The sequence below is a fragment of the Nesoenas mayeri genome (assembly GCF_963082525.1).
Source record: "Nesoenas mayeri genome assembly, chromosome: 1".
Lineage (NCBI taxonomy): Eukaryota > Metazoa > Chordata > Aves > Columbiformes > Columbidae > Nesoenas > Nesoenas mayeri.
In genome coordinates this window covers 72242899-72387077 of record NC_137541.1, presented here as the reverse complement: position 1 = coordinate 72387077, position 144179 = coordinate 72242899, and the positions used below count along the sequence as shown (strand labels likewise).

Here is a 144179-nt window from a genome sequence, read left to right as displayed (position 1 = left end):
AAAGACTAAATATTTCTCTCATCCAAACCTGTCACAATAAACTTCCATTTGCTGTGAATGGGACAAAGTAAAACCGTATGTAATTTATACTGGCAAATCATTAAAGCTGTTCAAGTGGGAGAACATATTTATGAAATTGTCACTGAGACCCACTTACTTTGAGAGCTTTTCTTTAGCTGTGCTCTCTTTGGATTGATTAGACCTAAGTTCAAATCATTTTAATTGTGGGGAAACAGAATCACAAGTAAATGAGCATTTAGAAGAAAACAAGTACAGACAGCTGAGTGTTCATTAGTCTGCTTTTTAAGAGTCATCTGCTTAGTTGTACACAGAATTATAACATGTGCCTTGGAAACACCATCACACACCATTAAAAGAATAAGTAATGATAAACACACAATTACAGATACTACCTAGGATCAAATTATCTGCTAAACAATCTTACTTGACACTGGATGACTATGGAGAGACAAAAATTACTAGAACAAGCAAAGGCTCACAGATATTCGCCCAATTCCTGAAAGAAGGAGCAGCACATCTCAGGTCGTTTTGGCCAAGAGTCAGGCATCCTGCATTTACGGAAAGATGTCTTGTGTGCTACAGGAACCGCTTATGGCAGGAAAAAATTGCCCCAAAGTTGTTTCTAGTGGGATAAAGACAGTTTGTCCAAGTCAGCATTCAATGTGTGTAGATCAGGTGTGTCAGACTCATTTTCACCGGGGGTCACATCAGCCTCACAGTTGCCTTCACAGGGCCAAATGCAATTTTAGGGCTGTATATATGTAACTACTTCTACATTTATACAGCCCTAAAATTGCATTTGGCCCTGTGAAGGCAAAGGCAAGGCTGATGTGACCCCCGGTGAAAATGAATTTGACACCCCCAGTGTAGATGGTTCAGAGTAATCAGGGCCATAGCCTTAGTCTTATTCAAATAAATAAAATAATGTCTAAGAAATCAGGAATATTTCTGACTAACTTTCTGAGACACTGATCTACCTCCTGCTGCTTCTTCCATTTAAAAAACACTTCCTGATGGATCTGTGATTTATTAGCAGATAGAAAAGGCAAAATAGGATAGGATATGTAATCCTAGCACAGTTACTCCTTTTACAGAGGGAGGTCACAACAGCCAAGGACAATAGCAATGAAGAATAAACACATTTTGTAACAGTGTTCAAACCAGCTCATTCCATGTGTGATTGCTGGATAAGCTTTTGCAGTGATGACAGAAGTTACTTCATGATTTGGAGAGCAATACCGTGTGCCTTTCCAGGGTGGCTGTCCTAACTGCAGCGTACTGTAACTCTTGGAACCACTGGTGACTGCCTGTAACACTCCAACATGGCAAATCACTTGTCAGCACCATGAATGTGTCCATTGTTTGGAGCTCATGCAGCTTTAACGTCTTCCTGTCCCAACCACAAAATCACACTACACCCAAATTTGGCCCGTGAAAAATATTACAGCATCTGCTTTGCCCATCCAGTCGGTGACTGCGTCAGTGCCTGAACACACGCCATCCACCAGCGCTGCGGACCTGGCCCCGGTGACATCTGCTGCCTCGTGCAAGTTGGGGTGAAGTGAAAAGTGTGGCACAAGCTGACTTTTGGAGCAGAGCGAGTCACACTGGCATCACCAGCATATGACAGTCTGTGCTTTTTATGGCCACAGGTTCAATGCAATTGTGTTCTCACACCCATGCCAATATAAAGGAATTAAAACAGAGGCAGTTTCCAGATTAAATACAGTAACTCTGTAATGATCTGCAGTTCAATTAGCATGTGGGTGTGGATGGCAACCCACATTTTGAGCCAGCCAAAAACAGTCTTACTGGTAACTGAAGTGAATGCAATTGTTATTTAATATCTAATTCTGAAGAGTGGCACAAAGCCACTAATTAAAGACTGGTTCCCTTCTATCTGCTGGTAGGCAGGTACCCTTGTGAAGACAACTCCTTTCAGGATCAGTTGTTGGAAGATATTTGTTTCACTGAGCACAAGAGAATATGCTCTGTTCATCAGCCAGTGCGATCATGCTACTTTTATTTTTTTAAGTGAATGTTTGTATTTTTGGTCTGTTTGTGAAAATGTTATTTATGCAGAAAATAGGTGCCAGCTGTGGCAGAAAAAAATAAGAGCTTGGGCTCTTAGGAACACTGGCTGTGAACAATAGCCTCTAGCGATCATCTTGAGATATTTCAGCAGCTTGGATTTAGTATTTCATTATAAGTTTTTTCAGGGATGCTGACACACAACTTTTCTGTATTCTGTGGTGATGTTAATCCATATTGCACAGAAAATTGTGTATATCTAATTATGAGGTATAGTTTGCTAAGTAGGCTCTTTAGAACAAGAAATCCTCATGCCTGAGGAGCAATTCACACCTGCTGGGATGGAGAAGATGTTCATGCCGTGACTGTATTGCCTTTAACTTACCCAGCTGAGTTTGACAGCTAGTCTCCCAAGTCTCCCTCCCTTGACAGCAGCAAGATCACTGATGCAACTGGACAAGAAACCCACCCCAGGGATGGTGTCTGTGGGTTGGGCTTTCCCAGGTAGGTAGTCCTTCACAGAAGTTAGAGGATCAGTTCCCTTTGCACAGATTCCCTGGCCACAGATTCCTCCACATCTTCTCCAAAGTAATTCCCCTTATGTCACGTCTCTGTGACTTATTTCAGAGAGCTTTCGTGAATGTAAAATATTACTCACTTTTCCTCTAAAGCAGGGGTGTCAAACTCATTTTCACTGGGGGTCGCATCAGCCTCGCGGTTACCTTCAAAGGGCCGAATATAATTATAGGACTGTATCAATGTAACGACTCCTACATTTATACAGCTCTAAAATTACATTCGGCCCTTTGAAGGCAACCGCGAGGCTGATGTGGCCTGGCTCTACAGAAACGGCTGAATGACCAAGGGATGTCAGCTTACGTGCAGCAAGTGCCCTGTCTACATTTTGTCTTAATGAGATTATAAAGTGCCTGGAAAATAGTGTTGTCTTTCGTATACGATCCATGTGCTGTATTAAATCAGTACAAAATTACGAGTGAATATAGAAAATTGTTTGGTTGCTCTCCCCCTCTCCCCCCTGCCACATCTGTTTCATTTAACTTTTTTTGCTCATAAATTGTAAGGATACTATTTGAAAGAAGAGCAAGAAAAACATTCACACAGTGGGAAACTACGCTTTTATCTATTTTTTGCACGAGGATTTAGTGAACCTAAAAATAAACAAACAATGCTGTGGACAGCAGAGCAACTTATTTTTGTGGGGGTTCAAAATGAATCCAAGGTAATTCTGAGCAGAATTTAAGATGAGGCTATGGGAATTCAGTAGAATCAAATAAATGTGCTCCTTAATATTTTCTTTTTTCTTTTTGGGAAAATCAAAATCTGCTATTAAAAGCATCCTGCATTTTTTTTCTATTGTGGGCACACCTACTGTCTTGTTATGTCTTCTCATTTGAAAGGTATTTGTTTTCTGTAGCAAGGTTTGAATTTGGCTCCACTGGCTGCTGCTTCAATTTTGTTTTTTAGTAGATTTAACACCCGGTCAGAACTAATTAAACAGATCTCTTTGATTTGTGGAAAAGGCCATTCTCTCTGAAAGGAAAAAAAAATCTTTCTCTTCCCTAAACCTGGATTTTTGCTAGCTCTTTAAAAGATGTCAGCTGAGGTCTGCCAGGGATGCTCATTCCAAGGGCTTGGAGTCAGTCACCCTCGAAAATAGCACTTGATTGTTCTCTCTTGGCTAAGCCTACAGCAAGCACAGTTTTGATACAAACGCCAGAGCCACTTCTGGCTGGCCAGCATGCACTTTGCCATTAGTTAAGAAATACTGTTTCTTCTAAGGAAAGAAAAAGGGACCAGAATCTGACTTAGATATTAGGGTCTTGAGTTCGGCTGAGGTTTCCCACCTGCCCACAGGCAGCCCCACACCCTCGCCTGCCCTTGGTGCACCTCAGTGTCTGCCCATCACGGCTGAGGCTCCCTGGGCAGCCCTGCGTGCCTGTGGAGGACGCCCTTCCCTCAAATTACCCGTCTGGTCTGAGGCTGAAGGGTCCTCCCCGCTCTGCAGCAGCAAGGAATGCCAAAGCCCTTCCCAACATCACTGCTGCTCTCTGAGCGTCTTTGTTCCCTGCTGCCTGTGGTGAGCGCAGGAGGTGTGAGGCTGCGTGGAAATTGCTGCTACTAGACAAGAGAGACATAAAGTACACCCACCAAGTCTCCAAAATCATTGATCTGATGAAAGATTTTTCATTCCTGCTGTGGCTAAGAATGTGCTATCTGTTCTGTAATGAGCCCCTTTTTTTTGCTTTCACCTTATCCTATTTCATCTCTTTTTTTCTTTTTTTCCCCCCCTCTCCTCTTTATTGGATTCTCTTCCCCCTCTCCTTATTTTCACTACCCCATCCATATTTCTCTTTCCTTCTATCACTGAGTGTTTATTGTAACTGAGCAATTGAAGGTAAACATGTCCACCAGACCCAGAAGGGAAATCTTGAAGAGCTGCAGAAAGAAAGCCTATCCTGAGGTCACTGCAGACAGACGGAGGCACGCTGTGCTTTCGTACCCCAAACATTTTACCATGGCACTCTGTTTCACATCTAGACTATGCCAGGGTGGACACCTGCATGGGACAGCTTATGGCCACTCTCTTTTAAATTTATCTCTTACAATTAAATCCATGTACCCCATCACTTCAATGTGCAATAGCAAATGTGAAGCATGAGGCAATACAGACAGAAGCCCTTTTCTGTAAGATTTTCCCGTTTGAGATGGTACTTTGTCACTCTCTATAGGACGACAGGCCACACAGGGGGTCGCTGAATTTCCTGCAGCTGTGGCAAACAGAATACATGAATCAATCATGCTCCATCTGCATTGGGTCAGAGGATCCAGGTTAAATCCCTGCTGACTGTGGCTAATGCAGTGAAGCAATGCAAGCACAAGATACAAGAATACTTTCTCCCTTCTGCTTCCAGATCTGTTTTTTTTTCTGAGAGTTTCTCTGTGTGTGCTGCACATGAGAAAACTGGTTGGTATCTGTTACTGTCCTTCAGGCCTGCATGGCCATTTGAGGGACCTGCCACACTCTGTGCAAGCTTCAGTCCTGGGTGACACTTCTGGTAGTGCTGCTGAAGCAAAGGGCAAGTGGGCCCAGACTAACATATTGCAGCAAGAGCCACTGGGCCAGGGATCTGGGGCGCCACCTCACAGAGTCAGAACCACTTGCAAACCTAGATTCCCCACACTAGTTCCTTTGTCCTACTGATAGCATGTTGTCACATGCCACAACATCTCGTGGCCTTTCCACAAACTCATGCTACAGTCAGGTTCTTGGTGTGACAGAAGACACTCAGGGTCTGCTTGTGCTAAAAGGCAACTGGCAGAGCTGGCTCGTCCCATCAGAAGACCTGAGATTTTGAACAACAGCAAGGTGAGACATTCCCTCCCATTCTGCAACCAGTGCTGATCGCTTCCTGGAGGAATTGGGGTCCAGAAGCAAGAGAAAGGCTCTTTCCTCAAACTATGTTAATAACTGAACTAGATTAAGTTTAATTAACCTAGTTTGGTTATTAAATGACATGTAGGTAATTGTGAACAATTTGAAAGTTTTATGATTATAGCCTTGAGAAATGCACCAGCTCATGCTGAAATTATGTTTGGTAGTGATAAAAAGTGAGGATTAAGGATCTGGGCCGTTTGATGCTATTCTGGTAACTGGCTATATCATACCCAGCCCCTTAATGCCTTCAGTTACACATCTGCTAGTAGCATTAGTAACCTCCTAACTTCCACTGAGCAAGGAGACTAGAGGAATGACTCGCTCCCCACTGCTCCCCCGTGACAATTGGGCTACCAGAGGTCCTCCACTCTGCAGCAAAAGGAGCAGGTCACCAGCCAGTGCATGATGATTGATGTGGGATTTAATTGTATGCCCGGTGCTTGGGGTCCCATGAGGGCAAAGCACTGTTATTTTACGATCACACCTAGTTTAAGTCTGGTGTTGGTATTGCTCTGATGGGAATATAATATAATGGGAAATAAAAAAAATAATCAAATTAAAGAAAAGGTCTTGTACCATATCTGACACCATATGTGATAAATATCTTAGCTTGGCAATTCTGACTGGGTGACCTTCGCAGGCTGGTTCCCAAGATGGTGATTAGCCGTTTTGATTTGCAATTAGCTGATGATTCTCACGTGAGTGAGATGTGGTGCAGGTCATGCAGTGATGGTGGGGGAGAGCTGATAAAAGAGAAAGGCTTCCAGGTTTCTTTAGTTAGGCTGACCCCAGCAAAGGCAAGAGCAGCTTTCTCTGAACCTGCCCCATCAGTGACCTCGGACCTGATCAGAGGGACCACCCTCAACTCTGGATGTGAGGTAAGTTAAATTACATGCTACTGAGTTGTCCTAATACTGCCAACAATTTGGGCAGAAGTTGTAATAATGATAAAAAAGCACCAGTGTAATGGATACCATCATAACTCTGTAACTACAGTTTAGGTTTTGAAAATTACAAATATGTGTTTAACTAAGGCTAACCAGAAAGTACTAGATGGTACTTTAACTGTGGCCAGCTGTCTAGTATTTAGAAATTAGAAAATAATGTTTTTTCCTGTCCAAAGTGGAAAAATTTCTGAACATTTGTCCATATTGAGTTGGTGACCATTTGTCCAGCTCTACCAGTAAGCATCAGGTTATCTGTAGTATCAACAGAAGACAAAGTACTTTGTAAAATAACTGCACAAAACATAAGGAAAAATGGACTTTGTAGCCTTTAACTTATGATATAATTCATCTCTTATGGACTAGACCTCATTTGCAGCCATTCAATTTCATACTACTTTTTTTTTTTTTTTTTTAAATCAGACCCTATCCGTTCACGGGTCATGGTAAACTTTGCTTTCTTTAGTAACAGTGAATTTCATTTTGTTTTGAATTATGTGTGTGAGACTTATTTCAGTGACATTTCTTCAACTCGTGCAGGCAACTCTGTTCCCTCCAATTCATGTAACTTTGGCTGCTGATGTCTTTATAAGTGTTCGTGATTATAATTCCTTCTTACCCCTACCCTGAGTAAGCTTCACACCTGCTCCCTTCCTTATTCCACCTCTCCCTCCTTAAGCTTCTCAGACATGGAACACCTGTGAACATGGAAAGAGTATTCCAGCTGCTAATGTTGTGTCAAACTGAAATGAGATCTTCTGCCCCCATAAGCCAACATGTTTGTGAAGCTTCTGTCTCCATGTTGGATAGAGACCTGGTGAAGAAGGTTGTGTGGATGAGACTGGCACATAGATGCAGCAAAGCATCTACCTTGGCAAGCCAAGAAGCAGGCATTGATGCAGTCTGAAAACACGTGGGCTTCACTGAACTCTTCCTAGGTGAAGGTTAGACTGAAATAATTGGTGGTTCAGGCTTGACTTTGTTTTTGATGTCTGGCCAAACACAGATGGTTGACTTGGGTGGCTGGAAGATTGCTCTCATTGAAGGGAATTGACAAAATGAGATTTTTTTTTTTTTTTTTTCCTAAACCCCCAAAATTTTCCAAATCTGCAGATGAACAGCTTACTGAGACAGGGTTAGAGAGGAGCTAAAACAAATCTTTACACCTAGGCAAGAGATGGGTTTACCCAGGCAGTGGCAGAAGGACTCTGACCAGGCACAAGGGGTTGTTTCAGGTCAGATCTGGAGATCCACTCTTCTGTGATGGCTTTGTACTTGACCTAGAGGCTTCCTCTGTTGTAGCTTTTCTGTAGGGAGACAGGAGGAAGAATGAGCAGTTCGAAGAGTAGTTTGATCAGTAGGGTCTCCCTGACATCTCTGCAGCAAAACTCAGCATTCCCTCTTCTCTGCAACATGGAAGAAGTGGGTTTGCAAGACAGACTGGGAAACATCTGATTCAGCCTCTTTTCTGTGGTAGTTCTGTTATAGCAAAATGGAGAAAACCCTTCTACTGAAGCAAGGGGGAAGAAAAATAAGAGCCAACAGGGTTGATCTCCCATCTGTGAAGCACTGGGCAGAGCTGGATGGATGGTTGTACACTATTCAGAGCCAGGGGACTCCAGCAGCATCTGAGGGGAGCTCTGTGAGCCTGTGGAGAGGAGAAACATGATTGTCATGGGTGGAAGGGCTTATTGTGTCTTTGCTGTCTACGCAACACCAGGCATACAGGGAAACCACACTGGCTCTCCTCGTTTCCAACTGACTGTGCTTGTCGTACCAGACCTGGCTTCCTATCTGCTTGGCTGGTGGGGCACAGGTCTAGATGGCTTCTCTAGTGCAAGCCAAGGAGGCCCAGTGGGAGGTTCTTGAGCTATCTAAAGCAATATCATCCAATTACTCTCCACAACTGCACTGAGGTCAGGACCTTTTGACTTCTATTTCATCTCCTGGCAGTAATACTAAAAAGGCTAAATTGATGTCCACTTAAGTTAATGGAAAGTTCATGCTTTGTCAGGCACCCACCATTATAAAGAGACCTCAAGCAAGTGTTTCACCTCTTCATATCATGTCTTACCCATTTCTTCTATCTATATGAAGGTGGGTACCTGAAAACATTTCAATGTTTTGTTAATAAGTGTGAGTTGTACTGAACCCTTGGGTGTCAGAGACACCATGGAAGAACAATAAAATGTTATTAATTGGCTTGTCTTAATAGGTAGCTTTAGTATATAAAACTGTTAAGGCAGTTTGTGGAAACATTTTTAAATTCTTAACCGAGAAACTTCACAGAAACAGTGGGAAGGCTGGCTGAGACCACTGCAAGGTGGCAATGGTGATTGGGAAGGCCAAAAAGAAAAGTGTCTTCTGCAGTCCCAAGCTCTGTGCAGAGATCCAGCTTGGCACCTATGTTGCTGAGGGGTACTCATCACCATGTGCTAATGGGGTGGGTTTTGTCCATTCCTGTAGTCTGCAGTGGGACATCCTGAGCTGGGAGGGCCATGGAGAGACAGTTTGATCCTGCAAAGCCAGTCTGAGGGCTCAGTGTGCTGTAGTGCTGTGCTCTCACCTGCAGCTCTTGGTCCCCATAGCCCTCTTTCCTTGAATTGACTGAAGTTTTTAAAATTACATAAATACCCACTTTTGGGGTGCAAGAGGTAGCATTTTCTTGGTGAGTGAGTGGGAAGAAAAGGCTACCCAAGCAGCAGAGCCAGCTGGCTGAGTGTGTAGGCAGGAGGGAGAAGACGCAGTAGCAGCCTGGGAGACCAGTGACCACATTGTCAAGCCACCTCCTAAGGAAACAGTGGCTCCCTGGAACAGCCATCTCTCTTCAGTCTGAAGACACCTACTGATGGAGGTGCAGGTCTACCTGAAATGCTGAAGTAAAAGTGAGACAAGACTGTTAATCTGTAAGGAGCAGCCTGGGGTCTCCAGTGAATTTGATGAGTTTGCAGGTCATGGTGCCCAGCTGCAAGGCTTCTCCCCAAAATACCAGTCCCCGTCCATTAGCATCCTATGGCCCCTAGCTAGACCAGCCAGTCCTAACCAGACCAGCCAATGACCCCAGGCAGACTGGTAAGCGAAAACTCTTGTTTGAACTTGTCCTACTCCCTTCCATGTGGCTCTAAGACCACATGTTGTGAAGGTGGATGGTCAGTCAGAAATACCACTGTCAGCAAGGACCTGAGGGCTGGGATTCAATTGCTTAACCATGGGCTTCTAGTGCCATTTTAGATGTCTCATGGTGTGAAAGACATCTGTGTGCAGCTTGAGATACAACAGAGGACTTCCAGGAGGCCCATACCCTTCTGGGAGAGTGTGTTGACTGGGCGATGTCTAGGCTGTCACTAATTGCCTGGATTTTGGCATCTGAATCCCACCCCAGTGCCGGGTGTAGGGCACCCTAAGGCACTGGACCTCCTGGGACCTGCCCTAGTGTGGGGGTACAGGGCAGGCACAGCTGGTATGGCTGTTTCTGAACTGATGGTGCCCTTCTTTGCCCACCATGGGCAAGAACTGGCTTTATTCCTGTGGGGCTGGATCCAGTCACTGGTGTCAACAGCAATTTCACTGCTGAATTCAGCTGAAAAAAGGCCAGGACAGTTTCATGATGATGGGCTTTCATAACCATTTGTTGATGAGCCACTGTAAAAGGGAAATGAGGTTTAATTTAACAGAGATAACAGGAAAATATAGAACTGTGTGGACAAAAAAAGTTTTGTCATGTCATCCTGCTCCGTGGAGAAGACAAGCAAAAGCAGATGCTTATCGATAGAGAAAGGTGTCTACAAGCAATTAAGCAAATCTGGAGGAGAAGACTGTTCAGTATTACCTTGCTCAGCTAGCAGATGGAAAATGCACAGCAGGAGGTGACTGGGTAAAGAAACTGACAATGCTCAACCAAGAACTGACCAAAATGGGAGAATGATGGAGGCAGAAAGAAAGATTGAACAAGGAGCTGGGGAGAATGGAAAGTTTGTCTAGCTTTTCCCTTTTTCATCTGATTAAAATAATTTCAGCCCAATGGGCTCATATCTAGATGGTTTAGTGGCTGCCAGATAATATCAGTGTAACTGTTCAGATGAGAGAAGAGTGCTTGATAGCTACCTGGATGTAAATCAGGTAACAAGTTATTTATAGACCACAAACTCCAGTATACTCATGAGAAGTGCTATCATTTGGCTAATTCTTACCAGAAAAAGAAATGAGACCTCCCAGTCTGCCAACAGGTGTGCCCAGGGAGATCTCTGTGTGAAGTACCTCTGATAGTCTCATGGGATCCATCATTGGGGATCTATCAGTAAGAACTAGTTGCAGTAGCCTAGGAAGTTTAAATGCTCTTATTTTTCTGTTATGTATGAGAAAGCAGAATTAAATTATTTTTTTTTTTTTCCCCCATTCACAGAAAGCATGTAGAGATTATGGTTCAGGATGACTTACTGATGAAACAGGAATGAAACAATTGTCTTCTTTTATATCATTCTCTATTGGTCTCCATTAACTTGCATATTTTATTTTTGTGTGTGTAAATTTACATCTAAAATATACATAGACACATTTTACAAAAATGGGCCAGCAAGGGTCTGTAACTGAATCTTCTTAAAAAGGCTTTTGAACTGAATTAACTTCAAAATCGGGAACTCTCTATGGAAACTGTTGGGAAGTTTAGATGCAAAACTCTAAATCACTCTGTTCTGCTTCATTTGACTGGAATTTGAGGACTTTGGTCAAAAAGAGGAGTCTGAAAAAAATAATCTTATTGTATTGACAGATCCCCAGACTGGGAAGGAGGCTGCTGGCTTGATTTGATGGGGAAAAAGAGTTACAAACACTTGTTTTCCTGTCTTTGTTAATAGTGGATGGAAAATGGCTCAAAGTCTGAATGGTTCCCTGTGCTCACAGCTAAGGTTAAGGTAACAGGGTTCACTTCTGCTCCTGATCGTGAATGTTTGGAAAAGTAAATACAGATGAGGTAAATGCAGTGAGGGCAGTGCTCATTCTGAGAGAGAGGATGTCATAACAAAACATAGAGATAAAACATAGTTATAACCAAATTAGCCATGACTAATTTACAATGCTGGGTTGGGGACTATCAGATAAAAAAAAAAAAAATTTAACAAATCAACTTCAAACCACAGGTGCTTCACTGAAGGTTTTAAGTCCCACACATGTGAGATTAAAGGAAATTCAAGCATGTAATTATTTGCAGTATGTTAAAGAGTTTATATCAGATATTTTTTGAAGGAGGTTGTGAGAGCAGATATATTATAGCCTGTTTACCAGCTAAATACCCACCTGGCAATCTTGTTCTGCTTATTTAATTTCCTTTGCAACTCTAATTGCATAAGCAAGTCTTCTTGCTACCTGCCCTTGTGGCTCTTCAGTACCCACCACACTCTTTGGTATTTCTTTGCAATATCATGTAAGCCACCACGTAGATAAAAACAAGCACTGCTCTGTTCTGCAGCTAGTAAATGTTATATGAAACTTAATTCATGTTCAAATAAGGAGCACTCAGGTAATTGCAGCCCTGAGTTTGGGTCATAAATGCAACATGCTAAAATAACTGAGTAGGACCTGTCTCTGAACTTACTCTGCGCATATGTCTTGTCCAGACAATATGCTTTTATTCTCTTCTTCCAATTGCAGTTCATGGCCTGAGTTTCCTTCCTTGAAGTCAATGGAGCATTGTCATTAGTTTTAACCACAGAATTTCATTAATGACTGAATCTCTTTCTCTGTGTCTCTCTCTCCCCACCTTGTTTTCATTTTGTTTGATTCTTCACAATGCTAATGCATGAGACCTTCTATAACACATTAACCTTATTATTAACCTTTTTTTATTTATCGAAAAGGAAAATCTTGGGGCAAAAAAAACCCCCACAAAACCAAATATGTGATAGCCTCTGTGGATCTGAAACCATTTTCCACATGGCTAGATTTCTGAAGATCTGCAGATGCCTAGTGAAATTGTCATAAAAGTCAAGACAGATTAGCTATGTGTCATATTTTGGTATGTTAATATTTTTTTTAATCTAGTCTTTATCTTCTCAAAATCTGGCTGAATAACAAGTAAGTATGTATATGCTAAGGTATTTACAGAAAGGCTTTTTTTTTGTTGTTATTTTAAATTCCACGCTGACTAAAACATGGAAATAAAATATATTGAATATATTGGACTTGGTAGAAAGTAGTGTTGTACTTTCCCACTTAAATTTAAACCAGAGATTATATATATTAAACTTGAAGCAAATTGTCAAGTGATATTGGCATTTCAACTGGGACTGTGGAATAGAAATACTGATACCCTACAAGATGCCATGGCAATGCGATTCAACTACCTGCAAATCACCTAAACAGCAGAGCAAATAATCACTTGTTAAACAGTGGAAGAAAGTCTGCTGATGGAATGACTTGCAGACTCTTCACCTTCAGCTCACCGATAATAAACCTCATTTGAAAAGTAATACTGCCCACTTTGCCTCTCAGCACAGAGACTGCCAGCACCGTGCTGTATTATTTCTGGCCCTGCATGATTTGCACTGCTGATCTATTATTAATCAAGTTATGTCATCATCCACAGCTAAGTTGGTTTCTCAGAAGCCAGTAGTTTGAATTGTCTCAGGTCACTGTGGGGCTCATTGATGGAAATAGAAGCACTTTTCTGTGGGAAGGAAAGGAAGATGAGAGGGACAGGTCCTTGTGATGGAGGAGGCATCTTGTCTGACTGCAGCTGGTGACAATCAGATGTGCATGCTGATAGGCGGCTATATGTAGCCCAAGATGTTTGGATGCAGGAGGTTATAACTGCACACTTAATTGTGTTGTATGTCTTGAAAGAGGTAAGAAGCAGCTCAGGAGGGCTGAGCTTTATCTGCCCTTGATGTTCTCTATGGCCTTGAGCAAATCATGTAGGCTTTGTCTATACTAGCAAGTAGTGAGGCATAAAACGATCAGATCTGGAGACTGAAACAATTGAAGGTAAGGAGTTCATGTTCATCCTCCACAAATAAACCCTATATGTTGAGTTTTTTCTGAAAAAAGTCTGGTCTGATCTGTAGTACTGAATGTCCATGAGGCTGGAGCACACTAGGAACCCTGTTGGTATGCATCTTGATTTAGTTTTATCCGGGGTAAATCTAGTTGTTACTCAATGACCTCTCCACAGTATAAACCAAAGCCTAGTAGGTGGAGACAACCAGGAGATTAACGTCAGAAGTGCACTAGTGGTGCAAACTGAAATGCCAATGCAGATAACTGTTCTACTCCTGCTATCTCATGGGGGTATTGCTATACTAGGTTCATTTAACTACTCTGATAATGATAGTAGATGTGATAGCGTATTTTATTTCAGCTTTCACTTGACAATACATAAGCAAAAATAAAATTGTTTAGTAGGTACATAATTATTGGAGGTTACACTGAAAATGAACAAGAAGGAGGTGGTTTTTCACACAATGGGTGATTAAGCTATGGTGTTCCTTGTTACAGTATATTGTAGATACTAAAACTTCACAAGGTTACAGAAGTGGCTGCACAAATTCCCAGAAGGAAACATTCACAGAGGGATTTTTTTTTTTTTTTCAAACAGTTTTCCTGTGTGTCAGGAACTCTGAGCTGCAAATTGCTGGAGGATTGGAGAGTATCCTTGGGAGGAATCAGTGTTTGCCTCACGTACCCAGTATCGGCTACTGCCAGAGATAAGGTAATGGAGCAAGGTAGACCTCTGCTCTAACATGTTATAACGCTTCTTGAATTGATCACTACTTTCTTTGAAAGCCTTTAGATTTTTCAAATTGAACTCAAATAACACCAGTCAAAGAATTTATTTCAATGATTCAGGTTTTTAATTATTCTTATTTTAAATACTTCTCTTTGGAAAGGATGTTGCAGTTCACCAGGGAGTGTGAAACTGAATATTGCTCCTTCTAGAATAGCTGAGGTCCTTCTACAAACTCAGTCTCACAATAATACCACAAGTTTCCCCCAAAAGTTGAGAAGTGGTCCATAATGGGAAAGGCATGAACTCTATCGTCTCAATGATGTTGTGGTAGAGTACTGTAAACTGAATATTGCTACTTCAGCCACAGTATTTTGGGGACTGGGCATTCATGTTTTTACACAGAACTGTGATTTCTCCAGAACTCAGACCTTTTTATGAAAACAAATCTGTTCAGTCCAAACCTCAGCACCCCACCAAACAACAGGTAAAAAAAAAAATCTCTTACTGGCTCACACTGAAGCTTTTAATTTGCCACCAGTGGAAAGCCCCAGTGTATGCACATGATGCAGTATAGATCTACAGCTTATGCAGACACAAGCAGCTAGTGTCACTGTTGGCCAAGCTTAGACTTTTCCATATTCATCAGAGGATTAGATGTTCTGGTGGCTCAAACCAGGACTGAGGGAGGAGCTCCATGATACTTGGTTGGGTTATGTACCCTGTGACAGGTTTCCTTCTCAAAGCCAAATTGAGAATTTCCTGCTCCTCAGCAGGCTTTTCAAACCATGCATGGTGCTTCACTGTCCCATCATTATGGCTGATGCAACTCTTTAAGAACTTGTGTTGTAAACCAGTCTTTTACCTGGTCTGTATTAAAAATGAAATCACTGTTTTGCTGTTGGAGGTGTTTGAACCCAGGTGCTTTTAGCAGTCCAGTACATAGGTCATTACCTTAAAAGATCATGTAAGCACAACAAAACAGCTATAAATAACAACACAAGGGTTTAAAAAATAATAATAATAATAATAACCTTCACTTTATCATAGTAGTAAGGCACACACAGTTTAGTGTGCCTATACTTGTAGTCACTATAATTCCTTTGACCAAATTTTGGCCTCAAAGCAAGCAGCCTCCCTCCACAGTCCCACACAAAATTACATTCTTTGTGCAATTCAAAATGTGGACTTCTTGTCAACCAGTGGCTAGAACCTGTTTTACATTGCAAGAAATACAGTTTAACCCCTTCTCCATAGACTGGGCGAGATCTGGCACTTTTATCCTTTTGAGTCCCAAGCCATAAGACTTTTGCTAGGGAATGGCGATTAGGAAATCACTTCTATAGAACTGAAGCAGCTAGTACTGATCTATTGCATGCTAGGGATTAAGAAATTCTAAAATAAAAATCCTGTAATGTGGTGATCCTCCCAGTTTGTAAATCTTGATTTTTATTATTTTTTTTTTTAACCTGACATTATCCTTCTAGAGTAGTTAATTTCTATAGAAAATTTAGAGGTAAGTCAAACCACTTTTTAAAGCTACCTGAAAGTGCATTAGTTTTCTTTATCAGAGCTATAAGTATGAAGAACACAGATCAAAATCACCCCACGCTGCTAAAAAAAAGAGATATATGGTAGCTGATAGTAAGAGGCAAACTCCCAGCTCCTTTTTTCTGCTTTACAGGAGTTGGCAGTGCAGCCTACTATTACTTCTGCTCAACACTCCCTGGTACATGATAGTCTTTTCAGCACTAGGATTTTGGCAGAATTTTAGTGTTTGGGCAGAAATTTTCTATGACTTGGGTAAGTTTTTGTTTCTTAGCCAAAACAAGCCTGATGTTTTCAAGTGTGATGCTGTGTCAAATCAGAGTGACCATAAACCTAAAATAATGGGTGCCATAAGAACAGGTGAACATGCCTCCTGGCATGGAGGAGAATATCATGGGCCTCCTGTTGCTTATGAAAAGTCTAAATTTTCAGTTTTCCCATATTAAAGTAGGTCTGGATTTCCATCTTTTTCTTCTTCTGGTGTGCTCCCAAGTTCCCAGGTGGGATGGCCTTTCAGGCAGGCAACTTCTTCCATTTCCAAAAAAGTCCCCAAAAATACAGGAACTGAGAAACTTCTGAAAACCAGCAGCCTGTAAATGGCCAGTCAATAGGGATACCAGAGGCTTTAGCACCTAGCTACTGTATTTTTTTTGTTTTTAATCAGGTAGAATAAGGTGTACATCTGTTACAGAAAAATCATCTCACCAAGGCTCCTTGGTATTTAACCATCTTGGTTTTCATTACCACATGCACAAGAAGCTTAGATCTCTGCCATGGGGTATGTCCTGAAGGCAGCCTTTGGAATTCTTGTGTCCTTCCTGGGTTGTGTGGAATTCATTTCAGTCCCCTGGAAACCTCAGTTTCCCCTGGAAACCCCAGTTTGGGTGAGCCAGGCCTTTCATTTGTTGGGTGTGCCAGGCCTTTCTCTTCTCAGGCATTAGACTAGTCCACCTATATTCTGCCTCTAGGACAGGCCAAACATTCTGAAGGGGACCTGGTTGGAATTGTTATAAAACCTTTGAACAAAATGAGGTGATAAAAAGATAACAAGGTATCTCAGAATGGAAAATAAGGTTTGAAGGAAAAATGACTTCAGTCAATAGGGTTAAAATATTGATGAAATTAACTGTTTGTTTTTCAAGAAAGAGCATTTATTTATATAAAATCTTCCAAACCCAAGGCAATTCTCAGTCCCAGAGGTTGTCCTGTAATCGTGGTATGGCATTCAAGCTGTTCTGCTGCAAGAGTCTGCCTTCAGCTATATTGCTTGAGAAATATTAAAGGTATGCTATCTAGCCACAGCAGCACAGAGCTGTGACAATAATACTGTGGTTACTTCAGCTTAAGCGATTATATTTTGAAATGAGGAATAATGAATTCAGTGCAAAGCTGGAGGAGGCTTTGTGGTGACTTTAATTACTCAGTTCTAGTTGCATAACTGGATTAAAACAGCATTGCAAAATAGTAGCACTGTACTTGACATGTCAATTTTTCTTCCTTAAAGAGTTCTTGAGGGTTTTTCATGTTTTGAGCTGCTTATTTTTTCCTTGAGATAAGATTTGGGATGTCAGTTTGGATGGGTTAAGTATATGTTTCAGCAATATCGGGATTACTTTGTTTTTCTGTAGCTTTTATGTTATATTGATACACATATAGAAAGCAAGATGTCAAAAAAACCTGACTTTAAAACCATAATACATGTTCTTTTTAGCAACAGATTTATATAAAAAGCAGGATAGTGGGTTGTTAAGAGCTGCTTGCAGAGGAATGCAAGCAAAAAGCTGTTTTTAATGAATGGCAGTTTGATCGTGTCTAGGAGAAGTGTGTGCCACCTTTTGGGACTTCATCCATCAGCAGTTAGCATATCTCCACACACATCTCCCTTCCAGGATGTATTACTATGCCCATTTTTCAGTCTGAGGTTTAAATTTCGTGAAATGGAGCTGTGCAGTAGGGACAGAAAGTGGCCAGATGCTTACAGGAGTCAGCACAAAACAGCAACATCTGTAATCTGGAGCAGAGTCCTGGGAGCGCAGGAGGGATGGTGCTGTGGTCCCATTGAGTTTGACTGCTACACTGCTGTGTATTTACCCATGCATTTATGCAGCATTTTGTCTCGCCAGCATCCCAGGGCATACAAATGAAGGGCAGAAACAAGAGCCAGACTATCCAGCCCAATCCCTTGCAGAGATAATGTTCTTGCAATTAAGGAAATTTACTCTTATTCAGACAAGGCAGGTAATGGAAAACAGGTTAAGCAGGGCACCATCTCCGCTTGTGCTCTCTGTATGGCAGCTGCTTTCCTGCTTTTACCCTTCCTGCTTCCTCACTGCTCCCACAGCCCCAAGGAGATGTCTGGTCTCCACTTTGTGTGTGCTGGCTCCTCAGCCTTCACTTTCCAGCAATGGTACTTCCCTGGACAAAGTTTACCCAAGCATTTCCCAGGTATCTGCTTACTCTCTGTGGTCCGAGACAGAGAGCTGGACCTTTGGTCAGACCTGCAGCTATTTTGTTTGTTGCTGCCATTGAGCTCCTGAGGTGTCCCTGACAGAAGATGGGATGCAGATGTGTGAAGACATATTAGCTTGGCATGTGAAGCAGGTTTAGAAGTCTTGGTCCAGCCAAACTTTTCTAATGAGATATCTATCTTGCACACAAAGTGTGTAATGCTAGAGTTTTCACTAAATGAAGATTAGAAAGAATCCTGAAGTCAAAACAATTAAAGGAACAAAGCTCCTCTTTCTCCTCTGAAGAGTTTAACCCACAGGCCAGCAGATTTAGTTGACAAAGGGATTGGAAAATCTGATGTGTCCAGACATGTATAAGATATATAGAGTAGCTACCTGTAGGCAGAAGGGTTATAATATAAACATGCTGATGTTTGTCCTTACAAAGGTGGGAATATCGGTATAGGAACCGGCACTCCAGTGTCTATACCATCACGTAATGATCCTTTTTTGACCCTTGATAATGTACAGGGCAAACAGGTCCATTCATCTGAAGAGCACAGAAGCAATCTGCCCCTCTGATAGCATGGTGTCACCTGGACAGGCTGCAAGAATGACTCAGGTGTCTGAAGTTAGCAGAGGTCTTTTCAGGATTATATTACAGCCTGCCTGGGCTCTGGCTGCCCCTCTGAAAGGTGTGTATCTTCCAAAGCTGCTACATCACATCTGTCAACCTGGTGCAGGTATCCTGGCCAGCCTAAATAATCTATTATATCAAGGCACTACACATCTGTGTTCAGGCACCTGAATTGCTCCCCTTGGGAGCTCTGCTGGAGCCCATATTCAGAGAGAATTATGGCCAGGCAATACAGGATTTTCACCATTGGGAAGACCAACACACTGTGGACGGAAGAAAAAAATTATAAAAGATTACATAAGCATTGCCTGACTAAAATGCTACCAGCTGTGCACAGGAGCAGGGAGTTTTGTTACTGCTAGCAGAAAAGGGAGTAAAATGCACACTTTGTTAGATGGGGGAGACCCAATTTGTAAAGTTCAAATCTGCATTCAGACCAAAGTCTGAGGTTATTTTGATCAAAGGAGGGAGTACAGCTTGCTGCAGAGACAAAAACAGTAGTCAGATTGGATTGACAGAGAGTGAGCTGAAGCTTTCAACCACCACGTTTTCATTTCTTGGAGCACTGAGCCTGGATACATCTGTCCAGGGGTGAATTAGCGCACAAAGAAGCTTCATTTGAGAGCACTGAGGTTAGGTAGATAAGAAACTGCAGTAGATTAGAATGCAGTGTGCTGAAGGAACATCTGTTTTGGGGAACAGAAATAAAAAATATAATGTGCAGAAGTTGAGCTTTGGACAGTATTGCCAATTATTTGAATTATTGGATTCCCAATGAAGTTCTCTTTGTTCAGCCATTGGTGAACTTTCCTGCTACTGGCAAGGAGCTGTGTCATTGCATGAGGTGCAAGGAGTTTGCATATAGTGGATACTGTAGTAGAGAAGAGCCAGTTCAATGGCCATAGATGATTTAAAGCAGGGAACCACACCAATGACAACATTTGTGGTGGTGTAAAAGCATCTTTATTGAATCCTTCATTGGGTCAGCAACATGAATTCAACAGCACAAACCCCTCCTGCTCATCTCTTTTCTCTCTCTCTGTATGATGTAGTTTTGTGCTGAAAAAATAAAAATAAAACTGGTCCTGACAACACTCATTTGAAGAAATAAAAATGCTCTCAGGACAGAATGGCTGAACAGCAGATAGCAATTTTGCACTTTGGATTGCAGAGGCTATAGAGAGCTCAGAGTGCTGCATTCCCAGTGAGGATAACATCATTTATTTATTTCATAATTTCACCTGCCTCTCACTGATAGATGGATGCTTATTTTGATCCCTGGAAGACAGTTCTCCACAACAGCATAGGTGCACTGAATGCTTCAAAGGTCAAGAAGCTCGAGCATGGGAAAATATTTGTGAATGAGGCCCCAAAAAAATACTGGAAGAGGTGATTTCTGCCTCAAAGATTAGTCTTCATTTAGAGACTGAGAATTTATTGCTGCCCAAACCAGCATTATCAGCTTTCTGTCAGCAACGATCATCAGGATTTCCTTTCCCAATCAACGTGAGCTGTGACCTCATCGTTGCAAAGGTGAAACCCTGACAGGGATTAAAGGCTAATAGAGAGAAATGAGGTAGCAGGGCTAAACAAAGAGGACATTGTTACATGGCAATAGTGAACTCAGGCAGAATGTTACAGCTGAAACATGAACCACCCAGCCAAAGGGGAAAACCAGAATATTTTTAAGAAGAGCCTGAGTAACGCTGGCTCTCTCCGTCTGTCAGTGGCAAGGGAAGGCAGACTATCCTTGCCATCAGAGATTTTTGAAGCAGGATTAGCATAGCCTTGTGGTTTGTAAAGTGTTTAATTGCAATTCTGCAGGGATGCAGCCTGAAAGACACTGGAAACCAATTTAACTATCATGCCTATCATTATACATACCAAATTGCTCCTGTGCACATATAATATTTAGTAGTCTGAAAGGGAGATGCTGAGTCTGGGGGCAAGGTTTAGAACATGAAAAGTGATGAAAGGCAAATACATGTCTGATATTCATCAAAGCAATTTTATCCATGGTTGAGTAGTGAAAAGAGGTAAGAAGGATTTTGTTGTTGATCTGCAAGTTATTAATTTTTTCCACTCATCCCTTCACTTTCTGGAACCAACAAGTGAGGATATTTACTCTGGGGGGATTCTCTTCTCTTAAAGGTCACTCTTGGCTGCCGCAATATCTTTTCATCTTAAACCTTACCGCAGACTTGATTCGAGTCCCAGTGGCAGCCATACCTATCATAATTTCCAGTGGGCTCTAGATCAGGCCCTTTGGCAGTCTCCGACATATCCCTGTGTTTTACAGCAGGGAGAGACTTGTGCTGTAGTCCAGATTCAGGTGTTCTGGAAGTTCAGGGTTTCCAGGTTGGTTACTGCAGGTTTCAAATGTCTTCAGCCCACCAACACAGGGTAACATCTTTTTCTGCTGTCTGCCATGCCTTCTTTTAAAAGGGACCAGATAATCCAACTTCCCAGTGGAGCACAGCAATTACCTAACGGCGCTGAAGGTACACAGCACCTTACTGCGTGAACTCTCCAGGTTGCAATCATTTGTGAGGGTGCAAGTGGAGGACTGGAAACCAAATCTAACTCAAACATGCAAGAATAGTACTGAATTTTATGTGGACCTGCTATATTTCACATGATCTACTTACATCATACCTCAATCTGGCACAATTATTTCAATTAAATCTTAAGCAGAAAGTCCAGATGAAAATACTCTTATTATAATGATGATTAACTATATATTGGGGTACTTGATTATATTGAGCAGCATTTAGAAGCTACCTAGAATAAAAACATCTCCAGCCTAATGCATCTTAGGGCTTTCTATGAGGAAGCAACACATCTTTAAAACCTCCAAAATGCTTTATTCTTTATATTTTAGAGGTCAATGTCAGCCACAAATACAACAAGGTTAAGTCCTTCTCGAGTAAAGAAACAACCAACTCAAGCAATTTGGTTGATCCCCAGCTCCCAAAAGGTGGAGCTGCAGGAAAAGCCTTCAGCTGCTTTTGAAATGTTTTTAAGCTTGTTCTTGAACTTGGAGTCACATGCAGATAATCCCCAGCCCACAGGGAAGCATTAAGATGCACATTTCATACCTGCCAAAGGTGGCCCAACTGAAACTGGGTTCCCAACTACTAAAAGCATGCAGCAGCTTTTAGAGACTGGGCAAATTCAGAGCCCCTTCTGGGCTGAATTTTGTATTCGTGGCATGGCTGAAACTTTGGATTCAAGAGCATTATAATACTTAATCCTATGAAAATCTTACTCTGTGGCTCAAAATCTACTTTTTAATGCTATCAGGCTAAAAAAAATGTGAAGCCTACTTGGCTAGAGGTATAAAGAGTCCCGTAGCAAAATCCAAAGCTATGCAACACTGAAAGATGAGTGGCAGGCTTTGGATTTGTTAGACAACAGTTTTTGGAGAGGAAGATGCATATATCATGCTGAACTGAAGGGGAAATTTAAGTAGGCACAATGTAATTACCTTATCTGGAATCAGGCCAGGAAACTAGACTGGGATCTTTATTCTGAAAGAAAACTGCATGGATTTATGTTTGGCAAACTAATTGCTGTGAACAACTTATTAATTTATATGGCCTCTTTTCTTTTCAATTTAATTTTTAGTAACTGACCACCAGCAAACAAAGTTAACTTTTCTCTTTTTTTTTTCTTTCTGTCTTCAGTTGTGATCAAACACTCGTCATGCTCTATTTCAGTTGCTGCCTTTTTGAAAAGTTCTTGGTTTGTTTTATTTTATTTATTTTAATTTTTCTTTATATTTTCTATTATTTTACTCAGCTGAGTTTGGGGAGGTGGCTTTGCAGGCTTTTACAACATGGGAATATCTTAAAGACAAAATCAACAAATATCATGTAACTTGTTAACATGCCTTTATCAGAAGTGAACACTGGACGTTTCACATTGGCATGTGGCATAAAGCGCCTGTATCTCCCTTAAATTACAGGGCATCCTGGCACCTTAATTCCCACAGAGTCATGTCAAGATTCTTATCATACGGAATTCAGATGCGTTCCTTTGTGATCTTTGGCCTGGTGTGTTTGAATACATTTTCATTTGTGTTATAATCAAGTCTAAAGCATGGCAGCTAGGGAAAATAGCTGTGCTTTTCTCAACATAGCCTATTAAGGGAAGAGTTTCAGCATAACACTGCTGCTACTACCAGAGCCCTCCTTGCTTCCTCCCTGTCTCTGCAAACACACTCTAATTTGGAGTGAGATAGAGCAATTTTTTTTTTCACTATATACATATATATATATTGAAGACAGACTTGGTGTTTGTATTGGCCCAGGGCCTGACATGGCATTTGTGAGGATGAACCACAAGCATGCGTACTCAAGCTAAGCTGAGCTAGGAAAACGTGCGCTATAACCAGAAAATACCTTATTCCCCCACCTCTCCCTTCCCAAAACAATAAGGCAAAATGGAAAGTGCACTTTGAGTTTCTCCTTTCTAACCTGTAGCCATGGCTTCCTCTCCTGCATCTTCCCACCCTGGACAGGCACACACTGAGACTACTTTGGGACAGCCAAGGCTGCATGAGCAAGCCTTGTGGGGTGGCTTTTGCAGAGGTGGGAGGGGAGGAACGTGGAAGTGGTCATAAATGGATGGTGCTTTGGCTTTTTTTCACAACAATTTGTGAGGCAACATAACTAAGGTTTCATGGAGAAGATAATATGCTCCTAATATGGGTAGCAATTGAGCATGTTCCCAACTTGAACAAGAAGAGAGTACTCCAAGGAGGCAGATATAACTCCATATCCCAACTGTACCCCTAGTGTGCTCCCGGAGTAGCTCTGCTCCTAGCCCCAGCTAGCAGTAACTCAATGTTTCACACGTTGCAAGGAGCAAAACTCCATTCTGTTATACAAAGATGCGTTCTGTAGTAAGTTTAATCTGAAATGGTGCGACAGAGCGGTTTGGCACGTGAAGCAGCTAATGAACTGCAGAACCTTTTGACTTGATGGCCATCAGTTCAGACCTCACCCAAGTTGGTAGTAGCCAAACTCCCCCGGACAGAGACTCTTCTGTTCTTGGGCGTTTTTCACAAGGAAATGTGGCTTTCTCACTGCTGCCCTAACATCTAATACAAATAACACCTCCCTGCCTGGTAGTTGGCCTCAGATAGACTGGTCCTGTGCCAACAGAGCTGATAATTGATCGCCTTTAAACAGGCACCATCTTATGGTTCTACTTTTGCTAATGGCAGTGCTAGAAGCTGAATGCCAGTTGAGACCCAGGGACACAGCAATTTCTGTTCTCACACAGGAGAAGGAGAAGCTCCTTGGATATGGCCCTGATGGTATTTGTGCTGTTCTTGTTATGGGGGCAAACCCAGACTTTATTTTCCAATGAATTCACTGACTGGTGTAAGGAGGAGGTGAAATTTGTGTTAGTATATGTGAATCAAATTTGACTCAGAGTGTAAGGGCTTTCCAAGGACCAGTCTTTTTAGGGCAAACGAGCCCAGATTCAGTCCATGTGCATTAACAGCGATGCTTGGGAAACAATCAGATCATAAGACTGTACTGCACACAATAGTTACAGCGATGCTTTGGGGCCAAGGGGAGCTTCTAGACCCTTGAGTAACTTCTGTTATCAAAGCCATTTACGTTCCATCTGTGGTCAGCAAGAAGGTTGTTCATCTCCTGGAGGTAACTCCTACAAAATACCTTCATCTGCAGTGTGACTGGAAAGAATACCATCACTTGAGCTCACTAAGCTCATTTGACCAATTCATTCAGTGAAACTAAGTATTGCTTTTGCTAAACCAGCAAATTCAGTCTCTACCTTTTTTACATAATTCTTTGAGACAGTATTGCTGGCATGTAGTATTTGCAGTTCCACACTTGAACTGTGACAATAAAAGTAGTTATGTGTTGTCATTTCTACCTAGACTAGGAGGCACTCTGTTTTCTCTGGTTTTATCGAAATGCTGCAAGTCTCTTAATGGAAATTTCTTTCTTCCTTTACATTAAAATGTTCATAAACAGTTATCAAAATCTGGGCAATTTCAAAGTATTATCTATCTAGGAAAAAAAAATATATATTTACTGTTTTTGAAAAATCTGAACAATACTATTTCATCCAGATGCAAAATTTTAAGATAACATCAGCCAAAATTTGGAAAGCTTTGATCAGCTCTGAGACAGATTTATAAACTGTCATAAAGTGGGTACGGTCTGATTCTTTGTTACTGAAATACATAAAACCTCTTCTCATTTAAAGTTAGCAAGAGCTGAAAAAATCCACCTGAGCATCTCGTCTAAGTGAATTACTAAGAATACAAAGGTAGGCACATTGAGAAACTGCAGTTAATATCTTTCCCTTATATAATCCTCAGTTATTTACACGTTGTCTTTTTGTTTAATCATTAAATCAGTTGAACTTTTCAGCTCTGTGTGAATCTACCTTATATTGTTGTTTAAGTATCCTGGACATTTTTTTCCCTCAGAAGCCCTGCATTGATTAATGAGATATTTTTGTAAATCAAAGAAAAACAATCAAGAGGTTTTGTCTTTATACAAGTGGGCTGGTTTCACTTATTTTGTAATTTTTTCCCCTTTACTACTTGTTTAGAAAAAACAATCTATCTACCTATCTTTTGGCAAAGTTCTCTTAGCAAGATTCTTAAATGTGAAAGACGAGTAGGGCAGTGTTTTTAAGAGATGTTACTGGGCAGAGCATGTGTAGAGTTTGAAATGCAACTTTAAAAATTAAGTATTTTTGAGCATCAAAAGTATTTTGAGCCCAACTCTTTGTTTGCCAGAGGTCAATGAGTGATAAGAGCAGATTATGCAGCAAGGAAATAATATTGAGTAATGAGCTTTGAAACTCTTTTGAAGCTTTAAGTTTGCATTTACATCTTTCCTTTCTTCTGCATCTGTCTGAATAGATCTTAATTTAAAAAATCGACATCTGGAACAAACATTGATTAGTCATGTAAACCACAGTGCTCAACAAGCCTTCTTGCTGTTCCTGATGTTACCAGAGTGCTGCAGGTAAGCATGTGGCTGCAGGTGCTCGGGGGATGAACTCTGTAGGCTTTTTCCCTGGACCTAATTCTCTAGAGCTTCCCCTTGACTGGCATCTTTCTGCCCTGTGCTCAGATGTGGGCAGCCCCATGCTGGCCTGTGCCAGGAGGGGACAGAAGGGATTGGGACGGCATTTTCTGGTTCAGGAGTTGCCTGTGGTTTGCTCAGGGTCTGGTTTGGGCCAGGTTCACCCTAACTCTGGGTCATGTCACAGCAGTACAGCTGCAGCACAAACTGCAAAGTTTATCTTGCTTCTTCAAAATCACTCACCCTGTCACACTTCGTGGGAAGGGTGGCAATGGCCAGTTAATCATATCCTGCCCTCTCATGCTCCAGGTCCCTCATTCCTGCAGCTCCCCATCTCCTCCCTTGTATTAAGGCCAAGTGTCAGGTCCTGCACTTGGGTCACAACAACCCCAGGCAGCGCTACAGGCTCAGGGAAGAGTGGCTGGAGAGCTGCCTGGTGGAAGAGGACCTGGGGGTGTTGATTGACGTCTGGGTGAATGTGAGCAAGCACTGTGACCAGGTGGTCAAGACGGCTAACAGCATCCTGGCATGTATCAAGAACAGTGTGGCCAGCAGGAGTAGAGACATGATCGTCCCCTTGTACTCAGTGCTGGTGAGGTGGCACATTGAATCCTGTGTTCAGTTTTGGGCCCCTCAGTACAGCAAAGACACTGAGGTGCTGGAGAGAGTTCAGAGAAGAACAATGAGGCTGGTGAGGGGCCTGGAGCACAAGTCTCATGAGAAGCGGCTGAGGGAACTGGGGCTGTTCAGCCTGGAGAAAAGGAGGCTGAGGGGAGACCTTATTGCCCTCGACAACTCCCTGAAAGGAGGCTGTAGCATGGAGGGTGTTGGTCTCTTCTCCCAGATAGCAAGTGATAGGACCAGAGGAAACGGCCTCATGTTGTGTCAGGGAACATTTAGATTGGATATCAGAAAAAATTCTTCCTGGAAATGGTCGTCAGGCACTGGAACAGGCTGCCCAGGGAAGCGGTTGAATCACCATCTGGGGAGGTGTTTAAAAGATTTATAGATTTGGTACTTAGGGACATGGTCTAGTGGTGGACCTGGCAGTGCTAGGTTAATGGTTGGACTTGATGATATGAAAGGTCTTTTCCAACCTAAACAATTCTGCGATTCTAAGGTGTGTCCTAAGCCACCACATGGTGGAGAACCATCTGGAACTGATCTGTATGGAAACAACGTGGCAGAAGTGCAACAGTCAGACCAGGTCACCAGCCTGGAGGGATGCGTGGTGACAGGAATGCTTGCACCAGCACAGCGTAGGAGGCAGTGAGGTGTGGGACACACACAACCAAGAGCTGGCATGGGGAGGTAGGACAGGGAGTTCTGGAGTTGGCTTCCAGCCTCCCTGCTGGATCAGCCATCTTATTTGGCTCGTTATTCCAGCAGGTGACTTGCTAGACCTCAAACAACAGAGTGGTAACTGGCACTGGGGACAAAGCAGGACTGCCCCTTTCCCAACACCACCAGCTCCAACACTGGTGTGCAGCCACCACGTTCGCCTGTCTCAGCTCCCTGAGCTGGATCTTTGGCAATCGCCACCAGCGCAGGAGGGAGGCCAGGCAATTTCAAGGCAGTCAATTCATGTCATCTCTGGCTTCTGAGAGGTACAGTCTCTCATGGAGTAATTACTGCTCTTCTCCCCATCCTCGTTTACCTGCCAGGGAATCCCATGGGGCAGAAGCAGGGCTGTGAGGCTCACTGGCAACCTCTTCTTGACGTTTGCCTTTGTACCAAGGGCTGAAATATGTCCCAGTTAATGATAGCCCAGTAAAACGTAAGCATATCAGAGCAGAGATGTATTGCCCTTGTTTAAAGGCATATAGGAGAGGCCAGACTGTTGAGAACCAGGGTATCCTCTAAAATAAGGAGAGGCATTTCTTAGAAAGGCTTTTTGCGGCATATCAATACACATTGATATAGGACTAAAGCAGCCCAACTCAATTAAGACTGGGAACGTTGTTAAACAGTGAACACAGTGGCTGAGTCTGCTGTCATGTTTAAATTGCAGCTAGCATTAATGGGATGGGAGTGCAGAGGAAGAAAAGACAAAAATGGCCCATTCACAACAAAACCAGTCATTTTTTCTTCCTTTACAAACAATGGGGGAAAAAAGGGAAAAGTGCTCTCATGAGAACCTGTATGAATTTCCTTAAGAGGGTGTACTTTAGATGGAGAATAAGCTAAACTCTGTGAGATACTGGGGTTTCTAGGGTAACAATGCAACGTTTTGAATACAAAAGCAAATAGATGTATAAGCCCAAAGTAAATCATTAATGTGCATCAGTATTTTTGAGATGGGTTGGAGTGACTTGTATATTGTAGTCCCTCTTTATTTAATATTTCAAAAGTGTTCTTTGATTTAAAAGCAAACACTTAATAGGCCTCTTTGCAGACAATTATGCTCCCTTTTCTACACAGCACTCTGAGAAGAGATTGGTTATTGATGCCATCTAATAGAACAAACACACAAACTTGATGGAGTCAAACAGAAGAGAGGGGTTTTGGTACATCAAGAAACTTAAACACAGGCAGTATTTTAAGGTTGCTAGTCATCCCAGTACTGCTTGGTTTCTTGCAAACTTGCATTGGCTTCAGTGTCCTGCTGAATTCAGGCATACTCAGTCAATCTGCATCATACTTTTTAATTTCAGCAAATCATTTTTGGTAACAGTATTTTTTAACTAAGCCTTTGTATAACAGCAAATGAAACAGTGCATATAGATAGCTTGGGGCTGTACATAACTTTTTCCAGAGCAGTTCTTATCTTATTAATTTTTGGGTTTTTTAATACAGTTAATTCAGCCTAGGAGACCTGTTCGTAACTGCATGATGAGTAACTCCTAAAGCAAGTTAAACAACTGAAGAGATTTCTTATGTGAGCATGACTTGGCCGTGAGAGGTTCTGATCCTCTAGTTGCTAATAATTGTAAATGAACTTCTCCCACAAGATCCAACCATTGTTCCAACATATTTTCCAATTTTCATCACTATTTTAGTGACATACACAAAGTTTGGGCTACATATTTAAGAGTGCCAAAACACAGTAATTTTAAAATGCTACTAAGATGGAACAAATACAGCTAGAGGTACTTATTAAAGTTTAGGATGAGCGACAGATTATTATTTCCCAGAAGAAAAATAATACACTGCACATCTAACATTATGGAATGGAATTAAACTATGATCTGTAGTTAGAAAATCTTTTAAACTACTTTAATTAGTCCACTAGATAAACAAAAATCTTCCCTGGTATGAGAAGTGTTAAATCTGTGGCAATTTATTCAATGCTGAGGTTTTTACAGTTCATAATGCACATGAATGATTACAAAAAATAAGTTCTCAAAAATTTAAGTAGTGGTTCTTCCCAGGACTGTTTTTGGAAGCTCCTATTTGCTGTTCATTACTCATGTCCCTTCTGTACTGGAATGCTAAGTGGCAGTGAGTTTTTAAGGGGCTTCTGTCGCAGGTCTGGAAGAAAGACATGGGTACATAAGAACTCCTCTGGTTTCTGCAACGTTGCTAGTGGTCTAACAAAACATACATTTTCTCGCATATCCTCTCTTAGACAATTCTGACTACAGCAAACTCCCACTACTTCCAGGTGCAGAAGACAGCCTGCTACTGGGAGCAAGTGTTTTCCCTAAAAAAGCGCCAGATCACCATACCTCTCTCTCGGGACATCCCACTGACCGTGCCGTGATGTGCACGTACAGAGGAGAAACAGAGCTACGGCTCGGCACGAGGAGGAGGGGGAACTCTGCTGACCTTTCCTGGGAAGCTCCCAGCCGGATGATGGTGCCACACCACATCACATCACTGCTGACAAGTTCCCTGAGCAGATTCCTTCCATGGGTAATTAGCCTTCATGAAGCATGAATGGACTAGTTTTCTATCAGGAGACTGAATTTTTGCTGACAAATTAGACAGATTCCCCGAGGCCAGAGTTATGCAGCTTTGCCAGTCTCACTAAAAATGTGATTTATAACAGATTCCTCAGAACAGGCACTCCTTGCTTCAGGAATGAAGGTACACACCATACTCAGACTCTTCACCTAACACGATGGTCTTAGAAACCTCTGTCTTCTGCAAAGAAAAGCTGACTCTGTTACCTTTTTTTGATTTATCAAGTGACTCCTCTTTTGCCTACTGAGTGAGACAGTGCTGGGAAACTATAGTCCGTATCCAGAAGTCAGGGGTTGGCAGGTGTAAATCACATACGTTTTAGGAGGTAAGGGGATGTTAGTTTGGGAAGCTATAGCACATATAGCTGGATGGAGTTTCTAGCTGGAAAAGCAACTCAGCAGATTTTGTCTAAGATACATGTCTGGCTTTTTACGATGTTGGCATAAAACAGAAGCAGTGGAGTAGAGATTGTGACCTGCAGAGTTCAGGCTTCTTACTTTGTGTTAATTATACAATAAATATGCTGCTTTCCATTCTGTTGCCACCCTACACGTTCCCCTGTACTGGGGCCATGAGCAGCACAAATCCCGATGCTTGTAACCTCTGAGCACAGCCCCAGGGCCGTGATGAGCCTGCAATGCCAATTCACCCTGTGGGCAGGGATGGCTGTTTCATCGGCGAGGGGCGAGCACAGGTAAAAGACAAAAATGAAGTCTAGCAGACATGAATGCCATATGGCCCTTTATTCCCCTTTTCGCCTTGCTTCTAAACCAGAAAGGGAGACAAACAAGACATTTTCCCAAGACTAACAGGAAGACCTGCAGTCTGGTGCAATTGCAGAGTCCCAGGTAACAAAAATGATGGGCAGGGAGAAAGGGGAGAGAGGAGTTGGTGGGGAGCTTTAGACTGACATAATCCTAGACCCAGTTCCTGTCAACCGAGCCTCCACTTCCAACTCACCACTGTGTCTTCTCTTTATTTACCCCTCCAGTGAAACCAGCATCTGTATTCGGTGAATATCAGCACTTGCTCAGATCAAAAAGCAGGCTCGCCCATCTCTGAGAGTGTCTTGAACATGTCTGTGTTTGCATGGTATTAATAGTTAATATTTATTTTAATTATTAATTTATATTACTTAAAAACTGCATGCAGTGTTATTGAGGTGCCAGGCACATCCAGAGGCTGGTCAATGATGTAGGGAGAGGCCAATAAAACCCATGGAGTCTTTATCTAGCAAGTGGCTAATGTGTAGCAGACAGATCCAGACACAGTGGGCTGATTTTATTTGTGCAAGGTTTGGGCTTAAGGAGGACACTGCACAGGTGAACAGATGGACAACCCCCTCCTTCAAAATGTACTTTTATCTCCATGTGAGCTGTGAAATTTATAGCTCCATAGCATTATGGCTCCTGGTCATTAAAGAGTGGGGGATTTTTAAATTTAGAAAATCAGAATCCTGTCTTGTAAATACAATGAATGACTTCTGCAGAGACTAAATTTTATTATATAACCAGCACATGCAAAAGGAAACTAATATCATTTATATTTGTGGCTGCTTAAGGAAGCTAAGATGGCGGTTTAAAGAAATAATAATCTATACATCACTTAACCTTAGTTTACTGACATGATCTGATATCTGATGGAAAAAGAAGAAAAAACAAACAAATGTATAAAACATGAATGGATCAAAGCCTCCCTTCAGATATGTAATTAGATGAACTTTTTGGACAGCTGTACATATTGGTTTAAAAGAAAAAATAATTTTCTTTTTTTCAGGTCCACAGATAGGACAGCAGAGTTTCATCAGATATTTATTTGGTATGTTAAGGTTTTGAAAATAAAATAAAATAAAAAATATAAATAAAATATCCTCATATCAACAAATCTTCAGAAATCTTCCAAAGATGTTACTTTAACAGCTAATTTTTTCCCCTTTTTTACAGTTGAGGTTGCATGTTTCTTTCAAAGGAACATAAAGCTCGCATAGGACAATTCTAATAAAGTGACATCTGAGATTTTAAACTAGATCTTCACGAGTTTCACAGCATTATATCAAAATTAATACTCCCAATTTTCACTACCCTTTCCTCGTAACTATTAAACTTTTCTTATAGATACAAAAATTGACAAATGTCTACAGAAAAGTATTCTGGAGAATTGAAGTTTCAACCCTTTATTTTCAGTTCTGTATCTGTCTGCCAATCTAACAACTCTCTCTATATAACTGGATATATTTTGCTCCTAGAGACAGACAAATTATGTATGTGGCAACTTCCAAGTTACCAATAGCATCTTCTCAAATATTATTTCTTATGGTGACGTAAGACTGGCTTTCTTAAATGCTCCAAACCCAAACTTTGTAGGTATTTGTTTCTTAACACCTATTATACAAATCCCAGTCCTGTTGCCCTTGTCTTACAAAGATTATCTGCTGACATAGTATTGTAAGTACAGAAAAGCTTTTAAAGTCTTGGGTTTACATGATTTAGTTAGCCTACACAGAAAGATTAGGATCTAAGTGAAATGCCATGAATCTACGTATCACCTCCTGTGATTTTAGTTTACAATAAAGATTCATAGATTCACTAATGAAATTATACTCCATAAATGAAATTAACAAGTTAAATGAACAGAATATCTGCAGTTAATAATATGAACTCAGTATAGTCAGAGATTATTTTAGGTTGAGTTCTGCAGCCCATTTCTGTACCTCCACTAGATGTCAGTCTGTTGACAGAGCTGGAGGGGTTTAATCCATATTTCATAGTAAGGAGCACGGTCAGGATCACAGCTACAATTCTTCACTTCCAGTCACCAGCAGCAACCCAAAATAGGAGATACTCTGAGTCACTATACTGTTTTTTCTTGTTCTTTGCTCTTTCACCCCCTGTCTTTTCCCTCCAGCAAATTTCTCAGCACTGACAAGGTCCACCGATGCTGATAAATGGGAGCAGTGCTGAGTAACGCGGGATTCCCTGTGGGCATTTCCCTTCGTCCATCCATTCATAAGGGCTTGACACATGCACTCAGGAGGACGACTTCACTTGTGAGTTCCTCAAAAATATTTCAGTGCATGCTTTTTTATTCACTGACAGAGACCAGGTGGTGAGGAGCTTTTGGTTATTCCTGTTCCTTAGGAAGGATGTTTATTTTCTGGGAAGAAGATATAATTTTAGACAGCGTTCTCACCACTTCAGTAGTATCTTTCTAACATAGCTGAAGGAGCCAGGCTGGACTGCAGGCTTAGCAGATGAATTAAATTTCCCAAGCAGCAGAATCAGGATAGTATTTCCAGGATTGTACACAGGTTTTTGGAGGATTTTGCTCACAGATGCTGAACAGTGGCTTCTGGAGCCCCAGAAAAGGTAAATTTCTCATGTGCAGCTTTGCAAACATGATGCAAGCCCAGCAGGTCAGGTTTAATGTGCATGTGGAGAGTGACTACACACTGCAGGCAAAAGCAGCGAGTCTGCTTGAACCTTCTGTTCTGTGACAAAGTCCTTGTATGCACAAAAGCCTGGTGAGCTCAGTATAGATCACAGGAGTGATTTACGTACACTTAATAGAAACTTTTTGGATGCTCAGCTGTCCAGGCTGCTGAAGTCCAGAAAAACTGTTGCTGCTGTCAAAACACAGGAAAAGCCAAGATTTCGACATGAGAGATGAGATCCGATTGTATTTATATGGGAAATCTGCGTTATATGGCACAAGTTTCACACTTAGCACTGCTCGTGGGAGCATTTTCACCCAGGAGTCTAGGACTTAAAGTAACGCTGGATAATCAAACTGGTCAGAAGAGGAGACTGGTAACTGCACCTTCTCACCTTCACAGTCCTCTTCAAGAATCCTCCTTTCCCACAAAAACTTAAACAAAATGTTCACAACTTATCCTGCCTCTATGCAACAGAGTCCATTTCTAGGCATGCCTTTCTGTAAAGCTGCTGCTTACTGTCACCTTCCCCACATTCATCTTTTCTTCTTTAGTTTCATGATCAGTGTCACCAACACCCTGCCTTGTGGAGAGAGATGTCCTTCCCTGCTTTGCGTATTGTTTGGAGTATCCCTATCCTTTCCTACAGTCATTAAACTTTGGTAACTGCATTTTTTTTCCCCGTCAACAGTGTTAAACTATATTATTGTCAACTGACATCCAAATACAGGAAAAATCAGTGAGTTCTTTAAGGTTTGGTTTAATCCAAATTTGCATTACCTCAGATGTCACACAACAGTGTGTGTATCCCCTCTCCTCCATTTTCTATTGTGGCTATACTCACCTCAGTGGTCCCAATCCATACTTACCCTGGCTCTCAAAAAAATGAGAACATCACTCACCATGTGCCAATTTGAGTCCTGATTTAGTGTATACTATATAATAACAGAGAAACTCTCCATGCTTTTTACAGGTCTGCCAGTCTCTGATATGCCACATACCTTGGTTTTATACATCTAAGCACATGCAAACACACATGCACAAGCTGAACTGGGCGTTCACTTTTGTAGTGGTGAGTGCCATGTGCTGCAGATAAAGGGATCCCGTTGTGCCTTTCAGACACTGGGGTTTTAAGCAGGCAAACCCTGTATGCAATGTTTCTTCTGCAACAAAGAAATCAGTATGGGTTTAGCCACTGGGTTCCTCACAGTCCTGGTAATTAAATCCCAAACCCAGGATTTAATCTCAGACCCTGTAATAGGGAGATTCTCTATCCACAAGAATAAATTTCTGAATGGAAGACAGCCTGTCCCTGGCCAAGGTTTTTGCTTTGCTTGTGCCCTCACAGCACGGAAATCACTTCTTGTCACAACTACAAACTGAGAGGGAAGAGGTTGCTGCAGCAAGGAAGGGAGGGAGTGGAAAGGCAGGCAGACAAAGGCACTTTTTAGGATCTCTGGAGGATGCCCAGCCCAGCTCGCAAGCAAGTTCAAGCAGACCAAGAGGTATTTTCAGCTGGAGGACGAGAAAGGTGGTAGCTGGTAAATGCATGGAAGGTGTGCAGGCAGAGCTACACTCAGTGCATATGGGTCAGGATGGGGAAAAGGTGGTAAAATAGCCCAAGCTTTTTCTTTGTCCTTGCAGGCAGCTGTTGCCAAGAGCAAAGCTAATGACAAGCAAAGAAATAAATGACCATTCCCTTGGTGTTTCCTGCTTGATATTGTTTAAAATCAGAAATGATAGAGAGGTGCAGAAGCCATGAGCACACTCCCAGAGCTGACACATTCTCTAATGATATGTGAGGCAATCTTTGTGTCCCTTACACACAGAAAACAGCAAGACTATGTAGATTTGTGTACACACAGCCTCCTTTAACTTAGCACCAGACTTCTTAAAATTCAGCTGCACTTTCTGCCATACCAGACAAAATCCTGATGTTAAATCCTGCATAATATAAATCAGTGGGTACATGAAGGTAAGGTTCATGTACAATGGAATTCCCAAGGTTATAAAGGAACCAGACTTTGGGTAGCAGGTGTCTGTAGCCTCTCTCAAATCCAGCTGATAAGGCAAGTATTGTGTCCTTCCATATGCTCACACAGTTGTCCAGCATGATGATGATAATGCTGATCCTGACAAAACCACTCCATGTGTATGTGGCATAAAAACTTTGTGAAGGGCAGGTGACAGTGATGAAATTCCTCATTCACTCTGGAAATTGGACTGCATCTACCAAATGAGGTGAGAGTATTTGCAGTGACTCTCAGCCTGACAACTGTACAGTGGACAGCATTTCATCCATATTTACCTCTTGGAAGATGCCACTCATTTCCATGACAAACTGCGACTGCTTTGAACATCTTCTCTGGGGCCTTGCAGGCTTTCTGTCCAGATGGAGGGATTTCTTTCTTATGAAAAATTAAATTAATTTATGCTATTACATAACAAAGGAGTGACATGTTCATCTCAACATCAAATGCTGCTGCTCTTTTATGGCACTCAGACACACGTATAACATCTAATGTGAAGCCAAATAACGTCTTGAGTTGTTGGCTCGTGACTGCAATAGCTACTCTTGGGCTTATGAAAGTCTGTAGTGCCCATTTAATATGTATTCTTATTGCTCTTGAATACCTCCAAAAACCATAAAAGCTGTTCAGTGTTCCACCTCTGGTGGTTAAGAATATGGCGCTATGTCCTCTCAAATGTGCTGCTCCTTGTCTTAATATAGGTGCTCAGAATTCCTCAGCTAATTACTGTCATTTGCCTGGTATAAGCGGGCAACTGAGGGGCAGCGTGAGGGTGTGGTGTGCTCCATGGCTCAGTGGATCCACCGTGGGACTGACTGCTCAGCAATAAAGGCTAATCAAAAGCATTTCCCGAGTGCATCAATAAATTTCACTGGATCCTATTAAATGCTAGACCAAAAATAAAAGTTTGGTCTACAGCTTCAAAGCTTTGTGGCCCAAGTCATGTTTAATCTAATACAGGCCCAAAATAAGAGACAGAAAACTAATATTTATGCCGGAAATACAACATGCTGTGGGAATTTCTTCTTTAGTGTAAAGTAAGGTTTTCCAGAGCCCAAATTTTATCTTCTGACGGAAGTTACCTACAATAAAAAAGGCAAGGCTAGTATACATCTTTTGATTAAAACGAGCGATCATCTCTCAACATTTGAGACGTGAGGGATTCAAAGTCTTTGACCTGCTTTGCCCCCTGCAGAGCCAGTGTTTGCTGAAACAGGGAAACTGTCTCCCTCCAGTTTTTCAGCTGGGGTGGATCTTTCTCTGCATCCAGCTTCAGACACCAGTGCCTCAAGAGACTGCTCTACCTCTTAATTTGATGCAGAACTCTTATAAATACGTTCTGCATCATCTTATCTTCAGATGGAGTCATCCGTTCCAGGTGGATCACTTTCCTTCTTATAGTTCTCTAAATCTGTGCAAAGAAAAACTAATGTTACTTAGATTATCAACTCTTTGGAAGGAAAAGCTGGATCTTTAAGGGATCTGCCTGTGTTCACAGAATCAGACAGATCAGATGCGCTCAAGGTACATCATCTGTGAGTAATCTGGTAAAAATCACTAAATTCTATAAGTGATATCCTTGAGACCCTGCAAAACTCCCTTACGAGAAGCCTATCTCAAAGTATTGCATAGCCTTGTAATAAAGGTGGTTTTGAGTATGTTGTTGAGAATGAATGGAAGCATGGAAACACTAAAATGAGGAAAACAAAAAATGCTGTGGCTGTTTAGGGCAGAAAAGAAATTCAAAAGAGATCTTATGCATAGGCAAAACTATTTTTCACAAAGATCCATGAGTAATAATAATAACTGAAGAGGCATTTGATAAAACTGGCAGCAAATCTAACCAGGATAAAGCTGGCCTATGGAAATCATTGGAAGAAGACATTACCAAGAGCAGGAGTCTGTTACGATTGCCAGAAAAAAGACTCTTCTGTTGTGCCTTGTTTTCTAAGTGTTCTTAAAAAGAAAATATTTATACGTGAAGCTGCTGCATGTCATCTAGCCTTGCCCCAGGGTAAACACAAGTTACTTTTGCCTTCCTTTACTTCAACTAGGGTTAAGTTGAAGCCTTAATAGTCTACTAGTTTGCATTACAGAATTAATGTATCCCCATCCTGATGTCTTGGACACCTATGGTCTAGTCTGTATTTTCAGCTATTTGATTTGGAATATTTGGCAGTGTAATGCATAAGTACACTACAAGATAAATCTGTATACTTGATGGAGTAAAAGCTGGGTAACTCTTGCCTTAAAATATCAGATGTCATTGAAAAAAATCCCTAAAGAGAGATGTTATAAGGGCTAAACAAGAAATTGTTGCTTACAAGATTTGTGTTTGACAAATGACAGGCAAAATGGCAAGTAAAAGATGATGAAGTTTGAATAAAATTGTGTTGCTGGCCACACTTCATCCCTTCCCAAACAGGGTAGGATAAAACCCAATACACAAATATATTTGCAGATAATTTTCACAGAGTACATGTGACTATCTTGCTGGATTTCAGTGTACTTTACTGTTTTCTTCATTGAAGTTGTGACCAGCTGGTTGCCTGGACATACTGAATCAGTGGTCAGCAAGAACATGCAGAACAATGTTGTTATGTGCAGTAGCCAGATCTTCCCGGGGCCATCACTGTCAGGCACAACATCCTCAGCTGCAGCCAGCACACTTCTGATGCTTCACTAATCTTAGTCTCGAGTTTCACTGCAGTTGAGATAAATTACTCTTTACTCATAACAGGCAATTCTTAAAAGTAATAGGAGCTGTTGAAGAACTTGTATGATTGCCAAGGCTCTTGCCTGGCATCTTTTACTTACTTAATTTCTCCTAGAGCTGTTGAGAGCTGCTTGTTTGTGTATTAATGAGTAATACACAATCATTACCAGGATGAAGCCAGGAAATGACACTTACTAATGGACAAATTTAAGAGTGGTCCTAAAAAGCCTGCCCCACCGGTAACCCAAGTCATACAAGTTTTATCTAACAGAGGGTTACAACCTCCAGGTGTGTAGGGGCTGCTCTGGGAGATGTGTCCCTTCTGCCCCTGCAGTGCCCTGGCACTGGTCCCAGGGCCACAGGTACCTGGGAGATGTGGGGAGGAAGGCATGGGTGGGAAGAAATGAATCACTGGAGTGTTTTTCTTCCACCCAGCTTTCTGTTGGTGTAGTCACTATCACTTAAAAGAATCAATCCTGCCAGCAATTGCTAACCTGAAGATATGTAAATCCTCTCAGTTTTGGTCAGTCTGCTCGTCTAACAAAGGTAAGACTAACTTGCAAAACACCTAATCAGAGACTATAGAGACTACTAGCCTTGCACCTTTAGACATTTTGGAGCCTTGAGTCTTGCTAAAACACATATCTCAAGACTGTTGGATAAAGTATCCTTTAGTTGAACGTTGCTTATTATATGCTATAATTATTATGTAACCAATATACAAATGTGTAAGCAATTGGCTCTTCAAGGCGTGAATGTAGTGACAAGACTTTGTATATAATGGCTGTTACTTTTCTTTCTGGCATGCTGGCTTTGCTCCTGCATCCCAACTTGTGCAACTCTGTAGTATCTCGTTTCTGTACACTACAGTTTGGCTTTTTTTGCATGCTGGGTGACAGAAACCTGTTTTGGAGACAGCATTGGGAGGTATTGCTTTTAGATTCCTTTGAATACCTTTGGTAAACTCAGTTTAGTTCCAACTAATGAGGCTTTCTATAGCATTTGGCCACAACCAGGTCTTTTTATCCATGGGTAGCTTGATGTTCTTCCCTCAACACATGTATGCTTTTTGTATGCATGCTAACTTTTTGTTTGCATGCTGGACCATTTACCAGCAGATGCCTCAAAGCACACGGGATGAGCAGAAGGCTCAGACTCAAGGTCTGCGGTGCACCACCAGCCTTCACCCCGCTCCCTGTGGAGAGCCGAGGGGCAGCGCCTGGGTGGCTACAGGCCCATGGGGGAGGTGCAACGATAGAATGTCCTGAGCTGGAAGGGACCCACAAGGACCATCGAGTCCAACTCCTGTCCCTGCACAGGACAACCCCACAGTTCACACCACGTGTCTGAGGACTTTGCCCAGTCTCTTCTTGAACACTGTCAGGCTTGGGGCCGTGACACCTCCCTGGGGAGCCTGTTCCAGTGCTCCAACACCCTCTAGGGGAAGAACCTTTTCCTAATGTCCCACCTAAACCTCCTCAGAACATATTCCCGCTGTTCCCTCGGGTTCTATTGTTGATCAACAGAGAGAAATATCAGCACCTGCCCCTCCTCCTCCCCTTGTGAGTAACCTGTAGCCACCACGAAGTCTCCCCTCCGAACAAACCCAGTGCCTAGCTGCTCCTCATATAGTGTCCTCTCCAAACCCTTCAGCAGCTTCGTGGCCTCCTCCAGACACTCTCCAACTCAAGGTGCAACAGAAAGCTGTCCCCACGGTTTATTTTCCACGGGGAGAACGGCACGGTTTACGCACCGTGGGCCCACGCCATGAGCTACCCCAGCTCCCACCGGCGGGGCCGCCATTTTACCACCGTGCCCCGCGGCGGCCCTGCGGGCCGGGTCGCGTCGCAGCGCCGAGCGCACCGCCCGTCCGCTGGGGCCGGGCCGCCGCCATTTCCGCGCGGCGGGGGGCGGAGCTGGGCCGCGGCGGGGCTGGCGATGGCGGCGGCGGGAGCGCTGTCCGAGGCGGCGGCGCGGCTGGGACGCGCCGTAGCGGCCGCGCCGCAGGCCCGGCTAGACAGCGTGCGGGCGCTGACGGGCCTGTTCCGGGAGGCGCAGCCCAGGTAGCGGGGAGGAGGGGCCGCTCGCAGCCACGTGTGCCGGGGGAGGGAGCTCCGGCCGCGGGAAGCGGCGGTGCCGGCGGGCCTGGGTGGGCTGTGCGGCCGTGTGCCTGCCTGCACGCCCGTGTGCCTGCCTGCACGCCTGGCCGTGTGTTGGCGGGAGGGGCTCGCCTCGGCTCTGGGCGCCGTGCTGCCCCTCGGGGAGCCGGCTGCGGGCTTCGCAGAGCAGCGGCCCAGGTGCCGGCAGTTCCCGCCGTGCAATCTCTGCCCCCCCTCATCTCTGCATCCCCCGGAGGCTGTTCTTGTGGGACCCGGGAGTTATCTGTGGGGCTGGAGCCAGTGGGGGTGACTTGTCCCTTCTCCCCTCCTTCGCTTTGGGATGCTGTGGGAAGCTGGCAGTCTGCTTGTGTCCCTGCGCTGATACCGAAAAGTCGGCAAAAAAAGACTCCTTTACACTGTTTTGAAAGTGGTTATTGCAGCATGCCGGACGCCCGGAGGATCATTCCTCTAATCGAGCATGTGCATGATTCGCGATTCTTGTTATTTATTACATATACCTATTGCATCTTCATTTGTTTCTACTGCTTAGTTAATGCATCAAACATAAATTGTTTACATAACCCCCCTTTGCCCGATGTCCATCTTTGGTATTTGAGAGGCTTCATCAGGGGTCGCTTAGTGGTCCCCTGTGGTCTTCACAGCCTGGTGTCCCTGCCCAGCGTTGGCTTCTTGACCTAATTTCTTGAGCATACACATTGTCATTTTGTGCTGCTACTCACCAAAAGTCATGTATCTCTTTCTTCATTTATCAGAACATTTCGCTTTCCTAGCTTGCAAGCCAAGGACATCCCACTTCGCCTTATGTCCAGTCTCTATAGAGTTGTTGTTTCGCTGTTAGGTTTCTGTCACATTATGCCTAGTCTTGCTACATTATGCCTAGGGGTTTCTAAAAGATTTTTGTTCCTGTTATCAGTGCCGGGGAGGATAGTTTTGTTTTTGTCAGTCACAGGTGACAGCAGTTGCCCCCCTGGGGCAGGTGAGCTCAGGTGGGTTGTAGCCATGGAAATGGCTGCTGTGGGGCGAAAAGCCACGGTGGGCCCTGCGGAGTGGCCAAAAAGCGGTAGAACGTGCCCGTGTGAGGCCTTACTGGGTGACAGTTTTGTACCCGTGTGAGGGCAAGGCCTTGGGATGAGGACGGTGGTTGTAGGCCTTGGTGGCTGGGGCAACTGCCATGCAGTGGGGTGGGCTGTGGTGGCTGGATGCTTCTTAGGAGCTTTAAGGTAGACAGAGAAAGCAGGGGGTTACTGGAGAAAGTGAGGAGCCAGTATGGAGTGTTGCTGTTAGGGTAAGGTTGGGGGGACCTGCTGGAGAGAGTCCAGCACAGGGCAACAAAGATGATGAAGGAAGTGGAGCATCTCCCGTATGAGGAAAGGCTGAGCAAGCTGGGTCTCATTAGCTTGGAGAACAGGAGACTGAGGTGTGACCTCATTAATGTTTATAAATATATAAAGGGTGAGTGTCATGAGGATGGAGCCAGGCTTTTCTTGGTGACAACCAATGATAGGACAAGGGGTAATGGGTTCAAACTGGAACACAAGAGGTTCCACTCAAATATGAGAAGAAACTTCTCAGTGAGAGTGCCAGAGCACTGGAACAGGCTGCCCAGGGGGCCTGTGGAGTCTCCTTCTCTGGAGACATTCAAAACTCGCCTGGACACCTTCCTGTGTAACCTCACCTAAGTATTCCTGCTCTGGCAGGTGGATTGGACTAGATGATCTTTTGAGGTCCCTTCCAATCCCTAACATTCCGTGATTCTGTGACCTCTGCAGTGCTGCACAACACTGTTGGCTTTGGCAAAGGTTGGGCATGCAGAGGTTCAGCTGCGTGACTGGGCTTAGAGGAATGGGTTTTGCTCTCCCTGGAAGGTGGGAGGAGCCATAGGTTGATGTGAAGTTTGTGCTCGCCCTTCCTAATAGTAGCTGTCTGAAGGTTAGAACACCTAAGAAAGAAGAAATCAAACTTTTTAGCTTAGCAAAAAATTGCAGTGGTGGAGTGGTGTGGGGTTTTATTTGTTTGTTTTTGTTTTGTGTTTTTGTGTGTACTTGTTTTGTTTTGTTTTTAATTCCCAATGATATTTTTATTAATTAAATCCACATTTAAAAGTTGTGGGGTGGTGGGTGAAAGGTGTACTTACAAATATTCTCTTGTGGTCTTTGTGTGTACAGGAGACCTTCTTCTCGTGTTCATCTCAGTTTCTCTAGGAGAGGAGGACCTGTGCAGATTTTGGGCTTATATGCTGATGCTTTCTCTGCATGTTTCTTGCTTTCCTCCCTGAAACCTCTTCCTCTGTGTTTGACAGAGGAGTAGGTATTCCCTCAAATAACCAAGTTTTACGGGTGCAGGTGGGCTGGAAGAGAGACACTGTAGTTGCCCTTCCAGAAGGACAAGGCTGTAGTTTTAGCTTACATCCTATAGCATATGACACAAAAGATCTGAGAGTAACTTTGGCAATAAATTTGCCAACTGTGGAAGATACTGCTCTTGGTGCTGTTGAACCAGAAGACATGACCGAACAGATATTTGGTACTTAAAATTGTGATATTCAGTGACACGTCTCTGGTTATTACGTAATTGTTCAGCATTTATGGAAACAGTTGAAAAATGTGAGTTCTGGTGGTCTGTAATTCAGAAGCAAATAAGGTGAGGAAAATAATGCCCCAACTACAAGATCGTGGTGTGGAATTTGAGAGACTTGAATTCAGCTGTGTTCTTTACTTGAGACTACCAGTGCTTTTGAGGACATGGCCTGATTTCTTTATGCTTCCATTATTAATCTACAAAATGAATAAAATGGCTTTATTACCAGGAATATTGTGAAGATAAATACTTTAAAGGCCTTTTATGGACTCTGCTTACAGGAGTGGAATGGCATAAGTACCTAAAAAACAGAGTGGAAATACAGAATTGCAAACTTCTGGGTTGTTCTCATAATTCCTGATGAATTTCATTATTTTTGGAGCCCTAGTCTTTTGAACAGGGTTGCATTCATGTTTTTAACTCTGTGTTCACTGGGATATCTTGTACAGTTTCTATTTTTAGCAGTCAAGCACTTAGATCTTAAAAGGGGTGACAGTAATCTTCCTTTTGGCATGGATACATCAATAATAACTCTTTGTTTTGACTTAACAAGAAATAGCGCGTGCCTTCCTTGTCTGAGGGCTGGCCTGTTGTACCCTTTGCTTCTGCTTCCTCTTGTATTCCTGCAGAATACTTGATGCTGAAATCAAGGACAGGTGGCAGCAGCAAATTGTGAAGATCTTGTCTTAAGCAACAAAACATAGGAAACAGAAGGTTTTGGAGTGTCCACAGAGCAGTTCTGAATGAAAGTCAAGGCCTATTTACAATTGAAGGTGTTTTTTTTTTTCACCTAAAAGCTCCTAAACAAGTTCCTTGCTAATTTTATAAATTAATATTTAAAGATTAGGAGAAAGGTTACGGAAGGATAATATTTTCCTTTTTTTTTAATTAAAAAAAAACACTTTAAAAGTACTTAGTTGCTTTTTTTATCTGTATGTGAATCTTTGAGGTACCACTGGAAAGAAGAGTGCTTTTTAAAAACAGTTTTAAGCATTGCCATGGAACAATTACCTGAAAGCACTCTTGACTATTTGTTAATGTTAGCTAATCAGCTCCTGCTCTCCTCACTGACTTGAGAAGTTAGTTTTTTGTGCAGAAGGATGATTTTAATTAAAATGCCTTTGTAGTGCACACTCAAATTGCTATGCCGTATAAATGCTTAAGTACAAGAGTTGCATTTAAATTTTCTCTGAAGAGAATCCTGCTTTTCCAAACAGCCTTTAAATAATTCCTTTTTTGCTTGGAATAACTTTTGCTTGTACGCTTAGGCTTTTCTGTTGTGAGAAGATATTTGATTTCTGCTTGGTTTATGGATATTTGATCACTTATGATGAAGGGTAGGTAGAGTTTCTAATTGTGGAAATACTTAGATGTTTGAGGGAGCAGCAGAACAGAGATGATACTGTATTATCCACTAATGCTTGGTCAATACATTTTTAAGTTCTCCTTTAGGAAAAGTTTTCTGTGTGAATGTATTTTGTTTAATATTACTTTCCACTTCATCCCACTTTCTTCTGTTCATAGCTTAAGAGGTATTTTTCAACCTTATGTCTCAGATCCTAGTTTTCCTGTTTGATCTTGAGACAAGTCTGTTTATGGTTCAAGGAAGCTGTGCCTGTATTTCCTTTTTTTCTTTTTTTTTTTAAATTCTGATCAGGAGTATTGGATGAGCAAATGAGCAAATTTATTGAGCTTTCCTGTAGCAATGCCATCAACTGTCTTTGGTGTGGCTTCTTACCACCAGCATGTAGTATCAAAGCTGAGTTAGCAATGTTTGTAATGCGTTGCCCTTATCTCCTTTCTGAACATAAAATCAGGAGAGTATGTGAATAGCGCTGTAGTTTGGAAACGTTGTGTGTATCTGTGTGACAGATCCATCTGCAAATGTGCGTGTCCATCCGGGGGAGTTTGGAGCTATGTGGTGCAGCAGCATCAGCTCTCTCATCCATTCATATAACATCTGTCTATGGGCTTATTGTTTCCTAGTGTTGTTTTCCCAGGTCTTGATAATCTAATAAGTGACGTGGTATTTTTTGTGTTGTGGTAGTTGTCCCCTGATGTAGATAGAGTTGACTTTCTCCTTTGGCTGTGATTCACACGCTTCAGAACGATGCTAGTGCAGCCACAGGCATTCTGCATGACTCGTTCTCCCTCTGGTGAAATTTGTGACAAGATATTTTAAAATGGAGCTTCTGGTACCTTCTTCTGAAACATCTAGTGATAGACATCTAAACTGTCTTTATTAATTAAATAAATTCCTGATTCTTAAAACGACATGCAGTGTTCTGTCTGATCATGCTATCTCTATGTATTAGGGAGACTTCTTGTTTGGTTGTTTTTTTAGATTCCAAAGAGGTGTTGGAAAGCTGTAGGAAGGCTAAGGCAGCACAACTCCCTCCTAGCCCCTTTTTTGAAAAGGTTGGTGGGACAATTGTGTGCATATATTTTACTCTTTCTACTTGAAAGACCTTGTATACTAAGGATAGTTACAAATCAATGCAGAAACATCTTTGGGTTTACAATGAGAAGTGTGGCTGTCATAATGTGATGCTTTTTGATTGTGGCACACTTTTTTTGTTCACTACAAATGTATTTATTTCAGAGAAATGGCAGAAGAAAGCATATTTCAGAATCTCCTGGAAATCCTGATGAGCACTTCAAGTGAAATTGAGCAGGTCTACAAGGACTCCTGTGGATCAGTAGATATACACACCTGCCTGCTGCTCATAGCAGAGTGTTTCAGATGTCTGAGGAATGCCTGTGTTGAGTGTGCCAAGAATCAAAATGTCATGAGGTACAGTTATGATCCATTTTAACCCATACAAAAATATAACCTTCTGATGTTTGTGTGGTTTTATATAGAGATTCTTATTTTACACTGCTGTGTTAGTTGATTTATTAACTGATATTTCCTGCTTGATGCAATCTCTTGAAATGGAGTATGCAAGGACCAAAAATAGCTGACCTATTTGTAGATCAGAGTTTGGGGCACTGCTGAATAATAGAACAAAGGGTTTGTATCCTTAGTGCAAGTTGATTATGCAAGCAATATAAGCCTTTTGGAAGTCTGACTGGAGAACTATCATTTTTTTCTCTTTTGTTTGTTTATTTTTTGGATAACATAACAAAATAATAAATTGTCTTAATTATCAGTTACAGGATTTTTTTAGGTACATTTAGATCTGTCTGGCATTCACGGCAAAGTATAGCATATAGAATTGTGTGTATCAACACCTATATATATATATATAGGTAAACTGATATTAATGGATCATAAGAAGTCAATCTTGTTCTTTAAGTTATGTAGACTCTTTTTTTTTGCCTGCATCTCTTGCAACATTGAGGGGATGCCTGGATACAATCAACTGTAGTTACCGAAAACCTGGTAGCCTACCCATTGTTTAAAAAAAACCAAAACAAACACAAACAACACAAACCAACCAACCAAAAAAAACCAAACAACAACGAAACATCTCCCGCTCCAGGAAGCCAAAACCAACCAACAAAATACCGCAAAGTCTGTTACAAGTTGGTTAGGTCACAAAAAATTGTTGTGGAGTACAATCTTAAAATTTGGTTTCTTGGAACTTGTGAAATTTGGTTTATTGAACTAAATATAATTTGACATGGGAACAAGTTGCAACTTCTGCACTGGGGCAGGATTTTGTTAATGCCACGAAAGTTGCAGAACTTTTCATAGAAGGCATTTGTTTTGGAATAAAGTTAAATCTAAATTCAGGCTCTTACTTCTTTGTTCCTGGCAGTGCTAGTACTTGTGATCCTATTGTGGGCCAAGGAACTGATCTGACAGAAAATTCATATGCCTTTTTATAAATTTATGCTGGGTGGATGTTCAGCCAGACTGGGTTCCTTACCGTAACTTACTGTAGCTCCATAGTTACTCATGTTAACAAAATGGGGGGAACATAATTGCGTGGTTGGGAGTTGTTGGGATTGCCCTTTGGTAGCATGACAAATACAACCTAGTGATGGATATCCAAATTCCATTAGAAAGTAAAAAAAAAAAATCAGATATCCTGCCTATTCCTGAACAAAAATGTGTTGTGCACTTGTGATACTGATACTTGCCCTCACTAGGCAGTTAGCATAACTTTGCTCATTTAGGAACCTGGATGCTAATAATTGTACTTTCCTTTGGACTGCAGGAGAGGGAATGTCTATGTGTATGGAGTATTCTGACTGTGTTTGTTAACAGTGAAGGACTCAGTGGATCAGTTATCAGATACTATTTTAGCTTTGTAGCAGCGTAATAGTTTATGCTCCTTTTAATACCTCACTGGATGCCTTGAGCCAGCTGTATACTAGCCATATGTTTGTGTTGATTTTATACAGTTGCAAATGCACATCTTCTTTAGGAATTAAATGTCCTGAATGATCAAAAGTTGTGAATGGGAGAAAAATTATGTGCTTTTGATATTTAAGTGTGCAACACTCAAAAATTCCCCTAAAAAACCCAAGTTAAAAACTGTTGATCAAAATCAAAATTGATTTTTTTCTGGGAAAGAATGCAAAGATTGTAAACATGTGGGTTGTGTAACAGGTTTTAAACTATCGGGGAATGTTAAGCTTTGTTCCTTACATGGTTGTTTTTTCTGCTTTGGGTGCTGTAGAAGAAATTCGGAGTCTGAAGAAATGGGAAATGTTTTGATTTTAATAAATTGTATGTATACAACTGTGCATATGTGTATTGTATATCTATATATGTATCTTTAGCTTCTTTTCTGTGTTAGAACTTAATGAGAGAGCATATGTTTATCTAGCAAACATCTGCAGAAGACAAATATTCATCATTTGTATGTGATGATATGATGTTTTTTTAGTAACTCATGCTTGGGTGTGGAGGTTTGGTAGGGATGCTGTTGCCATTCTCTGAAGTTTAAGCCACTCTGTTCTCTTTTCAGCGGATCTCTTCTCAAAAAGCTTGACTGCTGAAGTACAAATGAGTTAAAAGCTGAAAACTTCATATGTTTATACTGTATTCTTTGACTTCCGCTTTTTACTCCTGTTGCATGCGCATCCTGATATGGATGTTGTCTACCTCCAGGATTGCTGGTCCTGGTTGTAGAATTATTTGGCATTTTTGATTCCAAATGGGTTCACTTCACTGGTTTATCTTCACTGTCACTGTGTTTTTCCATGTGTGGAACCATGTCTGTTCAAAGTCAGGTTGGTGGGGCTTTCAACCACTTGGTCTAGCAGGAGATGTCCCTGCCCACAGGACAGGATCGAGCAATTGGACTAGATGATCTTTAAAGGTCTGTTCCCACCCAAACCATTCTGAGATTCTACCTATGAATCTGTCTCATTGGAGAAAGAATAAATGATTACCTGAGCTTCCCTGGTTCCCTCTGAGAGTTTTCTGTGTTTCCCTTTGAACTGGCTCGCTTGTTCCTTTGATGACTGTGACTAATCAGGTTGTTGGTATTTAAAAATCCTTGAAATTTATTACTAAGTAACATACATTTTCACTTTCCCTGAGCACTTGAACTTCAAGCAAAGCAAAGCTTTTACACAAATAAAGCTGTTTAAATTGCAGGAATAACCTGCTCATCTTTAACATCTGATTTAGAAGAATAGCAAAAAGAGAGGAGAAGATACTTAGCTCTGAAGGTACTGTATCCAAAAATTGTTCATACACAGGCTGGTGCAGTAAACCTGTTCCTTTTGCTTCTGATGATAGTAGTGTGGCTACTGGTAGTCAGGCATAGTTAAGTAGGATTAACTGCTTTTGATTTCAGAGATTCTGAAAATGTTAAAGACTTGCTGTTAACTTCAGTGAAAAGCATTTAAGCATTTTAGCTTTATTTGAGTGTATTTCATATCAACTGATTTTTTTTTTTTTTTTCACAATTTAATAATAGGAACTTGGGTCTCATCTCAACTTCTGTCCATTTGATCAAATTGCTTCATGGAATACAAATCAAAGAAGAGCTGTTATTGACTGGTAAGGCTTTGGATTTTGTTAAATAAATAGCCCGTACTACATTTTTTTCATGTGCGGAGTCTTGTGGTGATCCTGCCTTAGTGATGCATTTTTTTCATAAATAAGCTTAATTGTTTCTTGAGTTGCAGTTAAGAATTAAGGGGATTCCTCTTATGCTGCTTGAAAAAAAAAATCTCGGCCCAAAGTCTAGTTCAATTGTATTTTCCCTTAAGAGTTCCCTGTAGATTGTTAAATGATAAATATGTGGAAAAGTTCTTTAAAATTCACCAGGATACTTGATTTGCAAAAAGGAAAAGTTCCTGTAATACTGTTGTTCAAAATATATTCTGCTGTTTTTCTGTCTTTTTATTTGATCTCCGAACATAGTGTAATGAAGAAATACTCATTTCTTTATTTTGATGACACCTAAAATAATTTATATGATTCCAGGAAACAAATTTTGGCTGTGACTTTTTATTTTTTTTTTAATATTAATTTCTGTACTGTGGTTGCTGGTCAGTCAGGATAATATCTGCCAATAACTAAGTACTGTTTAGAATAGTGTTCACATTTCTTTAACCAATGGGTTGTTTTCTTTTCATGCAGTGAAGAGAAAATGTGACTATAGTATCCTTCGTCCTTAATGGTAGTTATTGCTATCAGTTTCTACCAGACCGATTTCACTAGCTATTAAGGCATTTTTGGTAATTCTATTCACAAGCTGCGTTTCTCTGTGTGTGCACATGGAGCTTGATACAGAGCATTAAACCCCAGTCTTTACCATCTGTGGTTGCAGAGAGTAGGAAACATTTGGTTTCTCTTGCGACCTTTAATTCTTTTCACTCCCTTTATTTGGATGAGGTTTTTACTGGGTTCCTGTTGCTGCTTTTCTATAATTTTGTGAAAGCAAGTGAAACTACTGTCATACAGTAACTTGCCCTCAAACACCTTTATGAAGCTGAGAAAGAGCAGTGAAGTCCAGGGTACTGTTTTTCTTTTTGCTGCTATTTTTGGCTCAAAATGAAGCCTTTCAGACATGTGATGGTATTATGCTTAGGCCATGTGCTCTCCTTCAGCTGTTGCTGGAATCCTCCTTCCAGGGAAGGATGGGTGATGCTAGTACAGTCCTTCAGTGTCAGAGGACCAGAACTAAATCCTGCGGGTGGCAAAAAAAGAGGGCTTGCTCAATGACTGTGAAGGGGAGGAACTGACAGTACATGGGAGTGATTCTCAAGCTGTGTCCCAGGGCTGGACAGGGAAGACTGGGGAAAGGCATGGTGGGAAAGAGTGTCCTACCCACAGTGGTGACCCCTTTTGTAGACCAGTAAGTGATGGGAACTAAACCGCTGTTTTTGTCCAGCCTGATGTTGTCCCTACCAGAGTCCTTGACAGCACTAGGCTCAAAAGACTGTCCTGAGGAAGTGGCCTTCCCACCTTCAGCTCATTCAAAGCATCAGGAATTGCAGTGTTGAGAATACCACCTTTTGGTGGTGCCTCCAGCATCTGCAGGAGAGTGACCAGGATGCACCCTGTGTAGGTTACGTGCATGGCCTGAGGTCTCCCTTTCAGTCCTGTGGCTGCTGACCCCTCCTTGATGGGTTATCATATGCATGTGCGCTGTTCTCATGCTGCTGGCATCTGAAGAAGTGGTAGTGAATGTTACTCAGCAAAAAAGAGAGGAGGGGGTGGAATCCATTAATTTGGTTAACTGCTTCAGATTCCTATGATGAGCCGAAAATCAAGGAGGGCATTAACTAGGAAGTTTTTAACAGTATTTAAATAAAAAGTGTTTTGTGACTTACTTTGCATAGCTATTCAACAAATGAGTTTGAATTATTACTAAATTTGATGTATTGTCCCAGGATAGATGGTTCGTTTGCTACTGTATGTAGTATTGATCTTATTGGGAAACAGCTCGATGAACATGGCTTAGATATTCTGTTTATGTTAGTACAACAACAAAGATTTCTGGACAAATAAGCATTGCTAATTCATTGCTGAGCGATCTGATTAGCTTTGTTCTAAGTGAAAATTAAGGTCCTTCCATGGGGTATACCTCAGAAGTTAACAGTTACATTCAACTGTGGATTATTAGTTGTACTTTTAAAAGCTAGATAAATTGCTAAATTGGACTTGGATAGTACCTTTGAAACAAAAGAAACCCATGAAATTATTAAATGTTACTGTGTTTATTAACTGCATTTCTTCTTCTTGATTCTCCTCGTATTTCATGTAGGAAGTCAGTCACAGGGCTAGAGTGGCATGTGTATTTTGTTCTAGCAGATAATCAGGTGTTACGTGGAATATTTCAAGTTGTTCATTTGGATATGTGTCCCATTTCCTCTTTTAAATGGCTGCTTTGATTTGATGATCCCTCTCAGTGCCCATTTATATCCTTAAGGTATTTTAAATACGTTCATGTTACTTCCATAGCAACAAAATCCAAGGATAAAGGGGTAATGCGGTATATTGCAGAGTAAACAACACTAAGTGATGTTTCCATTTGTGTATCTGTGAAAAATTCCCAGTGCAAATAATTGTAGGCTAAATAAATTTGAAGTCCCAATGTTATTGTATTTATGAGGAAGAGAGATTATGCAGACTGAAAAATTATTTTAACCTCACCTGTGGTAACAGTTATGACTGGTAAATCTCTGAGTGGTGTGGTAATTTTTGTAGGAAGTTCAGTGTAGTACAATTTGTAATGGATAAAACCAGAAATACAATAAAGTATATATTCTCTGGCCACTACTGGGACCAGTGTGGTAGTTCTAAGGGAGAAGATAGACTGATGCTTCTAACATGAGTGATCAAAGCAATAAAAAAGCAGTGCTGTGCAAAATTGTGTGATTAAAAACTGTTGCTAAGATTCATTCAGTTGAATTCAGACTCTTTTGCATCTTCTCTAGAAGAAAAACGTAAAAATACTTTGTCTTAGGCTCAAGTGTTATGGTTGGTTTGACTCCTCACTTAAGTATATTTACTGAAACAACTCTGCTGCAAGTTTTCAGGGTAGCTTTTTATTTTTTTTATGCTATAAAAAGTTAGGTAAGTTCCTGTATGCTTGTAATATACTTGTCCCAGCCAGCTGTGGAAAAAGTTGTTGTTTTGAGTACATGATATGCCACTAAGGCAATGGGCCAGAAAACCTGGAGGTGAGTTAGTATGTCTGTCCTGGAATAGCTCTTTAAGGCTTCAGATACTTTTAAAAATAGCTAGTGAATTCATACATATGGCATATAAAGACTCTTCAACCCCACCTGCAAGCCAGCCATCCCTGTAATAATAATAATAATACTACTAATAACAATAATGTAGTAAAAAAATTCTTAGACCTTTGCTGTGTAGTGTTGCTGCAGATAGTTCTTTGTCCTCACACTTCCTCCTTACTTCCCAAGTTAGTTTTCGTTGCATTCCGTAGCCTAATTTCTCTTCTCGTAATTACTTACAATACATAGTAGTAATTTATCTTGAGCAACTTATATTTTGTAGTACTTGGAGAAGAGAACCTACTCTAACGAGTTGCACAGCGAAAGCCAACAGCTAGATGAGTGCAGGGGGTTGATGGACAATGATGCTGAACAAGTGTTTAACAATTTGTAGCCCTTCTGGGCAGCATCAAGACTGATTTGTGTCAGGTAAGTCAGACATGCTTGTAAATGTGCTCGCTTATTGCTCCAGCAGTTCTTCCTCATTTCTGCAAGAGTTAGAACTTCCCAGTCAAGTAGAAAAAAATTTCAAGTGCTACAGTTCTTGGTCTGTATCTGAAAACTGGACTTCACCTCCACCCTAACCGCACCTGAATGTCTAGGAAGTGGGTGATTGTGTAAGGAGGTACTTAACCTCTTATATTGTGGAGCTTGGATATTCCTGGTAGGAAGACAGACAAGATGACAAATGCTGCCCCCCTCCCCGCAGTTCAGAATTAATTCAAATAGGGAATGAAGAAGACGCAGTAACTGTACTTACGTAGAAATGCTACATGCATTAAATTTCTTTGTTAAGTGATTTGAGACCACAGTCTTCCAACAAATGGCTAATAAGATAGTGACATTTTTACTTCCAGTCTTAGGAACAAAAGTAAATCTCTGCACAATACAGATTTAATGGAATTTTCATAGTACCCTCTCCACATCCCTTTTGGTTTAGTTATTTTTTTAATTTTAAAAATAGTACCTGATCGTAGCGCATTTTTTTTTTCCCTGCTGTGGGTACAAAGATCAAGAACACTTGTCAGAGGAGCAGACTGATGAAGCTGCCAGATGAACTTTGACTGAACTTAAAGCAGACCCAGGTCTCTTAAGAGCTAAGAGGTAGTTCAGTATGTTAGGGATTGCCACAGACATAGGAAATATCCTATTCAGAAGCCCAAGTAGAAAATCTCCTTCACTTCATAGCATGTGTCTTGGTTTGGTTGTGGGATTGGTATTGTGTTTTGTTTGTTTGTTTCCTATGGCAAATCTTAAGCTTTCCAGCAGAATCTAGCAGATCTTTGGGAAGGTGTGTTGAGGTTTGTGAAGATGATGGATTTTTAGATTCCAGAATGTGAGATCTGGATTTAGGGATTCATCTCTGAAATCTGGAAAAAGTCAGATGTCTTTGGTTCTCCCTAATTGCAGGGGGGGGCATGCCTGTTTTGAAGGAAGCTCAAGTTCAATAGACTGTGTCCCTTTTGATCCTTTCATCTCTTCCCACCTCCACCCCATCGTGGACAGAAGGGGCTTTAATCTTTTTGTTTGTAAATAGATCTTCTCAAACCTTTCACTGCTTCAAAATATTGCTGATGCTGAAGAATGTGCTTTGAATTCCAACATAATTGCTTAAAAAGTATTTATCTGCCAAAATACTTCTGGGGGTTTTAACCAACCAGGGTAAGCTGCATAAAAATGTGTTAATAGGGGAGAATATTAACAGCATATGTTAATGTCATGGGTAGTCCTGGACACATCAGTCAAAATCAGTGTCCAGATGTGCCAGCTGTTGCACAAAGGTTTAGGTTGCTCGCTGCTCTTAATGTTACAAAGTCCAGAAACATTTGGTAAATTATAGTGAATGATAAGCTTGAATCCTTGAACAGGAGTTTGACTTCGCTTCCAATTTTCAGAAAAGTGTTCAGTTATAGTGAAACTGCTACAGATCTTATATTCACCACAGAACTTTGATGATGATGATGAAAGATGAGTCTATGTAGATTTTTTTTTTTTTAATACTGTGCTTATTATAGTAACTTGAGCGTTTTCTGGTGAGATGTTCAGCAACATGAGTATCATATGTCTAACACCTGTTCACAGCTCCTTTCTTGAGGGAAGATGTGTGGGAAAATATGGAATATCTTGTTTTAAACATTTTTCAAATACTCCAAATTCCTTGTGCTTACAAGGGAGCTACAAAGAAATGTGTATACCTTTGAGCAGAAGAGGAGAAAGCCTGTGATGCTGTTCAGGTGAAGATGACCACAATGAAATGAAGCTTCTTCAGTATTTCTTTATTTTATTATAATTATAATTATAATTATTATTATTATTATTATTATTATTATTATTTCATGTTTTCTCCCGCCTGCCTGCCAGCAGCGTTAATAATAAATTTGGTTCAGCTTTAGTTAGTGTTCTTTAAGCATTCAAACTGATTTGGACCTGATCAGCTATTATGCATATTTTCTTTTAGTTAATGAAAAAACAGTTGCTCTTGGGTTGATTGTGGTCTAGGAAGAAGGTGTGTTGGAAATTACTTTTTAATCTGTCAATGCAGAAGAGAAGTACTCTGCAGAATAAATGGCAATAAGTAACCTTGGAGTTCAGACCTTTGTAAAAACAAAACCAACATCGCTCCTTCATAGAGAGAAAAAAAAAAATGAAGGCATAAGGGTGTGTGTGCTTGAAAAATAGGACATAAGGAACCTAGGCTATATATAGTTTCCAGAGATACTATTTCTTTCAAAAGCCAGGTGGAATGGAAGGATTTTATCTTTGCAATAACAAGACAAAAACTTTCTCTCGAGGTCTGAAGGAGGAGAACAGCACATGGCTGAGCAAAGAATGATACTTGATTTCTTTGTAAACTCTTGAAGGTGAAGGCATGCTATGTTTAAAAGACACTGAATTGTAAGATGTAGGAATTCCTGTAGTACTAGAAAACCACATTGACATTTCATTATGAGAGATCCCTGAAAAGAAATGGGAAAGAGGAGATCCGGAAATTTCCAGAAGCTGCATTGAGTAGCTTGTCCCTTTTAGAAAACTGTTACAGTAATTTTCAAGAGTCTACAGAAAATCAGATGCTTAATATTTTTTTTTTCCCCCTGAAGAAGAATCTGAGTAAAAAAGGGAGCTTTGAGTTGTTATGTTTGCAAAAATACTCCTGGAAGCAAAAATGAATACCAGCTAAGTGATTCAAGTGATTTCTACTTCCTCAAGAGAGGCTAGAAGAAATAAACCTTTCAATTCTGTCCTCACTTAGTGAAATCAAACATGTTTCTTTGCTCTGACATGTTGTAGTTGTGCACTCAACCATTTGCGACCTGGAGTTGTACTGGAAAGCTGAGTCTGGCTAATTTTGAGGATGTGGAAAAGCAGGGGAAGGTGAGGTGCTCAGTCTACCGAAGTACAGTATGTTGATTTTCCTTTATTCTTTTTTAAATGGGTAGCCATGTGTCCTTAGCCATTTCTTGATTCTTGTCAATATTTATTGATTTATCTATTTATTTTCTTTCCCTGGAAGGCAGTGGCAACAGCAGCACTGTTACTTTTGATCTCATTAAAAAGATTGTATCTTGGCAATGGGAAAATGAGCTAGAAGTAGATACTCAGACCTTTTCAGAATGCCTCTGAAGGGTAGCTTTGCAGAACCGGTTAGCTTGAAAATCGGGGCATTTAGGGCTTACGTACTGGCATAGGAGTCTAACTATCTGTGGCCTATTTCTGATACTTTTTTTTTCCTGTACCTTAGCATTTGGCATGGCTGGTCTTTCAGCAATGTTTTAGAAGTTGAAAGGGAAACAGAGTGGTCAATTATGAAACCTAAAAGTTCTTTAACAAATGCCAGTGTTAACCAAGGGAGTCTGTCTCTTTTATGCTTCTCATTTGTTTCCTGTTCAATATCTTTCTGTTCTATTCTCTTAAAATAATTGCATTCTGCTTTGACTACTTTTTTGTAGTTCTTTAATCATATTCCACTGAATGCCTTCATTTCGAAATCACTGCTTGTGTTTTATACATGGAAAATAAATATTTTAAAATATACCTGGAAAGTGTGATGGACCGGTAAATTTTTACTAGACAGCCATCATAGGAGAGCAAACATCCAGAATTCGCCCAATGCAGTTGAGAAACCATTGCTAAGTTTTATTGCCTATAAACCGATGTCTTCTTTGCAGTTTGAACAAGTGTCTCAACACAGGCTTGGTTATATGGATTTGATTGTAATGTGACTACAACTGGATAAGTTGTAATTTTTAAATTGTGTCATGGAGACGCTCAAACACAATGGCCACTAAATTTAAACCAACAGGACTAAGGAAGGAAAAGTTAATCCTTCCTCTCTTCCCACATCAGTGCCCTCTATATTTATCTCTGGAGGAGGAGGCAAACTGTTTTGTTGGGATTTTGTTTTGTATTTTTATTGTTGATTTTTTTTTTCCTGGCAAGCAAATACTGTAAGTTATTACACTGCAGATTTGTTGTGTGAGTCATATGTTACGTGCTGATTTACATGGAATGAGAGAGTAAGTGGTTATAAAGCTTGAACCATAAATACAAAGCTTGACCAGTTCCTGAATGGATGCACAGTCCATGGGGTTAATTCCCAAAAAGGAGCATGAAAGGAACATGCTTGGATTGGATTTAAAAATCTGCACTTCCATTTATTTTTGTATTTGGGGTTTCCTTTTGCTTACTGCTAGCGTAATTAAACTACTTATGTTTTGCAGCTTAAATAAACCAGATGCTAATTTGAACAGACTTTTTTTAGCCATATAAACAAGGGACAGCCCTAATCTTAAGAGTTGCCATTTTCCATGTGTGATCTTTGCTTTGTCTGTCTAGGCTTTTTGTATGGGGGATTGGTGCCAGTACTTTGCTGCCACTGTTAAAGTAAAAACTATAATTACATTGTCAAAATAATATTTATAGTATTTTCGGGGAATAATTGTGGGAGTGTGACGAATATATTATACTCATCAAACTTTTATGTAAACATAAGCATGAGTTTTTTATTTGAGTTATTGGTGTTGTTTTTGGCCTTTGTGTTTTTCCAATCTGTAAAAATAATATTGGGATTTTCATGGTCTGTGTAGCATTTGCAGAGTGTATGCCCTAACAATCAGTTGATACACTATCTGGTATAAGTAAACTGCTATTTGCACTTGTATTGGGATTTTGGTTTCATGTTTCCATAGCTTAAGAAAATCCTATGTTTTTTTTGAGTTTTGCTATCCCCTAATTATTATAGCTCAGAACATTTTACTACTTTACCAAACAGGAAAGTTTTAAGTAATTGGTTTGTTCTCTTGGTACCATTTGGGGTTGTTTGGGGTTTTTTGGTTCCTTTGTGTTTGCCTCATTAACTTTTTTTTTTTTTTTAAATTGAAGGTGAGTCTGAGGGCTTTTTAAAGGTGACTGTGAGCGTCTCCCGGAAACATCTATGCTAGGAAGCCGGTATGAGAGTTTTTTAAGAACAGACAGTTGCCCCTTTGCCAGTTAACGTTGCAGGCAGGACTTGGGCATTCTTGCTTCTGGGTGATGGTAAGTTACCAGATGTAAAAATACTTCAGTCCTGCCTTATACTGCAGTTTTAACTCTACAACTACTCTGTCTGTGCTGCGTTTTGGTGAACATTGCCACAGCTTTTTAATGAACTATCTGCCTTCATAAAATCTATAGAAATGATTATAGCTGTTCAAGCTGCATCATTCCTAAGCATGTCAACCTGATGTCACCTTCTGCAGGAGAGAAGGTTTTTTGGGTCCTCATAGTTTGGTCCAAAATCCATTAAAGGCTGTGGGAACTTTGGCTTGGGTGGGCTTTGGTTCAGGTCATTGTTTCAGGTCTTTGTTCTTTGGCCTTTTTTTCAGAAACTGCAAAATAGGGACCCAACTTTTATACCTCTTTCAGCTGTTCACAGAAGGAAAAGAGACAAACTTGGACTAAAACAGGTCAAACTGATGAATTGTCCTGAGTTACCAAACACTGAATTCTCTTTAGTTCTTGTGTGTATAGTGTTGTCCCTGTCTGCAATGGTTTACTCTTGCTTCATGCACTGAAATTCTCACGTTGAATCTCGTGCAGTGCGCACAGGCACAGCTAACTGTCCCCTGCCTGGTTAATGCAGTAAACTATATTTTTGTGATACAACAGTAACTGTCATTTTGAGTAAATGCCAGTGTTAACATTGTTTTCAGCCTGATGCATCTGTGTTCATGCACATGGCTTGTCTCTCACTTCTGGTATTAATACGGATACTTTACACATGCAAGTTCAGATCCAGTGAAGAAGGGCAACTTTAGGACCGGGGACACTATTTAAATGTAACATTTTCTTGTCTTACTGGGGGTTAAAAAAAGGAGGAAAGAGTGGGGCTTCAAACTTCCAACAGGGCCTGGATCATCATTACTAGACCCTTGATACTACAGACAATGGTATTTGTAGGATCTTGTGTCTGAATAAACTCCAGCTTGCTCAGTTTATTCCATGTTAGTCCTGTGGAAGCCTCCCCTCTTATTTAAAAAACTTTTCCTAACTCTGGTCTAAATGTCCTGCTGAGCTTGAATCCAGTGGTTCTTGATAGTGGTTTTTTTTTACTACCTTTATCTTGGTTCTCTACTTGAGTCCTATTGCTTCTGACTGATTTAAGCTGTGCTGACCTGAATTACTTCATTTACCATAGACTGTGAGTATAAAAGTGTATCATTGCAGTGGCTTGTTGAGGTACAGTTTGAACTACCGGTGGGATCCTGCCTAGTGAGGTTCACCTGTGTGATGCCATTGACATGGATGTCATTGGAAGCAGACTTCCAAATAGTGACAGAAACCTGGTGCTTTACAGCAGCACATTGTTTGTTGCACGGCTGATCAAAACTACCCTTTCTAATGGAGAAATTTCTTGATTGCTGGACTGGGAGACAAGCAATGACTGTCTCAGAGACCATATAAATAATTTTGTTCCTTCTAGGAGAAGAGTAACCTGAGCTAATATCCTTAAGTTACAACAGTTAGTAGGTCAGCGGGCTGCCTTGTACGTTTGTCTTTTCTCACTGCTGGTACTGCTTTTAGGCAGTGTGTACAGCTGCTTTGTTTTTTTCCTACTCTTATGATTTGGAGGCTTTCTAGTACAGCCTGCCAAGATGCTGCTGATTTATGACATATGCATAGTGGTTTTATAATGTGGACTGATATCCACTTGGAGCACAAAGGAAATGAGAGTTTGCTGATGTCTATTTAATTAGAATGTCTTCTGGTTACTTGGGTTGAGGCTTGACATGAACAGTAATGCCTATATTTCTCTGGACCTTTAAATACAGTGTTCTGTAAGCCCTTTCCTTCCTTCCTTACTCTTTACTGTCCCCTACTCTACCAGCAAATAATGTCAACAAGACTCATAACAAGGCAGGTTTCTAATCTACATAAACATATGTGAATCAAAACTTGCTGAAATACATGTAGATTTAAGATGGTCACCATTGGTGGACTGTAAAGGTGTGGTGAAAAAAAAAATAATATTACTGTTCCCTGTCTTTTTCTTTTGATGTGAAGGCTGTAGTATTTTTACTTCGCTCTGACATTGTGTGCTGAATCGGCAGCTGCACAGGGCAGCTCTGGTGTGGGCAGAGCCATCATGCCTTCATCTTCCCTTGCAGCAGCTGCTTGGTGGCTGTTTCTATCTTTCCTCTACATCAAAGGCAGGAAGAGAAACCAATCTGTATCTCATAACTTGCTGCTAGGCTTTGGCCAGAAAAGGGCAGGTATCAATCAGGTTTGCCAATTATTTACTGTTGGTAATAGATCCTGTGTTTATTTGCAATAATATAGTGCAGGTCACATGCTTCTTTTCTGTCTTATGGGAGTGATGGAAGAGAAGAGATAAAGGACAAATAATTGTAAAGATTAGGTTATGTTCTTGTTATGTTCTAGGTTGTTTTTTTTCCTCAGCAGTGGCGTCAGGATCGTGAGATCAAGGTGGAGAGTGGGTCAAACAAACCTTTTAATGCAGAGAGTTTCCTAAAGACAGAACATCCTAAATTTAATCTAGGGAGAAGAAATTTAGCTATTTTCACCTGTACTGAGAGAAAATGCTTCTACTAAAGAGTCTACCACAGAGGCCCAAGAGTGCTGTGGTTCTTCCCCCAGAGAAAGTGAAGGTAGAAGAGAGTGGAAAGGAACTGGAGGAAGGTCCAGGCAAAGAGAATAATGAGAGACATCTGCTTCTTTTCAGATAAACTGTTGCTTGTTTGGATCGAAATCTAGGCAGTTATAATTATGTAAATGTCCATTATGGCATTCTTCCAGCCTTTTGGTTATCATTGCCGTGACAGAACTTTCAGATTCTCCAGTTACATGAGCATTGTTCTGATGGAAAAGGGACTATCTGTAACCGGGGCATTCCAAACACAGCCTATTTTTCCATTCTGCAGTATCCTTTTTGCTAGCAGGTATGGACTGGGAGAGAAATGCCTTGTGCCTATCCTTCACTTTTCAGTGAGAATTCTAGGGAATATTGCCAGTGTAGAAAGGAAAAGTTATAAGATTTATACCAGGAGACATTCAGGTCTTTTCCTTTCTTCCACACTCTGGATATACATCACGTGTAGTATGGAAAGGACTGTAACAAGCCAATGAGAAGAGGCAAGCTGCCTTTATAGATATAAAAAATAAATAAAAACAAATGGTAATGCCCAAAACCACAGACACTAAAGCTGTTGCTCTGGATTAATGTGGATGTGCAAGTAAAAATACTAAATGTAAGTTTATTTGTCTATTGCAAAAGGACTGTGATCCATTATTAGCTGGATACAGAATATAAATGGTCCAAGGGGAAAAAAAAAAAAAGGTCTGATATCCTTTCCACAGACTTCCAGAAAAAGATAATTTAGCTTTTCTAGGGAAAATATAAGCACTTCAGTGGAAATTTTGGTTGAAATGAAACAACAGCCACAATATACCATCATCAGATATAATTGGAGAAATTTGCTATAATCTTGGTTAGTGTTTTACATGTTAATAACTTTTTTTTTTCTTTTTTAGACCTGGACAAAGTATCATGTAGTAGTCTGTCATATGGTTAGATACCACGAATAACGCGTAGTGGGTGGCCAGTCCTTTCTGTTATTTTTCTTGGTTTCCTGGCATGGTTTAAGTCCAGGTTGAGACTCCCCAGTACTTCAAACTTGCTGATTTTGCTAGAGCTGGGTCTTTAAAGAGACATTGTCTGTTAGATTTAGCCTCAACTTTTAGGTTGATTGAAGAAAAAGATTTTACATCCTAACACATGCAGGAAGCTTATAAGTGCAGTTCCCAAATCTGCAAGCATTTACATGTGTTTTATTTCACATAGGAGAATAATCTCAGGCATGTGTTTTTGCTGCTTGTGGGGATATAACAGTAGCCCCATTTATTATGCCTTTAGACTTTAATAGATAATTTATTAAGGATGTGAACACACTTACGGTGTTTACTTTCTAAGAATAAAATGATGCAATTAAAATACCAGAAGATAAAGAGAACAGGCCTGCTAGTTGTATTTAATAAACATTGCTACTGCCGTATGAATCGATATCACTATGAAACTGATCCCATGTCAGGCAGTGGGCTGTCAAACTGATTCTTTCCTAATAAACGCACAAATGTATATATATTTTTTAATCTACCATTATGAGATCTTATTAGAATTTAGTTTGCATCAGAGGCTACTTTGATGAACAGTCTGATGGTTTCTTCCAGCTCTCTTCTAATTCACTTGTAACTCCACATTTTTAGTAGTGTGGTGGGCATTTTTCTTGTCTTTGAGTCAAATTCTCCTTGGTATTTCTGAAAGGAAAGAAAAATAATTAAGAGTGTTACTTTCTTTTGGAGGCAGAGGAGATGACGAGTGGGAACAGAAACTTATTAAACACAACATTCTTGCTGTTCCACAGATGGTAAAAAATGGGTTACTAGTCTGCACTACAGCAAGTGCAGTATGATCAAGGCAGAAATATAATCGGTAGCTAGACGTTCATTTTATTTACAGAAATAAAATACTAAGCACTGTTTTAATAACTTTAAATGACACAGCCCATATATGTATTGTACATTCGAGTAGTCTAGACAGACTGTTTTCCAAGGAAAATACATTTTCATCAGTAGTTGTGGTATGATTCATGGTGGTGAAGAGGCAAATAACTCTTTTTATGACTGGAAGTTGCTTTAACTCGCAGCCACAAGGAAACAAGTCAGTGACCGGATGATAGTGGTTGTAACTAACGTTTCATAGTTATAGAGGTCTACACCTTATGCTGAGTTGAATGTTTCATTTTTCCGGGGATAGCAATATATCACAAAACATTCTGCCATTGTTTACAAACAACCGAAGGTGGTCTCTATAATGGCTGGTGGTCTGTATAATGGCTGGCGGTCCACAATTTAGATTGGCAAAGCTCACAAACAGCTTTAAGGTGTACAGGCTCTCAGGAGGCTGTGATTTGGTCTCAGTAGTTGTAAACCTTTGTGCACGCCCCCAGTGTAGAGGGGGGCACACCAGCTATATCTTTCATTCACAGTTAATGGTTACCAAAGCATTAAAGAGAAATATGCAAGTTTGCTAGCCTTATGTTTGCAGTCTGATAAGTGATGTTGTACAGCTTCATACATGCTTTGACTGGGTTCGTTTTATATCTCTGTGTAACTCCAGTAAAGGCAAAGGATTGTACTTATAACTCTCTCTGTGCTGCCCCAAATAAGAGAAATGGAAATCTCCTATGACTTTTTTAAGTCTCTGCAGCTGAGGTCAAGGTTTTTCAAGGTGACTGGTGAGCAAGTTCCTGGGCTTCTGTTCTTGACTAGAGAAATTGTAGTAGGAATTTGAAAGGTAAGTCTGATTATCCACCAGGAAAAAAACTCATGTTCTGTAAGGAAGACATAAAAATGTTTATGAATATAAACATTTAAATAATACACACTACAGTAAAACATAGCATAATGGTTGAGTGTAACAATCTAACCAGGAAAGATACTGGGGGGAGAAATTACAGTTAATCTTGTTGGTAGAGACTTACCAGCAATAAACTCTTCTAGCTTTAGTGTTGGAACTTTATCTTTTTTTTTTTTTTTTTTTTTAAAATAGTATCACTTAACCATGCTGAGCAGAAGGAAACAATGTATTGCATTTTTAAATCATAATGCTTGAAGTTTTTGTCCTACTAACTTCAAGGATTTAAGTTATAGTGTAATACACAGTCTGATTCTGCAAATGACACTGTATGAAATTACATCTTCGGGAGGAGCATGACGTAGGGCCAGGCCTATGCAAGGCTCATGTGTGTCCTGCCGACCGTCTGGGTAGTACTACAATAGAATTGTCAAATGAAAAGTGTGCACTTGAGCGTGGTTCAGTTACTGTGTGATCATAAGAGACTGAAAGGAAGAAGTGAAGCTGTGATCTTGAAGGTACTGAAGTGCGGGAACGCATTTGAGCCATCCTTGTGGAGGACCAGAAAGCAATAGCAGCTGTGTCATCTTTTGCATGGGTGGCATTTAGTGACTCTAAAAGATCAGTTTACATGTGGACAAACATTTAGTTACCAAAACTCATGAGGAAGAGAGTGTTTCTCCTTTACGTGTTGCCCTGTTGTATAAAGCGGTTGTTTTTGTAGAACCTAGAAAAGTCACCATAACCCACTGCAGGCTGGTTATGAAAGCAACATGTAATCTGAGTATTTGCATTTACTAAAGAACATCCTGCTTTTACAGGAACCATTGAAATCTCAATGGGGGGAAAAATTTCTTCTGCTCTAAGGTTGATCAGTGTATCACAAGTTACATCTTAGTACATGTAATTTCACAGTGGTTGACCATCAGGTTAAAAATAGTCTTGTTGACCACACACAGTGTAACATTTTTCTTTTTAATTAAAATTTAGCTGTGCCGATAGCTATGGAATTATTTCTTAAAGGCAATGCTTATAGATACCAACAGTTAGGGAATGAAGATGTTAAATAAATCAGTCCTATGGAAAAGACATAAGTTTTTATAATTGTTATGAGTAATATTTCCCAAATACTAGTTAATGCAGCTGGAAAGAGTGGTTGACAATTATTTTTAGTTTCATAAAGATCTGTAAGTTTTCAGGGGAAACGTGAAATAGTCCTGCTGTCTTTTCTTTCCATTTTCAGAAAGCACACGGCATATTGAATGGATGGCAAAATGGCTTCAGCTGGTATACTGTGCAATGAAGCCTGTCTTAATCAGCTTCTAAAGTCTTAATTGGCTTCTAAATTTTCTTGCTGTTGCTGTAAGGACAGCAAAATTGTTGGAGAGGAGAAAAGCAGTATCTGTATTCTACAGGTTTCTAAGCTTAGTTGAATCATATGCTACAGCTGTCAAGTCCAATAGAGGTAAAACAAAAGACAGAAATGTGGAAATTTAATGTTAAGAAGAGACTTCCATAGTTGGGAATGCAATACTTTTATTGGAGCATTTGCATTTTTAACACAAGCATACCCTGCTGTGAATGAACAGCTCTAGTTGGATTTTTTTTTTTGAGGTTTCTTTTTTAAAGCGTAAATACAAAACTATAGATTTTCTATGCTCGTATAAAAATGCACTATCACTTAGTAGCTTGGTGCTAGGCTAGTATGTTTTGTATGGAATCATCTTTGGAGAGAAACATTGCATATGAGATATGTGCGTACTGCAAGACTGCCAGGTGCTCTTATGGGTTTGTTTGTGTGTGTTGGGGGGGGGGGGGTGTTTGTTTTAGCATAACCACATGGTTATGCCATATAGTACTGTCATGTGTTTCACAGAACATCCTGTGAAGAGCCTGTCCAGTGGTGGTGCTCTAATAACTTTTCATAGAATCATAGAATATCTCAAGTTGTAAGGGGCCCATGAGGATCAATTTTCAATCACTTTTGTGCTTGCCCCTCTTCATTATTGGCTTTCCATCTGTGACTACTGGACCATGACACATAGAATCATAGCATGGTTTGGGTTGGAAGGGACCTTTAAAGATCATCTAGTTCCAACCCCCTGCCATAAGCAGGGACACCTTCCACTGAACCAGGTCGCTCAAAGCCCCATCCAACATGGTCTTGAACACTCACAATGATGGGGCATCTACCATCTCACTGAGCAGCCTGTTCCAATGTCTCACCGCCTTCAAAATAAAAAATACCTTACTTGTAGCCAATCTAAACTTACCCTTTTTCAGTTTAAAACTGTTTCTCCTTGGCCTGTCTCTACAGGCCCTGGTAAAAAGTCTATCTCCATCATTTTTATAAGTCCCCTTTATATATTGAAAGTCTGCAATAAGGTCTACCTGGAGACTTCTCCAGGCTGAACAACCCCAACTCTCACAACCTGTCTTCATAGGAGAGGTGTTCCAGCCCTCTAATCATCTTCATGGCATCCTCTGGAAAAAGCTCTAACAGGTCCATGTCCTTGTACTGGGGACCCTAGAGCTGGACACAGTACTCCAGGTGGGGTCTTGCCCTGTAAGTGTGACCAGCTTGTTGTTCAACTTAGGCAGGTGAATCCCATCAGCTCCAAATGGATCTGGTTTATGAAAGGTAGATCTGTGATCACAGAAGCCAAAACATGATTATTCATGCTTCAGTACACAAACTGTATTTGATATGTGTAATTGATTTGGCATCACACTAAGTACTCTGAAATGAATTATGTTTTTTTGTAATACAAATTACATTTTTTTTGGTAGGGAAAAGGAGTTCAGGCACTGCAGAAGTGGTGCAGCAGTTGTATTGTACTCAAGACAGAGCACATGAATTGGTTGGACAAATTGCAAATTGTGAGCTATGTCTCCTGTGTCGTCTGTACTCCTGACATAGCTCAATTCCCAGGTGTCTGTAGGATCACATCTTCCTTTTGAATTGTTGAGATTCATCACATGAGTTTATTTGCATGGCAAAATGTTGTATTATCAAGACAGCCTCTTTTTCTGCTTAGTTGTGAATAGATACAGTTGCTACTGTCTTGTAGATTATCTTCTTGCCCATATATTGATTTATGTCCTCTAATTAAATGAAAAATGTTAAACATTAGTGGTTAACAACAAGCACTTACAAATTAAAGGTTTTTTTTTTCCATGGTACATCCACAAAATCGTAACCTTTTCCTGGATCCATCAAACTTGTTCAAGACATCACAACCAGACAAGTATAGTGTTGATTGCTTTCACAAGTATTAAGACCCCAGTGTGTGATTAATGGAGAACTTGTAGATATTTATTTTTGTGCTGCAAATGTGTAGTATTTTTTTCATATCTGAAACAACCTAAGTGTAATTGATAGCTGAAAAGGGTCGAGCAAATTTCAAATAAAGATCGGAGTATAATCAACGAGCTTTGTCTCTTTGAGAGATCTTTCTCCTAGCAGGTAGGGAGTTCACCAAGAGAAATAATATCCTGTTCCTAGGATTTACTCCCTTTTTTTTTTTTTCCTAGCAGGGAAGTGTTTCCATACACTAGAAAAGTAGCATGCCCATGCTTGCTGTCCTTCAGAAAAATTCTGAGTCAGCAGGGTGGGAACCAGATGGACGGGAGAAGCAGAAGGATAATGATGGGCAGAAAACAATAAAAAAGTGCAGGTGTGCAGGGAAAGAAAACAGATCTTAGGAACTGAAGCATAAAGGAGAAGATTGTTCAAAATGCAGTGTAGAGAGGACATAAATATATTTTGGACTTTAAAAATGTATATGGAAAAAAAGTTACTGTTCCCTAAGCCCAAGTGACCTTGTTTTAGATTTGCTTTCTTAGTGTTCCCTAGAGGATGTATGCCCAGACCTCTGTAGGAAATCTGTCTGCCAGCTGGCACAGCACCTTTCAAAGAGACCTAATTTTGCATTTTCAGAACCTGGCAATATCAGCCACCTCCATTTGTAATAGGCAGCTGTTGTACTATCTGTTAGTTTAATTTTAACTTTCTTTGCCAACCTATTAATAAGTGCTGGACTATTGAGTGCTGTCAATCGTGCCAGAAAAAGTGTTCTAATTTTGTAAGGTCTGTGGGTTCATGCATTTGTTTGTCATTAATTTGTATCTTTTTGTGGGCTCTAGGAAATTAACCTGTATGATGAAATATCGTCTTCCCTTATTTTAAGTCTATATTGAGAGGAGGCTGGAATAAAGCCTTTGTAGTTATAGTAGAAATCTGCCATATTAAATTCAGCATTAAAATTGGAGACCAAGTTACTTGGAGTACTGGCTTTAATTTTTCTGGGATAGAAATCAGAATGTATTGAGCACATTGTCATAGTATATAATGATTGTCCAGCTAAATAAAATTTAATGTGGGTGGCAAGGAACAGATTCAGTTCTCTTGCAACAAAATTTTTGAGCTGTCTCTGGGCAGCCTAGTGAGGGTGCCTGGGGAGCTCTCTTGGTAGCAGCCAGAGCTGCTTTTGCAGAGTTGAGGTAATGACAGGCGGCCTATTTACATTAATATAATCCAAGGAAGGAAGCCACCGCAGATCTGGAAGAGGCAAAGTGGCCAATGCCATGTAGTGGTTCAGTGTGGGGCTGCTTCAGGTTGTGCTAACTGTAGGTAGCTCCAGCCTTTCATTGATTTGAACCCATCTTAAACCTTGACAGAGTTGATGAGTTCTTATTAATCACTAATAACCTGTTTGATATTCATATAAGTCTAACTGAGGAAAAAAAAGTGATTTGTTGTGGGTATCATTCTAGACTATTTTATAAAATTATTTATATTAGAAGAGAAAATGCAAATGTTTGTGTACAGTAGCAGTGAAATACGGCACTCAAAGCTTGAGATGAATTTTGCAGCGTATAGCTGTAATGTTGAACAGTTTGTCTTATATATGAAATTTATTAGTGTTTCTTTGAATTCCTATTAATATATTTTCTGGGTTTTTTTTTCTTTTTCAGCTCTTCGTTGTAGCCTCCAGTTTCTTGGAAACGTTGCTGCAGGAAACGGAGATTCCCAGAATAGCATTTGGAAGTGTGCTTTCCCAGATCTCTTCTTGTAAGCATGGATGAGGGTTTTTTTAATAATGTAATTTCTGTGGTTTTATTCAAATCTTTTGTACATGGTAGTTGTGCCTCTACTAGCACCATGAAGGTTTGAAAAATAACTTTGGGGAGAATGGGACGGTTGAGACCATATCCTGTAGATGTTTTTTTTGTTAGTCAGGACCTTTAAAAACCCGTTTGTTCTAAGCTGACAGTGAATTGGTTTCATATAACAGAAACTGGAAGAAAACTCTGTGTCAAATGTTGAACTTTAAACATAAGCTTTATTTCAGAGATATTTTCAAGTGTTTATACTAATTTCCAAGAACACACCTTGTCCCTTATTCACTTTGCTGCTGTGCAGACCTGTCAGTATTTGTGGATCAGATGGAATCTGCAAAAGTGACTCAATCTTTGTGTCTTCCGATCCTTTTGCCCGCCACTTAAGCTCACCAGACTATCTTCCTCGAGGTGTGATGACTTGTGTGTAATGACATATTACATAAATGATTTTGTGCAGATGCATGAAAGTCTTATGTGTTTGGCAACATTTTTCCTACTGAGCTAGTAACAAAGGCACATTCATTCAGTTTGATACTCATTCTGTCTGCGTTTCTTGGAGCCCACGTGTCAGCACTGGGTGTAGAAAGACCTTATGATCACAGTATCACAGTATGTTTGGGATTGGAAGGGACCTCAAAAGATCATCATGATGACAGAAGCAGATGACTTCTGTCCCTCTTAGGCAATGACAAACTCATGATTCTCTGAAAGTCAGCAAAGAAGAACTAAACAAGCTGAATGCCAATAGTCTTTTTTTTCCTCACTCAGTTTTTACTTATTCTCTTAACTCCTTATTTTCTCTTGAAGGACGTGCCTGACATACGATGATGAGAAAATTGTTACCTATTGTTGTATGGTCCTGTTCAACTGCCTTAATTCAGAGAAAGTGAGAGAACTCCTGGATCCTGGGAACTTGACTGTGACTCTCCATGTCCTGAAAGTCTACAAAGAGCAGTTGGAGACTGAGTGGTCGTATGTATTGTTAGGTTCCTGGCTCCCCCCCCCCCCCACCTTTAAGTGTTTTTCTAATGTAAATCTTTGTATTAAAATGTCTAAGTTTGTGACACTGCTAAGTAATAAATTGAGGTCTATTTAGAAGTTAGTAATTTGGTACAGAGATAATTTTCATTATGCATTCACTGACTGTTTTGATTTCTGCTAAAATAAGACTATATTTTTGTTGAGGATATAAACAAGTCTTAAAATCATGGCCTTTTTTAATGAAACAGAGTTCTAGAATGGAAACTAATTAATACTTGCGTGCTGGTTTTTGGAGATTTTTTAAATAAAGTTAATGCAGAATATAGTCTTACAGTCTTTGATTACTGGGTCACGCTAGGAAGACTTGTGTGACTAATACTTGTGAGTACTACTTAAAGTGTAGGAGTTTTTCTTTTTTTAAAAAAAATTTTTATTTTTTTAACACCTTTTGTCTAGTGCAACATGCTGTCATTTTTATACCAAAACACAGAACGCATTTTGTTTGTGAATCTTGCACATTTCATTCTCATACTTTAAAAGCACCTAATCACTGGTTTTATTCCATTGAGTTTTTATATGTTTTGCTAATGGCCATTCCTGTAAATACTGTTGTCAGTTATGCATTTGAGAAAAGTTCTGCCCTGCATCACCAAGGATACACATTCATTTAATTGTTATATGATGGGAAAAAAAGGATAGTTTGTATGTTTTTGTAGAATTCTTTTGAAGATCGTGTTTAAATTCAACATTTATTTAGGAAGAATTGTTGGGGTTTTACTAGTTATTTAGAAAGTCTCTGAACAGAATTAAGATGATTGAATGAAAAGTAAATGTCACTGAATAGTTTGCTTTTGTACTGAAAAAGAATTACTTCAAAATTTGTTTGTGGCTGGGCTTTTTACATAACCAGGTCAATTTGCTTGGGACATAACTAGTTTTCAGAAAGCAAAGTTTCAGGATCAGGATCAGACTTCTATTTCAGAAGTGACAAAGTGAGTCTTTAGTTGTGGCATCTGTCAATATAAACACGTGAAATATTGCTTTTCAGATCATTATCTTGATTATCCTTCATTTTCCCTGTGTATTGAAGATATGCTGAAATCTGTTTTGACTGAGATATGAAAGCCAGGGAAAGTTGGAAGATGTTGTCATGGTGTTAAATTTATATTTTGAAGGTAATTGGAGAATAAACACATCATCAGAATAAATGCCAAGTATCGAGTTCCCTGATCTTTCTAGTCTGAAGTGCATTCTGTTGATGTTACAGTGAAAATGTCTTAGATCCTTTATGGATGTTTGTGGGCAGGAAAGGGTCACTTTTCAGAAAAATCTTGAAATTAAAAAGGGGCAAACTTCTATACAGGATAGAAGACTGTGCTGAAGGAAAAGAGATGGGTAGAAAAGAGTAATCCTAGTCCTGCCATTAAGGCAGTTGCAGAATGTTTGCTCTCTTAATTGCTGTCAGAATGCAGAGTTCCTTGTACAGGCCATATACAAAAAAAAGCATCTAATATCTTCCAGACATTAAGTAAATAATACGAATGGGGTTTTTCCTAGTACTTAAACGTTGTCTAGTTAAGTGTCAAAGCTTATTATCAGTTTTCCGAACTGAAAGAAAAACTAATGCGTTTGTAGTCTAAGTTTCTTGGCATTTTATAACATCATCTTGAACTGAATTATATATTGAAGTCTTTCAATAACATTGGCACTGTTTTCAAGTCAACATAGGTAAAGTGCATTCACAAGTGCAAAATCTAAACAAAAAAGTTATTGCAACAATGCACTAACAAGCATTGAATAGGTATTGAAACAGCATTACTTTGAAAGTGAAAAAGATAATTCCTTACTAGAAAGGAGCTGATTTTTCTCTGTCTTTGTAGCTCTAGAGCCTTTTTGTGATTCATCTTGTACCTGTTCCCATGTGTTTCTTGATTATCACATCATTTGTTCTTCTAATAATCTGTTTCTAATATGTCCCATCTCAGGAAACACATTTACTCTCTGCTTCTCCCTTGTATTCATCTCTTCTTACTGTGAGAATATTTGTCATTCTGAAGTTAATTTAAATGGCAAAATATGTTCTTTTTCATGTTAGATTAAAAAAAAAAAAAGATATTTCCATCCTGAAAGAAATTATGATATTTATATATGTAATATTTTTGGTCTACTTGGTGCAGAGGGGGATGTAAGAAAGCAACGTGTGTGTGAAGGACAGACATAGTTATTGTTGCTTTGAGTACATGTTTAGAATAAGTTTGGACTCTGTAGTATTGCTGCTCTTGCTTTGGTGTCCGGTTTTATCATTGCATATAATCTTTCTGGTTTGAAATAATTCATTATTAAGTCAAAGCTAAGGTTTGGACGCCTCTCTGGCTGGACTGTACAAAAAATATTTTGTCAGCAATTCATTGAAAAAGTGGAGCTGTGCTTCGGCTCTCACTGAAGTACATACCACTAGGATTGCTTAAATGAATGTGCATAGCCGCGGTATTTGCAACAGAGCCAGTACTCTGTTGTAAAGATTTGGGTCCCTTGCGCCACAGCTAACAAAGTGCACAGCGACCATTTCTAAGCAGCTGTTACAGCACTATATGGCTGAGCTGAAATACAAACTATTCTTCTTCCAAGAGGTTATGCTCAATGCTGGACTCACAAATGACTGAAATTAAGCTGTTCTTACTTTTAAAGTTAAAAATATGACTTAATTCCTGCCTACCATCTTGACTATCAGCTAGAGCATCTGGCTTCGTATTATACTGAATAAAAAGTGAATGCCACGTGTGTTTATTCCTCTTGGCTGAGCTTTTTTGCTGTCAAATGCTGCTTTTAGGCATTGAAAAATCTTTCTTTGAATAACCAGACGAGTTTTGGTTACAGGCAAAACTTTTATTCACGGTTTTATTCCCTTTTATTGTACACTGAAATTTATAAGCTAATGTTCCTCTAAGTTAGTATTCAGTGAATTCCACAAGTTATTTTTGCAGTTGCTCCCATGAACCGTTAGGACAGAGAGAGGACTTCCAGGACAAATATTTGGATTTAAGGCCATTGGCAGAGCTGTAGTCTCTCCCATGGGAGCCTCACTACTCCTTTCAGCTAGAACATGTTGAGTTTTCTACTTTTCACCCATCACAGGAGGGCAAGCACATCTTTATAATCCTTTTTTTTGGTGAATTGGCAATTCCTCCTCTGTTCGTGATCCCACATTCAAGTCCAGTTTTGCATCTCCAAGCTCGGAAAGTCCTTAGGGAAAGTTCAAGAGGAATGGAATGGAACCTCTTTCCAAGTGTGATGCCTTTTGGCTTCTTCCTCAATACTCACAGCAGTTCCGAAGGGAGAAAGCTTTGTCAGAGGAAATCTGAGCATATTCTGAGCAGTTCCTCAGAGCTCCTTTTATAGAAGCAGCTGTTGGTAGTGGACCTTTTGCAATTCCTCTTCTGTCTGCCATAACTCCCTTTCCCAGTTAAAGAAAATGAAGGAAACTTCTCTAAAGGCAGGACATAGCTTTTTGGTGTTTTCCTGCCACTTTTCCCTACTTCTCGAATCATGAGATGTTCAGTAGAAGGCAAGGATCTCCCGTTGGGGAAGAGAGAATGTCTGAAGTGTTTGCTGTGCTGCTTCCTGGGAAGGGTGGGTTATAAGGCCTCAGTTTAGCAGCTCCTGAATCTAATCCATGACGGAAAGCCAGGCCATTCACTTTCTAAGCAGTTTTTGAAACAGAGGAGAGCTATTTTGCAGATCAACATGGTGAGATTTTGAGACTATAAGCACTGATGCATTTTTAAAACGTTTGTAATTGACAGCATAACAAAAGTTGCCTCAGATCTTGAAGAAAGGGCAGTAACAGTGTTGTGGTGCATGCCTAAGTGTGTCTTCATAAGTGATACACTTTTATTAAATATTTTCTGTGGCAGGCTGAGCTAAGAAATAGTTAATAAATTAAAGAAGGAAGTCAGCTGTGTAAGGAATGCCCTGGTCAAATTTTGTGTTCAGTCCTTGTATCATTATACCTGTTTATCCAGACCATATGATCTGAAGGCTCATTTCATTAAGCTTGTGGTTACTTCTATCTCTGAAATCTGTGAAGTTGCAGAATGTAATTCAGACATTTAATAAATATCTTCTTGATGTAAGAACTGATACCTCCTCTTTCTTTTTTTAGAAGCTTGATCCTCTAAACAGATCCAAGATTTTTTTAATGTTGCTACCTTTGCCATCTTTAACACTAGATGCTGTTGCATTTTAAAATAGTATTAATTAACATATATTAGACAATGTGTTTTTAAACTACCTCTAAACTTCTAGTCAGCACAGCTCCTGAACTTGTTTCAGGCTAGCAATCCTATGACCTTCAGTACTAGGAGCTCTTCTGAAGTTGCTGCTGCTGGTTGAACTCCCAAGAGCCATAATCTGAGGAGGAAGATTGTATATCTCCAAATGATGTTCTTCAAAACATTGCCTGACTGGCTGTATACCCTTTTGTTTTGTAGCTTTTGGCTAAAATCTTAGAGCAGGAAGAAACTGGAAGTTTCCAGGACTGAAAGCTGTTGAAACTTACCTGTCTTGTCCTGAATGTTTGGATCTGTAGTTGGGCTTGCAAAGAGTGCCCAGGGCTTGCTGCTCTCAGAAAGTTTCAAGGAGTATGATGTTAACAGAATGTACTTCAAAGCATATGCATTTTGCAAAGACGCTGTCTCTGCAGCAGCAAGTAGTTTCCTTTCTTTGGTTTGATTTATGGCATACACTAATTAAATGATCCTATCTTCTTGACAGTTCTTTGCTGTGCAGTTTTCTTCTGGAAAACATGTTCTTTGCAACATGCAGCTACTATCTAGGCTATTACCTCAAACGATGGTGAAAAATTTCAATGCTGCTACAGCCTAGTGCGTGAGTGACCATTTCTGTCCTTTCTTTAATCCTAAGACCTTACCCTTTAAGGTAGGGTCTCCCTTTCAGGGGTTGGTTATGATCTGTTGCTTTTTTCTTGGTCTGTGTTTATGCATCTTTTGGTTCTGCTTCTGCCACCCCTATGTTCCATCTTCTGTTCACATGCAAAGGGATGAGCATGGTTTTTGAAGCCCTTGTGAGAAAATTTATTTTTGGTGTATCTTCTGTCTTTCTGATACACCTCTGTACTGGTATACATTTAATTCTTCTGAAGTGTTGACATGTTAAGTTGAACATATTTTAAACATGTAAGCAAATATACTTACTTCATAAGCTAATGCTCTTTTTCCGGTGCTGTGCTCTTTCAAGAGCTGCTGCCTACCAAAAGATGCTTTCTGGAAATTGGACATAACCTTCCTCTCAGGAACAGAGATGGGATACACTGTTCAGTAACTGAAATGTATTTCCTACTCACTGTGTTTTTCTGTGATTACTACAAAGGTGTGAAGAGTCCTCTGTAATGAACTCCCTTGTAGTTCCAAAGCAAAAAGAAGGCACAAGCAGAATCGCATGTCATATGTGCAGTATGCTGAAAAGGCTTGCCAAGCACTACTTTTTTTTTTCTTCCTTTCTTCCTTTCTTCCTTTCTTCCTTTCTTCCTTTCTTCCTTTCTTCCTTTCTTCCTTTCTTCCTTTCTTCCTTTCTTCCTTTCTTCCTTTCTTCCTTTCTTCCTTTCTCTTTCTTTTTCATTAAAAGCTTTTTCTTAAAACATGCAGAGAGCTGTGCCTTGGGCTATGGAAAAGTGTGGAGCCTTTAAAGAGTCATACCTCTGTGTTTCCCCACACATCCACATCCACTCCCTTTTGGGTTTGTATTAATCAACAGCAGAGAAGTGTGTCACACATTTCAGAAGCTACTGTATTTAGAAGAGAAACCAGCACAGAATGCCACGAGATCTATTTTAGAATATTGAACCTGCAAACATATGTGTTTTGTAAAATAATTAGGAAAAAGTAGAACAAAATTACATTATAATTTATCCTAACCAAGACCAATGTGTATTCTAAAAGCTGTTTATTTTAGAAATGCTTTGGTGGTTCCATTAGAGATGAGAGCATAGCTTGTGTCATCAGTTTTTCCAAGTGTGTGCATGGGGCAGTTTAGCTACTATAGAAAGAAAAAACAGGTTGTATTTTTGATTCCTGAAGAGCAAGGAACAAAAATCCTCCATTTTAAAATAAGAGGCATAATAGGCCTTTTTGGGTTCCAGAAAAACGATATTAAGAGTATGGTCAGCTGTTTGGCATTGGAAGTAAGATTTTTCTGAACATCCACTTTCTCTTTTTGAAACCACAGCTCGATGATGACTGTAAAGATTAGGATGTGGGGCACCCCCTCCCCACTTTTTGCCTTTGGTTATTTTGTCCTGGCTTATGGAAAAAAGTGTGGACAGAAAATAGTGCTCCTGTGGCAAGGAGTCTTGCCGCTGGACACAGATTTAAAGGCAAAGATGGAACTTCTCAGTAGAGTGCTTAGTTGGTATGCATATGGTGCAGAAACCAGAAAATATTACCTTTTTTTTTTTCTTACATTTTGGTCTGGCAGCTCTGTCTCTTCTCTGTCTTTCCTCTGATAGTTTAGGGTGTCCCCTGCCCCCTTCTTTTGCTCTCCAGAAAGTAATTCTTATTTTTAATTCCAGGAAAGTTAGACTTATGTTGCAGGTTCCAAGTTCAACGGTGGTTTTAAATAGTACTGACAAAACTGGAAAAGTTTCCTTAATTGTAGAGGTCTTAGTACCTTCTACTTTCTATTTGCAGTAGCGGTGTATTGGCATAGATCTCCTCAATCTTTCAAAGCCCAGCCTCACACATTTATTTATCTTGTCGCTTGTTTCTTCTTGTATATTTCATGGACAGAAGGGAGCAGGAAGTGATTGTATTGCAAGTCATCTTCCAGCTTTTTCTTGGTAGCTCTTCAGAAAAAATGATTCCAACTTTGCACATAAGTAAAAATCTCTTTTTAGCACCTTTCAGATGTAGCTATCAAATTGAACAAAAGTGTCTTCTAAATCAGAAGGCAGGTAATTACTATTACAGGTAATCTGAACTCAGTCTTCCAGACCTGCAAGTTGACTTGATGGATGGTGTCATGACTGGTAAGGAGGATGTATTCATTATGGGTAATGCCTTTTGAAGATGGAAAGATGTTCACTGCTGTACTTGATTCAGTTCAGGAGAGGAGGATTGCGATGCTCAATATTTAGTTGAGCCTTAAATATGGAATTGTTTCTTTTTTCTTTCTTTGAGCAAGAAGTACTGGTGTTTGAGTGGGATGAATTGTCTAGTTTCTAGACATCTTTGTGACAGCAAAGGGTGCTTGATAGGGTGCTTATACTCTTGTGCAAGGACAAAAAATACTTCTGTTCCTAAAATATATTTTGGTCCTAAACAATTCCTAATGAGGCATATTGCCTTTTTAACATCTAAAAAGGCTGGTGATATGGCTTTGAAAGGTTAGCTGTCTAAATTTTATTCTTTTTTCTTCAAAATTTGGATGATTTGTTACATTTGTTTGTTGAACTACAATAAAAATCGCTATTTCATTCTTACTAAATGTCTTGGATAGAATGGTGTTATTGTAGCATGATGAAAAATGCTTTTGGTTTTGAGTTTGGAAGATAAGTTTGCTCATCAAATAGAGAATCACCATGTTTTTTTCTTCTTTCTTCTAAAACGTATATGGGGGTTTTCCTCCTCATTTTCTGAGACCAGGGACACTTCTCTAAACTTGCTAATGGGACCAAATCAGCTTAATATAGAGCATGACATTTGATGATAAAATTGATTGCTTACACCCGGCTTTGATTGGAGCAAGCTTAGTGGTCATTTGGAATATACTGAGTGCAAATGTAGATGATACCATTTCATCTTGGCTGCTTCTCAAGTCCAATTTGGTACAATGCAGCCCTTGTGCTATTGTAAAGTCTTTAAACTGAACATCTCCTCTGGTATTTATCTACTATGTAAGCACTTGATTTTTTTTTAGGATTTTAGCCAAACAATTTTAAAAAGTCAAGAAAACTGGCATATTTAACACTGTTCATTTGTTACTGTGTTGCGCTTGCATAACAACTTTAATTTTCACAATTTCCTTCACTAAATTGCAGTGGTCCTCAGTTTATGCCAGTGGTTCTGCTGTTGGTCCCTGAAGGGAGTTTAAATCTCCTACCAAAGCCTTTTGTGTGCATCTGAAATGCCATATTCAGTCAGTAACCCAAAACTGAATGTCTTTTTATTTCAGAGTTGTGGATGGTCTTACTTTTCCTCATATTCTCCCCTGCCCCAAATGAAAAACAGGAGAGCTAAAGACTAAAGACATTAGATTTAATTTGTTGCATCCTTGCTTAACTACCCCCAAAACTTCTGTGCATAGCAGCAAGAGTTGAAAGTGCTTTATTCCACTACTAATTCTACTGTTATCTGTGTGCTGTATTCTTTATGATGAGTGGATAAGATAAAAGAGAAGCTTAAATACAGAAGCAGAAATTTCTGAGGTGTTACATCGTGGCATTGAAAGTGTAGAAGCATATACAAAAATATATGCTCCTTTGTTCTGAAATACTGCAAGCTCCTCAACAGTAGAGATCTAATCCACAGAATGTGAAAGATGTGTGGGAATAAACACAATACTGTAGAACATAGTAACAACTGAAATACAAGTCTTCTGCTTTTCAATAGTAATCACTAATGTGCTCCTCGTAGCCATAGATCCGTTTGTGATAATTATTGATCAATTTTCAACTAACAGGCAAATAGTCAAGAGTTCCTCAATGTGACTTTAATCATGAAAATGAAGATTTAAATTCACAGCCCCAATGGCAAAATTGAAAAATCAGCCTTCAGATTGTCTCCTTAGATGTTCTTTTGCCACACTTCATTGTCAGCTGAAATTTGTATGGTAGGAGGCTAAGTATTGGGTGTTCTGCATAACTCCGATTATTACGCTTTTTTCTTTTGCAGCTCCAGCTAAAAGCCTTGAAAAGTAAAGTCAGTTGTTACCATTCTGTGGATGGCTCGTATGCTCTGAATTGTTGGTTCAGGAATTCTAGAAGTGTTCTCCTTGCCTGCCCTGCTGATGGCTTGATTCAGTTGTTATGGCTGAGTCTGTGTTGCTCAGTTGGAATACATTTGTGCTGTTGACTTTGGGGAAGGGAAGTCTGTAGGTTCAAATTTGTGTTGGGAAACTTGAATTGATGGTACGCTACTCAGAATGCCAATTATAAGTTGATGATTCCCTACAGCTATCCTTTTTTTTTTTTCCTTTGTATGTGTGTACAAATAGTTAAAAAAAACACACAACACAAAATAGCTTTTCTTCTCCCTCTCCCTCTTAGAAAAAATCCAGTTTACAGTAACTGAACCAGAGGCTGGCTAAGTCCACAGTTACCATTAGAAATATAATAGCTATTAATCTTTTGGACCTCTTGTTCTCCTATTTCCCCAATTGTCATTGAGTATTTTTCCAAAAAATACTTAGTTGCAGCTGGAAGGCTTCTATGTGACCTTACTGTTAGCTAAGTAGTGAATTACAGATACATAAAATAAAAGGCTGTCAGCAAAGTGAAAAGTAGGGAGGAGGTGGAGGGAATATTGAAATTGGTTGGTTTTCATGTTATTCGTTCTCAGTAGCTTCATTACCTCAGAGGATGCTTTGAGATTTGACCTGTAATTATTTTATATTTAATAGGTAGACATGCTGCTTTAAAAATGCAGTTTAGTGTATATATATATATATATGTATATATATATATACCTGTGCAGCATGTATAGCACTGCCAGTACTACTAGGAATGGAATTTGAGAAGAAAAATATTTTTACATACTTTATTTTTTCCCCTAATGCTGAGAGTACGTGTTTGGGTTGAAATGAAATGATTAGCATCTGCTATTGACTGCTGAGACTGGTGCCTGGGAAGGTGATCAGTGCAAATTCTGGCATTAGCACAAGGATAGACTGACCATACCTACCTGCCTCAAGGAGTGAGATTTGGTTATCACCTTAGATTCCTGTTTCACCAGGAGGGTATTTTTTGTAAGTCGTGAAGAGTATGTTGCTGCCTGGCATCTGACAAAGAAGTTTCTATTTGTTTTGATACTTTGTTAGAATTTTTTGAAAAGAGAAATTATTTGGGCATTTCTTTGACTGGTGTGCTTAAAAACAGTGTTGTGACGAGTAGCATAATAGTTTTCAAGTTTGAACTTTGGCGTTTTGCTGAGATGCATAAACAATTGGATGAGTGGTGTTATTTGAATTGTGGTATGCCTTTTGCATAACTGTCAAAAGACTCTAACCAGCTTTCCTTCAAGCATTTGAGTAAAAGTGCACTGAATTGATGCGAAACGGCCATTGCTCTATTAGGAAAAATACTGCAGAACAATGTGCAATTATTTTGTGGCAGTTTGTATCTGTTAACACATAGGACCAGAAGCAAGTCACATGGTCATCCAGGAGCAAAAATAACCAGTACCATTTGGAGTAAATGTAGATGTTGTTTTTGTAGCACCCGTAACACTTTCTTTTCTTTTTCTTTAGGTTCTTGATTGTTACAGACCATTTGCTGAAATGTCCAGAGTTGGTAGAAGCCCTCTATGCCAAACTGAGCAATCAAGAAAGGTAACCCCAAAAACCAATGTGGCTTTTAGTATTTAGCATTCCATATAGAGTATCCTGTTCACATGATTGAAAAACTGTGTGGTTTCATAGTTGGCACAAAATCTCTAAATACATGTTTCTATGTCAGTAATGGTTTTAAATTGGTTGGTTAACATTACAGCTTAGCCACAACTGGCAGTGATTTATGGAGGGTTGCAGAATCCAGGTTGGCGCCATTACTTGGTAAAGAAATACTTAAAAAAAAGAAAAGAAAAAAAAAAGACAAGATTTCATGCCTATGTCTAGATTTCTTAAGAGCACCACACCCTGTAGTGTTTTCCAGCTGTATTTGAAATGTCCTCAGTTGTTCATAGTCCTGTTGTAATTACAATAAATTTAAAGGAAGCTGTTACTGAAGTTGGAAATGTATCTAATACTGGTTACCAGAACTGAAAAAATGTGGATGTTCAGATGCCTGTGATTACTTAATCTTTTTGTATTTCTGCTACTGAAAATATAAAATACTTCAGACAGCTTCCTTCAAGCATTTGAGTAAATGTAAATGCGTTTAGCCATTGGATTGGAAATGGCCATTGCTATAGCTATGAAAATGCTCATTCACAATTTCTTTAAGAAACAATGGTGAAAGATAAAATATTTTAAGTCAGAATAATCAACTTTGGGAAAACCTGTCCTGTGATTCTACAGCTCCTCCAGCTGTTTCAAGATCTTGTGATCTTATTTATGTATTCAGCGTGGCTACTTTGTTCCCTATTTGCCCAGGGAAACTGCAAGTTCCCCCCTATAGTTTTTGCAGGTGAAAGACAAATAGTCCCTTAATGTGTGTGTATGTGTTTGTTTTTTTCCCTGTATTTCTTTGCTGTGGCTAAAGCCACAGTGTTATCACAAATGGTGGTACAAAGGTTGATCAGAGATTATAAAGAGATGGCAGGCAATGAGACAGCATGTGATAGGTTGAGAACCATAGATAAAACACCATTAAACAAGGGATGGGAATGATAAGGAGCAAAATACTGTCTTCCTCCTTTATTCTGGCTGACCAAATGGGAAAGATGATGAACTGTGTGCTTACTGTGCCTGGAGGTAGGGGCTCCTTAACCACTTAGCAGGAAAGACTGTTTTAGGTGCATGAGCTAGATTCAATTCTTTTGGGGGAATGTCATGAATGGCAGTTTGTATATTTGCATAATCCCCTTGATGACAGCCAGGACTGGGTTAGGGTCTTCAATTGTACTTAAAGCAATAGATGTAATCAGTTTCTAGAAAGGTCTCTGCTGGATTGGTTGCACACACCATGCTACAGGTGGTGATGGGCTGCCGCAGCTGAAAGGCTTTTGGTGTACGCATCGTATGGATAAACACATGTTGGATGGCCAGTCACAGCATAGTTGCTGAATTTATTATCAATCTCACGAGTTTTTCAAATCAAGTGAACTCAAGTTTTTCAATAACATAATCACAGTACAGTTTGTTATTAATTTGATACTGCTTAATATACTGTCAAACATACGGAAGTAAGTGGTGTAGAAATAGTCCTTTTGCATTTGATCTATAGAAGAAAACCCTGTTATGACATCTTCCTCTATAAAGTTAGCATATTTAAGAATGCATTCTTTTGGGATATATGGGGAGAGAAATCCAATTCAGATAAAAACATTTTGACTGTCATTAACTGGAGAAAAAAGTAACCGTATAAACCAAAGCACAGGGAATTCATTGTTTCAAAACGAGACAAGGAGCCTTCACCGCAAGAGTTGCCGCATTGGGTGTCCAATAAGGCTGACTAAGTCATATAAATGAAGAACAGGACAGATGTGGTATTGAGGTGTCTGGGGAAAGCAGCTTGAGCTCATGAATATATGGTAACTCTCAGTTACAGTATTCTCTGTCATACACATTAAACACACTTACTTTATATGTATTTACTGAAACAAAATTTACTATGCCGAGAAAGCTTGCGAATACATACGTTAGTGGTGACTCCTAAAGTTGGCAGTTGCCTTAGATAACCAAAGTGTATGCAGTTGTGTAACCGCAGTTATTTGCACTATTCACAGCATTCGCACTATTCAAAATATTTCCTGTAATTGAAACGTAGTGCATTTGTGATGCTGTGGCCATGGTGTGTGCCATGAAGTAGTTCTTGTTGCAGAAGTGGATCTGGAATCTAAATTTTCAATTAAAAGACGAATTCCTGACTTCTGAACAGCTTTCTCTTTCATTTCTAGACAAATGTAAGCACTTCAGTGTTGCATGTCTGAGTTTGCAAATGGCCTGAAATAAACACTGTAATACTATGATCAGCTTTCTTAATGGTATTCTGGCTTTAGAAAGTGTATGATGATGTGACAATGCCTGCTGTTTCTCTGCAAGTGATTATTGCAGAAACATATGGCTATGGTATTGAGCCAAAAGATTATAGATTCTTGAATTCTTTGCCAGATTTGAGATTTCCCAGCACATGTGTGCAAGTGTTTGGCAGATGTATTTAGAAAAATCTTGCTTTGCTTTAATCTGAGTTAGCCTTGAGCATGGACAATGTAAGTTAATGCCTTGATAGTCTTAATTACCTTGTAAAATCTTCAAGATGAGTACCTCCATGTTGTCTCTTTTAAGAAGGGCTCTTGCTTTTATTAACAGCAACAAAAATGGAATTGAATCCTTCAGGTGTTTTTAAGATGCTCAACTACTTGCATCTTTAGTTTTGAATTTTGTGTTGTTTCATGTGAAGTGTTCTCACTGAATGATGGAGCCATTGGTCCAATTACCAGCAGGGCAACAGGCACTCAAGTAGTGTTAGCGACACCACTTCTTGCTTATGTTCAGCTACAGGGCTGCTAATGCCGACATTATGGTAGGTTTTTGTTCTTGATAAAGTTCACAGGCACAGAATAGTTGAAGGGAGCATTGGATTGTAGTTCTTCACAAAGTCGACAATTTTCATTTAATAGGATGATCACAAGTACCATTTGAAGATGAAAGAATTGGAAAATTTCAAAGACAAACCTAATTTGTCTTAGAATCATTGCTGTCAGTGAAACATTTCAGGAAAGAGAAGTCCCAGTTGCAGAGAAAAAATGTCCCAAGTGTCTTGCACTTGCTAATAGGTTTTAAACCGGGTATGCTTGATACAAAAATTGTTTGGCAATAATAAAATTGATAGAGTTTTACAATACTACTTTTAAACAGGCTTAGAAGGACTTTTGCAATAATGAGCTTCCAGATTTAAATTGCACTTCAATTCTCTGGTTTACTTGCAGACTGTAGGAGACAGCGATGTGTTTTACAGATGACTGCAAATACTTCATAGTAGTTGTTCTAAGTTCTTGCCAATTTGATGAGCTTCATGAAGAACTGGATTAAATTTGACTAAGGGGAAAAAAAAAAAAAAAGGCAAGAGATTGACAAGAGATTAAAAACCTGGAGGTTTTTAAACTGAGATTGGACATGGCACTTAGTGCCATCATCTAGTAAATGGACTGGAGTTGGACCAAGGGTTGGACTTGATGATCTCTGAGGTCTTTTCCAACCCAGTCGATTCTGTGATTCTGTGACAAAAAGTCTTCCTAAGTGGCGCCTAAGGAAATGAAGATGACATGGCATGATCATTTCCAAATCGAAATATAATCATAAATATAATATACAACATTAGATTTTAGATCTTGAACTCAGTGTTACAAAAATTCATGATGAGGCATACTTAAACTGGTACTAACAGTTGTCATATCTGTTGTACTTTGCTATAGGCAAACAAGTAGGAGTAAACTCTGTTATCTGAATGGGTGAACAGTTGTGCGATATTTTAAAAGAAATGAGAAAATTGCATTGTGTGGGAGAACTAACTTGGAAGAATTCGGGTGAGTCTTGGGAGAAAACTGAGTGAAACAATAGAAGAAAGGAGTGTAAGGGAACTTGCACCAGAACAAAAAGTGTTGGTCTCAGGAAATTGTTGGCTGAATGGCAAGACTTGCTTGAAATTCAGGGGAAAGATGGACATGTCGTGAACGACTGTGCCTGGAAGAAAACTCAGGAAAATGGTTTTGACATGAATGCTTAAAGAGAACAGAAAACAGGAAATTACATACAGGTGGTGTTTTAATGTCACTCCTATTTCTCCGAAAGGATTATGGTTGTCTAAAAGGCCACCCAATTATATTGCAAGAGGAAGAGTAATGTAAAATGTTCCCCTATTGGCAACAATTTCACCTCACAAATACATTTTATGCAAGTATGTGGTGACCCTCCAACTTCTTTACAGAAGAATTCCATGTTGTTGTTAAACATGTATTATTTGGACTATTGGTGCAACAATAGCTGACTGGAATTCTGTTGTAGTATTTTATTGGAATAATTCCCATAATCATAAAGTCTGTGAGCAGCCTGTGTTCTTAGTTGAGCATATACTTGAAAGGCTCTAAACTTGGTAAAAACTGGCATATAACATCTAGTCCTGTCTTGGGGATGAATGACGTGTCTGTGTAGTTAACTTAATTTTCATATAGCATGCCCAATCTGAAAGGCTTCCTTCAGTTAGGTTTGTTGGGTGACTGGACTTCAATAGTTTGGAGATGGGTGAGGGTGTGGTACCCAGGTGTGACCTCCAGAACAAACAGAATGACTGCTCGGTGTTAGGTGCTGTGTCACATACGTAAGCAAAGCCTGTGAGAGAGGATACCAGTGTTTGACAGCCTTCTGTCTGCCGTCCACCCTTTCCCAAATGGTGCTGGGTGCTTTTCTGTGTTGAAAAGCTTTTTGTCCTCGCTCAGATAATTGTTTAAGGCAGCTGTATTAATGACGTTGAGGGTTGAGTTTAGCAAGAACTGAGTAGCTGTTACATGATTAATAGGGCTGGGTTCTTGGAGGTTAATAAAGCAGTGGCCATGCTTTTTCCACAGAAAAAGACATTTCTCTTCCCCTTGTGGCAACCTGCTTGGTAAATTAAAAAAAGAAAAAAAGAAAAAGCATTTGAATTATTCCACATGTTTAAATGTCAGTCCCTCCATCTGAATTGCAAATATTTTACTGAAAGAAAACCCTGAGCCTGCTCTTGAATTCGTTCAATAAATAGCGCTCTTTCAGGCTGAGAGAATTACAGTGGGACTTCGCTAACCCATGTGCTCCTCTGCGCTGGGGTTGACCTGGGAGCCTGCAGGAGGATCTCTGCCCTGTGAGAGTGCTGCTTCCACAAAATACCCCCAGTTTGCCCTAACAACATGAAGAGAGATCTGAAATAAAATTAGTTTAAAGCTGTTAAAATAAATGACCCAAGTACATTTTATAGAGTGACTTCGTTATGTATCCACTTACTTGCTGGTTTAATACACTGAGTAACTCTTACTGGGTACATGAGTAATTGGCTTGGATTTACTGTGGTCCATCCAGTGGCAATTATAAAACAGCTGTAAGGAACTGAGTGTGCATATCAAGTTTTATTTCCCCTGTTCCTGCTCAGAATGGGCTTGGGGTTGGGGAGGAGAATTAGTGAAAGACTGTGTCCAAGGCAAGGGCTATGAAAAGCTGGTATTTTCAAAAGGAAGCTGTCAAATAGTCCAAGTTTATTTTGCTGAACTTAACAACAGCTTTTAAGAGCTGTTTTGGTGGAAATTTTAGACATACGGAACATGTAGTCGCAGTAATGTTGTGTTAGGCCAGAAGAAATTAGAAATTGAAATAGGCTTGAGAAAAATATTGACTTGACTGTCTGGCCAGATTGTATTAATTGAATGATGAATTAAATTAATAGTTTGCAGAAATAAACCAGTGAACAGAAACTGATTTTCAATGTTCTTAAAACCTCTTAATTTTTAAAAATCAGCTCTGTCACTAGCATTCTAATTGTGTATATAACTTTTAGCAGCTGTATCTGCTTATTCTATGTGTTATGCTATATGGCTTAGTGAATTTGCTTAACAAATTGTTTTCTGATTCTAGAGTTACTTTGTTAGAGTTGATGATGGCCAAAGTAAGTGAGAAGAACCCAGTTACCAGTGAAGAAATGAATGTGTTCATGAGACATGCCAACTTCCTTGCAGGCTGTTTCCAAGAGAAATGTGAAGCTGTGCTCAAGTTAACTTCAGCAGCAGATGCAGAAGACGAGGTATGACTGATAAAAAACATTATAGTACTAGAGTCTGAAGTGAGTCTTCATTGCCACTATTACACAAGTGGTCCTTGTGTACGGTTTACCTTATATTAGGAAAACAGTGGCAGAGTTCACAACAGTCTGTGAGACAGCAGCTTCATTTTGCTTTTAATTTGGGGTTGACAAAGAATACCATACTTTGAGACAGAAATAAATCTATCGTGTTGTTAAAGATCTCAAAATTTAGAAAATGTTCAAGTTGTCACATGTTTGGATATTTTATTATATTGTTAGTAAGGATCACTTCTGTAATTTATTTGGGTTGTGAATTGTATTTCCCCACAAAAATGGTGTAAATGTGGGGGTTGTTGTTGTGGTGGTGGTTTGGTTTGGGGTTTTTTTCTGTTTGTTTTGGTTTGGTTTTGTCTGGTTTTGTGTTTGTATTTTTGTTTGTGTGTGTGTTGTTTTTTTTTTTCCTAATAGTACTAATATAAGTAAAATCTGGGGAGGGTTGTGGTTTTTTTGTTTGTTTGTTTTGTTGTTTTTTGGTTTTGTTTTGGTTTTTTTACTTAAATAAATGATCATAACTTGACAATTAATACATAATTAAGGTCTCAAATACTAGTTCTTTGAAAATGCGTTTGGTTATTTGTAATGAAGGTGTTCTGACGTGTTTGGGACCTGGAACATTAAGTTCTGATTATGGAGAGTTGTGGGGGGTGTGTGTGTGATTAGGTCTGTGCAGAGGAGCTGTCTGAAATGTCTAGTGATCCTCCCTGTGAGTGAGGATTTTGTCCCTGACTCTTCCCCATATCCCAGTGATTTGGGGCTCTCTGGAGGACCTTGCATGGCTCTGACAAGACACCAATCCTGGGGCCAGTCTGCATCCACAGCATCAAGTTGCAGAGCTTGCTGGGCTCTCAGTGGCATATGGCTCCTGTCTGCTGAGTACCCAGACACTTGCCCCAACTCCAGTCCACTTGGACAAAATCTGTTATTGCTTCAGGCTTAATGAACTGGTTCTGTTGAGGATGGCCACAATGAAGTCCAAACATGAGGAGTCGCTTCTTTCCTTTGAGGGTACCAGAGCACTGGGAGAGGCTGCCCAGAGGCTGTGGAGTCTCCTTCTCTGGAGACATTCAAAACCCACCTGGACACATTCCTGTGTGATCTGCTCTGGGTGAACCTGTTTTAGCAGGTGGGTTGGGCTAGGTGATCTCCAGAGGTCCCTTCCAACACCAGCCATTCTGTGATTCTGTGAAGTCCCTTTGCAAACTAAAGAGGAAGGCTTTTGTGGGTCACAGATGGCTTGTGGGTCGCACTTTGCGAACCTATGATGCAGAGCTGGGTCCTGGATGGCCTGATTTTATTTCATCCTTATGAAGTATCCAAGAGTTTCTGGCTACTTGCCACACCATGTAGTGCAGTAAGGAGGTTTAAACCATCTAAGGGTAGAGGTCATTTCAAATGATCTGGTCTTCTGTTTTCCCTCTTACTTTCAACAAGTGCTTGAAGACCTGACGATGCCTTTGGGAATACAGGAAGCAACTTGCATCATAACTTGTAGTAACCTTATTTGTGCTATTAGGTCATCATCTTGTGAGCAGACAGTGCCGGGTCATATTGGTCTCAGTTCTTGATCCCTCTCATTCAGATAAAGTTTTAATGTTTTCAGCTAATTTGCATGAGAGTTGTTTCTGTTTGGTTTGTGGTGGTTTGTTGTTGTTGCTGTTTGTTTTTTGTGTTTGTTTGTGTTGTGTTTTTGTTTGGTTTTGGGTTTTTTTAAGACAACTAGCCAGAAAACTAAAAGCCTGAGAATCTGTTTTGCTCAAACACAGAATTAGTCACTGATTCTCACTGATTAATCATCCTTAGTTTCAGAATTCTAATTAACATATTTTCTTAATATCATAAAAGTTTTTTTTTTAAAAAAAGTCACATCTAGCTTCTCTCTTAGCAAGTGACCACTGTGGTATGTTGAAATTATGTTAACCAATATATGTGTAGTCAGAAGCATTTTATTGTTAAAACAAAACTAACCTATAAGTTTCATTTGCAGAAACTCTTGAGAATGGCTATCATAGCTCATTTACTATCAAATTGAAAAAATACTCATCTTTAAATGCATTTATATGATAATGTTACACAGTGCTTTACTTGTTGATTTTGTTTGTTTAACTAGGCACAAGAATTTAAAATGTATGTTGGGAGGTGTTACGTAAAGATATCAAAAAACACTTAATGAGGAGGTGATAACAACCACACAGCAATCTCTTCTTAACTGTCCAAGAAGCACAGCTTCTCTCCCCAACTGCCTAGTCTAAGTTATGGTAGAAAACTTAAGTACTTCTGGAAAAGGTATTGTCTTGGCAGTAAGAGGACATATACTGAGACAACGGCATTTTGCTTCCAGCCCTCCTTTTCTCTCTTTTGTGCCTTTTTTTCCTTCCCACCCAGCCCCTTTTTTTATTTTTTTTAATTTTTTTAAAATCCTGCATGGTTACTTTCCAAATATTCTGTGGTTTCAGTTCTTGGAAAAAAACCTTTGTTTGGGCCTTGCAGAAGGAGGTCTCTGTCCAACTTGAAGGTGCTGGGACAGCTGTATTGAGAATATTACTGTATAACTTGCCCTGCTTTTATCCTTCTCTCACATAAACACATCGTATAGGAAGTTGAATATCACTGTTTGGGAAATGTGGATCATTTAATGAACGCAGAACAGAAGTCATAGTAGTTGAACAAATGGAGAGCAATGACAAGAATAGTTTTTAAAAAGTGTGTGTATATGCATATTGTGTGTATATATTTATTTATAACATATGCTTGCCATGGGAAAAGAGAAATTCCAGCTTAAATTTCTAGAACTTTATTTTCGTACTAGAAGTGACCGAAATTGGCACCAATTTCTTCTCAATTATATAAATATTTTATTTTTTGCCCAAGAGTTTTACTTTACATGCACAATTACATTTTTTTTTTCAGTTGACTCTGTCATTAAAAATGCTTTAGGCAACATCTGTGATATTAAAGTAAACTGTGCCTGGACTTTTCTGTGGCCCTGTAGCCAAGAGCCTTGGTCAGGCGGTGTCTGTACTGGTAAGCTGTCTTAGCCTCCAAAACTGGGAGGCCACATTTGAAAACTGCCTTTTGGGAACAGTCCTTGAACTGGCCTGACTCCTAAAATGTTGTCTGGGTGTCCCATCCACTGTTTAAATTTATTATATGTAGACACTGCCTATTTTCCCAAAGGAACCTCAGGTCGTGTAGCTTCCATCTCAAACCAATGAAAAGCTAATCATATGCTTCTGCAGTGCTTAAACCAAGGTCTAAAATAGCTTTTCCATTATAAACCTGACTTCAACATCAGTTTGCTTTCACTAACATTCAACCATACTTGCAAAATAAAACCCTTCTCTGGAATTTAAGTTCTTATTTCATCTCATTATAAAGAACATATTTTCTGAGTCTCTCTCAAAAAATGTTTATTTAAAAACTCTTCAATTATTTCCTTGTTTACTTTTCAGATTAAGTCCATATCAAGATGGTGGTCAGATTTCAAAATATTTTGGAGTTCAAACAGCATCTTGTTGCTGAACTTAGAAATGAAGTATTCTGCTTTGTTCCCTGTCTTTTGTACAGGTGGAAGGCAAAAAAATATGGAAAGTTGGGGGGGAAAAAAACAACAAACAAACCCAAACCAAAACCTAGATATGTCTAAACACTTTCATTTTAAAGTATCAAATTTCAGGTGTAGATGAGAATTTGGGGGATCTTTTCTGCTCTTTAAATAATCTGCTCCCCTTTTCAAACCTATTTGAAACAGTTGCTGAACTGAGCCAGATGGTGGGATAAGAGAAAGGGAGAGATGGCAGTATAAAACCCTGGAAGAAATATGTAGAGGACAGTGAAGAAAGGCATTAAAAATCAAAAAGTGGGGAGAGGGGCTAAAAAGATGAGGCTGAGAAAGGAAAACCCACACCTTGTAGTATCCACTGCTACAGACCTTGCATTATGTACATTGGCAATGGAATACATGTAGGCAGCTGGGTGGTTGTACCTTACTGGTGTGATTTATAGTTGCATATTGATACTTGTTTGCTTTATGGTTATAAAGCGCGTAACCTTTTCGTGTAGGTAGGTGTTAAGTGTAGGAGCTGAAGAGGCTTTTGGTCAAGCTGCCATCTTGTAACAATGCAAAATGACTTAAAAATTTTAAATACCTCCTTACTGTCTGTGAAATACACTTGGGGTATTCTTACTTTATAACAAGGCAATCACTAATGTATTCAGGGGCTGGTTTTGTTGGAAGAAATTTATTGAATAACAGCAGATGAAAATATGAAAATAGGACCTGGACTATACTAATTTATTGTCTTCAAGGAGCATATGAAGGAGCAAAGAATTAATTTAATTGTAGCACTTAATCACTGAACGCTATTGTTGATTATTTTGATTATGTTATATTGATTTAAAAAATATTATACTGTGGTAAGTAAATGTCTCTTTCTCCTGGACCAGACAAAACAGGAATAGTTACTGTGACCTGTGTCTGAGCCTTTTCAAGGCTACTTGCAGTTTATGTACCACACCTTGTGTGGAATCATCTTGCAGTCACAGTCTGGTTCTTGAGCAATATGCGGTGTTCCAAATATGCCACACGCTCTGAAGGTAGTTTCTCTAAGTGCTGGATTGTCATTATAAGCATGCATCAACATAGTCTGTGAGGAAAAAATAGTTCTCTGGCTGAATAAATAATATGCAAATAAAATTGTCTGTCTCATACCTAACCAAAATGCTGCATCTATGATCCCAATCCTATTTACCCAAGAATAATGTAAATTCTCGCAGCCAAAGTTCATTTGACCACAGAACTTTACAGAATTCCTGCGGATAACAAATTGGTGTCTTTCAGGCAGTGTTTGTGTCTTTAAAGTGGGACGCTCCTACTGAATAAACTCAAAGAAAACATTTATACAGAAATAATTTTCTCAGCTAGTAATTTTCTGCATTTCTGCTTTTGGAAGCTACTGTGTTTTTGTTAAAATTTTATCCCTTATGGCTCTGTTTTGGTTTCCTCGTGAATTTTCAGGGCACATATGACACTGTTTGACTGTAAAAAATAAGTTATTGCTGTCTAATACATTATTGTTATTGTAGAAAGATGTCCGCATTTCAAATACATTTATTCTTGGCAGTTGAGAAGATCTGCAAAGAACCTGAAGTGCTGAGAGTTCCTGTCCTCTGTTTAGATCGTCAGTTTTATGTTTTTATCCTTCATAAACCCTTTTCAGAGATGTAATTTTCATTTACAGGAAGCACTGGTTACAATTCGTCTTCTCGATGTTCTTTGTGAAATGACATCAAACAACAGGCAGCTGGAACATCTACAGGCTTTGCCTGGTTTGCTGGAAACAGCCATAGGTGAGTGAAAAGCCACAGAGTTTATTAACTGTTGGCTTACTCCAAATCATGTTGCTCTGTGAATGAAAACATGTTTTTCCACAGTTGGTGGTAATTATGATTCTGACCTTTTAATAAAATAAATACATAGGAGATTGAGTTAATCTACATTTTCAAATATTTAATTTGTACCTGGAATTTTTCTGCTTCTCTACTTGCTCTGTTAGCTCCTATTACTCAACAGAGCCTTGATTCAACTGTCAGCAAGGTGTTATTTATACAGTAAGAGTTATGCAAAGGACAACTGCTTCCTATTTTCTTCTGAATGTGTGTGGAAGAATTTCCTCAAGAAGTAGAAAAAGGACTTCTCCATGCCTGTTCCCTTCTCTTTCCTGAATTCTTGAAAACTGAGACTAAGTACAGTTTGAATGTTCTTAACCAACTTCAGTGACTTTTAAAGGTCAGTTTGAAAGAAGTTTTCTTCTGGTAAGAAACAACAAGTGAAGGGCTGTACACAAACGAAAATTAAGCCAGGATGGTCCAGAGAGTCCCTATACACTTGGGGAGGAAGGAAGAGGACATATATGTATGCTGACCTGAATCTTAGCACATTCTGAGACTGATGTATCCCACCGTTTTCTGAGAAAATTGTAAAAGTTTATGGATTTTAAAGAGAAATATGTAATATTTTGGCTTAAAATACCAAAAGGCTGACACATCTGTTAACTATGACTGAAAAACAAACAACAACAAAACTCAAACCAAACAAACCAACAAACCTACCAAAAAAACAACAATGAAAAGAAAGAAACAAACAAAACCCCACTCCTAAAACAAGCAAACCTCTATTTTTGATGACAGGTTCATAGTTATTGCTTATAGTAAGGTGACTAAAAAGATCTATTTTGTGTGTGCGTGTTTTGAGGAAACTCCAGGTTATGCATTGTATCATCTGAGTGCTTACATAAGTCTTTCAACTTTAATAAGAATTTTGAAGAGGTGCAGATCAGTTGAGTTCAGCAGCCTGTAGGTCCATCCTCCTTTCTCTGGCTGTGCACAGACTGACTTTTCTCCAGAGCTGTCTCCAGGCTAATGAAATGTGTGCAGGCTAGAACATTGCTACCATGTGCATTGTACATGTTTCCCACATGCCCTCAGCCAACAGGAATTTATCAACTCCTATAGTTTCTATTTAACACTGCTTTTGGTTACAAGACTCCTTTAATCCTGGATTGGCAACAAGGGTGAAAAACTTTATTGATATTGACCTTCAATATTTAGTTCTGAAGACTGGAAGAATAAGCATAGACCATACAAAAGATTTTCATCTAATAGATCTTTTGATGAAACAGTTCTTTTCCTCTCTTTATATAATGAGAAATTTCCTATCGGAAATAACAAGAAGACCGAAAGATGTGAAAAAATCTGAATGATCTTCTGAGTATCAATGAAGGAGTGTGTTTTGCCATTTTCAGTAGTTGTTGGATTAAGTTAGACGGTAATACTGCAGTGTTAATAATATTTTCAGTACTGTTAACAGTTTCATTGCACAGTGTTTGGGGAATATCGCCAGGCAGGTAAATGGTCTTTTGAATTCAAGGGCATTTTGGAAGAATTGCTCTTTGGGATAATGAGAGAATGGCAGACTGAGATGTCCTTTGGTTGAGAGCATGGGTGACATCCTTGGAGCAGTTACTGTGTTGTGCTGATGTGCAATGTTTGAAAGGAGCACTGATCTCTCTGGGTTGGCATCATGCATGGAAGGTGGCTGCTTTTCTTCTACCTTTTCCTGTACCTCTCATTCCAGATGGGTGCATTGCGTGTTGCATTTTTTTCTGCACTATAATAAAAATGTAATAGTTTTTTTTTTACCTTTTTTTGGTGTGTGTGGGGGGTTTTTTGTTGTTGGTGGTTGTTGTTTTCAATCCTTATTCAGGGTTCCCTCTTAAGGGCAGGCAAAAGGTTTGGGAAGACCACAGAATTCCTGCTTGGGTGTTTGCGTGTCACAAAATACTAAGACTATAAGGCAGGGGTGTCAAACTCCTTTTCACTGGGGGCCACGTCAGCCTCGCAGTTGCCTTCAAAGGGCCGAGTGTAATTTTAGGACTGTACAAACAGTGGCCCCCAGTGAAAATGAGTTTGACACCCCTGGTATAAGGCAAGGGAGCACACAAAGTGAATGCCCTGAGAAGGATGCCAATTTTTATGAATTTACAAAATCAAACAAATTTCTATGAAAGAAGATTGTGTTAAAAGCTATTTTGTGATGACTCTTTTAGGGGCAATCAGGAGATCAATTGGTTTTTCCTAGTTCAAAATACGAACACTTATACATGGTATCTCTAATACGGGAGGCCTCCAAACCTTATTGTAGTTTCATGATTTTTAAAAAAACTATCAAAAATGTGGTTACTTCTTTATCAGCACAGGGATGTTTTTGTTCTCCTGTATCAGCCATATGGGAGTGAAATTATAATATGAGGACCTGTGAAGTTTCTTCTAGTTTAAATCCAGATCTAGGGCCCATGCCACCATGGATATTGTTTCATTTAGAGCAGAAGGAGCGTAGGGCTTCATTACCGCCCTGTGCTATGGCCTGGTTTTGCCACATCTTTATTGTTCCTATGTAAGTTGTATGAAGCATCTTGGGACAAGGGCATGCCAGGCCATTTATTACTATTGCAGGTTGCTTAGAGGAAAAATACATCTTTGTTTTTAAATATAGGCACAGCCTTTAGTGAGTTGGCTTCTCAGCTGTACAGGTTCACAGGTGTTCACGTGATTTCAACTTTTGTTCTGGGTGTAGTCTCTTTGTGGAATGTTGTTTTCATAGATTTTAGTTTCACCTCTCCCTAATTTCTCTCTGGAGTACTGTAAAAAAATCCTAGTTGCTGTGAACTAGCATTTACCATACAGAAATATTAGTATTTCTCAGTTGATGAGATTGTGGTGCTGAAGGATTTGTAAAGGTGTCTCAAAGTGCTAAATGTACTCGAAATACTTTCTCATACTAAAGAGCTAGGAACAGACTGGAGAAGAGAGAAAAAAGTGATTCTGGGATTACTATATGGTACTGCAACAAGTTTGAAATAAAGGGAGTTTTCTAAAAACCTTGTATTTAGAAATGTATTTATGGTGCCAGAATCATCAACAGCCTACAAATTCTGACTCATCAAGCAGAGACCAATAGCACCAGACTTCAGATACTATAGAAGTGCGTACAAAGGATGAAAAAATACCTTTTGGCCTTGGGACAGCCTTGTATGCTTATACTAGCACAAATGAAGGAATTTAAATGTCTTAAGAAAACTTTCCAAGTTCTTTTGACATATTGCTGAATATCTGAAGTTATGTTGATTAAATTTGAACCTAACAATTAGTAGTAAATATCTGTGCAAAGTGATACTAATTTTTGTGTAGTAATTCATTAAATTCTTATCGTTTCTGTAGATACCTTGAGATTAACTCATCTCGCTGGGAAACAGGCTGTAAATATTTTCACTGCCACACATGTTATGACAGGGCTGGAAGAAATTTCACATCCCGCTGTGGGTTTTAAATCTCATCTCATTCGTTTGATTGGAAATTTGTGTTACAAAAATAAGGAAAACCAAGACAAGGTAAGTTTATACGTTTTTCTGGCAGAACTCTGATATGTGAACAGATATATATGCCTGACCATGACTTTACTGATTAAAATATATTGTTGATCAACAAAGAGAATTGGTCTTGTAAAGGAGATAGATATTTTTTTAAGTGTTTTTGAGTGACTAAAACAGGTATGTAACTTTTAATAACAATATAATGCATGCCTGTCTACCTTTTTCTGAAGTCCTATAGCCTGCAAGCCAGTGCCTAATTCCTTTATTATTTTCACATTTAAATCAAAGTTTTCAACTATTGCCAATGAAACAATTTTTAAGCTAGAAGATGAAAAACAGTAGGAATACTATATTGAAGAAGGGCTAAAGGATATAATGCAGTATTTTTACTTCTCTCTATGGTGCTCAATGTCAGCAAATACCGAAAATACATAATTAATATTGATTTCCCTGCAGCAAGTTAAATATGATGAGCTATCAAGACACTGAGTAATGTTAGAAGCTTCTATTTACTAAATTCTGGTTTTGTGATTACTTCATTTTGGAGTTGGACTCAGTGGTCCTTATACGTCCCTTTCAACTTGAGATATTTTATAATTCTATTATTTTGTACTGAGGCCATCAAATCTGATTTTAGTTGCTGCAGTGTTTATCAAGTTAGGCTTTTATAATGGCAGCAGGATATTTTCATCATTGTCATTATTTTTTTTCATCTGGAGGGTAGAGAAATGGAAAATCTGAAGAGTGCTACCCTCTTTGTCTAACAAATTATAATAATAGCGTCCTATAGATGGGAAATACAGTAATGATCCTTCCTTTCCCCATTCATATTACGGTATATAACAGAGGATTTTAATATTTCTGGAAAATATTATTCATCCTATTAATTACTCTTGCGTAGCTCTGTCTCTTACCTGTTATGATGTAATATCTGTTTATGTAAGTGAAACACATTTTTGTGGAATACCTTATGATAATGGAGGTGAGGGGGCTGGTTTCATTTTGAAAGGGTTGATTTACTGCTTATTGTTAATTTTTACAGGGATTTTCAAAGGCCCCTGGAGCAGTTAGGCATGCAGGCTTAGTGTTTTCAGTGGAAGCTGGGTATTAACTTGCCTTAAACTGCCTGCACATATTATTACTTTATACTGTCTTGAAAATTACTTAGATTCCTGTGTGTGATATCATGGAACACTATTTGAGTTCTGTTGAAACTTCAGAAATACCAATGTTATGATGTCCTGTCTGTACCTTCAGTTTATTTCATACGTTTATATTAGTTCTAGTAAATGCACTTGTCATTTTTAAGGCAGCTTCCATACGTAAACATGTGCTTGTGAGGACAAGGCAAGCAGCCCCTATCATTGCACAGATAAGAAAACTGACGTTTGGAGATCAGAATGAATTGTTCAAAGTGGTACATGTGTCAGACCTAGAACTGAATGTAAACAGGGTTAGTTCTTGGGTTCCCACGTCTCTCTTCAGAGTACTATCTCACAATAGAGGTCTTATTTTATATCCATTATTTGTTTTACGCAGAGTTTACTTTCTATATTCAGCCAAAAGTAACATCATACAGGGTAGTTTGTTTTTAATGTAACAAGCCAACTGACCAATGTATCTGGGAGACCTTGGGCTTTGCCATTGACCATTGCTTTTGTGTGACCTACCGTGTGAACTGTAGGCACCAGCTGGTCAGTTTAGCTGGTTGCCTGGCATGGCAGGACTGTGGGTCACTTACCAAAGGATCCCAAACAGCATTGTTAGTATTCTGACTTTTTAATGAACTGAGGCTTTCATACTTGTTTTCTCTAATATTTTTCTGTAATTTCCAGTCCCAGTAGAGCTCTTTTCCCAGTAACAATGATAATACATTAGCAAATGGAGTAATAGCACACTAGTAATACTAAACAATAAAAAATAAAGCCCCTATTTTTATAATATAACCTTAATTCTTTCTGTTGGTCTGCCTGACTTGTTCTGAAAACATAGTCCCCAAAGACGTGGGGAACAAACGGTGGCTTGGGCTAAGCCCTTGGAGTGAACAGAATTGTATCACTGTCTCCAGAAGCTTCTTTAAGAGTCAAGTGACAGCCTGCTCATCCTGTGGGAGGTAGGTCTTAGAGCCAGCAGTATGTGTCTCCTGGAGTACGATGGTGCAGCCCTACTGCATGGGATGCTAGTGACAGTTAAAGCAGCAGAGAATGCCTGGACTGGGGGTATAATGGCTCTGCAGAGCCTGCTTCTCCATCTATGGTCTCCACCTGCTATAAGAACAATAATTGCAGGGAATTAGTAGACTGGTTTGTTGGCAGTGCTGAAAAATCTTGTAATGCTTTTGAACAGAAAAAATCTTACCAGTGCTTTGTTGCTTCTTCACTTTCTTTTTACAACCATTCTTTGTTTTTAGAAAGCATTTTTTAGCTTGTACTCTTTTAGCATTAGAAATGCATTCTTTACGTCTTTTCTTCCTCATAGTTTTGTTTACACTATTGTGATAAAGTTCTTAAGATATAAGAGTGTGGGCAGATATTTAAGCTGTAATCTAAGATGCTGTTATTAAAATGGGTCTTGCCAGGCTTATTGCCCACTTGAATGTTTTGTGAGGCTGGATGGGTTGGTATTTATAAGAAAAGCATCCCATAAAATGTTAATTTTGGATTGATAAATACTGAGTATGTGTATGTCCAGAGTTGCATGCACTCTCGCATGAAGACAAGAAATAAAATTGTTGTACTTCGGACACCAACTGTTGAGCCAGTTCCACGTTGAACCTGCCAAGAGCCTGTGATAAATGTGCAGTTCTCCTGTGCTTTCTCTCTCTGCAGGAAGAAGAGCTGTCAAGAGTTATTGTCATACATGTGGGGCAGTCCTGTGTTTTGTATTTTGATTCTTGGGCCTCCTTCGCAAAGATGCGTTGTATATTTTTATTAAATATACTGGAATGGAGGAGGTGGGTTCTCAGGCTGAGCAAGAAGTGGAGGTTTTGGCTGGTAGTTGATGAGTGAACTTCTAAAAAGGAAAAAGTGAAAATTCCTCTGTACTCCCCTCACCTTGTTCGTCTTGCCTTCTAAACACCTCAGTTTTATCATCTGGGCAGAATTTTTACTGTTTTCGTGCCACAAGGCTTTACGTGCTTACTTTCTACTTTCAGTTTTAGAGCTAGGAAGTGATGGATTCAGCCCAGCTCTTTCTGCTGGTTTAGTATAGTAGAACTGTTTTAATAACAAATAAACCTTATGAAAGAAACCTAATGAACAACGCATAGAAGATATAATCCTTTGTTGTAAAAATGAAACAAAAAATAGGTCATAGCAATTAATATGCACCCTCATTTCTGTGTTAATTTACAAGAATATTTGCTGAAAGATGAGATGACTAATCTCAGTCTTGCTGTGACAGATGGCACTGCTCTGCATAACCTTCTTATCTTTCCCTAAAACTGTTGTTTATCTTGCGAGGTGTTTATGCAGTATGACTTGTTTAAAATACTCAAACTCATTTATTAGGTTGGTGCAAAAGTAATTGCGGTTTTTGCATTGTTTAAATTTGCCATTTGATATTGGATACATTCTTAAATAAATGTGGTGATGTTATACATCATTGTAATGCACTTTTCTCACTTTATGGGTTTTTGCTGCTGACTTATTATTTGCTGTTTATTTTATATTGATTTTAGACTATGGAAATAATGTTAGACAACCAAATTCAAGCAATTTTCTTATTCGAGTTCAGAATGAGTCGTAAAGCAGCGAAGACGACTTGCAACATCAACAATGCATTTGGCCTAGGAACTGCTAACAAATGTACAGTGCAATGGTGGGTCAAGAAGTTTCACAAAAAAGACAAAAGCCTTGAAGATGAGGAGTGTGGTGGTCAGCCATCGGAAGTTGACAGTGGCCTACTGAGAGCAATCATTGAAGCTGATCCTCTTACAGCTACACAAGAAGTTGTCGAATAACTGAACGTCAACCATTCTACAGTCATTCAACATTTGAAGCAAATTGGAAAGGTGAAAAAGCTCGATAAGTGGTTGCCTCATGAGCTGACTGAAAATAAAATAAATTGCCGTTTTGAAGTGCCATAATCTCTTATGCTACGCAACAACGAGCCATTTCTCAATCGGGTTGTGACGAGTGATGAAAAGTGGATTGTATACAACAACTGGCAATGACCAAATCAGTGGCTGGACTGAGAAGAACCTCCAAAGCACTTCCCAAATCTAAACTTGCACCAAAAAAAGGTCGTGGTCACTGTTGGGCGGTCTGCTGCCACTCTGATCCACTCCAGCTTTCTGAATCCCGGCGAATCCATTCCATCTGAAAAGTCTGCTCAGCAATCGATGAGGTGCACTGAAAGCTGCAATTCCTGCAGCCGGCATTGGTCAACAGAAAGGGCCCAATTCTTCTCTCCACAGCAACACCCAACTGCATATCACACAACCAGCGCTTCCAAAGTTGAATGAATTGAGCTACAAGGTTTTGCCTCATTTGCCGTATTCATCTGACCTCTTGCCAACCGACTACCACTTCTTCAACCATCTCAATAACTTTTTGCAGGGAAAACACTTCCACAACCAGCAGGATGCAGAAAATGCTTTCCAAGAGTTCGTTGAATCCTGAAGCATGGATTTTTAGGCTACGGGAATAAACAAATATTTCTCATTGACAAAAATGTGTTGATTATAATGGTTCCTATTTTGACTAATAAAGATATGTTTGAGCCTAGTTATAATGATTTAAAATTTACGGTCTGAAACTGCAGCTGCTTTTGCACCAGACTAATAATTGCAAGTATCTTCAATACTTGAAAAAGCAATAGAATATTGTATACCTTACTCTGCATTGTTTCCCTTCCTCTCCTGTGACAAGAGAGAAGTTAGAATGATAGAATCATTTTGGTTGGAAGAGACCCTTAAGATCATCAAGTCCAACCATAACCTAATTCTAGCACTAAACCTCATCCCTAAGAGCCTCATCTATGTCTTTTAAACACCTCCAGGGATGGTTACTCAACCACTTCCCTGGGCAGCCTGTTCCAGTGCTTGACAGCCCTTTCCATAAAGAAATGTTTCCTAATATCCAATCTAAACCTCCCATGGTGCAACTTGATGCCATTTCCTCTTGTCCTATCACTTCCTACTTGAGAGAAGAGACCAACACCCTCCATGCTACGTAGACTTCAATCATGTAATCTTTCTGGAGTTAGCAAATACAGAATTGAAAGGAAGTAGAAAACTTGACAGTGTTCAATTGCAGTCTTTATTCACAATTCACTTTGATTCACTATTACCTCTGAGATCAAATGAGGGAATCTGAATTGCCTGGGTGTTCTGTCCTGTGAAAACCATTCCTGAAGGGTGCAGCATTGCCGAGAACAGTGAGCTGCGACACATGGACTACGCTTCTTGCAGTGGAGGAGCAGCCGGCTGGCAGAACATGGGTGTGCTGAGATCATACTGTCCTGTTTGAGAGGAATCCTGAAGGGAAAAATTGTGATGTTTCTGAAAGCAAGGTTAAGCCTAACCCAGTAAGAACAAAGCACTTAGCTTGGGTTTGGTTGCATTGGCTCTGCTGTCTTTAACTACTGCTAGGTAGTTTATTTCTACCTGCTTACTTTGTTCAGAAATACAATTAGTATGCTGGGACAGTTTGATACACACTGAGAGATCTCTGTGCCTTGCAGAATAGTGAATATGCACAAGTGTATTTTTGAGATGTGTCTTTTAATCAGCCTGTTAAAAGCAAAACTGATTCCCTAAGGTAAGGAAAGCAATCCATACTCTATGCCAAGGACATTTTGCATACTGGGGATGCTGATGGGCCTAATGATGTGACATTAATCACGGAATATGTGTGTTTCCTTGGTAAAGTTGTTCTCATGTGTATATAGGGGAAAAAAAATAAATACAGAATTGTCTTTGGTACTGGCACCTTTTTATCTAAATGGAATCACTCTAACGAGGTCAAGAATTTATGAGGGAAATTTCTTTCGCATGCCTGGTTTTTTGTTTGAGGTGGCAACAGTTCTTCCTGTAATGTAATTGTATTGGTTTTGGTCAATGCAGAGTTGAGAAGGGAAGTTTTTTGGGAGAAAAAGAAACAAAAAGAGCTTCTACAGGTAATATTAATAAAAGTAGCAAGTAAAAGATCTGGATACTGTTTAATGGGTTTAAGGTAGCTTGGATTTTTTTTATACATGTCTAAGCCAGATTGTTTTACATGACACTAGCTCCTTAAGTGGAAGACTATTCTGCCTGGAAGCATGAACAGGTTTTGACTTCTTTGGAATTCAGTTTTCCATTCTTTTTTTCACTGTAGCAAGGTGTGCAATGAATCCAATTAGAATCCAGTTAGAAAACAATGCCAGCATCCATAGATCAAATTGTCACCAATCAGCTCCTTAATTTAATTTTCTTGCTGTAGTGATTATAAAATAGAAAATTTAAAACCAAAGATAAATACCTCGTTTTATTTAACAATTAGCTCTTTCTCGCCTGAAGTTTTTAGAAAGACTGCATGACCTTATCTGTTCTTTTTCTTCAGAATCAGTTTAACTTTTTTAAGTAATTACATTCTTTCTGGAATGGCAGGATTTGGAGTTACGTGCAATGAAGAGCATCCCACATTTATCTGCATATGTGGTTGAGAGAGGGAGGAGATGAATAAACCACTTTGATTTCTTCATTAGAAACCTGCATAACTATGATTATTATATTCTCCTAATGTTAAACATAAGCCTGAAATGGAAGAGATTCTTGGTTTAGAGTTGACCAAAAAGGGAGGAGCTTTTTTGGATCTGGATGCTTTGATGTGGTGAGCTCCTCCTGCAAACTGAACTGTGAAGCTCTGCATTGTTCCACTGTTTGGATGGGGCTAATCTAATATTGTAGCTATCTGTATGGTTTAATGCTTTTCTAGATAATTACAAAGATTCAAGGTGTTGCAGGACTGAGCCCTTTAGTTGGTTAGTTTTATCTAGGTATGGCACTGTAAAAGTCACCACTAAAGCTTAAAATGGGCTTTCTCACCGAACTGTTTTAAAAGCCTAGGTTTTGTTGTGGAACTGAAATATCTACCTAGCTAGTATAGTGAATAACCTGAGTAGAAGAGTGTCTGTGGTTTAAGAGTGTCTTTAGAAGTGTCTGTTGTGACACATAAGGTAACTGTTTCTAGTCCCAGTCTCATACAGATTTTATGTTAGTCTTCAACTCTGTGGCATCCATGAATCTTTAATGAAGTGCCAAGATTTTCATCAAAGTGCTAGAAACAAGAAATAATCTTGAGATCTGTAAGTGGTGTGAGTTATGTATTACTAATATGACTAATAAGGTCTTGGCGTCAGGATTTATTTTTTTTTTGTGAGGTTGGAGGTGCGTGCCTAATGCAGTATGGTTTGTAAAATCCTGAATTATTTTTATAACAATGTGATTCATTTGTTGTTAGAGAATAGTACAAAGCTTTGTTCTGTTGTGCTGCCCCTTTATAGGCAAGAAGTTAATGTTCCCTTTTGTCCTGTTCCTATTCTCCTTTCCGCCTGACCAATTTTTGGCAATTGATACGGATGATCCAGTCATTCCTTGTGACTTCTCCAGTTTGACCAATATCATTTGAAGCCTTGATCATGCAACATACAGAGAGTTTTCCCTTGCAAGGAACTTAGATGCACTTAGGTACAGTCAATGTTTCATATGAAAGGTAATTTTAATACTGCATGAGCTATTTTTCTGGTTTTCTTTAGGTTTTATATTAAACAGCTTCCAGTTTAAATTTCATACTACGTAAAGACATCTTCACATATTGATTTTCTGGATATCCTCAATGAGTAGGAGAAGGCTGACATATGCACAATGTCATACTTCCCTTCTAGTGTATTATTGGCCTGCTTCATGTGGAGGATTACCATAATTATGGTCTAACAGATAAAGGAATATAAAGATCAATCTATCTATTGTTATGTTCTCATGAATCATAGGCTGAAACTTTGACCAAACTTCGAATATACCTAAATGTAAAATACATTGACTTCTGCCAATGTGAAGATGTCTGTAGAACAATGATTTTTTGCAACATACACTTGCCAAAAGCAAGAACAAGACTTCGGCATTTTGGAGTAGATGAGAGACTGTGGGAGGAAGATTATTTTTGTGAAGTTCCTAGTGTTTTAAAATAAGATGCTGGATACCGCTAGAAATTAAATTAATTGATTTATAGTGGAGGGGGAAGAGAGAAAAAAAGATGACTAGATGACTTCTAAGATTCAAAATTAAAACAAGCTGGCTCTGCATACATTTCCAAACAGTCAGTAACAACTTAGAGGCTTGTTGGCCTGTCCTTGACTCTGAATGGTGTTTTGAACCCTATTTGGTGTTGAACCCTGTTACCATTGCAGCACAGCACAAGCCTCCAGCCCTTTTAAAAGGAAAGCTCAGCACGCCATTGTCAAACAGCCATTTCCAGACCATTTTCAAACTCTCAATAATTGTAAGTGTTGAAACTGCATCTGTGGCATCGGTATTTAATGTGCTTGTTTTGAGATTAACAGCTCATGGAAAAATACTCATTTTAAGCCAGACGGAAATCTAAAAAGAAGTTATTGACCTTTATATGGAAGAATTCTCAGGGGTTCCTGTGACTCCTTTCCTGGTCCAATGGGCTGAGTAGTAGTTATCGTACATGTGGCAGACTTGAATTAAACTTGGTGTTCACCAGAGAGCATTTCGTTCTGTTGTGGGCTTTTTAGACTTGTTGGTTTGCAGAATGGCCTGATGTAGTACCTATCTGGAAGGTTTACTGTGTGGCAGTCCTCACTGCGTGGAGTAATTTCTGTAAACGCCAGTGGAAACCATATAATGAGGAGTGGGGGGGGGGTGGTTACAACTGTGCTGTGGATGTTGCAGGTGGTCCTTAGCCTGTTACCTTCTCTGTAAAACAGAAGAGTGTTCTTCTGGGCTTTGCAGGTGCTTTCTTTCTTCAAGAATATCCTCAGCATCTGTTGAGCAAATGCCCTAGTTTATAGACCTCTGAAGTCAGAGAATGTCATTGCTTTCTTCAGTGATCTCAACCAGCCTCATCATTTCTTTTTCTGGGTATACATGTTGAGGCCTATAAAGGTGGGAGGCAACGTGGCCTAGCTTCTAGAAAAAGGAGTCTGGAAGTCATGACAACTTTTTTTTCCATTCTCCAACTTGGATTCAGATGTTTTAGTAAGACATGGCATGTTAAGGTTCTAGTAGTTGCAAAATGTTCTGAAGTATTCAGAGATTTTTTTGCCTGTGTTATTAAATATATCATTCTCAGTTAAGCGAAGAGCCCTGTATCAACCAAAAATGTTTGTTTCTAGTTTACTAGGTGGTGAAGGACTCAACTTGTTTGAGGTACTCAGTTTTAGGAAAATTGTTACTAAAATAACCACCTTCTGATGTGGCTAATTTAATATTAAAAAGGGCTTAGAAAACATATTGTACCCTGTATTGCAGGAAGGGAGTTTATCTGCATTTCCTGCTTTTTACCAGTGTTACTGATTGCTGGGGGCAAGACCACCATATGTGGAAGAATGTCTACCTTTCTGAATACATTTTTCTCCAGCTCAGATCTGAACTGTTAATCCAAATTCTTTCCACTTTTACTGGTGTCAGATACAAGTGACATGTATTTTCCATTACTATAACAAGGAATTTCATTAGTGTTCTGTGTTGGTTTTCATTGTTCTAACCTCAACATGAACTTTAGAGTTTCCCTGTCTTCTTTCCATAACTGCCATCCCACATTCAAATTTTTATTTTTAGTTTTTTTTCAAAGCTGCACCAGACTTCACAATAGGCTGATGTTACAATGCTGTGAGTGTTGAACGTGATCCCTTTTGGATGCATAAAGCTTTCTTTTCCTTTCCACTTATGAGAGGTTGTCTTTGCTGTTTCAATTACCCTGTGAGGCACAGGAATCAGTCATCTCTTCATCTGTTTCCTGGCTGGTTAGGAAGTTTTGGTTACTGTGAAATAGTAAAGTTTCTTGGGTTGTATTTTTATGACAATCCTGAAGTTTATAAATATGGGCACAAGTACCATAAAAACCCATCAACCAACAAACAAAACCCCACAAAACCCAGTTTTGTTTGGTATCAGGATTTGGGTATCACTGCTTGTAATTTATCAGTTCAGTTCACATTTTGGAAGCACCAGTAAAATAGTTTTATTGGGGAAATAAGGGAGCATGACATGTGCTATAGACTACATTTTGTGATTAATTTATTGCAGTTTTAGTGGTACTCTGTGCTACATTCAGGATAAGGAGGACATGAAGGAGACTTTGTGTGAAGGCTTGTGGAACACAGTGGTGGACAATCCCTTATCAGTGACCAGCAAGTAGGATGCTGAACGTGTGCCACTGAGTCCTGATATTAACTTTCCCACCAAAATTAGAGAAGCCTTAAGCTAGACAGAAGCTTACAAATGTGCTTAAAGAAGTCTGATGTCTAGTTTCTGTTTCATCACAGTGAGGTTCAGTTACTTAAATCCCTACATTCCTGTGGCAGCCCATCATCAGGCTCAGTAGAGGTGTAATGTCTTGCAGCCTTCAACCTGTTTTTGCCTTATCAAAAAAGCAGCTGTGACCCTTCAGTTCCCTTTGCCTGTGTGCCTTCAAGTCAGTATAACTTCTGTTACCAGCCCTTAAAATTGTTTGCTAAAACTCCTGTTGAAGCACATGAGGACATATCAGAGCACCTAGTCTTCAGATAGAGCCTGCACATTTGGTTTTCTTAGGGTTTTTTTCCCCTTTCTCCTGTTTTTGTTTCTGTCTTTTGGAAAAATGCAGTGACTGTCATATGCAGTTTTGAATTTCTTCCATTGGGTGATGCTGTTCGTTCTAGATTACAGGCCTGCAGTATTCTGCTCCTTGCTGTTCAGCGTGGCAATGCTTGAGAAGAGTTTGGTGCTACCAGTGCCCAATGAGAACCAACGTACTTGACTAGTCTAATCACTCAGTAGGATAAGATTAAAAGCCTGCTAATAGTCAGTGTATATTTAAGTGGAGAATCCCTGTGGGTTTAGTGTGAGAGTAACTAAACAGGTAACAGCATTGCACATCTGTTTATCCACCTTTCAGACACTGATACAGGCTCCTGTGGACTCTAGCAGGGTTGTATCTGCTTGGAAAAGAAAAGTGATAATACAAACCTAGTGTGCCCAAGCAGTCCTCATCTCCAGGACTGATTTACCATCTTCTCAGGTGCCTCCTCACCATCTGAAATTCTGAAATGCATGTTTTTGCCACTGGTTGAGGATTGAGGTCTTGTCTTATCGTTCATTGTTTTCATTTATGAAATGGAATATTTTCCATAATTCTAGGGACTAGGAAGATTGACGAACAGTAGAAATTAGCTATTTTCTAGTTTACTATCTGTAACCTGTATAATTTAAAATATATGGGCGTGTGTGTATATTTTATACAGATAAATATGTGCCTGTGAGTAAGTGTCATATATAAATATATATATAAATATAAATATATAATATGTACATGAAAAAGAAGTGTGACCAGCAGGTCGAGGGAGGTGATTCACCCCCTCTACTTAGCTCTGGTGACAATCGCCTGGGGTCCTGTGTCTGGCTCTGGGCCCTCCAGCACAAGACACACATGGACCTGTTGGAGAAGATCCAGAGGAGGTCCCAAAAATGGTCAGAGGGATGGAATACCGGTTCTATGAGAGAGAAGCCCAGGCTGGAGCAGGTTTGCTGACAGGAACAGGACTTGTGACCCCATGTGGGACCCATGCAGGAGCAGTCTGCACCTGAAGGGCTGCACCCCATGGACGGGACACACATTTGAGCAGTTCATGAAGAACTGCAGCCTGTGAGAAGGACCCATATTGGAGAAGTTTGCAGAGGACTGTCTGCCATGGAACGGACCCCACACTGGAGCAGGAGAAGAGGGTGAGGAGGAAGGAGTGGCAGGGATAATAGAATCATAGAATCATTTCGATTGGAAGAAACCCTCAAGATCATGGAGTCTAAGCATAACCTGTGTGATGAACTGACCACAACCCCTATTCACCATCCCCCTGTGTCACTCGGGGCAGGAGGAGGCAGAGAAATCAGAGTGAAGTTGAGCCCAGGAAGAATGGATGGGTTGGGGGAAGGTGTTTCAAGATTTTGTTTTATTTCTTGTTACCCTACTACGATTTGATTGCTAAGAAATTAAGCTGATTTCCTGACGTCAAGTCTATTTTGCTTGTGATGGTGGTTGGTGAGTGATCTCTCCCTGTCTTTATATCAAGCCACAAGCCTTCCATTATGTTTTCTTTCCTCTGTCCAGCTGAGGATGGGAGTGATAGAGCAGCTTTGGTGGGCACCTGATGTCCAGCCAGGGTCAGCCCACCACGAGGTTGCTTTAATATTTTTAAGTTATTACAATCTGACTGGTATTTCAAGTGAAATATAGAAACTGGACTTAGTATAAGGATTAGCTTCATCTATAGCACAGTTATGTAGCTCAGTGAATTTATACTGAAGTTGGCAAAATTTCTGTTCCATTTTAGTAAGGGTAAATGGCAACATTTACTTCCAAGCCAATTTTTTACTGTCTTTTTAGAGAAGGAGGAGTGCTACACATGAAGCTGTGTGGGGCTTGCAATTTTCTGTAGGACAGTTTCCAATTTTTCTAAAAATCCTTTTCACCCTAGGGTCCTGAAGAGTGAAGGTTGTGCATTTTGCTTTGGAAATGTTCAACGGCTTTATTTCAGGCAATTTTTCAGTATTGTAGTGACAAAAAAAAAGAAAAAAGTAGTGTTTTGCCTGCAACAGTTCAGTAAGAAGTAGTAATAAACTGGTAAGTTCCACTGAACTTGCATCTAACTTATGTTCCCTTGAACTTAATTAGACGTCACTACCTTGGTATTTTCCAACCAGGTCTATTTAGTTGTCTCAGCTCTGCTTGTTCCCCTCAGCTCTGGTAATGAGAAGCTGATGCAATTGGAGAGGACATTCACTACTGCCAGTTCTTCTGGAATTTGCAATCCGGTTGAAGACTGTGGTGGTTAGGAGTGTTGCCTTTGAATTCCAGGTCTTGAGTCATACAATTGCATGAGCACCTCACCGTTTAATGCATTTTTTTTGAAAGTACTTTTAGAATTTGTAGCTCCTGAGGAAAAAAGCTTGAAAGTGCTTTCTTACTTTCAAAAGTAAAAATGTAATTTTTAATGCTCCTACAGTAGATCAATCTGGTGGCAGCTGATTGAGGTTTTGATTCAACACTTTTTCTCCTCTCACCTTCTGACCCACCATTAGTGTCAACCTGCTCCTGCAGGCTTTTCTATAAAAGTGTCGAACTGTCCCTTTGAAAATCAACTTCAAAGATAATAGACTTTATTAGTAAACTCTTACAGAAGTTTTCTTTGTTCTTTTTAAAAATAATAAAAAATAGTGACTTGTAGATCTTAAGAATTTTTTAAAATGTTTCTTATTTTATGATTGCATTTATTTTGGTACAAATTTCCACTACTGAAATGTATCCACCAGCTTTTTTCATATGAGTTCTTATTTCTTTAATGGACTTACTAAGAAGAGTTGCTGTGCATGTGCAGGTTTGCTTTAATGAGGTTTTAATAACATGATGCATATATATACTTAATGTAGAGTAATGAAACTGTGTCTTGAAACAAGAACTTCTAGTTTTCAGTTAGAACCTGCACTCTTGACTTCATAAGTACAGACCTGCAATCAAATCAATGATCTGTTGCAAGAAAGGTAATAGCAATATAAATAAAGCTAAGTAGAACATTTAAAAATTTATAAATAATTGTCTTAGTGCCTGAGAATGTATATACATGCCTTGTTTCCCACAAAAATATTTTAATGTAAATTGACCATATGAAAGGATACAATTATTTTGGAATTTTTAAAGCAGTCTGAATTACACCTTTACACATCTAAAACCTTAGAATTTTGTTCATCATGCATATGAGTTCAACTAGAAGCTGGGAATTTTACTTTCATAATATCTGCAGTTGTTATTACCAGACTACAAGACCTTTAGAGAGACAAATCCTCAAAAAGACCTCTGGTAGTTGTAATTTAGAGGTAAATTAAGCAACTAATATGCAATCTCCTTATGTACAGCTTCATGTATCATCTTGCTCAATAGCCCGAGGCATTAGCAAGCTTTCAGCATGAAATTTAGTGCTAGAGCACGCATACCTGAGTTATTGTATATCATGCATACTAAATATATGGCTTTTATAGACATATAAATCACAACATCAGGATTCTTGTGTTTTCTAAATGTAAAGTTGATCTTAATCTCAACGAGGTGGCTAAATTTATCTTCATAAGAGAATCTGATCCTGTGCAAAGGTTATGCTTGGTGAATCATTAAAAGAAAATGTGTATTCTTAGAATTTCAGGTAAATGTAGAGAATAATTGCTTAACTTTCTGTAAGTCTGGATCATCAGCACAGAAACAGTTGATGCCACATGAGGACTGGGCCACTCCCTAGTGGATACAGCAAGTAAAATGTGTTAGTTACCATTTCTAGCCTTGAGGGCAAGTGGCACAGTTTGGCATGGGTCAGATCTCTATGACAGAATTCTCCTTTATGGGCTTCTCTTCCTTCATCTTCATCTTCCCCTGCCAAAATCAAATCACAGAACTGCCTTTCCCATAGCTCTCCTTGAGAAGAGCCTGTAGCCTATGCTATGTACCCAACCATTCCTGAATGTTTTCCAGAGGAGTGCTAGTTGTCATGAGCCCACAGCCCCTTGGGAACCATCCAAAGAGGGCAGCAAGAAAAGGCAACCGCAAGCCCAGCGTCCCAGCTCGGCATCTCTTACTAATGCACTTAGAAGCTCTACTGAAATAAGTTGGAATGAGCCAAGTTTCTTGCAGCCTTCAACTTCACTAGTGTATTGTTCACCTACGATGAAGTTGATGGTTCTTTTCGTTCCTTCCATCCTATGTTCTATATCTCTACTAGGAATTCGTTGGTTACAGTAAGAGGCATTAGACCTTGGGTCCTATTGGCTTGGGCCACAGAGACCCCCACCTCAAGATGTTTTGTGTAGCTAAACCTTTGAGAACTCATTGCTAGTTCATTTGCAGATCTGTTGAGCTGCAGCACATGGTTTTGAAGCTGCTGTGCAATGCCTTGTATTAACTTCATGACATTCTCTAGTCCCTAACCTTTTCAGTAGCTTGTTTTCCTTGAAAATTCAGGATGTTTCAAAAAGATGGGCCAAATTTGAAATCACTATGTTTCTGCAACCACAAACTGTCCATGAATGAAACTCTTACCACTTGAAAGGGCAGGGCATAGAGTTTCAAATTATTACCGCTAGATGCCTCTCCCAGCGCACAAACAGCCCCTCGCCTCAGTCATTCGGAAGACATTGTGAACGATACTGCTTTGAAATTGAGTCCACCTTTTTGAAACACAGACAGCTCTCAACCTGCAGGAAAGGTTTGTTAAGTATTACATTTATGTGTTTGTCAAAGAGTGGTCTTGGGGGATAGGTATTTGGAGTGGCATTTCAGAATGCAGTTGAGCTGGGTTATGAAGCCAGTGGAGTGTGTCATTTGATAACTGATTTCCTCAGCTGGCACGGGGATGTAACGTAAGGTGCAAGTATTTATACTGCTGTTATGTATTGGGATGTTTGTAGATAACTGCTGGAAGGGGCCAACTACTGAACTATTACACTAGTGTAACCTAGAGTATAATTTGGCTTGCTTTCTGAATCCTGTTGCGGTATGCCGCTGATAGCTTGGGACTTTGCAAAATGAGAATGAAAAGTTAGAAAAACTTAATGCCACCAGAATCACACTTTGTAGTGATCGTCAGTGGGGAAAACCCTCTAGCAGTTATTTTTAACTGCAGTTACATTAGCAAAAGAGTTGCAAGTATGAAGAACGATGAACAGTCATTAAAGGATCAGCATTCAGATTTGTTTTTCAGTTAAAAATGAAATGTCGTTACTAGCAAAATCCTGGAATTGTTGGGGATTTGGTTCTGTTTGTGTAAAAGCTGTAAAAAAGACCCCAAACCAAAGTAAAACCCTTTTTGTTCAGAAGTGTGAGGAACATGCTTGAATAATATGTGTGCACAGGGATTTCCGCCACTTATTTAGTTAAGCTGATAAAGAATAAAACTTTAATGCAACTATGCTGGTTTAAAAATCTTAGGCTAATATTTTTCTCTTTAAAGGACAGAAAAGGCTGGTTTGTCATCTTCCCATACATTGATATTTTCCAGTTTCATATTAGCATACAATGCTGCTAGCCACTCCATAATAGTTTGGCAATTCAGAACACCTCCATTAGTACATCCCTGCTTCTCATTAAACAACTAGTTTATATAAAACACAGCTGATGAGAAATCAAATCAAATAATTCAATTTAAAAAAAGTCAAATTTATATAATAGCATTTATTGAAATAGTCACTGTTTTTCACAGGGTGCCATAAAGTGAGAATGGATACATCACGTTACTACTGATTGTTAACTTGAATAAAGCTTCTCTTAATGTATTTGAATACTTTTTCCGGAGAATCCACAGCTTCCCTTGCATTAATACTATGAAATCTCTTAACTTCATCAATGAAAGTCTTCTGTTTTCTTTTAATGTTTGGTTTTGGCATGTGAAAAATCATTCAGTCGTTCTGTGATACTCTGCTTTCAGAAGAGTATCTTCTGGCAAAATTCTGAACCATGAGGTTTTGTTTATTCATAAAATGTGTGACTACTGTTGTCTCAGTAAAAATGTTGCTGAAGTAGTTTGTGGCATTATTTCAGTCATTAATAAATAAATTTAATCTGACTTGCAAAGAATGCTAAACTGAACCAAAAGTTACTTTGTTAATTTTATAATCATTTAATTTACGATAACTTTTTTTTTTTTAATCCTGCTTACAAACAATCTGTTTTACTTTGCAATAGATTCTTTCTACAAAAGCACAATTCCAAAGAGATGCATAAGAAGCTTAAATATCTGAAGCCCAGCACCTGACAGTCTGTTATTACTATATAAGAAGCAAATGTGGTAGATTTTCATCACTGCTGTTCTAGGTAATGTGGGCAGAAACTGACAGCTGAGTATACAGAGCTTGTGAGAGAGGGTTGAAAGGAGCTTGGTGTTTGATCATGTTTAAAAGAGGACCTAGTCCTTGTTATGAAATTTATCTGAACACCTCAACCTTCTCCTGCCTTTCCTGAGTGTTCCAGTGAAAGTCGTCAGGATTTATTTGTGTACTGACCATTAAATAAATATTGTACTGAATTTGGTTATAAAATGACTTTGAGGAAGAAATGAAAGGGCTTGACAGGGAAGAACTGAAATACCAGGATTGGTATTTTTTATAGTAGATATTATATGTGTATATATATATATATTTTTTACATTATAAAATAAAAAGGAAGCCAACAGATTACTTTGAAAAATGAAAGGAAGTGTAGTTGCTTTGCTTTGTATTTGAAATGATGTGCCACCTGTTCTATTTTGGATTAGGAATACTCTGTGATTTGAAGGTATCATAAAGGAAAAAGTTATTGGGAAGAAGGTATGAATTAGTCTCAGCAGAACACTATACATCTAAGTCTTTTTGCCTCCCAACTTGAGTCTTGGTTTGCACCTGCATTAACCTCCTTTGAAACCATTCCTGGTATGCTGTACATGTTGTTTTGCATTAAACGGAGAGCGCATCTATTAGTCCTGAAACAAAGCAATTATTGTAATAGCAAGATTTGCATTTTTTTTTCTTTCAAAGGGCCCATAGTTCTGTTACTTACGTGTTTCTTGAAAAATGTAATGTTTCGTATAAAATGGAGCGTGAAATTGGCATTGCTAGGTGAGAAGTATTGTTTGCTGTGGTATTAAGCGATGGAGTTGTATGGCTGGCTGCAGACTTCTGAAGGCTTCCCTGACTGATCTGATTTAAAACACAGGCAGCAAACACCATTAAACTGTCTTCAGGCTTTAGTGGTCAGTTGGGTCCCGCAGTCTGCCATTTACAGTTTATGCATCGTTCTAGAAAGGCATTTTACAGTCCTTTGCGGAAACGCTTGCTTTATTTTACTATGCTTTAATCTGGTGAAAAATGTAATTATCATCAAGGATAGCTTTATACTTAACATGTAATGGGGTGCACATCCTTTACACACGTACTAGAAAATTAATGGTTTGTTCTTTGACCCGTCACTAAAATCTTGGAAGCTCTGCATACAAGGAAATGTGGAAATGGAGAACAGTGCATGCTGTTAATAATGTCTATGTGCTGTTTTCAGTCTTCAAGCATGCTAGCTTTCTCCTCCTTTTTTTATTTCCCCCCCACCCTCCTTGGCTGTGAAGTTTGGGGTGACAAAAGTATACTCAGTAACTTATTCTTTACAGTTCCTTAAAAATATTTATCACTGTTAAGGTCACTTTATAATTGCAACAGGGAACTCTGGGGTGTGTCACTGGGAAGATGCCACCACTTGGGTGGTTGTGGTACTTTGCTTTTAGTCTCAAGTCTGTCAGTGCACTCCAAGTGCTGCAGTTCAGTCTGGCACGCTGTTGTATATAGCTGCGGAATTTTACTGTGAAATGCAGTGATCACCAGCACAAATCATTGTAGGTTTTGAAATCATCCTAGATTTTTCTCACACATTATTTTCATCATTGGAGTATTGTGTCTCTCTGCCACAGATGAATTCATATGTCTGACATTGAATGTTTTTAAACCTTTGTTTCAAAGTGGAATAAAAGGAGAGTGCTATAATAAGTAGTGCTCGATACAACAAAAGTCATCATTAGAGCTCAGAACGTCTGATTGGCATTTATTTTGCTTGCTGAATCAGAAGTTTCCAAGGAAGAGTTGTAATCCTTGATGTTGGGAATAGAAGCTATTTTTGAATACAGTAGTAACGTGGGAGAGTGATGACACATGTGGCCTGAGTGAGGTTGTGTATTCATCAAAAGAGGGCATGAATTTTAATTGCTTTTCCTCCTTTTCCATTCCTGCTCACTCGAAGTTGTAAGCAGCTGACAGTTTTGGGGAATATTTCAACTGAACCAGGTTTCAAGGAGCAATTGGAATGTTGAGAGAAGGTAGAAGCAAAGCAGGTGTGTAGGCTGTTGGGGAGAAATGAAGTACCCAAGCTGACACGAGTAGTAAAGTGAAGAGGTTAGCAGAGTCACAAGACTATTGTGCTGATTTTTGGCTAGAAGTGTGTATGTGATCCTGTGTAGAACAGTAATGATGAAATCTTCAGTAGAAACATTCTGTGGTAATCTATTTTTCTGTCAATGTATTTCAAAGTTGGGGTATTTTTATGGAATGCCTAGAATTTTGTTCCAGAAGAAAAGCTATTCCAACATAACACAAAATTTGAAACTGATAAGAAAAAACAAAAACAACTACCACCTTCCCCAGCAAAAAAAACACAGTACACACAACCAACAGAGCAAAGTCCCCCATTTTAGTTGAGAGGTGCTTCAAATGCTTTGTTAAGCTTTACATGGAAGAGAAAGATACCATAGCCACAAAAACAGTGGCAGCTTGCCAGAATGACTTGAAACTTCCTATTGCAATGGTGATTATGACAGCTGAAATGAATCATGTGACTTACCCAACCTTTATCTCTGTGTATTTTCAGAACTTTGGAGTAATTTGAAATCTTTGTTTTACACTCTTCTTTAGAACAAAATAAAATTTTGACATTGCGATGATGTTCCATAAGTTGTGTCCTCAGCCTGGTTCTAGTCACGTAGCTAATTCTTACATATAATTTCTTTTAAGTTCTTGTTGTTGTTGTTCTAATGAAAGAAAAAAAGAAAAAGAAGGACCTCTTTTGTAGCAATGATTTGAAATCAGCAAACTTAAGACCATCTGATTACTGGTTTTAGTGGACTGAAGATAGTGAGTGACTAGAAGCAGAGGAACATATACTCTTTTGTTGATGCAAATTTGTACAAATTCAACTGATGTAAAGCACAGGGTTTTATACTGGATGATTCTTTGCACTGTTTTCTCTTACAGCTGCTACCAGGGTAGGCAAAGACCACACTAGCAAATATTGTGTGTTTCAAGCAAAATCCATCTTGTGTTGGACCTTGCTTTATCCATGTTAAATAGCAGATTTAAACCTAAAAAGAGCTAAGAGCCCGCTCCTCATAGCAGCATCTATTTGTTACTGAAAAGTGGCTTCTGTTTCAGGAACCGTAAATAAGTGAATGATGAAAGCTGAATTGTTTAAAAAACAAAATGAACCAATTGTATTACTGTCTCTTGTGGGAACCTATTTTGAATTCTCAAGTGTTTATATTATCATCTCAATGGCTGGAAACTCCTGTGTTTTGCTCTTGGAAAGACTAGTGGAAAAAGTTATTCAGCAACTGAGATGACTTGTTACCCTCTCCTAGTAGCTGGACACTCTTGCTTCTGCTTGTTTTGGCTCAGCCCTGGCTGTGTGCTTGGTACCTTTGTGTTCTCTTCCCTTCCCCCTCAGTAAGGCCAAAACCATCATCTGCTAAACCAATTCTCTTCAGAGAGTTTTAGGACATCGCAAAGGGATCCCACTATTAGAGTCTAAGATTTTTTTTAAATTTAGTTTGAGTTTTGTTGTGGGGTTTTTTTTGTCTTCCAGAAAGAGGAAAGGGTCACCTCTTTCGGGAGAGTTGAAATAAACCTCATGTCTCTCTGGGAAGTAATGCTCAATAGGGGAGAGTATATTTGAAATTACATTAAAATGTAGCAGGAGCAACAAGTTTTGTTACCATGATTTCTGATTTTCAAACATTAAAATGTTAAATACATGCTTACCCTAAACCGTGTACTAAGTGGGGGAGTATTCTGGGGACACTGCCTTGACCGAAATGGACATAAAGATCTCGCTTAGCTCTCAAAGTCATTGACGCTGGTGCAAGGAGCTCTCAAACTAGCTAAGCAAGTCTGCTGTGATGTCCTGGAGAAAGGAGCCTCTGTCCACAAGTATTTCAGTAGATCTGCAGGATGTGGTGAACTCCAATAATAGACTTGATTGCCACAAGCCACAGCTGCCTCTATTCTAAGCCAAAGTGCCTGTAGTCTGCAGTAGACCTAGGAATCCACTAGCACTGATGGATTAAAGTGTTCTTTTGTCCTTTGAAGTAGAATCTCCTGTGTATCTCCTGTCAGTTCTGCTGCTTGGAAAAACAAATAAAGAAACCCAAAACCAAGACTCAGAAATGAACAAAATGAAATCATATTTTTCAGTACCATCATAGCTGCTGGGGAGCCAGTATGTGAACCTAACCAGCTGATACATTCCTACTCTTACTAAGTTGCTCTTTTCCTCAAGTTGAATACTGGACTCTGCCCAGATGTCTAATTACTAATTGCCTGTCTTTTTGAGCAGGTCTTGGAGGAAAAGTGACTCCTGTCGGTCAGTTTGTCAGCAGGGCCTGAAGGATATATTTCTCATTATGTAGGCATTATGTAGCCCTCATGTGGTACATTCAGAAGAAATAAGACTTAGGCATATCTTTAATGATGGCAAAAGACTAGCAACAAATCCCCAATGTCTATTTCATTGGATCACTTTTCTTTGGTATGATTTATTCTAACATTTTCTGTCAGAGAAAAGTCATGCAGACTTAGAGACAGAAGGGACTCAAAGGGTCATAACCATTCACCTGTCCAGAGCAGGACTGGTTAGAGTATTCATGCTTAAGATTTGTCAGGAGACTTGCAACATTGGAGACTGCTCCAGGAATCTTTGAGACAAGTGCTTAAGTGTATTGCAGTGCTTGACTAACCGTTGCTGTTAAAAATGCTTTCTAAATGTGTAATGTGAATGTTCTGTTCATTAGGCTCATTGCTTCTCATCCTTGTGGATGTAGATAATAGCTTCAAGGAAAAAAGTGTGTTCTGATTAAAGGTTACTGTGTTCATAGCAAGTTTCTGCCATAGGTTAACCATGTTGCTTATGCTCTCACTGCCTTTTTTTTTTTAATGATTTGGAATTTCTAGACCTCACTTTTATTCCTTTCTTTATTTTCTTCCCAGCCAGCCCAGATATTTCTTCCTTACATTGGATTGCACAAAATTCCTAACTTTTTACTGTAGAAAACATAGTAATCTTAGTTTGTTGAGGAATCCTTTTTATTCACTGTCAGACATTAATACAAGTAATATGAGTTTATAGGAATAAATTTATATGAACAGTCTGACATCTGAAATACAAGTGATTTTAAGATGTCTCTGTTGTGTGATGTCAGTGAATATGCACATTATTCCATCAATGGGCAAGAATCATAACTTTCTGGGACTGTCTCTGTTTGTTATGTACTCTGATAAATAGTTTCTGACAACTTTTTCCAGCTTTAGAACCAAGAAAAGTTTGTGTTAGGGTAGAAAGGATCTGATCTTGAGCTAATGTGAGGAAAAGGATGGACTTGTGCTTATTTCCGTTGTCATAGCTCTTTCCTTTTTGTTGGAGTGAGATGGAAAAGTCTTGGACTTGCACAGTTATTCAGACTGGAAGAGACTTCAGGAGGTCTGTAGTCCAACCTCCTACTCAAAGCTGAACAAATCTTGAAGGAAAAAACTTTTCCTTCTAGCCAGTCAGAACCTTCTTGGTTTCATTGTTATGACTGTATTTTCCTCTATTTAAACTGCTTTTAACCCGAGTCAGGAGAGTGACCCTGTCCTCTTAGTAACCTCCTTGTAGGTGTGGGAAGGCTGCCATCAGGTTTTCCTGAAACCTTCTCCAACTCCAGTTCCCTCAGCCTCTCTGTGCATGGCAGAGCTTCAGCCCCTTGAGTGGGTCGCAATCTGAGTATCAAGGAGAATTGCTTCATTTGGTCTGCTGGCTCTGCTCCTGTTGATACAGTTTAGGATGGATGTTAATAACTTAATGATTTTGCTCTTCAGAAGTATGTTAAAAGATAATTTCAGTAATCTAGAATACTAAGAGAAAACAGAAAATATAGTCAATAAGTTTGTTTACTGTGACCTTAATATGTTCTTTAGGCTGCCTGTGGTCATGCCGTCCCAGATGTGTTATTCTTTCCTGTCTCTTCTACTTTACCTCCTCCAGCTGTTACATCCATTAGCCAGTTTAAATGAAATTTGTCAGAGAAGTATGGGTATCAGAAATATTGTTAAACTCTTTTTGCCTCATGGGAATCTGCAAACAGGTAGACGAGAAACCCGAGGTAGTGCTCCTGAGACGGGAATCTGGGTAGTGGCAGATGAATCCCTGATCCACTGCAAACTAAGGCTGACATTTGGCAGTCGATAGCACACTGGTACCTATGGACCATGTGCTGCTTGCATGGTTTTTGATACTTATATGTGTGTGACAGAACTAGGAGCCTTGCAAAGAGTACAGTGAAAGAGCAAGTTTGCCAGTTTTGGTGCTCCCAGAAGCCTTTTTTTCTTTTAAGTTCCGTAATGTGAATAGAAATATAATGATCTGGAGGTGAATGTTGCTTGAGACAGACTTTTTATCTGGTAGGAAACTACTGATTTGTAAAGAATGTTACATCTAGAGCTTTTCTATAGAAATGGTTCTTGCTTGTTCCCAGTTTTGGACTTGTTTCTAGAGTTTGTTTCCCCCACCCCAAACACTTTAATTTGTCTTTCTATTTGTGCTTGTCAGTGACATGTAAAAAGAAGGCCAGGCATTAGCATGGATTACTCAAACTGTTAGCAGTCCACTTCTGTTTGTGAGGACACATTTACTTTTGCTTATCTTTAGTTACACCAAATGAAACTTCTACAAAATAGAAGTATTTCTGTGACTGAAACAAACACATTTCTCATTCTGCCTTCTACATCGATTGAAGACTCAGGATCAGTTGCATTATAGAGGAAGAACAATTTATGTTCAAGCTGTTGTTATCTAAAGGCAGAAATGTACCTTTTGCATAATATTATTTTTATAGTTGACTAATGTTTCTAACACTTGAAGTGTTAACAATTTTTGAAGAGATTATTTTTGCTGGAGATTTTCTGTTTCTGTCTGTATAGTTGCTGGACCTGGAGATTGTAGTTGCATTTTATTAGATGTATGCAGAATTCTTGTTCAACAACAAGCACTGTCATGCTTGGAGAATTTGCATTTTTACCTCTGAGCTTGGCTCCATTGCTGCTGGAGTGAAAGATTCAAGAAATAGTCTACAGTTAATTTATATTTTCTCTGGGCTTTGCTGTGGATGATAATGACAATTAATTCTGTGAATTTTATTTAAAAATACTGGGAAATTATCAGAGGTCATTCCGTTCAGGCAGATATCCTTCATTATGCTAGTGACATTATTTATATATTGGTTAATAAATAAGAATTCTGGAAGATATCATTAAAACTTTAGTTTTGGGCTGAATAAACTCATTTGTTATCAAGACAAAAAGCATAGCTTTTTCCTTAGGATTGACATATCCCAAACCATCCAATTAAAACTGTGTTGTTCCTTGGCTGTGGAGGCAGTGGGTGTATGTGGTCTGGGTTGGTCACTTTCATAAGCTCTTGTTTAACATTTATATAGCATCTCTGCCTACATGGGCTTCTGTTCGGTGTCTGGTTTAAGTAATTGAAATGGATTGTTAAATTCCTGATACAAAGAGGGAAAAAAACTTAGCAGTCACTTTGTCACCAGGGAAGGCATTTTCTTTTAGGTATAACACATTTACACTTCTCACTGGCATGATACCGATCTTCATTATGTTTCAAAGGCAATACAGAAATCAAGTGAGACAGCAATATAAAGCTGTGTTGTGAAAGATGTCTTTCTTAACTGACAGAGACAGACACTTGCCTTTGAATGATGGATGTTCTATTTTTTCCGCTTTTTGGAAAACAACTTCAGAAACTAATACAATAACATGAGGGCAAAAGTTTTGGTACTAACTGGACTGAAGTGCTAGAGATCTCTAGCACAGAGCCTTATGTTTTAAATTTTAAACTTAAGTAACCTTTGTAATTAACATAAATGTGATTGAGAGTTCAGTCTACACATAGGCTGCAGCTTCTTTTATTGTTTCAGTGTAGTTCAGAATAAAGCCTTATAGTTATTCATAATAAAATAACCATGTAAGTGTTTTTTACAATTCAGTGCAGTTCTGTGTTATTGGTCAGCTATCTGTCAATAATGTAAACAGATAATAGGTTTAGTGATCTTTTGTAACACAGGCCAATGTGAGCAATCGTGTTTACAATACAGACAGAACTGTCTAGTCCTTAGTTTCTGTCTATAATCTCTTCCAAAATCCGCATGGAATACAGCCAGTTTCACACCAGCCACTACATGTTTTCTTCTCAGGAGGTTTTTGCACCTTATTTAAAGTGAGATTTGGGACTTGCGCAATACCAACTCCTTTCCCAAGCCCTGAAGAAGATCCCTGCAAAAGGTCCACTGCTGTACTCTGCATTTCACAGACATTTCTCTTCAAAGGAAAAACTCTGAGGCCAACAATTAGTTGAAAAAATTCACTAACCTCTTTGTATTGGGCAGCATAGATCCAATGAATCTCTGTAAAAGGTTGAAACCTAGGAGGGTGGTTTCCTGACATTTACAACATCTGCTGGTGTGAGAGTGAGATTTGAGCGACTCTTGCCCTACAAGTAGGACAGCCAGGTGGGAGGTAGTAATTCCTTCCTTTGACTGTCTGTGGCATTCTTGTTGCAGAAAAGTCTCTGCTACATGCAGAGCAATTACTGAACTGGCAGATTACTGCTAGTTGATGAACAGCTGGCGTGGACTGGAAATGCTCTAGCAGTGGTTGCTCAGGAATGAAAGGTCTTCGTTCCACAAGTCACTCAGAGAAGTGTATAGATTTGTCTTGGGTGTTGTATTATACAAGTTTTCTCTCCCTTGCTTCATTTTATTGTGTAGTAAGTCATAAGTTACGTAGTAACACTGGTGTCGTGGCAACAAGAGTTATACCTACCTTGGTCAAATTCTATGTGCTGTTTAATTGTACGCTGTTCAAGAGACTCTCGGTGGGTTCATAAGGCAGTGGTAGTTAGGAACGGGTTTTTATGTTAAAGTATCACTAAGGCTTTGATTTCCTGCTTCTGTTCCCACTTTACTTTGAAGGAATCTCATTATATTTCTGCAGTAATGTTCTGAAGTGTCTGCAGTAATGTTTTGAAGCGTGTGTGGATTTTAATTAAAATTTTCCTTTCCCCAAATACTCACTATGTTGACTGAACATCTCATTTGCATCTAACTGGAACAGATTGCATGGTTTATTTCAGTTGACAGCACCTAATCTAGATTAATTTGTACTGTTCAGCATTTCACCGATGCAAAATAAAAGGTAACATTGTAGGCTACGGCATGAAAATCAAAGAACTAATATTTCCCAAGCACATGCAAGTACTGTATTACTGAAGGGTCACTGTTTGTTCAAGCTTTGAAGTATAACATCATGCATGTTTTGGACAAAACACAAAAATTTCGTGGAAAGAATGTATATTTTAAAACTTGTGTTATTAACTGTATTTAAGGTAGGTATAGTTATGCATGTTACGAGCACAGATGTGCCAGTTAGGTCTTAAGAGCTAGCAATGCTCTTTGCTTTTCTTACAGGTAAGCCTTGCCTGTTCGTGTATCCATCTCTGTTACTTTCTCATGTTGTAGCTTGAGAGTCTGCAATAAGATTATCTGAAAAGGATCTTGTAAGAGTGATGTCCTAAGATCTGTCTCTGAACTCAGTTTTACTGATGGATAGTCTGTTTTGGATTTCACATCTAAATCTTCTCCTACTCAACTTTCCTCTCTTATGATAGAACGTGCATTTCAGAAAGCTGATCCATCCTGCAGTATAAACTTTGTGCGCTGCTGTTTTACGTGGTACATAAAAACACATCATATTTTGAGAAAAAAAAAGATGGAAGAGAGAATCCCATAATGAAACTGCAATCTAAATTGACATTCTGTCTAAATTCCTTTGCCTGCTAGGTTTTGGGTTGAAATTAAATTTTAAGGGATTAAAGAATTTAAGATTTGGACAAGTACAGTTTGGCTATTAGAGAATCACAGAATGGTTGAGGTTGGAAGGGACTTCTAGAGGAACCTCTTGTCTAACCCCCCTGCTTAAATGCAGATCATGTTGCCCAGAACCATGTCCAGGTAGTTTAAAGAGTATAAATAATACACTGGTATAAGAATACAAATAATTAATCCTCACACTTTCAAGTAATTTTGAAACTTCTGTAATTAAAAAAAAAAAAAACAAACACAACAACAACAAAAACGCTTGTATGTCTTAAGAAGGTATTTCCAAGGTTGAAATTTTGCAGATAATTCAGAACAGGTTTTCATTTAAATAAGTAACACTTTCTGAAGTTATAAATAGGCATGATGATGTATGGTGTTACAATGTACCTGAGAAGTCTAGATAAATTTCTTATGGAATATACTTTTCTTAAGATAATTATGCTACATATTATTGCTGCTGTCAGCTTGTCCTGAGTTCCTGGTAGTGGAGTTGTGTGCATATGAGTCTGTTAGGGTTATATGTTATTAACTCATCCACACAAACAAATGTATTAGTGTAATTTGTGAAGTCACGTGTGTATATATAGAAAATAAAAATAGAAAGATCTCATCTTTGCTGATTTGCTAATTTGCTAAATGAAGGAAGAATGTGAAATTAATATCTGCTTCTATTACTGTTTTGTGATACTTATTGCTGATAATAGCAGATTTACTCTGTAACTTAAGTTAATGTATTTAATATTTTTTTATGAAACAGACATCCGTGTTGTGTTTTTAACGTATTTCTTGCATGAAACATCTTGAGTATTGTTGAGACATCTGTTAAAGTAAAGATTTGTTTTTATTTAGGTTTATGAGTTAGATGGCATCCCCTTGATCCTGGACAACTGCAGCATTGATGACAACAATCCTTGTATCCTTTACAAAAGAATTCTGATTATTGAATATGACTCACGAGAAGAGGTGTGGGGGTTTAATATATTTATTCCAGCATTGCTTTCCGTTGGTACCTAAGTCTAACTGGTCTCCTGAGTTTCTAGGTTGTATTTAAATGCTTGGTTCAGAAGTCAGCAAAATTATAAACATGCTTTCATGAACCGATTCTAAGCCAAACTGTGCTTATAGTCTGTTCCCTAAAGTACATTTACAAATTACTCATTTACAAATGTCAATTCAGTGAGGTAATTGTGATAGCAATCTGAATTAGGACTATGTTTGGTTATTGCATCAGATCTTGGAGCTTTTACTTCAACTGAAATCTATTCAGTGGACTGAAATAAGTACCCCATCAATTCTGTATGCTTATTAAATCTGACTGGAGAAGTTATTCTCAGCACACAGGCAAGGCTAGCAAGCTGTAATGAAAATTAGTAATTGCGAGAATTAATGATGCAGATTACTGAAATGTTGAGGAGATTTTAATAAAAATGGCATTGTGCTTCGTATTTTTCTTTTTCCTGGGGTTTAAGAGCAGAGACTTTCCAAGATAAATTGCTGCTAGAGTGAAATCGCTTTATATTGAAGATAAACAGTTGCTAAGCAGACTTACCCATCTCTTCATGAACTCCATAGTAATCCTGCTGATGTGTTCAGTGAGTGAGCTATTATTTTCTGTCATCTAATCATTAGCTCTTTGTAGGTTTCTGGTAAGTGCATCTGGAAGACAAATGCCTTTCCTGTCTAGAGTAATGTCAGCTTTCTTACATGAAATAGGTTTTTTAAGCTAATTTGTCAGAAAAAGATCACTTTTTAGCAATTATCATAAAAACAAACAAACAGAAAGTTGTGAAAATATTAAGTATTCTCATAATAATATGCTGTAGAACATCATCTGCATATAAGTTTATCTTAAAAGGAAGAAATAATGTAGGGACAGATGACAGCAAGATGTTAACAAGCTGGATGGAGGAGCAGTGGGTGTTAAGTATCCTCTGAGTTGTTCACTGTTTCTTTGTATGCAAGGTTTTTTTATTCATCATCATTCCTGTAGTTGGAGACATGACAGTGTGTCTCTTGACAGTGCACTGAGTAGCAGAGTTTGATTTCCACAGTCCGACTCTGGTAAGGGGCACTACTGAATGCGATGACACGGGCAGGGAAAGTTACCTTTCCCTAACCAGAAGAGCAGCCTGAGAAACCCTAGGAAGGGATTTTGATCCCGCGTTAGTCTTCCTTTGCTGGAAAGCACAGCTGTGCAGCAACTTTTAGAATGTCTTTCTAGGATTAATCCTTCATTTTAACTGTTAGTAAAAGAGGATAAACTTTGAAGCCTTCAAAAGGTAGAGTTGTAATTTACGATTTTGAATGAAATGAAAATAAAATACCATGGGAGCCTTTACTGCATTTTTGGGCAATGTGGAACTTCTGACACCTTTTGATACAGGCTGACATTTTATGGTTGTGCTATAAACTTCTTACCAGAAGATAAAACTTTGCTTATTTGGTTTTTAAAGACTTACTAGACATAATGACACCTCTTAATATGAGCTTTTGCCACTGATCCATAGCATACAGCATTCAGGTAAATGAAAAAGCGAGTAGCACTTGGGCAGAGCAGGGTCTAGCCTGCTGGGATGCAGTTTGCTGCCTCAGCTTTTGGAGCACAGCTTCTGGCTGCTACTGTGTTTATCATTCTGAGCTAGAGCTATTCCATGTGCTCCTGTGCTACATGAAGTTAATGCTCCTCTGCTTCTCTCCTACCTCTAACCTTCCTCATCTGCTGTGTTCTCAGCATGTCTTATGCAGGGAAGCAGAAGAGGAATTTGCACAGGTTGTATCTGTCTCCACTTTCACCTGCTTTGTAGTGTATTGTGCTACTTCTAGACAACACAAATCAGGTCCTTAGGAGCACATAGGTGCCTGACTCCATTGCATAATACTCCTCTGAAGAGAATCCACTGTTTCTCTCTGTGCACCCAGTCCTGTTTGCCATGAATCCATTTTGTGACGCTTGTAAAGCAGAGCAGCGCTCTTACTAAGATTTCAAAGCCTACTTGCTTAAAACTGAAACATCCCCAAATTGCCTACATTGTGACTTTGTGATCCAGAGTGAATATATTTTATGTCTTTTCTCATTTCAAGGAAAATTAATTGAAGGGAAGTATTTAGGCAGCTCTCGAGCTGAGTGTTGAGCGAGTTGCTGAAATTCAAATATGATCGCTCAGTGGTGCTGCAGTTTGCCAAGGTGGTGTAGAAAGCTGCAAGGGAAAGCTCAGTGTAGCTATTCAACCAGGTTCCTTTGGGGAGTCATGTCCAGAAACTTCTCTTTGTATTCCACTTTCTAATGCCTGTTTTTGTGGTTTCAGGCTGTGTTACTCCATTTTCTTCTTGGATAAAGCTGACTGGAAAAAGTTTCTTCCAGATTTCTTTTATATAAGAACTTCTTAGATTTCCTAGTAAACTATTAGTAGATGCACATTTTTGTTGGAGCTTTGTCTCCTTCAGAGACACTCAGACTCTACAGTTAAGATGTTGTTATGTTTTCTACTGAAGACAGAGTTGATATACTGATTTTCTACATTTTAGTAACTAAGTTCTACCTCCAAATTACACATATAAAATTTTCTAAGGAAAAATGTGACTTTTGTGGTGAAAGTGATAGGATTCTTTTTTTTTTTTTCTGCATGGAAATAGAAATAGTAATAGTTTCCCTAAAGTATGTGATTCATCACGAGAAGCTGAACTGCCCTGTTAGATGTTAAAAGAGCTCTTTATTACCTTTGAAAGGAGAAATACTTTGATAAGTCCTTTTATTTGTGGCATATGGAAGCATACTGAAAGAGGAAATGGGTCTGCTCTTATCCTAAAATAAATTCCTTTGTAAACCTGTCATTACCTTAAAATTGCATCCTTTGAGATCCTGAACAGTTCTGTAATGTGCGTAGAAATATCAGGAGGTTTGTCGCTTCAGCCATCACTAGCTGAAGTTCAAGTGACATGTTTCCATTGCTTTAGCTTTTTTGGTTTGAATTCATCTTTCAGTGCCCAGTTTGGGAGAACTGTTATCCTGTCTAGTTACATCTCAGGCAAACTTGTATCTTTTACATTTGTACTAACAAATGGTTCTTTTGCCTTCAGGTTATTTCATGAGTAAAAGCAACAAAAAAATCTCCACCCTCATTAGTAACAGATATGAAGATGATTATGGACAGTTACGAACAAAATTTCTGTACCCCTTGCAAAGATTATTTGAACGGGTATTTGAAATTTTCAGCTAGTGTAACTTTACATGGTTCCAGGTAGATTCAGTGGAGAAATGCTGAAAGATATCAGATTTTCAACTGATAATTGTCAGACTTTTAACACAGGGGAAAAGGTAAGTAGAGTGAGACTAAGAAGATGTGGTTCATTATAGACCTTGGGGTCTGAAGAGTTAAACTTCAGAGGAGGTTGAATGTCACATTAACTTTTTCTATATCCATTAAATCTTCCATCTTGAATTGTCTGTATCCTAATCATAACTGACCTGTATCCAACAGAAAAAATGGTGTTTCAGAAATGCAAGTGGGTTTGTTTGTCTTTAGATTAAGGAGAGGTTCTTTCATGAGATAATTTTTTTTTGTTTTGAATATTCACTTTATTGATCTGCTTCTGAAAAGCTGGACGTGTTGTGCCTTTACCTATGTAACTTGTGTTTAAAAACAAATAAATTAAACCTGCCACAGAATAGCAGAGTGGGTTGGAGATGCCCATTTGGGTAGTATGAGTGAAAAGTTTGCTCCAGATCCCATTTTCCAAGTTATTAGGGTTGAAAAGGTGTTCTAAATTAAAATATCTTCTGTTTTGCTCTCAAAGCCACCATGTTCCTTGGCTCTGACAAGCTCTAGCACCAAAACAAGAGCCCTTCTTTTTGTTCTTATCTTTTACCTCATCGTAAGCTCTTATTGCTTCTTCCAGCTTTATTTCTGACCTTTCATAGATTTCACTTGCTAAAGGCAAACATAAAGAGGGAGGCCAGCCCAGTCTGATCAAAGACTGTTGACCCTAATAATACAAAAAAGATGCTTATGAAGGATTTTAAATAAACCAACCTGTTTATTATTGAAGACTTTTCAGTTTACCTTAACTAAGTTGTCTGCTTTTTTGCTCCTTCCTGACATTTAGGCTCATGAGTAGCACACAAAGATGTGCCTTTTCTTTTTTTTTGGTTCTTGTTTGCTTACTTGTTTTCAATTTAATGGCTGTAATGGAAAAAAAAACCAAAACATTATCCAAATAACTATAATGTAATAACTGTTAGTTAAACTGGTACAACTTGAAAATCAGAAGGAAAATGCAATTTTGAAGATCGAATATTCTTCTTTTTTCAGGGTGCTTGCCAGTCTTACTCTTTTGAGATTCTCACAGTAGATCTCTTGATAAATTGATTTTGTGAATGTCTGAATTTAATTGGAATGACCTTATGTAAGTATATATATTATATTAACTCCTAATCAGGCATGTTTTTCTGTTAACTGAAAGTGCAGTCATGCTTGAAAGAAAAATACACTGCTGTGTAGAGTGTGTACGTACATACACACATATTTATATATGTTTATACACATGAGTAAAAGCCCAGCAGGCTATATGTTAGGAGTAAGAATTTTCAGCATTTGTGAAAGAAGAACCTGTGGTTGCTGTGGATATCCATACATAAGCCCCTTAGTTTGAATAATGGGTGAAAATGTAGAAAATATAAGTTAATTTTCAGATACTCCTTCCCTAAGCTTCTTCGATTATATTCGGTCTGAGAGTCATCTGAGAGATAGATTGAAAATACTTTTGATTTCATGGCAACAGCAAGTATAATTGTGGTTCATGAAACGTCTGGCTAAAGCTAGAAGAAATCAAGTTGCTATGGTCTACAACAATGTCAGTTTGTTTTTGTGAGATGCCAACAAAGAGTTTGGGGCAAGCTGACAGACATTTTATTTCTAAGTTCCAGAGTACAACCTAAAACAGGCCACATACTGTAAAAAAGCCTCACAGCTGAACAGAAGCCAGTAGAAAGCAAAAATAGGACAGTGAGTTGACTTTTTAGACTAAACCATCAGACAGTTGAGCATTTTTATGTAAATGTGGCTATCTCATGTACACTGGCAAGAAAATACAGCGTAATGTTACATCAGTAATGGTTGCCTTTCTTTGGAAAGCTCACTTCAGGCACTGCCAATGCAGTTAGTAGTTTGAGGTGAGCTATTTGGTTCTGCATTTTCATAAACACACATAAAATCATGTCAGTGCAAAGAACCTAGACTACTGATGAAAAACATAATGACCTCCTCATGCCCAGTCAAGTTCTGCCCATTTGGAAGAAATCACCCTTTTCCTCATCCCGTTGACACTTGGCCTTGCTACACAATTAAGTCTGAAGTTTACCTGGGCTGAATGGAAGTATGTTCTTTGGTAGCTGGCTCAAGTTTTGCATTATCAGAGTTTATTGCCACTGCAGCCCTTATCCTCAGACACAGAGCACAATTAGAATTGTATTTTCTGTAAACCACTACCGATTGTCACAATGACTTTAAGAAAAAGGAAGACAGTGAGTGCTTAGTGACCTAGCAGTGGAAGAAGAACAGAAATTAGTTGGCCTGAACCTTTAGGTTCGTAATGCTAAGGACAACAGAAAATATCAACTGGGTGGCAGCCGACTACCACAGATGTAACTAGGATGAAAAAATGGTCAAGCAAGAAGTCACTATGTTGCCATACTTCAGTGCAATTCATCTCCTATGCGCTGAGAATTCTTCCCTAAAAGCCTGGAGAGAGTGGAGGATTTCTGGTTCGTGGCATATGTGCAAAACTTAGCTCCTTCTCTATATCTTAAAATTATATATTCAGATTAACTGGTCAGACTAGAAACTGGAACAGGTACAAGTGTGGTTATTCATTGAGCAATAAGTCTCTGAGAGGGACTTATTTCTTTCACCTTATTCAGCAGACCAAATCCTATCCTGTTCCTGCAAGTTGTTGTGAATTCTTTATAGCTGTATTTTGTTTGATACTAATGGAGCCTAGGGGTCTGTGTGGCTCATAAGGGGATCCCTCAGTGTTGTATGATAAGACGTTTTTTCAGCTGCAGTGGTGGCCTAGTTTCCTAAATGATTCCCAAGGCTTCACCTTTCCTGTTATTTCTCATGATGAAAGGGGAAAAACACAGCTATTCCCACACACTCCTTTTGGGTTTTTTTGGGAAGGTCATCTGCCCACCAATGCCTATTTCTGTCACTGTGTACCAGGTCATCTTTACAGTCTTGAAAGCAGCATTGGAAGTGATTGGTCTTGTTCTTACAGAAGCATTAATGGAACAGCAAGGTCTGGATTTCATTCTGAGTAGGATTTTTCTATACAATATTGAGTAAAGTCTGTAAAGTGGGATTATTGTAAATCTCTGAAGAGGGAGGAACTAGGTGCGTGGTCCCTGTTGAAAAGGGTACAGGAGGCATTTGTGTAACCTAATCCAGTTTTAAATCGCTCTTGACATTTACTTCACATCTGAGAAACTGGGATAATACAGCTTCCATGTCTTAACTCATTGTTTGTCTTTTCTGTATGTTGCAAACTCTTTGAAACAGAACTCACCTAAAGGTGAAGAACCAAGAAAAACACCTACCCTGTCAGGATTAAACATGATATTTGGTAGATTTCACTTCTGACTCAAAGACTATAATTCTGAAATGATTTTTGTAAGAAAATGTTTACATTAGAATGAAGGCAAAAATGTTAAGTTTTCTCATTAGATGTCTTACATCTACTAGCTGTATCAATAATCCACACCATTCCCCAAGAACAAATTTTCTCTTGTCAAATGCAGCGTTCTCCTAAACTGAAGAAGACTGAGACCACAGGAGGAATGCACTGTGCGGTACAGGAAAAGATATTAAATTAAAATGCTGTCCCTTTTTTCTTCCAGAAATGACCAAGATTAAATTTGGTGTTTAGGCATTTAACAAAATTTTTAATTCATAATGGTGTATTTCAGGTTGCTGGTTCTATAATTTGAGGATGCAATTTATTTAGTGCTTCTGCAGGATAATTAAAATACTGAAATACAGAGTTCATGGACAGAGGGGCACTGTTAAGTCTCTTGAGAATATATAAGATACTAAAGCACATTTGCAGAGATGTAGATATGAAGCCTGTTCTTCAGTATCTCACCTCTACCTAGCTCCAGTAAGTGAGAACTACCATCATTAAAAGTGTGTGATGTACAGGATCCCTATTAGAGCTGGAGAAAGTTTAACAGAGCTATATAGAATGTAAGAAGGCCCTTTCAAGTGTTACATTATAATATTTCTAATCCCTTGAAAAAAGTAATCTCTGTAGGCACCAACTCATGCATGTAAAAGTAAGGAATTAAAGTTAATAACTCTATTTCTAAACTAAATATTGTCGTATTTGTCCTCTGCCCTAATCCTCTTGGTGGATTTAAATCCATGACAGGCTTGAATTCTTGAAAGAAGGTGGATCTTCCGTTACCAGGAGCACAAAAAAAAAATCAGAGAAAATATAATATTTCACTGCTTTTATAGCTCAAAGACCTTGTTTGATTTTTCTGTAGACTTTCTTTTGAAAAAATCCCCTCTGGGCTTAGATGGACCACTAGAAATTTGATACCCAAAGATTTTTTTGGGTTTTTTGTTTGTTGGTTTGGGGGGGGGGGGGGGGGTGGTGGTTTCATTTTTGTTTTGTGGTTGGTTGGTTGTGTTTTTGTTGTCATTTTTTGTCGTGTTTTGGGGTTTTTTAAATAACACTAGGAGTGGTGCAAAAATATTGTTGGGAATGGAATGCCTTCTACAACTGCCTTATCATGTTGCAGTCTGTCTTCTTGACATTGTCCCTCACATGCCTCCAAAGAATATTCAGATGTCATATGGCCAGTGCTTTGCATAATGTCTTTAATCTGACATATTTCTGTTGTCCCATTTTTGGTCACTGTTATTAAAAAAATCTGGAACTTCAGCTGGCAAATGCATTGTCCAGTGTAGCACCTTGTTATCCTTAAATCATTTTTCTTCACTTCCCCAGATCTTTGTTTAGACTTTTTTCTTTCTATTTCCAGACTGGTTTCCAAAATCTAAGCTTTCGTTTCTTGCTAAGGATATATTTGCAGTCCATTCCATTGACCTTGTTGGTTTGTTCTTGTCTCTTGGTGTTCTGAGATTTCTTCAAGTAGATGCAACCATTTCCTGAGATTGTGGCTAATGGCTGTTTTGCAAAACGTGGGAGAAAAACCTTAGCTGGTTATAATACAGTCGCATCTTTCAAAACACCCATTTATTTAACAGTTTTTATTTTTGGATGCACACTGGACATTGTCTGGTGTTTATGAGACTGAAACTGGAGTTTTGTTTACCTTCGTTGTTTTGTTTATTTGTCATAAAGTGACTTTTGAAATTGCCAAAAGCACCAGGGGTGGGTTTTATGCTATGTAAGTTATTCAGAGACCTTGAATCAATAAAATAAATATTCAAGCACAACGCTGATAGTTAAGCTGTCATATGGAACCTTATTGAATCCATATAAATAGATTAATCTCCAGGGCTTATAGATAGAAAAAGAACTTCTATCCAAATTATGAGTCAGCTTATCTTGTCATCTACATTAGACTGATAAATTACAATTAGCTTGACCACATCTCAGGTATTAACTAGATTGGGCTTTTGAGTCTGGTGCCAAATTTTTGAAAGTTTTATTTGACTGATGTAATTTCCATTTTAAAGTGTTTTAGTAAAGCAGTTCATTTCTATTTGTATGTGTATAAATGCACATGAATATATTTCTCTGTGTAGGTGGAGTTTTTTTCTTTACACATTCAAGGAAATTTAAAATTACTACAGTTTGCCTGATATTTAATGAGTTTTTGAAGAAAATTCCCATCCCCCTATGCTTTAGTGCTTTACGTGTCAATGTCTGTGGTAGGTTTTAATAGTAATTTGATACATGAGTTTCAACTTAATGGAATTTTGCATTTTTTTCTGTACCTGGGAAAAGAAGATAAGCTAAGGCATTTTTAACAGTTAGGTAACAGCAACTGAAGCTTTTCCTTTTTAATGTAACAATCTCCTAACTCTCCAATACCTCTTGGAGATAACTAGCAGTTTTAGTTGTCATGAATTCTTAAAATGGGATTAGTGTAATAGAAGGGATGGTAAGAACAGCATCTTGTGACTGTGGAGCATTAGCTTGAGATTGATCGAGAGTGTGATTCTTTCTGTTATAAAACCAGATGATTTATAGTTACTCATAAATTATGGGTTTCTATTAAAAATGTAAGTCATAATTTAAAAAAAAATTGGCAGCCTAAGCAGCAAAAATGAATGTGTCATATTCATGGTTTTGAGCTAGTATTACAAGTCTGAGTATAGGAAAAAGTAAAACAAACTAGAGGTTATAGCTTAATTTTTTTTAAAGTTCTGTAAGTTTTGGCATAAGAGACATGATAATAAAAATAGCCTGACATGGCTAAACATGTACTATGGCTTTTGTAGCTCTGGAGTACTTGGCTGAAATTTTGTGTTTAATTTCATAGTATACTAAGGCGTGTTGGCACTGTGCTTTGAAGTCCCACAGGCTGTGAAAGAAGGCACATAGAATATGGATAAAATGTTGTTTAGCTGTCAGGCATTCAAGACCAGTCGCAATCTAGGTGTATAATACTGTTCAGTAGTGCCTTATATATTCTGTTAACTTAGACACACCAGTGATCTGGGGAGAAAAACCCCCACGTTGCTCTAGGTAAGAAATGTCTTAGTAACGCAAATTGCTGAAGTAGTAACCAGTCCTTTAATTACCACAAGGTACTATTCAACTGGATGTCACTGGAGTGAGTATGAAGTTAAGAACAGTCAAGCGTTGGAACTACGAGCCTCATGATTGAGGTCTGAGTGTCAGAATTGGACAGTGCTGGAAACATGTTTCTGAATGACCTGGAGAGCTTGGACTCTACTTGCGGGACTGTAACAAGGAGTGAGGGGGCAACCGAATATTGTCAGCTTTTGCTTTTCACTTTTTCTGAAATTGGTAACAGCCAGAAGAAGCAGGCAACTGCATTGTACCTGTAACCAGCCATATAGGAAATTTTGGCAGAATTTGTTACATAACTCTGATGCCTATGCTTCAAAAGGGATGCTGAAAAATACAAATGGCGAGAAGAGGTATAAGAATTATGCAAAGCTTGGGATATGTGCCTCAGTTTCTCTCTTTAGTTCATGGAAAAGATACTTGCCAAGTGCCTTGATCATGATCTGTGATTTTTTTTTTTAATCTATAATGAAGAAAAGAATTGGTATTTGGAAACCATTCTAAATAAATCTAAACTAGAAATAAATCACAGGCTGCAACCAATGAGGTATTTACCCACTGGAACAGTTTATTTAGTGATACAGTGAAATTTTGGGGTCAATATTAGATGTCTTTCGGAAAAAGGTGTGAAAATATCTTGTACATGGAACAGAATCAGCAGGCTTGATTTCAAGAGTGGTCATCTTTGTTCTGTGCCGAAGTGTTGGGCAAAAGAGATATAATCTTCCATTCTGGTTTTAAAGTTTATTTGTTGGCCATAGATGCTTAAATGGATGAACTTTCACTGAAAGTTATACATGAGCTATAACGTACCTGTCTGTTGATTATACAGAAGATATGAGTCCCATGTTAAAGAAAACTGTATCCCACAGGGCACAATTTAAGAAATGGATTCATCATTACAGATAATAGGTAGGATGTTAAGAGACTGGTATAAATCCAGGTAGGCAGAAAGGTGGTGTTCGTCTGCTAGAGGAAGAGATAACTGCTAGTGTGGGAGGTTAGTGAAGGCCTGAGAACTGGAAAAACAATATTTAATGTACAATTATTTTCTGCTACAGATACTTCCTAATTTCTGTAGGCTGTGAATTACTGAGAATGTTGCCTCTGTATTGAAACTATTTTGATGAGTTTAAACTGAGTAGTTTTGCCTGTTAGTGTATTCTGAGGCGGCACAATTTGAGATCTTTCTCTGGCAAAACAGTGTTCTTCTACAGAGTGGAATTCGAGCTGCAAACCTCAGTTCAGGTTTTTGGGGACAGGCTTTCTATCTTTACCAAAATATTTTGTGGAGGCAAATTTGGATGGGGAGAGCTCACAGCCCACCTTGATCTTTCCTGTCCCAGTAAGGAGTAGTGGGAAAGGGCTGGCTGCAGGCATCTTATTTCATATATTTCCAGTGAAGCTTTGCTGCCACGTAGTGGTGGAGATTGAAGCTTGTTGGGAGGTGGATGGTCCAACCCTCCTACTGATCTCTTGGACCAGGTGAGAGTTACCTGTAGCAGAAATGAACCTCTGCTTTAGGTTCCCCAGTGTAACTAATCTTATCCCTGAATAATGTGATCAGGAATATATGCGTCTTCCAGCATACAGTGGTGCCTCTCCACCTCGAGGCTTTTAGGTTAGATGAGTTGTGTTGTGGCTGCTCTGCAAGAGACAGGTCAAGCCAAGGTGGGGGGGGGGGGAGTGGAAGGAAAGGGAAGAAAAGGAAAAGAAGGAGAAGGAGGAAGACATTCCCAGTTGATAGAGCACTGCCTGGTTGTAGCTTTTAAACCCAGAAGGTGGTGACTGCAGTCATGGGTGATAATGTAGTGACTGCTATGGAATAAATAAAAGTACAGTCAACCAAAATGTTTTAGACCTCCTTATTGTAACTTCTAGGCAGAGTATTTTAAGTTTATATAGGCTGAATTCCTGAAGTTTTCTGATGCTGGTAATTTAATGTCAGATATAAATGAATTAGCTTATTTAAAATGAGTAAGCAAATTAAGATAAAACCTTTAGCTCCTTACGTTTTCTGGTAATGACTTAAGCACAAGTAAAAGTTTTGTAAAAAAGGTAAATAAATTGTAAGGATTTTCTATCATCTTCTACAGCTTCTAGACTTCATAAAACTACTGGAACCCCCAACAGGAAGAAATTTGTAGAGCTTTGTAAGCAATTTGGCTGACTGCACAGGACTGAATCCTGACTGTCTACTACGTGTGGTCAATCACAGCACATTGATCCAAATGGTGATTAACAGTTGCAGTAGCTGTCTAGAGACCTCTTTTAATGGTGAGAAGAATTATCCTCAAGTTGCTGTGAAACAAAAGTACTTAAAAGGACTTGAAGGGGAAGTGGTTTATGTCTTTTCAGTGTGGTCCTGTCTGTACGTGGAAGCAATCCTTCCAACGTGACACTTTCGTATTTCTTTCCTCTCTACAGAAGTTTTAGTGATAATTGAATTACTTGTTGAAGAACAGAAAGAAATACAATGAACAAGAATTATATTTTCATTGTCTCTGGTTTCTGTAATAGCCCTATAGACCTCTTCCAGCTCTTAGAGAAGCTGAGTGACTTTAGCTGATGCATAAACAGCCCATTTGACTAAGGTTCCAATCCATGTGGGTTGTCTTTCTTGATAAAGTTTTGTATCTTTTCCCACATTTCATAAAATATAGTTAATATTTTAATAGTCGATAATCTGATTTAAATGAAATAATAGAACTGGGCAAAGAATATCCTCGTTTTCTCATTAGTCCAATGACTTTTTAGGAAGAAAGTTTCCGAAGTAATCATTTAATTATTGAAAATAACTGCAGTGCAGGAAATGGTCTAGTTTAAAAAAAAAAAAAAAAACAAACTATCTATACTCTATAATAAATCAGATTCCCCAGCAAGGATGTTAGACTTAGAAATTCCTCAGTATTAATAACTGTCAAGGAGACTTAAGAAAATAGGTGTACGTATTTAATTCTCCTTGTGACCACGTTTCAGTATCTGTATTAGGAAATTATAATACTTAACTTTTAAAACTTACTGCTTGCTTTTCCCAAGCAACATACTTTCACATTTACTTATGCATTGCTGTATATCTACCTCATCAGATTCAAACATTAATAATTGTGTCTACTGTCTTTCATCCATAGAATCAAAATTGTTTTAAAGAACAACTCATATGGATGCAGATGGCTCCAATAGACTTGCCAATAACATTTAATCCAAATTGGACCTCCTAATATGAGAATGAAAAGTGGGAATACTCTCTTTGGGAAATGATTTGTAAGTCCTCCTCTCCAGTAATGTATCACAATAGGATATTGGTTGGTGTTTCCTGACAGTATGTGGTTGTATTTTCATACACCATTAAACTTATAAAATGGTCCCTGTGCTATTGCAGCATTCACTCTAGCAAGCTCTTGTAGACGAAACCATATGAAAAGAAACAAGAGAATGGTGAAAAGTTCCCTTTGCAGTCAATGGCAAAACACAGGATTTAGTGGCATAGATTTTTGTGGTTTATGTTGATTCCAGATAGTAAAATCTTTCATCCTCTGGGGCAGATTGCCAGCACATTTTCTCCATCTCTCTTCCTTTCTCTCTGTACATCCCCCTCCCCGATAATTGAAGCTACAAGCCAGGGGAGTTTAGATGATAAATTTTAAATTGCTGGATGAAGATGTTACACAAGTATGGAATGCAGGACAAGTTGATTCCATTTTGTTATTGTTTGTATAAGTCAAAATAACATGGGAATCCCATAGCATACAGTACTGATAGATTTTTTTAAAGTTGCTATAAATGTGTACGAATGTCTGCTTTTATTCCCTAGACACAGGTAGTCTAGTAATGAAGCTCCTGCAAAATGAAAGAAAGATTTTTCTTTCTTTTGTGCACCCTCTGCACTGTGACAGAGGTACTATAATCCTCACTTCTTTGTCTATAATATTAATTTCAGAGCACACTATGTCCTCTTGGAAAAATCTAGACCAGTCTATGCAATCAGATCTACTGTGCTTGCTGCATTTCTTCTCTTTTATGCAGTTTCACAACAAACAGGCTCATGCTCTTATTTGTAGTAACTATGGAAACTTTAGAAGCTCTCTTTCTAAAGCTGAGCATACAATAAAGTGCTTAAAGTGTCGGTAGAATTAGAGACTCTAGAATATGTTTAATTTTCTCTCTGTGTCGCTATCTTTGGAGAGGAGCAAGAGGGTAATGTGAATATTAGCTGGAGACTGGCTTTAATCTCTGCTGACACTTAAGTCTGTCTAGGTCTGCACACAGCCATCCAAAGGTCTTAGCCTCACACAGCATGCGAACAAGGGAAATCATGCATATTCATGACTGAATTTACAATGGAAAACCTACATGCAGAAAAGAGTTTTTTGAGTGAGTGAAAACGTTATTGAAACCATTTTGCAGCTTCAGCTACAGTAGTCAATAATGATAAATGCCATAATGATGATAGAGTTCATAAGATAATGGGGATGTCTTAGATATTATGTAAGCATGAATGGGTATGATAATGGGAAAACATCATTTGCTCTGGGGTTTAGCAGTTTTTTTGTGTTAAAGGACATAAAAATGATGGTAACAGGATTATTCCCAAGGCTACTACATAAAAAAAAAAAAATAAAATGAGAGTAGTTTTTCTCTGTGTGGCACCTTGTGAGATTGAGAACTGTCATTCTTTGAAAATAATATATATTTTTTGGAGGTATTCTTTTATGCAAGAGCTGTATTTTATGCAGAGTTGAAGAAGAACACAGGAGAATTCTGCTTGTTGTCCCAGGAGCAGAGCCAGGGAGGATGGTAGCATGTTTTTCACAGTCGATTGGTAGTATTTAATGTTATTTTTTGGCACTTGTGAAATGCCTTAAATCCGACCTCGGAAGGACCTGCCTAGGTATCAGCCTTTGTTCATCTGTTTGTTCCTGTGCATCCGTCAGCTTGCATACTTTACGATTCTGAAATTTATTCTCACCATTGGAGCTGAGTGAGATTCTGCTTATATACGATTTGATTTCTTTGGTATTTTGTTGTTGTTTCACATACTCAAATGTAATCTTCAGTGGAAATATTCAGTTTATGTAACTTACATGTAGTTTGGCACTTGACTTTTCACTATACCATAGCAGTGATACACTGATGGAGAGAACAGATTGATATTCTCAGTCATAAATCATAGAATCTTTTAGGTTGGAAAAGATCTTTAAGATCATTGAGTCAAACTGTTAACCTAACACTGCCAAGTCCACCACTAAACCATGTCCCTCAGCACCACTTCTGTGCATCTTTTAAATACCTCCAGGCATGGGGACTTCATTCTCGCCTGTTGAGGCTTTGATGTGATACATAATTAATTTTGTTCCTTAATTCTCTCCTCTGTCATTGTCCCACCCAGATCCAGGACTTAGCCAGAATTTTTTAAATGGAGGAGGAATGTAGCATGCTTCCTGACAAAGTCTGAAGCACTTTGTCAGAAAAAAACCTATAGTTGTAGCTGCTTTGCCATTTTTTTAATTTCAGTTCTGGTCTGGTTGAACATGAAAATAAATATAAACTGCTATTAAAAGGCAGGGGGCTGTTTCACTGATGCATGCCAGTGCAGGATTGTTCCCTAGCATGTGTTTTCTGTGATGTTCATCCAAGCTACTCTTCATTTAAACCCTTCTCTCTCTGCTGATGATTTCTCATGTGCTTTTTATTTGAGTCCCTTCCCTGTTCTTTTTTGGCATCGAAGTAGCACTGTGGTTAGGTATAGTCATAAACGTTTTTTTCTTGGTCTTCTGTATTCTCAGTTTATCACTTCCCCTCTCTTAAAATGTAATCTTGTGAAGGCAGGACTGGGTCTTGTATTAAGAAAACTGCTCCTGCTACATTTTGTTATTTATCCACATTGCCTGGTGCGTCCAATGACCCAGCACGAGCAGCTGCCTCTGCCGAAAGTACATAAGCCTAGGGGATGCTTGGAGGTGGCGGCAAGGTTGGCACAACAGTCAGTGCAAGGTGCACAGAGACAATGGCAAGACTGCTGCTGTAAGGATGTGCATGCGATGGTGCTGGATTTTCCAAGTACTAGTATGATAGATTGTGCAAGAAAGTCCAGTTCCTGTATATTGTTCTTTTGGCTGAAGTTCTCATTTCCACAGCTGAGGAATTTTCCCCTCTGGTCACCTCTGGCGAATACTATCTTATTTCTATGCTTAGACACTGTCCAGTCCAGAAGACATCAAGGAGATGAGTAAATTATGCATATTCTTCTACTGGATGTGAAGCTACATGTAGTAAATAATTGGTGCCCTGAAGGCAAACCACTTTTGTGTGATTCAGAATGGCTTGCCTCCCATATGGGTTACTTGGGAAAGATTATATCATAACAGAGCTTTTCAGCTGCAGAATTGGGACTAACATCTCTGACACTTCATAAAATGAACACTGTAGTTCACTTGGAAGATGTCTGACTGATAATCCTGGGAATTTAAATCCTTTGTCTACGGCCCTGACGTGTGCCTCAATCCTGGCCTCAAGGGACCACCTTAGAAGGTGAATGAGTTGCAGCCTGTGCCCATTTAAACAGTGGGTAGCAGGAGCTACCCACTGGTGATCATAGTGTCTGTTCTGTTGGTAAGTTTGTAAAAGGACCCAGGTACAAAGAACCAAGTTTAGGTAACATTAGGAGTTAAATATTTTAAGTGTCTCCCATATTATTTGTGCTATTTTCAGTTGCTAACCTGGAAATGTTTCTCTTTTTTTGCATTTCTTCAACTTTTAGAATGGAAATAATAGTTGTCTTCTTTCTCGCACCAGATTTATGGCTCACTTTGTTTGCCAGTTTGCATTGAAGTGTTCGGATCGTAAATATAGTGACTGACTTTTTTTTCCCTCAATCTCACTAGGAAGATAATTGGAACATTTCAATTAACTATAGTCTTGTTGTAAAACAGTATGTCCTTTTAATTCCTGTGTTCATCTGTGTTTTGTTTTGGTTTTTAATTCAAGGTAAAACCTAATAAACTTGCCTGAAGTTAAGGGACATACCTCATTTAAACTTAAATTACCTCATATGCAAGTGTTTGCAGGTTCAGAGTCATTGCCTGTAAATGTCTTACTTTTTAAAACCTTTGATTTCTACTGTTTTTCTGGGTTTGAGGGATTAGGGGGGCAGTGGGGGCCCAGGGAGAGGGGCATGCGGTAATAAATTAAAATAAGCATAGTTTCATCTTTAAATCAATAAATGATCCTTAACTTTGTCCAACAGTTGTGAACCAGTGGGCAGTATATGCTATCCGAAACCTCACTGAACAGAATGAGAGAAACCAAGAGCTTATTGCGCAGATGGAGGAGAAGGGGCTGGCAGACAATTCTGCCCTTGAGAGTATGGGTTTAGAGATAGAGAAACGAGATGACAAGTTAATTCTGAGATCTGTTAGGAAAAAGCTCTCGTGAACAAAAACTGAAGAAGAGTCAAACCATTAAAAGAGGATTTCTCTTTTAAAATAGTTTTCCTTGCTCAGGCTATCAAGATTTCTTCAGTTTTAGTTCCAGTCTGCTGGAAGTCTTACGTTCATTCTCAGAAATACCGCCAAATGATACTTCTGCCTCACTATTGTAAACAAAAGAACACCCACACATTTTCTAAATACCTAGGTAAATTAACCTATGGAAGAAGATCCTTCTTTTCAGACGGTTGAAATTTCACTGCTTTCTTGTTTCTTTAGTAGAAAGATGTCATGCGTGCAGTACTGAGTTGTTATAATTTCCATTGCTGAACCCGGAGATAACTATCATTAAAAACTCAAAGAAGAAATAACTGCTTTGCAGTCTGCCTTCTCTGTTTAAAAGATCTATGCTGAGTCAGGGCTCAACAATGAAAGTTACTCATTTTCAGTCATGGTGCTTAAATATCTCTACTTATATAAGGATCAGTGGAACAGTTGATGTACATAAATATTTAATGAATTAAACACAACGTGCCTTCTGTGTGTTTAAATTATTAGTAAATTGTCTTTTCTACCTTGTTACCTTTCAGTCTTCATGACAAGTATATTAAAAACAAAGCTGAGGCTGTTGTGGCAACAGATGCTACATTCCTTTGCACTGGGGCATGTCTCTGTTTTGGAGACTTCGGTGTTTGTTTGAATTTTATTTGTTCCTTTGGATGGTAAGTCAGCCCACTTTCCTTTTATTTTGCACTTCTCATGGGTTTTCTGAACTCTGGCAGACTGCTGAAGAGGTAGTTTCTCACTGTGATTAATTCTAGCAGTTTCTTTTCACCCCTCTGCCTTTCCAAAACATTGACAAAACTCATTTCCAGTTAATTAATTCAAGAGAGGCAGAAGAATGGAAGGCCCTGCCTCTTCATTTTGGGTACCCTCCTATATTGTTGTTGGACCCTGCCACTCTGGAATGTGGCATGAATGAGATGGAGGGAGAAGGGGGGTGAAGAAAGGGTGGGGGGGGCACGGTTAACTCTGTGTGTGCCATAGCTTTGCCGTGGTAGCTAAGAACTGTAATAATCCATAAGCAAACCAGGAGTTACAGCTTAATGTTCCTAATGCTTGTGAATCGTTGCTGTTGTTTGTTTATCTTCAGTTGTGTGTAACAGGAAGGTCCCAGGAAAGTTAAGTTGTTCATGTTGTTGTCATCAGTTAATCCCATTCTTAAATGGAAAGGTAAGTTTATGTCCTAAAACTACATATACATGTAACAGCTATTCAGCCATGTGCATCAGCTTTTGCTCCTCCAATTTGTTTTTTTATTTAAAAATGAAAAAAAGCCCCATGTGGTACTTTGAACTAAGAAATATAGAGTAATACTTAAAACTAGTGGTGAGTATAGCCAAACTACTAAGACCTTTCCAAGTTAACCATAAGATTTCAGTGTCTACCACGCTGACCAGGTGGAACTATGGAATTGACCGAGTGGGATTTTAGTCACCTGTTGTTTTAAAAGGCAATGATATAAAACCGCTCTCTTTAGTCATTTAAGTAAAGGATGTATATAAAGGGATAATGGCAGTGGGAACAGAGACTGTAACTTTTGGTGCTTTTAGTGACTTCTTACCTTAAAAACAAATGTGGGAGAAAAGTGTCCTTTGCTTTAGTAAAGAATAAACATGAATATAAGTGAAGTGCTTTGTTTGCTTTTCAGAAATAATTTGACAGGAACATTTCAGCAGCATTTCAACAACTAAAAGTTGTTGTGTTTATGTGCTGGTTTATAAAGTCATTTGTTTTACAGGTAGGTGCCTTTTGCTAGCTGAATGGAAAAGAATGCATGATTTTGGTTCTTCTTGAGCACGTGATCTAACAGATTGTGGTTTATCAATGATTTCCATAAGCCTTAGTTCTTGGTTTAGGCCAGAATTAATTTAATTACTGTGTCACATAAGTTCTACAGCTGGTTTTGTTTGGGTTTTAAAATTTTTATCTCCATAACACAATGGAAAATTCGTACTTTTCACCTAAATGGTGAAAATACTTTCACCATTTCACCATACTTTCCCTTAATTTCATACTAGCACCTAAATGGCAGGAAAAAACCAAAATCCACTGTTAAGGAAAAAAAGGAGGGGGGACATATGGAAAGCCGCATCATTCAACTTTAAAATGAAAGAATTAAACTTTTGCTAAGAAAGGGACATCAAATATAATAGCACCTAGAAACAAAGTAATTTTCAGTTGACTAATTGCAAAACTTCAGACCTTTTTTTTTAGTATCACTACTTAAGCAACTCATGGTAGATAATTTAACAAAGTGAGGAAAAAAAATGTAATTAGCCTGAACAGAAAATGAAGTTTTTGTGTAAGGAAAAAAATCCAAAGAATTCCCTTTTATTTAGGGTAATAAAGAGTTAAAATCCTGTTCACAAAGCAAATCCAGAAAGAACTTTGGTTGTGGAAAAAGCAGTGGGAGTCCCTTTTTCCTTTTAAGCAGTTGGGAATAAGCAGGGTTCTTTTTTTTTTTTTTTAACTCGATCGTTGTATACCCACCAATGGAATACGCACAAAGCCATAAATATAAGTCAAATAATAACAAACACAAATAAATAGAAGGGGGTTGTGTGTTTCATACGTAATTGAGTAATAGTTTCGTTTTCTAAATGGGAAATGTGAGGCTTTCACAGTGGAGAACATGCTGATTACTGTATTGTGAGTGGCTGGCTTTTGATTTTCCTAGATGGATTAATTCTCAGAACACAACAGCTTCCCTGTCCTCCCCCAGTGGAGTCCCAGTCTCCAATAGGCTTGTTTTATATGCTAGGGGATTAATACAGCACAGCAATCAGTCATAAAAAGCAAGCTTTATTGAGTTTGTAAAGGGGCAGAACAGTCAGATCAAGTCTTGTGACCATCTTATTGCTTTAGAATGCTTTCAAACAATAATGATTAGATTTTTTTTTTAGGTCTATTTTTTATTAAAAGGGAATAGGGAGTTGGTTTTTCATCTTAAATATATAGATTTTTAAAGAGCTTTTTTACAAATTATGAGAAATAAGCTTCAATGTTTGTGAAGCTGTGAATTTTTACTGCTTCTAATAGTTAGGTCTGTTTTGCCTAAAGCACTTGTAAAATACATTTTTAACTGTAAACAACAAAAATTAAAATCCCAGGCAGTTAATGCCATTGTCACAATGCCTTTATAGCAGTTGAGTTTATATTTTGAAGCAGGAGTGCATAGCGAGACTCCAAAAAACCTCCTATTTATTTGCAAATGAAAAAGTACTGAAAATATGAGGCTGTACCCAAAATTACCTTAAATCTTTGTACCTAGCCTTATCTATATCATTGTTTTACACTGACTTAGAATATGCTGTCATATTACAATACTCTAAGAAGACTTCTTCATGTTAAATGTTTAGGGGTGGGAAAATTTATGAAGCAATGCAGAAGAACTCCTTTTCCCTTTTCACTTCCTTCTTGAAATCCCTACGGCTTCTGCAATGTACACCACTTTGATGTCTGCAAGTGGTGTTGGCAGCTGGGTGTGGGGAAGGGAGGCTGGCAGTAGGGAGGGAAGGGGTGCTGGGGATGGGGATATCGTCCCCAAAACAGGGTTCTGTCATCTGGTGTACAAAAAAAAAAGCCAAATTGTAGCACAGAGAGACAAGATATTGTTTATTACAGAGTTGCACAAGTCTAGATGCTGGAACAAAGCCAGCATGTCAGAAAGAGAAACTAACAGCCACTGTATACAAAATCTTATTATTACATTCACACCCTAAAAAGCCAGTTGGTTAGACATTTGCATATTGATTACTTAATTGTTTTAGGATATAATGAGCAATTTTGAGCTAAAGAACACTTTATCCAACAGTTTCGAGATACGTGTTAAAGCAACACTCAACTAATGGTGTGGGCTTCAAAATGCCTAAAGCTGTAAGGTCAGTAGTCTTTGTATTAATAGTTTGTGATTAGGTGTTTTGCAAGTCACTCTTATCTTGTCAGACTGACCTATAACTGAAAGGATTTACTTATCTTTAGGTTAGCAATTGCAGATAGGATTCATTCTTTGAAGTGATAATGACAATTATTCTCCCCTTTGATACACAGATGTATACAAATAAGTCTCAACACTTTCAGTGACTGCAACACAACAGTTCATCACACATTCCAGCATAACGTACAAATATAACAATTGCTAATACAATAACTACAATCTTTTAAGTGGTAATGACAACAGGGAGGGAAGGGAGGCTGGGGGGTGAGGAGGGAAAGGGTTCTGGGGGTGGCGGTGGCAGGGGAGGTGTGGGGAAGGGGTGGCGGGGGTGAGGAGGGAGGGGAGACCGGGGCTGGGGGTGGGCGGGCAGCGGTGCCGGGGCCCCGGGACGCGGTGGCCGGAGCCGGCGCGGCCGGGTCCCTCGGGGCTGGATCCGTCCCCTCGGTGCTGTCCAAGGTTCTGATCCCGCTGCCCATCGCACTGCGGATAGAGAGCTCTGCGACCCGCCCCTGGCCTTGGCGCGGAAAGCAGCCTCATCGTT

General features: G+C 39.1%; 1 protein-coding gene across 1 annotated transcript; it reads left to right on the top strand.

Moving 5' to 3' along the window:
* Positions 1 to 39904: 39904 nt before the first annotated feature.
* On the top strand, positions 39905 to 139645 carry ATXN10 (ataxin 10; the record flags this gene model as incomplete). Its single annotated transcript, XM_080347444.1, has 11 exons — positions 39905 to 40029; positions 45266 to 45457; positions 48546 to 48628; positions 67703 to 67799; positions 68657 to 68821; positions 79310 to 79390; positions 85322 to 85487; positions 90785 to 90893; positions 94323 to 94492; positions 122279 to 122342; positions 139458 to 139645. The coding sequence occupies 11 exons, from the start codon at positions 39905 to 39907 to the stop codon at positions 139643 to 139645; spliced, it is 1440 nt and encodes a 479-aa protein (XP_080203570.1).
* Positions 139646 to 144179: the final 4534 nt, after the last annotated feature.